The 101,929-nt window shown below is 40.2% G+C and overlaps 3 protein-coding genes across 11 annotated transcripts; all 3 read left to right on the top strand.

The window, feature by feature from the left end:
• The first annotated feature begins 2,421 nt into the window (after positions 1 to 2,421).
• On the top strand, positions 2,422 to 87,561 carry LOC124177004 (unconventional myosin-XVIIIa). 6 transcript variants are annotated; one of them, XM_046558992.1, is made up of 25 exons: positions 2,422 to 3,053; positions 3,528 to 4,499; positions 21,414 to 21,548; positions 43,500 to 43,688; positions 44,375 to 44,551; positions 44,730 to 44,930; positions 45,275 to 45,427; positions 46,178 to 46,755; positions 46,834 to 47,016; positions 48,005 to 48,264; positions 48,338 to 48,500; positions 48,594 to 48,768; positions 49,777 to 49,935; positions 50,441 to 50,656; positions 79,143 to 79,271; positions 79,406 to 79,549; positions 79,696 to 79,785; positions 83,155 to 83,514; positions 83,681 to 83,835; positions 84,210 to 84,333; positions 84,418 to 84,872; positions 84,970 to 85,282; positions 85,781 to 86,044; positions 86,125 to 86,462; positions 86,572 to 87,561. In XM_046558992.1, exons 1-25 carry the CDS (start codon positions 2,919 to 2,921, stop codon positions 86,576 to 86,578), a joined length of 6,075 nt encoding a protein of 2,024 aa, XP_046414948.1. In that variant the 5' UTR covers positions 2,422 to 2,918; the 3' UTR covers positions 86,579 to 87,561. The 6 variants fall into 6 exon arrangements, with proteins under 6 accessions (XP_046414948.1, XP_046414949.1, XP_046414952.1 ...); XM_046558993.1 differs by lacking the exons at positions 2,422 to 3,053; positions 3,528 to 4,499; positions 21,414 to 21,548 and adding an exon at positions 30,596 to 31,962; XM_046558996.1 differs by lacking the exons at positions 2,422 to 3,053; positions 3,528 to 4,499; positions 21,414 to 21,548; positions 43,500 to 43,688 and adding an exon at positions 43,932 to 44,057.
• Positions 87,562 to 87,782: 221 nt separating this feature from the next.
• Positions 87,783 to 91,536, top strand: LOC124177011 (facilitated trehalose transporter Tret1-like). Of its 4 annotated transcripts, XM_046559015.1 has the most exons (4): positions 87,783 to 88,556; positions 88,676 to 88,726; positions 89,909 to 89,999; positions 90,171 to 91,536. In XM_046559015.1, exons 2-4 carry the CDS (start codon positions 88,694 to 88,696, stop codon positions 91,526 to 91,528), a joined length of 1,482 nt encoding a protein of 493 aa, XP_046414971.1. In that variant the 5' UTR covers positions 87,783 to 88,556; positions 88,676 to 88,693; the 3' UTR covers positions 91,529 to 91,536. The 4 variants fall into 4 exon arrangements, with proteins under 4 accessions (XP_046414971.1, XP_046414974.1, XP_046414973.1 ...); XM_046559018.1 differs by lacking the exon at positions 87,783 to 88,556 and having other exon boundaries at positions 88,709 to 88,726; positions 90,158 to 91,536; XM_046559017.1 differs by lacking the exons at positions 87,783 to 88,556; positions 88,676 to 88,726 and adding an exon at positions 88,944 to 89,527 and having other exon boundaries at positions 90,158 to 91,536.
• A 24-nt stretch (positions 91,537 to 91,560) lies between these two features.
• Positions 91,561 to 96,242, top strand: LOC124177012 (facilitated trehalose transporter Tret1-like). Its single transcript, XM_046559019.1, has 3 exons — positions 91,561 to 92,007; positions 92,314 to 92,508; positions 94,038 to 96,242. The coding sequence occupies exons 2-3, from the start codon at positions 92,448 to 92,450 to the stop codon at positions 95,378 to 95,380; spliced, it is 1,404 nt and encodes a 467-aa protein (XP_046414975.1). The 5' UTR covers positions 91,561 to 92,007; positions 92,314 to 92,447; the 3' UTR covers positions 95,381 to 96,242.
• Positions 96,243 to 101,929: the final 5,687 nt, after the last annotated feature.

Here is a 101,929-nt window from a genome sequence, read left to right as displayed (position 1 = left end):
CAATAACTCAACATTGTTTTATATTTTCTTTATAAATCCTAACGGTTTTGTCTCAAGAATACCTTAGCATTTTTTTTCTCCATTACAATCATTGTTTATAAATCAGACCAAACAATTTTGGTAAACTAAGCTTTAAAATTTTTTATTCCGTGTGATTTGTTCTTATACTTTTCCTTTTCTACATTTTGCCGTTTAAGGTGTCACAGAAAAACTTCTTATTGTTGAGATCAATTTGGTTGGTAAGAAATAAAAAAAAAACAAACCAAATTGTTTGTAAGAAAATTTCCAGACCCTCAGAATTATTTTTCTACTGATAGTTTTTACTTTTAAAGATTATATTTAAAAAAAAGTATTTTATAGGTACATAAAATCTACATAGGTAGGAACCATTTAGTTATTTTGATGAACTCAGGCGAAAATCATATATGGTTGATGCACACAATGCTTCGCCGGCAAATAGGCAACCGAAGTGAAATCTTGTACCCAGATGTAACGTCGATTGCTTATCTGCTGGCGACAGACGTTCGCATCGTTAACCTCCTACGGTATAATAGCCGTGAATATGTTAGATATTTCTGTCGGACCTTTAACGTGTTTATGTTTTCATCGAATCAGATATTATAAAATAGATGACACTAATTGTAACCACCTGTCTTTTTATTACGATCTTGCGCACTTCGGTTTTTGTAAAAGAGATGAACAACTACCAAAATTTGCCGAGAAGTAAAAGTAAAAATAAGTAATGAAAAAAAAGTATGAAAGACGTTTTTGATCAGATAATTTGTAAAATTCTTTAGAATGGAGGTCGTTCACTTGTCGGTATATTTGTGCGTTTGATGACACATAATTTAAGGATGACTCGAAAAATCGAAACATACTTCGAACACAGGAATTTTATGAATAATCTGGATATTAGAAAAGTCATTTAGATTTTTTTTTTATCTTCAAGTTTCGCAATATTGCATTAGTCTTATATCACTTACGCAAAAAAGGATTGCAATAAACAAACAAGCGATCGCGATTAGTGTCATTTTTTTTAAAAAAACCTGAATCAATGAAAAAATACATACATACTAATCAAAATTCCGACTGACACATTCAGTTAATTCAACCAAAATTACATGTATCGTGTTCTTTTTGTCTATGATTCGATATTGGAATAACAAAATTATATTGTATAATAATAAAATTCCACTTGTTCGAGTATATATATGAATTTTTTGAGTTATTTTTAGATTACACGTGGTGTAGCAGTAAAGTATCAAGTATATTGAAAAGTGGAAAAAATTATTATCTACAGAAATCGATTTTTTTAATTACTTAACATAATATTGGATGAAATGTAATTCATATCGATTGGAAAAAGTAAAAAAGAATATGTTGATCACGAAAATTTTTTTCAACATATTTATCACCAACAAATGGCATAAGTAATGATAATATTTTTTTTTTTGTAAATGCCATTATGTCGAGCAAAAGTAATCAATCGATTGATCATTTTGAGCATGTGAATTGATAACAATTTAAAGATAATAGCGTTAATTAAGGAAAAAAAATGTTAGAATGTTCTTGGGACAGAACCGTTTTGATCAAGAATAGCCAATCTCAAAAAAAATTATGAGATAATAATGTTTAAAAACTGTAATAAAGGCTTATTCATTTGTTTACTTGCAAATAGCATCAGTACGGTAAAACGTATCGTCGAAAGTTAGACAAGTGACTTTTTAGAGCATTAAAAGAAGAAGCGATTGTAAGTTGTTTCATTCAATTCCGATTAATCAATCAAAATTAATACGCACTTTATGAAACAAAAACGAAATTTTGGAAAAAATTGATCAAGAAATGATCATCTAAAATCGAAATATAAATAATAACAAATTTTCAAACATGAAATCTCCCATTTTATATATTCTATGACATGAAAAAATTGGTGATTTTTTTAAAGAACTTCACGTACCTAAAATGAATTTAACGATTAAGACGAGCTTTCGGGGTCTTTTGCCGGGCTGTTCTCATGACTGTTCTGTGGATTTGTTTTACCCTGTAAAAATGAGTGCTACTGATATGCTGATAAAACTCCATGATCTAAAAAAATTTTACCAAGCCGATCTTGATAGCTATAATCAAAGAGAAGTAAGTCCTACGCTTTTGGTGAGAGTAAAAGGAAATGATGATCCCATTGTTGAGTCAAACGCGCGAGGTCGGTAAGAATTGCAGTTTGGAATACGAGGGATCGATACCGTGGTCAGCCGGTAAGGTAGAATTTCGTCCCAAGTTGAAGCTGTGCCGAGGGAATTTGGCAGCTCTCGCCATCTACTTCGTTCGTCCATGAATGGCCAGGTGGCGTCGAGGCTCGATTCTCGCCGTCAGAGTGGGCTGCGACGTTTGTGAGGCATTTGACCCAACTGCCATGACAGTGTGCCGTCCAACACCAACAAGGTGGTGGGTTTTCGGTGCTGGCCATACGCGTCTCGATTGAATCTGTTAGATTAGGTAACCGTTGTTTCTGCTTAGTGAAATTGATGCGCGGTGGAATCAGAGCGTCTCACGGTTTAACATGCAGGTAGAATCGGAGCGGGAATCGCGGTGAGATGTGTGGTTATTCAGTGAACCTTAGAGCGGCTGCAGTGTTGTGACGTCTCGTGGTACGTGTTGGCTGTCAATATCGTCGGCCAAGCGTGAATATCACGTCGAGGCCCCAAGAGGCTGGATCTCCTGGGTTATAACAGTTGTTTTCGAGGCGGCGTATTCACAGTTGTGTTTTTTAAATAGTAGGTTTCGTTTCAAGGTAGTGTATATTTCGCTTCTCTTAGTCGCCGGCGACTCAGGGATGAGTGCTGAATTATTGATTCGCGTTGAAAGAAGAAGAAGAAGCTCTAAGTAAATAATAACACGGTTATCAACCGGAGAAGGTGAACATGTTCAACTTTATGAAAAAGGCTGCGGAAAAAGATGACAAGGAGAAGCGTAAGCGAGAAAAGAAGGAGAGGAAGGAAATCAAGAAACGCGATCGTGGCAGCATGTCTGCCGAAGAACTTCTCCGTCTCGACGAGGTTCGTAGACGTTTCTATTGTTCGTATTCACGAACCCCTATACTGCTCACCCTCGTTCACAGATATCGTCGCACTTCAATTTGGCGATCAATTTTTATTTCCACGCAGTAATTAATTTCCATAGCGTTGACATAAGATTCTCTAATCCCAACGAAATACCTCCATTTACAAACGGCATTTTACGCTACTGCGGGAGATTCATGTTTACATTTTGTCATTTCACTTCATCCTTTCCGAGGCGGTATTCAGGTATCTGCAATGTGAGTGGCGGGTAGGTCAAACCCGGTCGGTTCGCAATCACTTTCCATTTCGCAGAACTGTCGTAGTCAATTATTGAGCGAATGAAAAGAGCTTCGCCCAATCGACGCAACCATTCGTTGAAAGTGACTCCAGAATGCAGTTCATTCAATTATCGACCCTCTGTCTTAATAACTTCGGCTGTTTGCAATATATGACGATTGTTATTTGTTTCAGGTTCGAAGATCGTTGAAAATCCGCGGCCGACGCAAGGAAAAGGAAAAACTTCCAAGTGGAATAACGGCTGATTACAGCGCGTCATTTTTTGCACCGTTGGATCGAGATTTGTTGGATAGTATTCATCACCCGGCTGGTTCGAGCTGGTCTCGAGGTACGGGTGACGGTTTGACGCAGAGTGATTCCTCCGAGGCTTCGTTAACGTCTCTAACAGCCGGTGGCAAGACGCTGCCACCTCTCCCGCCGAAGCCTCCAAAAAGAGGGATTTTAAAAGGTCCGAGACTCAGTATAACCAGCATAACATCGGAAGTGAGCGTGGTTCAGAACGGGAATGAAAATCACCAAGATTCGAACGTCCTTGTGAGGAATACGCTCCAAAACGAGGTGATCGCTTACCAAAACGTTCCAAACCTGAATAACTCGGGTATCGGGAAGGAGGAGAGCTTCAGCGAGGAGGAAACCTACAGGAGAAGTCCTCAACACCGGGACAACAAACTGCTTCAAGTTGTCACGAGCGCCAGCCCCTCTGCGGACTCCCTGACAGACACTACAAATTCAAGTTTTGCGACTCCGCCGTTCAGCTTGTCTCCGGTAGGCGAGTCTCAGGGTTTCTCCAGGTGGCGATCGTCGGGTTCGTTCGAGGAACAAGGCGTCGAACTTACCCTACCTGAAATAGTTCCCCTCAAACTACCAGATCCGAGGGAACTTACTATTCAGCGACAACCACCGCCTAGGAATGATTTTGGATTTTCGCTACGACGTGCTATGATTGTGGAACGTGGTGCTAACGGTGTTACTCAAATGAGGCCCGTCATCTTTGCGGAGCCTGGTGCTATTGTGCAAAACAACAACGAGACTGGATTACTACCTGGCGACAGATTAATCGAAGTGAACGGTATTAACGTTAACGACAAATCCAGGGAGGAAATCATTGATCTTATCAAAGGATCTACCAACAGCGTCACCGTCAAGGTAAGCTCATCTTTTGTCCATATTCACTTCACTAGAAATATTGATGGATCGTTAAGTTAAGAAAGTTTAAATCTCGTCTTTTATGGCTGCTCCTATATAAATCTATGACAAGAAAGATGTTACGAATTTTTGCGATATCGATCTTCTTTATTGATTTCGTTAATTACGTATAAAGTTTTTACTTTCCAGTGCGATCCAATCATTTGATTACTTACTTTGTACTAAACGTAAGTGGTAGGCTCGAAACTTCTCAAATGTGAAAGAGCAGTCGATATGTGCAGATTCGTGTTAGCTGTCAATGCCTACATTTACGCGCCTAGCATGTGTCGACATGGTTGGATTACCGGTTACGAGTCGAGTGCCAACAGTAACGTTGCAAACCGTTAACCAAGTACCGACTAACAATACCAATCGTCGTATTCAATCGAGTAGGAAATAGTTGCGTTGAAATTTTTTCTTACTTATTGCTACAAAACGTGCGCGAGAAAAACAAAATCCAACGGACTTTTGTGAATGCTATAAAACGTTATAAAAGCGGTTAAATCGATTAACCGGCAAATTTAAAAACGGTATAACATCATTCTGTACGCTTCACATCTTTCGATGCCATATCCCAATGAACATTTTCCGGGGCAGACATTGGATTAATCCAGTGTGTATTCCAGATTAAACGGTTAAGTTCGTCATCATCCGTGAGGTTGAAGTATAGTAACCTTGTTGTAACGATGCCTTTTAATTGTAAGAAATGTCTTTATTCGCAACTCTAGGATTGTCTGTAATTTTCATTGAACCGTAATACAGTGGAACATATTCGTATGATCATGTTTTGAAAACTCGACTTCTTTAAAGTTATTCTGAAATTGCATAATTCGTTCAGTTATTGTTACTTAAACTTTAATCTTGTCATCATTTCGTGTTAAATATATAATGAATAATTTGGTGAGCTCTATTAACCCGGTGACGTATTGTCGTCAATAAAGTACAAAACATTTCGATGAAATTTGATCAAGAGCTCAAGTTAGCGCTTATTTTAAGTTCTGATAATAACCGAATATACATCAGTGGAATATTTGATCTCAAGTTCACCGGCTATAGTGCACCTTGATAGCTTGCCGAGTTTCATTTGCTGTCTTGAAGACCCTAAAATTAGAAAATTCGGTCCAACATGATGGATTGACATTTCAGGTACACATAAAAAAACACATCTTCTTCGGCTCCGTTACCTTTAGAATTTTCTTCGAAACACTATTCCGAATCAAGGTTTGCTCCCCTGGGTCTCAAGTCTCGATTTACCTGCAGCTGGGCTGTGATGACGGGACGGACTGCGACCCTTTAAGCTACCTGAGATTTCAAGGGGCCAACAGGGGTTCAGTTTTTGTCCATAATATAATATGCAGGTGGTTGGCCATTTGCGGCGTTGGCAGATTTTCATTCCAGTTCACTTCATCTCCGTCCTGTAGGCTGTAGAATTTGGTCTTTTTTTCTTTCCTTTCGTCCTGTCGTGTCTTTCTCTTTCTGTGTGTTTTATTGAACTGAGGTTCTCGTTCCGCTGTGTGTACTACCTTGAGACCATTATTAGCACTCATCTCGTTTACTTTACTGATTCGTCACGACGTGGATCGACACCCTCTGTGTATGGTTCGGTGGAAAGAAGACTTTGTAGTAGCACTTGCATATATTGACATTGAAATATGTCCACAAACCACGTCAGAAAGCCAATACTATACTTATGCTAAGCTGCTCTGCACAGTGTCCGAATAGCTAATTCCTTTATTCAAGATCTCTGACGTGCCTTTGCACAATCGCGAGAAGTAAAGGCTATTCTGACGGGGTTTTTTCACATCATTAGGGAATTTGGTAGGTTTGAAAGAATCGTCGTCACTCTCCTAAAATAGACTAAATAAAGGTCTTGTTCGGTAATACCTACGTGTAGATAGGCGTATCGTCGAGTTTTCATTGGTAGGCCACCTTTTAATTATTGCAACATTATACGGTAATGTGAGGGATTTCTCTGTGTCACAGGTCAATAAAGTGAAAACGAAATTTTGACATTTCGGCCTTAAGTGGGGCCCTACTCAGAAAAATTGGAATAAAGTTTGTTCGTAGCAATTAAGAGAAACATTATGGCTAAATATTGTTTTATAACAGTGGTTAAATAAGCCTACGGTAGTTGAATTAATTTACTACAACAATCACATCCTGACGTGAAACTTTCATTACGAAAGGAATTATATATACACACACAAACGAGGAATTAACAAAGAAATCTAACAATTATGTTTCCATGGCCAAAATTTTTCCATTAAACATCCGACCCAAAAGGTGCGCCACGTCGTCATCTAAATAATGACATGATATTAACCTTTACATCATTTCCATCATCATTGATCATTAGTTAAAAGAAAAAATTTGACCAGTATCGGAGGATGTTTCACATTTACTTGTTCGGCTCTTTCGGTGAATTTATTTTTTTATATTTTTAACGTTGGAACAATTTACTCAAGTATTCAATGTAGTGGACAGAATACGTCGTCACGTCAGCACGAAAGACGAGGAAAGAAGGATCTTAAATTGATAATGATGTGAAGGGAAACTCTAATATGGTTACGTTTCAGGGGAATTACATGATGTCTTCAATGTGGTGCCAACAAATTTAATTGTTCAAATGTTAGATTCTGTCTTGCGAAAGATCGTTCAATTTCAATGTCTGTTGGAAGTTAATCTGTAATAGAAACTACTGAAATTTTTAGTGTCTGATCTGAGATTGACACTGTTTTTGTCACCAACAATGTTGCACATTTCTAGAATCAATCTTTTCGGATAATCTTTTTCGCGGTACATGATACTAACATTCTCGTAAATAAAATTATCATCAATTAACGCAACTATACGGTATCGTAACATCGATTACTAACCACACCATTGTCACGCAAACAATTTATGATAGGAACTAGATACCTATATTATCTTAGACGTAATAAAAGACATTGAGATAAAGTAGGCCTCGCACAAGGGCGACTATATGCTAGTCATTTTACATATAATAAATTATAGGAAATAACCCAAGGTCATAATCGTCATAAGTACTGTGAAGGAACGATGGTGCATTTGCTTTTCCTCTATAAATTCTTTTCTCATCGCTCGCTCAGGGTATAAAATACATAATCTCATCAGAGTTGTGTGAATCGAGATTCTCCAAAGAACATTCACCAAAAAATAATAAAACAGCTGTTTTGTGACGAATGTCTTGACAGTTTTACCCTGCATTTTATGCAGCAATTAGTTTTCAATAATATACGACAAAGGTAGAAATAAATTGACAAATAAAACTTTTCTTCAATGGCAATAAGTACGGCATAACGAGTATGGAGTAGTTCGTAGATATTCTATTTTCAATGTTTGAGACAATCCACTTGTCGTTTTACACTCGATACAGGCCACCCATCCAGTGACACACGGCTGTGTCCAACCTGATACCAACCTATCGGAAACAACAAACTCATGCTGCTGTTGTTATATGTATATATTATGACGAGTGCAGTTTGCTTCGGATGATGCATGTATATATACACTGTGACTATACCTGAATTACATCACGCAGCAGAGCTTGTCGCAACGAGAAAACGTAAGGCATCAGGGACAGAATCCGATTAGCTGTAGCGCGATAGGCTTATCTCGTTTGAACTTCTTGTCCACACCACATATCCTGGTTATCTAACCACTATCTTACTTCTCTTATCATCGCGGAAAAGTTTTCCGTCCGGGATTGCAATTCCAATGGAAGATTCTGTCGCAATATACTCTCTGAGATATTCCGTTAGATTAGAAAGAAAATTTTTACCATTTTTTTCATTCAGATCACGTTATACCTATGTGGATACTCGAACGAATTGGTTGTTCAGGTAGCTCAGAGTGTGTCCTCAGACTGAAAAACGTTGTTGGTGAATTCCGACTTTCAATGTATTCACAATGAAAGATGAAAATGCTTGTGGAGGATACGAACATTCATTGTCGGGAGGCATTCCTAAAGCTTTTGTTCCACCTGGTACTGTCTGCCGTTTTATACTACGCAGACGCTGTTTCAAATCAGGATGAAAGAACCTGTATTTCTTTGGGTATATTCAAGCTTGCTCCAACCAGTGAAAGCTTGCGAATCTTAAAAGTCCTTTGGTTACTTTGTAATTAGTCAGGAAAAGGTCGAAAATTTTCGTCGATCCTATTACTTTTGGCTGAATAACTGATAATGGGAGAATTTCAGCCAGAGCGGGGAATGGCTCGCATCGATCTCTGTACTGTTGGCAGTCTTAGTTTTCTCTGCCAGCCGGCGAGGTAGAAGCCACGCCCACACCATGACACTTCCTAATATCAAACGACTTGATACAGTGCTGAAGGAATCAATGTCCATGTTGTCTCAGTTTTACGATTTGTTTTCGAAGCAGACTTTCGACGTTGAATTTCAATTTCTGAGTTTTCACTTTCATTTCAACGTTCGACACCGTAATCGGAATTCGATTAAAATTATCGATACCGGTAGAAGGTTTAAAACAAGCTCAAAATTTCCGAAGTATTCGTAATTGTCACGCACAACGAGCATCTCACTAGATAAAGATTTAAAACAACTAAAATTGATACAACATTTGAATCCGGCTGAACAGACTTTCTAATGCGAAAATTCAATTTCGAAACGATATCTTTTGGTGATCAGTTAAATCTGTCTATATTCCAATAAGTGATTAACGATTGCATTGATTGAATCCAGACTTCGCCGTAATATCAGCGATAAGTACACGTAGACCGCGCATTTCTATGGCTTTTGACATCGTATTATCGTGGCTAGAGTAGTCATAGCAAAACTTGACCTGAACTTAATGGGTATCAAAAATAGCAAGTCTGACATTCAATATCGGTACGATATATCATATATGTAATTATTTTACCAAATAATTCTGTGTATGGAGCAGGAGTGTAAAAAAGATATCACACGATTAAAGTGGAATAAATATGTGAATGACTACGGAATTATCACCCAGTCGCCGATTGTGGAACCTACTGTTAGACTAGAACAATCAAATGCGGAGGACTTGAAAAAATTCCCGGAATCTTTTATTACGGATTGAAGTAGATTAATGCCAATTCGAATGAAGACAAATAGCAACCAATAGAAAGAGACAGACCTTGGACTTTATTCGCGGATTCACGTAGATTTAAATCGTTGTGGTATTCAAATACAGACTGATGGATGAGAAATTCAGATATCCTAGATGTAACAAATTTATTCCGAAATGAGTTAAAATTTTTATAAAAGGATACAAATGAGAATGGATAGATACAGAAATGCGTATTAAAAATTTGATCAGATTGAAATCGCGCTACAATTCCTACTAATACTATAAATGCGAAAGTGTGATTATTGGTTTGTCTTTATTTCACGCAGCAACGGAGTAACGAATCAACGTGATTTTTTTCGTAGACATAGTTTATAGACCGGAGGGTGACATAGGCTATACAATAGAGTGTCCCAAAAAAACCGACTATTTTTTTTTTTTCAAAGAACATTGAAAAATCGTTAGAGTATCTCTAGAAAATGACCCTGTGAAAATATAAGCTCTTAATATTAATATTTAGAGGTGGCGATTTGTAATTTTCTATTTCCCATTTAAATAACATGGGAAAATTTTTTTTTGAACTTTGGAATTTTGTGATGGGATAACGAGCTACTTCATAAGTATGACAAAATCAGGTCTTATAGGAAATTTGATGCTCTACAAAAAAGGTCTGATTGACATTTTGCGTAAATCCAGCCGTTTTAAAAATATCGAGCCTCAAACTTCGGACTGTTTAAAATTATGCTTTTTTTTTCGTAAATACAACAAAAATTAATTTATATGTATTATAAACCCAGAATTATCAACTGAAGAATAAATATAAGAATAAATATATGCATATATTTATTGTTCAGTTGATAATTCTGGGTTTATAATACATATAAATTAATTTTTGTTGTATTTACGAAAAAAAAAGCATAATTTTAAACAGTCCGAAGTTTGAGGCTCGATATTTTTAAAACGGCTGGATTTACGCAAAATGTCAATCAGACCTTTTTTGTAGAGCATCAAATTTCCTATAAGACCTGATTTTGTCATACTTATGAAGTAGCTCGTTATCCCATCACAAAATTCCAAAGTTCAAAAAAAAATTTTCCCATGTTATTTAAATGGGAAATAGAAAATTACAAATCGCCACCTCTAAATATTAATATTAAGAGCTTATATTTTCACAGGGTCATTTTCTAGAGATACTCTAACGATTTTTCAATGTTCTTTGAAAAAAAAAAAATAGTCGGTTTTTTTGGGACACTCTACTATACAAGTTATGTAAAATGGGTTCCATTATTTTACAAAACCGATAAAAATATGATAAATATGTTCACTTTTCACATGGAACGTAAACTGTGCGTTTGAAAATTCTGACCGTCGCCGCGAGATGGCGGTTGTAGCCCGCCTACCTTACCATCTCAGCTGTTTTAATAATACATCCACCAGATGGCTTTCGTTTCTCGCGATTAAATGGCACTCCTTCGAGCATGTAAACGCCTCGCGATGGAAACCGGGTCCCGATTAATAACAATTAAATCCAACATTTCGTTTTGGCGATTAATATTATAATACCGCTGCATTCATGTTACGTATACAAGATTTCATCTACTGTACATTTCGGTACACGCTTCTTTACATTTTTTTCTCCGTACCTAGCATAGTGAGGCTCGGAGCGAGCAAAGCGAGTGATAACCACCGGTGTTGGCGCTCCGAGGAGCGAGTTCTTAGTTAAAACACAAAGAAATGGATTGAAACTGAATCCGTGGACAGATATATTCAAAACAATAAAACATTCGAATCGGGTCGATCTCTTCGCATCATGCAATCCGGTTTCTTGTGAAATTCGGATCGGTAGACACCGTAACGAGTCAGTTTTAATACGTTTCGATCTCTTTACGATTACGGAGATATGACAACGGTATTCTAGTACGGCACTATTTCAGTGTGTTCTGTCTGTCAGCTAGCTGCCTCTAAATTATCCCAACACGCGCGTACGTCCAATAGTGTGGTTATAATGCGGTTGATGCACTTGAGGCAAAAAAACGAGTAAAGGGGACCGCGTATCGTCGTGGATGGCGCCAGGCGTGAAGAGGAGGGTCTTGCACAAAGTGCACTGGCGCTGGGCGATGCGAATAGCGAAGATCGACGGATTAGCAGATGTGCGAGGAATTAGGCTGCTCGCGTTTGTCGGGGTGGGTGCGATGTGTCATCGCGTTTGATCGAAGTCCTGTATGCCAAGTGCCGATGAGTCGTCGCTGGACGCTAAGCTTGCGATATTTCTTACTTGTTGCACCCTAAGCAAGACTAACCATCAAAGTCCGAGGGCACATTTGCTCAAAGAAATCATGAATTTAACGGGCTGGAAATGAAATTGCGAATCAATCTTTTCGAAGCCGTGAAAAATCACTCGGGATAAATGAAATCATGGGAAATCATTGCGAGTAAGTTAAAATCACTTACAATGATAGCGCTGAAGAAATTGTACGGCAAGCGGTGGTAATCATGGAAATCGTTGTAATTCTTACGGTGAATATCAAATGGTTTAAATTCATTAGCATTTTATTGATTTCTGTCTTAGCTTTAGTTGCTTTCCAGTTACCAAGTGAATTGCAAGGATATTTATTGTGATTACTTGCAATTTTAACTAATTCGGAAACCATTGGGAATCTTGAACGCTTGCAAAACACTGGAAAGCAGTTGGTACACCAAAAAATCAACTAAATCCACGTCAGAAGGTCAATATTAACGGAATTAATTCGAAATCAGTGTTAACGAATTAGAACCACTTAATTGATTTCCAAGTGAATGGTCCATTGCCAACGAAAAAACTGCATGTTTTCCAAGCTCTGTTGCGTTCATTCTTTATGGCTCATAATGATCAACTGCATTTCACGCTCGACATGCCAGTCATTTGAAACAGCTTCAGTTCACTTCGTCAAGTGGGATTCTTGCAACGGTGTTTAAGTGCTGTTGCAAACAATCTCAAAGGCCGCTACAAGTTCAATGGCCAATTGGTTGACCAAGTTAAAAACCGGAGCTCTGAAAAAATTACGCTCACTCTCTCTCTCTTTCTCTTGCTCTCTCATTCTCACTTTTGCATTTTTTTTTAAATTCCGATAAACGACTTGCACTATCTGTTACTTTCACTGCAGCCTCACGTTATTGCTGGATTGGCGCCAGAAAGAGATATGGAAAGAAAATGTAAAGTATACTTGATAATATTCGTTTATAATCGAACATTGTCCGGTGCAAATTAAAGATAAAACTTGAGTTGAGAATACAGTAAGTTGTTTTTACTTTGTAGATCTTTGATGGTTTCACCATTCATGCACGGATCTGGCTATCTCTTCCTGAACTTTCATTCAAAGTGCGTCGCCTTTCCACGATTACCGGAAGGTGAATAGAAATAAATCTTATTTTTTACGCGGGGCTCCAGTACTTGTATAATGCAGACATAGTCGGACAGGCGTGAAAAAACTCCTTTGAAACGAACTTTAAAAGAAGGACGCACTTTGATAACGATCTTCAGCATTTCCTAGTGCGTCGTGTGTATTTATTCAAGACATTTGACAGAGAATAAAGAACGCCGCGGTGATGAAAATGTGCAGCTTCTTTCAACTCGCTTCAAATTTTCCCCGCCTCGATCTCGTCACGTGCAACAGGTCAAAGGGCATGTCACAGTCACCTTAGATCAGTGAAACGGTAAAAATGAATCGCGGGTAGCGCAACGTAATAAAATGTTTATTCAGACTAGACTCAGCCGTTAGCTAGCCAGCCAGTAGGAAATGCACTCGCGTATACCAACTTCGAATGAAATAAATAGTAGGCGTTGATTATAGCGGACACGCGCACTCTGCGCTCACATATAAATTATAATCGTGAGCAACGGTAAGCCGCGACGCGACTCGGTTAACTTCGACGCTGTATTACAATTGTCATCCTGGTAGTTACCATCATGATCATCGTCTTCCGCTTTTTAATTCCGTTCACGAAATAATTGTATACCTCTTAGTTTTTACGTTACACTGCATCATACGGCGTGGGGGAAGTTACGAAATGCACGTATGGCATAACTTGACGTGGCGTCCGTTTAACCAGCTTCCGGTTTCCTGCAAACGGTGTTTACAGTTAACACAACCCGATAGCCTGTCCTCTTACCCAGCCCATTGCAGAGGCGTGGATACGCGTACCCGTAACGTGGATTATGCGTGTATCATGTAACTTTGAACATTCGTACACCTGTACCGAGATGAATTTCTACCTGCGGTGGTTACTAAATTGTAAAATTGGCTGGTATGGGTTGCTACACGTATACATAAACAACTTTTGTGCTCAATTTGAAAATTCAGCATCAGATAGTGTTAAATGGATACAAAATTATAGACCATGGAAGTCCACACCGAAATTTCTCTCACAATTTACAGACCGTAATCATTCTCATTTTTTAGAACGTTATTTTTTTTCTATTACACATGAAAATGAGTTTCGTATTTGTAATTAGAAAATCTAGTACGTATTACAATTTTTTTTTTATCACCGTTACTCTTAATTTATTTTAGTCTTACCATGATTCAATTTTAGTCTTACTTGATTCAATTTTTTCGAAATCACCAATTCTTCGAACTTATATCTTTGAACAATTATATTCTCGTAATTAACGATGTGCATATCCGCATGTCAATTATTAGACGGCTTGTCCGTCTTATTTGGCTTCCCATCGGAAGCAGGAATCCAAAAATGTAAACATTCTCCATCTACATACATTCTTACATATATAGTGCTTGAAGAGAAGAAAAATTCATATTCAGACAGACTTAATGTTGGAATAACTAGGAAATGTATTCAGTGACATCTATAATCATACTAAATAATCACTAGTCTCATATTTGTTTTTAATCCCAACAATATTTGAACAGTTATCGTAACAATACTGATTTGACTATATTTTTATAGTAACTATGTAAAACGTAATTTTTCTCGTCGTCGGTACGCTTGATCACCCGCCTGTTACGTCACCTGCGCGGCTACGTCTATGCACAACAAAAGTGAACAGTACGTTGGATTCGTCATGTGCGAGAGAACATTGTTGGCCCCATTATTTCATAGGTGTGGCAAGTTTACAGATAGGCGACGTTTCAAGGTTTACTGGAGACCCGGAACATCTTGTACCCTCCGTCTCGTGTACTATGTATAGTGTAGTGTAAAAAATGAAAGAGGCAACTCAGTGACTAAGCCTGTGCTTTTCTGCAATACAAACACTCTAACCTCATCTTCTGATACTGCTGTAGTTGGCGAGTGAGTTGGATCCTTGTTTTTTTTTTTCGAAGTGCACGTTTCAAAGCACAAAATCCTATGTACACTGAGAGAAATTTTTAGTTCCGGTTACCGCTCAGTCCTTAACTATTTTCATTTTTTAACCACAATCGAAAAATATAGTTCTAGGTAGAAAATGAAAATTACTTTTCTAGCTGTTACCGGAAAGTCTAGTATCCGTTACTATTCTTTCTTTAAATATAAATTTTAAATTTAATGCTTGTGCAACGATAAATTGACGTTAAAGCCTTGATTAACTAAAAAAGTAGAGTAAACCGAACAAACTGATTTTGCGTTGCCAAAATTGCCAAAAAAGGATCGACGATAGCGCAAAATCGTGACGCGTACCTCGTTTTTCGTAATTCCAACAATATTGAAACAGTTTTTATAACCGTACCTGTTTCACTGAATTTTTCTAGTTACTGTAACAAATGCAATTTTTCTTCGCGATACATACTCTAATCTTCTAGAGACTTATTATTCGAAGCAATAACTCATGCTCCATTTCACGTGTATAATTAGTTATACGGCATTAATATGATATCAGCATTTGTTTACAGTTATATATATATGTATATATATGTATGTATATATATGAACGGAACGGTCAGAACACTTCGGTTATTTATACGTATCATTTTTGACCCGTCCAAGTTTATATAAACGTTCGTGAGTCAGCTGAGCTATACTCGGTGCTGCAGACACGCGTGAGTTTGGGCACGCACATGCGTGTAAAACGTATGTATATACGATTCACACGTGCGCAGTGACACGTCTGTTTATGTATGTAGCATATATAGCGATTCGTGGCAATGAACCATAGGGTGTGCTGGCTGGCTTTATGAGGACAAAAGTAGCTCTCGATAGCGAGTCATTTGCGAAATTCTACGATGCGCAAAATTCACAAGTTCCGACAGTCCGATCTCACAGCCAGTTTTGTACGATTCCAAGGTATCTTGAATTCTGTCGAGTGATATTGTTTTCTTGTCTTTGCACGCTGCTCTTCTTAGAAAAGACTGGGTGGTGCAAGAATCCATCAGACGAAGTTCATCAGAGTCAATGTTTTTTAGGTTAACGAGAAAACGGAGCAAATAAAGACGCTCGATTAATAATAATTGTTTTGTTCTCCGTACGCGATACTCCGATGCGTGTATAAATTCTGTAAATAATAGCTCAGTATCGGTTGCAATGGGTTATTCCATGCGCGTCACACGACATTCTACCAACCAACCAGATCACCTTCCGACTTCTGACATCGTATAACTAACTATCGTATACACAACAGACACGCGCTGAATAATACCCGCAGAATGATTGATCTAGTTTTGCAATACGCTCCAGTATTCGGTCATGTCAAGGTACGTCATACGAATGAAGAATAATTGAGCAATACAAATTCTAACCCATAGGTCAATCTTTAGAATGGACTGCATGCACTATACCTTACATTTCTTCGTACAGATTGACAATATGCGTTTAATTATAGAGAGACAACGGACTCTCGAATACAGCGTCATATTTTTACTTAAAATTTTTCATTGACAAATGTTCGTCGGTACACCGGAAGCATCATATTGGACAGAATGAGATTCGTTGTAGGAAATATAAAAGTTTTATAAAACGGGTATCGTTACAGCAACGATTCGAATATCGTTGCAATTGAAGAAAAATTTGCTACAACTAAGTGTTTATAAGTATAATTTTAACCGTCAATGCTACATTTTTTGGTTATTGCAATATAAATCTGTTTCCTTTATGTACTAAATTTTATTACTCAAGTAAACCTTCAAGATTCTCACGTATTACGGTATCTTTTTCCGCGCGTAACAATCAAGTATTCTCCAAAATGATTGGGTACTAAACGCAGAATTGATTGCTAGCACGAATATGCGAGGAAAAATTGTAACGAAGTCGATCTTTTCCAGAATTTTAATGCCAACTAGACTACGAGGCATATTTATATCCGGGGATTGCGTAAGAGATTTTTCAACAATATAAATTTTCTTCACGCGCGCCCGAGAAAGGGGGGAACGCTTTGGCGTTTGAGAACTGCTTGCAAATCGTTGCATCGAACCATCCAAGGTTATTCAATATTGCACGCATACTTTCCAGTGCAAGTCGCGACTTGACGTTCGGAATGCGGATACTTGGTGTAAGTGTAATATCGGTTAATCGTAGGTTTCTCCGTACAATAATACCGGGCAGTTTTTTTCACTCCTCGTTTTTTTTTTTTTTTTTTTTTTTTTAGCTCCGATTTTACTCTTACTAGATGACTCTTATTAACTCATGAAAAGCTGGACAAAACCTATTTTTTCAACTTTCATTTACGAAATTTGTGATATGTTACACGAGTTTGTACTGTATCGTCAGTATCACAGGCAAGATCTGTTTTTCAAAAATAATTCGCTCAAACTTAATAAGAACGTCGTAAAATTACGCGAAGTTAGTGGATTTTCATAAAAATTTATATTTTCAACGAATGACAATATTAAATCATATCTATTTCAAACAACACCATCAGAATAACTGATCTGACTTTATGAAATATTACGTGGAATAGTGAGGAATTTTCATTAAATTTTTACTCCAACTTTTACGTCATTCGAAATATTACAGTTTTAGCGAAATACTTATCATACCTACTACAATTTATAATGCGTTATTCAGTCGCTATTAAAAAAAAAACTCGGACATTAGTGAAGTAGAAAGACTTTGAAATTACCAAAACATAGTTTGTAAAAATAGGCTAAATTGTTTCCGTTCTTTATTATTATTATAGATACAACAGGTGTCCAGAGAGCAAGAAATTTTGGACTTGAAAAACCGATACAAGTGAGAGAATTTAAAAAACAAAATAAATGCCTAGCATTATTACCAGTATAAAAACCCGCCAAACACAAACCCGCGCGTAAAAAAAATTACCCATGGACGTACCGAGTATGGGGCAAGATTGCATTCACAAAGTGTAGAATATTTGACGGGAGCTTAATGATCAGGAAAGATTGTCAGATCATAATATTCACGGAATGAGTAAATTGCAGTGAAATAAAAATACATGAATACCCGAGACTCCAGAAAAAAAGCCGGATGGCCACAATGGTTAACGACCTGTGGCACGTTCCACTGATTGTCAGTTTTACCGTACGAAGACGAGCAATCAAATACAAGCAAATAGAAGCTTACTTGGGTTGAGTGATGATGCATAATCCCGGGGAGAAACGGCACACGATAATATTCGAAGTTTGACGATGGAAAAATGAGACCACGTCGCGTCGTTATGGCAGCAGGGCAGGAAAAGAGCACAGAAATGGGGAACCACGGTGCCTACTCTCGAAGCCTGGTGGCAGCACCATCGTTGGTTCGAAATTCAAATTCAAGCATACAATATTACGTTAAAATTCATTTTCCTTTATAGAAGATCTTTTTTCTTTACTTGGAGAAAAGCGCCATGGCAAATGAACCAGTTTAAATTCTTCAATCCCTCAAACAAAATACTTTATGATTTTGGAATACCGGAATTTCGCGGAAAAGTAGACCAACGATTGTACTCTACTTGCAATCAGCTTGACAACTGTGGTCCCCCATTCCTGGATTATTCCCGCGTTTATCCACAAGGAGGAGGGATCGATGATTCCTGCCGCGTAATAAAGATGTCCTGGCAAGGACCTCGCGGCACTTCTATGGAGGGTAGAAGTAAGGAGGACTGTCTCCGTGCATATAAAGTGTCGGTAAAGTAGAGGAAAATTAAGATGGCGTTGCTGCAGCAAAAGTTCCACAAATCGCCAATCAGATTCATCCCGATTGAACCCTGATTGCTAGACGCCAATCAGATTGGTACTACCAACAAGAAATTATTGCTTATGAGCGCCATTGTGGTCACTTTTTGAACCCCTATTAACTAATTTTGGCGGGCATTATTTCAGTTGATACTTAATGAAACAAAACACACTCATATTTCGAAATCTTAGTTCCTTGACCAATCATTGTAAAATTTGAATAGAATAGAGATTTTTTTCTCCATTGTTTTGTTACGATAACATTACTAACTCGAAGCTCGTAGATAATCGAACGTCGCGACGACGCTCGAGAGTTGAATTTGTTGATCCAAGATCACATTGTGACGTAACTGAAATTGGAGAATTGAGAAAACTTGTCAACGGTAATCGGACACGTTACGTTCATTTTCTTTACTACCAGCGTCGCTAGTTGTCTTTTCGCACCGAAGCGAATTCAGCATAATAAATACGTGTGAAGTAAGCCAATAGGGTATTACAATGAATTTTATTTCAAGTAAACAAATTCCTAGCCTGTATTTGAAAGTTCGCACAACTTGACTAGGATATTTGAAATATTCAAACTGTCGCCTTATACTTCCTCCACTGTCTTCGGTGCATACGGAACACCAGTGCCATCTTATTTTGGGCAGCTATTTGTTTACATGGAGTTTGGTCTCCTTTTCTAGTCTCCATGCAAGATTACATCGACGTAGAATACGAATGCCCACGAGGTTAGGAAATCTGTTTCGCCGTAAAAGGAGACAGAACGCATCTGTGGCCAATATATATCTTTTATTTTTTTACCTGCAGGAACGTAGAAAGTTATTGGTAGGTGAATGAGCGCAATTTATGCTTTATGCCAATGCAAAATCACTACAATTTGCATGAATCGATACAGCCAGAAAGGAAGAAGAAGAATTCGCATGGGCTTTGAGTTTCGGGCACAGTAGAAGAAGGAAGGTGATGTCACGGCCTATTTCTCTGGGCACAGTGCTTTGATATACGGTTGCTACTTTCCAGAAAATCCGTAGTACTAGAGTCGAATGTAGTAAATCAAGTGTGGGCTAATGAATCCCATGCACTTATGGTTTCGGCGAAGGTCTCGATATCGCTTTTTGCATAGATATGTTCTTTATACGCATGAATAGTACTTGTAGCGTTTTTGAACAGGAACACTTTATCATTCCAATTGCAACGAAATTCGTATTACGTGCGATGGAATTCCGAAATTGCTTAGACTATAGTAAGTTTGGAGGCAGTCAGCGTAAAATGACATAGTCGCTGACACTTTGCAATTGGTATCGGCCGACAAGAAATGATGCAAGAACTCGTATTACACATTCGTAGAATATATTCAGTCCGAACTCTACGAAGTACTACGGTATTTATTTTATCTTTGAAAAATAATAGCAAGTGTAGAAATAATTCTGCAACGATAACGACAAGACTTTCATTGGTGTTCCATCCTTAGCTCATGTATAAAAATAACTTTACTAGATATACTAATGGTATTATATACAGCCGCATTGTACAAAACAAACATTATTGGCAAAACTTGCAAAAAAGTAGAATTCTGTACACACGCGGAAAAAACTTGGTATTGGAAAATTCTAGTTAAATTGGAACAGTCCAAAACGTTTTAAATATTATTAGAATTACTGGAAAGTGTGGTACAAGTAACTATTTAGTGCGATTACAATTGTAAATGCTACATTTTCTGGTTATTGCAACGTTAAATCTGTATATTCAGTTAATTAATACTTTTATCATGAATTTCTTAATCCGAGTTCTTCAGTTGAAAAAAAAAATGCTGAGTAAAATTCTTATAATTATACGCGTTAAATTTGTGATTTCACAATGATCTAATTGTCTATCGAAAATTCATTTACAAATAAAACGAGCTATTTTTCGGTAAAAGATGATTGAACTAAGATATTTTTCTGAAGTTGTTAGCACAATGAAACGTTCAAGATTAAATTAAAATTCAGCGGTTCAAAATTTTTCCCGCCATGTAATACAAGAAGTTTTTCAATTTTATGTAAGTAAGGTAGCTTCGATAACACTGTCAATTTTCCTGAGCGTGTTTTTCTTCTAATCAATTTTTTGACTTGGCTGTACGTTCCATACATTCTTAATCCTCTTTTTCCCATAATTCGATCTGCTCTAAGTATCATTCATTACCTGTTTCCACCCTAAACCCTCTTCGCATCCATTTATCTATGTAACTATGTACACTTAAGTTGAGATCCGTACACCGCGCGATCTCGCGTAGGTGTGTCAGTAATTCAATTTGTCAATTGAAATCAATTGTACTAATTGGCGAGCAAAGATTGCGAGCATACGAAACAGTCTGCCAGCCAGAACTCACACACATCTCATTAGAGGCACTAAACAACCATAAATTTGCGCAACGATACCTTCTGACGGAAAATTCTTTGTTAACGGTATCTTGAGAAACTCGCATCCTTCACTCGATCATCGTGATTCTACATCTGTTTTACCATCACGACATATAATCGCTAAATTTACCACGTGCGATTATCGAACATGAGAAAATTGGTGCTTTTGATACAGGATCCTGAATCCTCTGAATCGATTACCCAAAGTAAATTCTCGATTTCTCTTACAGTCGTAAACGAATGAGCGCCAGCACGAGTGATTATTGGTACATGCGTCGATCAATTACTCATTGTCAGAGCTGCCCCAAAATTTCTCATTGTCTGTTACAGGTGCAACCTGTCGCCGAATTATCCGAGCTGTCACGACGAGGGGGTAGCGATGGAACTCACGTCGTACTCGCCCCAGCAAATATCCAGGGTGGCACGCTGCGACGATCAGGGAGTTTACGATTTCACCAGAATACGGTGAGTTTTCCACGGCCAACTTTTTCTCCTCAATCCTCCGTTCAACATTTTGAATCGACCTTAGTCTTATTTTAGGGTGACAAATATTTCGAAATTAATATAAAAAGTTGAGATAAGGTATATTTTAGATTTGAACCTCGATCGAAGATATCGAATTTTTAAAATGGCAGCATGGAAGAACTTTAATGTTTGCCTGAAATGCTGATCTATCAAGTTGAACCGGTGCCCCTAAGAACGGACCGATCGGTTCCACTTGCATAATCTTAATCGGGTTGGATCAGGTTATAGTGAGATACTTACTAGGCACGAAGTCTGGCGACGTAGTAAAGAACGCCTCTTGAGAAGCACGTGACCTTTTGATAGGAACTCGAAAGTTCGTCCAACCACTGGCTGAGTTCGCTTCTAAGATATTAAAGGTACTCCGAGGTATCACGAAAATAAAAGAGAACAGGCATCGTGCCGTTCGGAATAGAAACCCTTCAAGTGAATCCAGTGAGCCTTAGAATGAGGATTGAGGACTAGCTTTGCTTCGGTTCAATGACACCCCTCAAACTTGGCGATATAAAAATTTGGACTACCCGGTTTTAACGTTAATCTGATTGACTAAATTTTTATCCGCACCGGAAGTTTTCGCCCCAATATCTAATAGTGGTAGAAAATATAGCGGAGTACCCTTTAAACTATAGTATGGCAGTCAAATTTCTGTTACAACATCAGGAAGATTTTTCATCTGAGTTGGGTCGTTCGACTGTCACAGAAATCGTGAATGCCAGAATAACAATAGTCGCGGATTTGTTAGAGAAAGTTAGAACGCTTATTTTAACCCGTAATTTACTGTTCTGTGGGAGGCAACAACGCTTGACTACAACAGATATGTTTATGCATATTACATTTCTAAATGCCGCGGACATCACTTAAAGCAGATGACGATGAAGTAAGGTGAATATGAAGTACTCTCCGATCATCACGAGTCAGTCTTAAGTCTTTATAAGTACTTCAGTCTGAAAGTTCGAGTTGGGTTAACTTCGTTTTTGTAATTTCGTACAGGCTTGCAAAACTTTGTAAGTAATTGATACACGAATTAAAGATTAGCAATCAGATTGCGGAGTTTCCTGCGTCTCATATGTATAGCCGGAGGAAACCATATCCGTACGTTGTGCGGAAGTCGTACCTGTGAACGTCATATATCGAGTGACTGACTGACACTGATCGTTGTTTAACATTCCTGGATGTATCTAAGCTTGAACAGTATTCAGATCCAAGACATTGCAGGTGCACGTACTTGATTAGTTGGGATCGGTTACACGCTGCTGTATTTAAGAGTATGCGCTTATGGTTCCTAGAAGCTTAAATTATACCGAACTGTAAATTTCTCTTTAGAAGAATTTATGTCGGCGGCAACGGCATGAGTCACGATTCGAGCCGTGCGTGACTCTAAAACGGCAAATACCGCAAACGGAATTATTTTCCCTCTTCAGTTCTAACTGAATGAAACAAACCCGCAGACTTCCAGTAACACGAATATCAAACAAACAAGTTCAGTCTTTATTTACTTAGCTGCAGACAAGCTGCATCTTGTAAAGAGTCCGTATGTGCATACGTGCATACAGAATTAGTGATTTGGTAATATATGTAGGTATGTCGTCGAAACTACGCGTGGTACGCAGCTAATCGACCGTCACGAGATTAAAATATTTCGACGGTGATAAATGTCAAAGAGAAATCATAAGTCGCTGGCAGTGAGTCATGGATTCGATTGCGCGTCCGCTGTGTTAGAATTATCATGATTGTATCGCTGGGGAGTAAATTCACTAACTATCGGCAGCTAATGCATACCTTCTTCGCAGTTTAAAGTTCTCGTTTAACGTGGTAAACTAATAGTGCAAGTATTTTACGCAATGATACAAACTATCGTTACGTCAGAAGAATGCCTGACGAGAATTCTTGCATATACCTCTGTCGAAGAGTTGTAGAAAGTTGAATGGAGTGCCAACAGCACTCGAAATAACCAACGTAACTCGGAACTCTTTATCGGCTGCGTTCTCTACGTCGGTCGGTAATTCAGACTCATCGTGCTTCATCGGTATTTGAAGATCAGTTGAACAAGTTAACATCATCTTACCTACTGATGGAAGTAAGAACCATCAGTCGGTAAGTGCTTACCATCAAATACACGTCACTCACATTTTCTCTGTTTTTCTTTATTTTTTAACTCCGCGACAGAAAAACAGTCGTTGCGGCATCCCTATAAGTATATAATCGTCACACGAATTCTGATTGTAGGTAACGTAATGTGATTATCGTCACATGATCGCCCCTTCGGTTCATGTGTCGAATGGTTCAGGGGAGGTATGTGGGTCAGCCACAGTACGGCTTCCGGTCTTTTCGTAAATGTTGAAACTTAATCCCAGGCTAGAACTGTAAAGCGTAAACTTTTCCTTCTTTTTTTTTATTGCTTGCTTTCTTACCCGAGAACAAGTGAATTTATCAAAAAGCACAAAGTCGATACTAATTTTCCCAATATCCCGGATGTACCGCAATATATGCACCCACATTTTTTCCTTCGATCATAGATTGCACGAGTCTTATTGTACTTCCGGTTCTTGCGCGTGTTTCATATTTGGCAACGTTCGCACGGAGAATAATATTGTTCGTTGAATTTACGTACGGGTTACATTGCGTAAAAAATACTGCAGGCGGGGAGTGCCACGCACGTGCAGCAGCGCACAGTAGGTTCGACTGGCTACTTCTATATGTGGAAACGTAATGCGTCCGTGTCGGCCATGTTGCCTTCTTTGGTTATGAGTGTTTTCATGTTTATCTACCGATTCAGTTCCTCATACCTTATTCTATCGTTCAATCCGCATGACTAAACACACTGTTATAAATTTCTCCGTATTATTGAATTTTATTTCAAAGAAGGCGAGTTTTAAACATTTTATGAATTTGAATTTTGCAATTCGCTTCATACGGTCGATGGTCAAGTCGTTGATCCACTTAGTGTACGACCTGCCCCCGATGCTAATCCGTGAATCATCAAATATATGCTGTAAGAATGGCTTTCGATTCACCCGCCAACTTCACATTGATCCTTTTCGGGTCCGGTTTTACTTTTCTTCGGGAGGTCACGTGGGTTGGATCTGCTTCGTAAATAATACGGGGTTCATCGAGTCCCGCTTTAGCCCGTAGGAATTGACAAGTTGTTTATGAATCGCTTGTATATTTATGTTAGCAGATAACGTCTCCGATCGTTAATTATATTACCACATGGCCCGCATAGATTCAACAGTCACTGTATAAATCAAACCGTCAAATTGGGTCCGCATATAATACACGTAACTAGCTGAGATGGATTACCCTGTAAGTTGTTTATTTTTTTCTTTTTTCACTTTCGAAAAGTGTGACACGCGTGTCACATCATGCTCCGTCATTAAATATCGTCCCGCGAATTGTACGAGGTGCATACGCAAGCTCGGCAAAGATGCTGGGAGTAGCTATAAAAACTAATCGCCAAGGTAAATGATACATAAGCATATAATACCCGGATGTGCTAGCAACGAAATCACGGATTATTGTACGCTGATGTAATCAGCATATTCGCTTGTATTCTTAGGAGGTTAAATTTTCTAAGAACCGAAGCACACCGCGACTGAAAATGTCTGTAATAAACTAGCTGTGTTGGAAATTCCTGTTTAGGAAATTACCAATTCACGTTCAGATCTGCGGCTTTGCGAAACCGCCCATTATTTTTAGACCGTGCACTCTGGCAGCGGTGCAAAAAAAAAAAAATAAAATAAATAAATAAACGAATGAAAACAAAAAATAAAATAAAAAATAAAACCCAACGATGGTTGGAAATTTTTTCGGTACCGTAGGCTACTCAATGAAGCGGAGGGAAAAAAGAGATAAAAACGGAGAGACAAATTAGGAGCGAGAAAGAGCCTCGCCCACTCGAACTACTAGGACATCGTCATAGTTGTCTGCTCGAATGGCGTCCCACGTGCAATGGCTTCAGCTGGTCCTTGTGTCCCCGACATCGATCTCTGACCACTGCATAGCGCCCACCTTTTTCTCTCCTCTCTTTGCTTTCTTTTTATATCTGTGAATAGCGAACGTTAAAGTGCAGAATCACTCACGCGGTTGGACTCGGGGAGTTTGATTGAAAAAAAAAACTGCTCTCCTCGAGACTCGAGCAATTTTGCACTACCCATTTTTTGCATTCTCCATTGACTGTAGATCGAATTTCTTTGTGAGCAGTTGGCACTCTTCAGCTATTTAGATGCGCTGTATGGAAGGGTAGAATCATAAGTGGCCGATGCACGCTCTCGCTCACCTTGTTTGGAATTGCACCAAGTGCACGAGTCCTAACTCAACCAGTTATTTCCCCTATGGTGTATCGGCAAACGCGTATGTATAACCAACCGTAGAAGTATGCATCGTTCTCGAGTTGTAATTTCTGCCCTGGATACATGACTCACGAAGTAATGCATTCGGCATCATATGAGAAGTAGGAAAGCGACCCGAATGACAGATGGCTCACTGTAGCGTGCAACGTGGCTTGCGGAAGCTCGACGACACGTGTTCCTCGCCTCGACCGTCTCTTACACGGTTACATACATGTCTACCACACGCCATTCAAGGGCTCTAGTCGAATCCTTTTTGTTAATTTTTAGCAAGACCTTAACGACACTTATCGGTTAGCGCTCTTTGAAACAGGAGCTTATCACTTTCCTTTCATCCTCGAAGTCCATCCTGCTGTTGAAAACATCGAATTTGACGAGAAAAAGCGTGTGCATCATAGGCTTTCTTCAAAACGCTTACTGTCGCGTATTTTCTCTGCCAATTTTTTTTTTATACTCAATTGGCTGATCCACGTGGGAGAACCAGCTCGACCATACGAAAACGAAGAGCGCTAAAAATAACCCACCGCAATCAGAGCTTCATATCCATTTCTCTAATGAGTTGGACGGTTTATTGGATATCAACATCCGTTGAACGTTGAACGGTTTATCGGTGATATTGAGTATACAACAACATTTGTAAATTGTATGAAAATTGGAATGGACTACCTGAGAAAGGTTGACCAAGTCTTAAGCCGCAGGCTGCTTCTGTAATGCAAAATTGAAGCCGACAGCTCGATCTGGATCTGAAGGCACATGGCTTAGCTTGACGCCCACCTGCACCAAATGACGTTCACAATTCTCTCTTCGATTAGAATCTCCGCGACTGCAGGAGCACGAAAGGCTTACTTGATCCTTGAACCATTTTATGCTGGTGCCAGTAGGGTGCTTTGGTCAGTAGAATAAGCGACATCGCTCCGTGAGTGTATCGCATAGCTGGCGTTCAAGACCATTGAAGAAAGTGAATATCGTGGGCGACAGGCCATTGCGGCATCTTTACAGTATTTCGCAATTGTCCTGCATGGGTGGGAATCGTTTATGACGAAGAACAATGGGTTGCGTAATTCTTGTATACGTGTGCAAAACCAGATACCTTCACTTAAACAAAACTCCACCTCGCCTAACAGGAATCTCTGAATTCGGGAATAGGAAGTGTAACCGGTCGTATAATTGTTCATAATGGGTACTATTTAATCAGTTGAAAATATTAACAGAACCGCTTTCACAGTTGGTGAACTCGAGTCGTTCGTTGCCCTCGATTTTTTTTATGCACCAAGCAGTCTGCTGATGAGATACGAAATGGTCTGAGAATTGCTCAATACAACTATATGTGTATAAAGTATACGGTAAAAGTGTAAAACCCAATAAGGAAATAATAAATTTTCAAAACTCTCTCACCAGCTTGTAATAAAAAATCTACAGCTGCTTCTAGGATAGTGCCTGATTTTATTCAGCCGTTGCCCTCGATGTCTGGTCCAAAAAACAGTCTGAAATTATTGGGAAATCGCGACAGCTGAAAAGTTTAGAAAATTACCGAGACTGCCCGCTTGGATAAACATTCTTTAAAACCTTTCCCTCTGTTTTCTTTCAAACTTTTCTCTGTTCCAATTCGGGTTTCCGTAATCAAAGCTCCAGAACTGGTTCAGAAAACAAACTGCACGCGATCGCGATGAACTAATTTCTCCGATTCCGTCATCGCCGGACCTGCATCAGTGCAGGCGACTCGTTGCTCCGCTATAATTAGAGGTTTCAACCTCGTTGAAGACTCGCTTGGGTGCTCGTTTAATTGCCAATTGATAATGATGACAGTGTGAAAACAAGAGGATCGCACAACGACAATAATAATTTGACTCGGTGCTACAGTCAATGAAAACGCGTTGTTCACAACGAGTTTTCGCCGAAGGTTCACAGCATCTTTATAATCGATCTTTAAGACCGAACTGATAGGGTGTTGGTGTCTTGTTCGTTGGTCACATCGGCACGGCACGCATTACAGAAACCCGAAGGCAATCATGCGTGTATACAAGAGGTTGGTTTTGGCCTTGGCGACAACGCGTGATTCGCCTCAGATAAATCGACGATCTCAGCTTTCGCTTTTTCCTTTTTTTTCGGTGCGGACCGCAGACCTGTGCTTCGTAATACCGTACACGAACATCACCCTGTAAATAATTGTCAAAGTATACAAGCACACCGTGACTTCACCTTATTCTGACTATTCGGACGTCGATCAGAAAAAATTTTCATTTCACCTAATTCCTTGGAGTTTCTGCCGCAACGAGTCGCCTCAGATCTCCGTTACATCAAACATGCTGATACAAGAAAGTATATCGATGCCTACAGTCGTGTTACACGCTAGAGTACAATTGTTTGTTTTTCAACTACAAGGCAAGGAGCAAGCTGTCCGCCTCTGATCCGTTGGCTTTCACAACTTTGGGGCGTGTTACTTATCGTGTGGTCTTTGGTACCCACCTACCAAGCAAAGGTACTGCGCCACTGCTGTGTTCCATGTGATAATTCAAGGCACGCACGCAGTGCGAAGTGGTGGAACAAATTTAATAAATTCCCGACCGCCCCTCTGCGTGATCCTCAGCTCTCAATGAGATGCAAAGACAGACAACCGCGCAATCCATGACATGCGAACCCGTAGTACAAGTGAAGAGGTACTGTAATAATCCAGAACTCGTTTATCCGAATCGAGACCATTGCAGCACCCGAACACCAGGAAACTTGACGCGTGACACTGAATTAGAATTAGGAGTTGAAAAGCAGATCATGACCTGACTCAACGGAGATGGTTTCGAGATCCGTTTAATCCCGCCAATGGGGTGAGACTATTGCAAGGGACAATGGTTGCGGCACATCAGCGATTCCCAGCCTCAGCGGCCTCGGAGATTTGTGCTGTCTTACGGAGCGGCTAAGAATAGGGGTAACAATTCTTCCTGCGTCTTGTGCCTAGCAGCAGCAGCTTCCTGGATAAACTGGGAGAGGGTTCAGCGGTTATTTCGTCTGCAACGACGCGTGCGTCCGTTACTTAGAGTCATAGCGACAGTCCCGGCATCCAGCCTAGAGCTGCTTACAATTAGAAATGATTCCTGAAGTCTAATTTCGTTCAGGGGAGAAGAAAATGGAGGCACGAATTTCTCTCTCTCTCTTCATCTCTTGTCCTTCTCTTTCTTCGTCTTCGTCCGGAAAACCTTGACAAGGAAGTAAAAAGACGAAGAGGAAAGAAAGGCGGAAAGTGCAGGAAATTTGTTTTTAAACTCAACGCACTGCGACGGGCAGGATACGTATCCGGTACCACTTGATCTTTCCTGCGAAAGATATGATGGCGTTAATGAGACGGTGTAACAAAACAAATATAACTCTAGATATTGTCAAATCAAAAAATATTCTGTAATCTTTATTAAAAAACTGAACGAAAATCTAACCTGTGTCGTAAAGGTTAGTTACCAGATCGCTTGTGTTGATGAAAAAACATTCCACATGCCAAAATCAAACTATCTTTTACACCTGGATCCATCCACCGATTTTCAGCCATCTTTTTAAGGTCAAAAATTCGTCTCGCAGAATCTTGTATATAAATTTTGGTGTACATTAATATGTGAAAATTCCCCAATGCTTAGACCTTCAAGCTGCAACGTTTACAAGAAATAGGTTAATTATTTTATCGCGCTCTCGAATTGAACCTTTTTGAATTTTTATCCCTTTTCTGATTCTTCAGATTGGTTAATCTATTTTCATATAAACTTTTAGGTTCTGCAAGAAAACACATTTTTCCGATATTCTCAGTCCTGCAGTGTATGCCAAGGGGGGAAGAATAAGTTGATTTTATTTTTTTAAATGGAAAATTGAGCATATTGGAGTATATCCCAAATTTTTAGACTAGGATGAGAATAAGATTATAAATACATCGACATAAATATATTCTAGGGATCCCTGAAACATTGACATCGGCTTAACTGTGAACCCACTTTCATTCGATTTCAAAAATCTCAAGATAGATTCCAAAGTATCTATTTTTTCAGAGAAATGTTGAATAAAATTATTCTCCCGTCCTTCGCTCATATAGGACTGAAAATTTCTGAGGGTCTAGCTAACCACAGATCTTATGTTCGGAAGCATTAGACTTTCTTACACAAAAATCACCTTAGGTCATATTGTTTCTCCAATGATGGTAAATTCTGAATTCGACAACTGATAAATACGTTTCTCGTAAACTGTAAGACTTAAAGGTTTAAAAATAGTAGGATTACCATATCTTGGCTTATTACTAAAATATATCCAAATACCTGCGATATTAAAATTTGCATCCTAAAATGGTGGACAAAAGTTTACGGATCGTCTCTGTAAATATGCTTTCAACTATACGGACGGTTGTAAAAAGTGATTCGTTGTCACGTGAATGACAAGGAGTAATTTTCGCGGCATTTAGCCTGGCGTCTCTCTTACTTTCTATAGTACGCGGGGTGTGCATGTGTGTGTGTGTGGTGTGTCGAACTAAAAACGATAGGGAACAACGAGCATAAAGTAATCGTCGGAGGAACGTGCGACTGGCTCGAAGTGAGTGACTGCCGTTTCTCTCCCTGAGCAAGCCGACTCTGCAGACGCCTGCAGACGACGACGCCTCGCGTCTCTCAGATTGAGTAAGTCAGTCAGTTCTTGAGCGACTCGCGCCAGTCACGCTCCTCCGCGCCTAAACGCGACCGACGCCGACATGTGAATGTATAATATTCGCGTTGTAATATATAACCGCCTAATCCTCTCGAAGTGTTCACTTTGGCTCTGTTCCAGAATTCTCCTTACACTTGAAAGAGTAAAATTTAATTATACTATTGTCATAATTATTATTATGCACGTCTCGTCGCGACGTCGACGCCGTCGTCTGATAAACAAACCGTTAATTGCATTCAAGTAACGATCTCTGCCTTACTACATGTATAAACCTGACGTATTGTTACTCGGTAATTTACGGTATAAGTCGTTCAATACAGATCCTTTAACGGTTCTCTCGCTCCAACTTGCACAATCAGTGATCGGTGTGGTAGTATTTCGCGTTTTATTGAAATTGGCGTTAAAGTGTGTCCAGACGAAAACGTCATGTAGGGTCTGAAGAGGTGCTCGGTTGAGTTTCGCCAATCGCAGGAAAAGTCCAGAGTCCAACAAAACGCATGGCGACAAACCCCAGGCGCCATTCCCGCGACACAATGTCGCCGAACCCAGCGAGCAAGATGCATCACCACAAGGCGTGCAAGGGCAAGGCTCACGGAAGTGGCATAGCCAAGCAGAACAACTCGAGAGGGCCGATAATATCCTCGCCGAATCCGAGGCCAGGGTGCAGATCATCGTCGTTGCAGAAGAAGGACTCGAAGTCGAGTTTGAACGGCCACAGCGAGTCCGGAGGTAGCAGAAAGGTGAGCAGGAACAGCGTAAGTTCTTGGGAGTACAGCGACACCGACAGCCTGAACTCGTCTGAACACGGGGTTGACAGTGTCGACCATGCGAGTCACATGATAAAGAAGATAAACCAGGTGCTGGATGGGATGGACGATGGGAAGAGGAGCGTAAAGACCGGGAGGAAAATGTCAAACGGCGATGAACACGGCAAGAAATTATGCTCGAAAAGAGAAAGCTGGGCCGAGACGCTCCGGGGTAGAATCGAAATGACGAATAAGTACAAGAAGATGGAGGCCGGGTGGGACGACAGTGTGATCAACCCTCCCAAGGAGAGGAAGTGGCATCGCATCACTGCCGAAGTCGAACAACGGACCGGTGACAAAACCGTTGCAAGGAGTAACTCCTTGCCGAAGAAAACTTCTCCGTCACTTCGCAAGGTCGTAAAGAGGACGCGCAGCAGCCCTGTAAGAAATTTGTACGACGTCGTCGAGTGGGAAGAACTCCTGGAGCTTGCCCAAGCCAGGAAGGCCACTCGGGTCGGGAAAGGGACCGGCGGGAAACCAGCATATCTGAAACACCTTAGCAGTCTCCTCGAAAATAAGGCGCCGAAAACTTTTAAGGTACCGTTTCGAGGGAGTTGGCTTCACCGAGGAAAATATTATTTGTCATAGTTATTTGAAAGTTGTAGTAAAATTTTGCATAATTACTAGGAAAATCTAGTCAAATTTTGCATAGTCACTAGGAAATTCTAGTGAAATTTTGCATAGTCACTAGGAAATTGTAGTGAAATTTTACACAGGTACTAGGAAATACTAGTAATATCTTGCATAGTCACTAAGAAATTCTAGTCCAATTTTGCATAGGTACTAGGAAATTCTAGTAAAATCTTGCATAGTCACTAGGAAATTCTAGTGAAATTTTGCATAGTCACTAGGAAATTCTAGTGAAATTTTGCATAGGTACTAGGAAATTCTAGTAAAATCTTGCATAGTCACTAGGAAATCCTAGTGAAATGGCATCGTTACGATAACGGTTTGAATATTGGTGAAATTACAAAAAAATATGGTACAAGAAATTATTTAATACGGTCGTAATTGCGATAAAAATTGTCAATGCTGCGTTTCTTTTCGTAATGTTATTGCAATGGTCGATTTTCAGAAAATTCGTTATTTCATAACTGTAGGGTCGTCCGAAATTGAGTAAATCGTAACTAAACAAGGGATACTCATGTTTGGGAAACTGAATTCCTTCAAAGGCATACTGAAATTACAAAACAATGGCTTTTGTTCCAGTGTTTGGTTATGTTGGCGCAACTGTAACTTCAGCCGGGTGAAAATATTTCATCTGCAAGTTATTTTAGTCCATCAAAAAATGACTGCAGGATCGAATAACATTCGTGGAATGTCAAAGAGACAAATGTCTCAAGTCAAGTAAAATGAAATTCCATTTATTTGTATATTGGTTGTGTAACAGACGGTTCAACTAACGCGACTGTATCTACAATAACTGTTCTGCCTTTTATTCTCCGTTTTAAGCTAAATCTACATTTGCATTTTACCATTCAGAGATGGAGTATAAAAAAAAAAACTCATCTCAGTCTCTTCTGTGTGTTCTTCTTCTCGTATCATCATTACCAGCAGAACGAAACATCATATCGTATTTCTTACAGTTAGTGTATTCAGGTTTACACTGAAACACGAATAAAGGTTGTTATTTCGGTTACTTAAATTTAACTCGTGTGGCAAGTTGATTTTTCTATACGATAAAAACTACCCTCCAAAAACAAAAACTTGATAATCTTGGCTGCTGATATTTTTTGTTCGATTATTGATGCAATAAGTCTCTCGTGAGTAGGCAAATAAATTTGGTATATTGCAAATGATTTGACGCTTTTTTCTGCCGACCTTTTGTTTGCCTGACATAATCGCAATCCTGCTTTCACATTCTGTACGTATCGTTACATAACTTGACATAACTTCGATCAAACTTATACCGGTTTTGAATTTGGCGAAGAAAAAATCATCGCCTATTAATTTGCATTGCCAAATTCTTTCTCTATTAGTCTTCAAACAGATTTATTCCTATGCTTGCAGGTATTATGTACGAATTTTAAAAAATCCCAACAGCTGTTGAGATTTTCTTAACCGTATCTTGAAATGTTTGAAGATTTATTCAGCTCTTCCGAAACTTTGTAAATTTTTTCATTGTTTTACAGTTTCTAAATATTTTTTCATTAATACGTTTTCCTCAGACGATTCTCGTTAATACGAACAGGAATTTTTAGTGCTGTTCATAATTCTTAGACGCTATATCATCTGCGATTATATGTTGAGCAACGTATAATAACTCAGTTTGTACATTTTCTGTTTCAGGTAAGGATTTCGCCTCTTTAAGCAAGACGTTGAAAAAATTCACACGTGAGTAAGTTCCATCGGTTATTCGCTCACCTTTAACTGTTGGCACTGCGTCGATATTAAGATCGGAAAAAAGCGAAGTCATTCGAAGGTGAAGAAAATCCGTCGCGTCTCTGCGAGTATGTAAAAACATGTTTCTTGATCGCGTGATTCGCTTATATTAAGCAGGGAATATAATTCATCTCGCTAATTGCTGTGCGAGCTCAATTGAGAAATAGGTGAGGTTTGATTAATCGAACTAATTCAGAAAGCGCTATTTGATTTCACTGATTACGAATACTCAGCTTGTTTTATGGCTCTTCTTGTCAAGATAAAGTATAGAAACGTATTTTTTAATTCATATCACGGACCGCAGAGTTATGACACGTACGTTTAAACTACGTTCCGTATCCCAAAATGCTTTTTTTCCTCTCTCTTGTGTCAATATTATTTAATATTAAATTATTTCTGTCAGGCCCGTCGTTTTCTCAGTCAGCCTTGTTCAAAATTCGTGTAATTCTTAACCACAGCAGCTCAGTCAGTCGAAATAAACGCTTCGGTCGTCGTGATGATTCCTGTTTTGGGCAGTTTGACCAGATTCCTTAATGGCTTTTTGGAAACGGGTTTTATTTTTAACGAATGCAGATATTTCGGATAGCGGCGTATGAGCGAAGACGATCGGTGGCAAAAATATCTTGAGACGATTTAAGCCCAGAAATTATCGCTTCTGACTGCGAGATTCACGTGATTATTTATCGGTGCAGTTAAAAAAATTTTAAAATCTCAAAGTGAGGAGAGTTATAGTTATTTGCCACCTTTCGCAGCTGGTTAATCAGCAGAAAACGGCGTCACTGTGCTTTTTAAATGCAACACAATTCAGCTCTGGTAATAAAATCCTCTCAACTATTCGTATGCAAACAGTCGCTGAGTAATTCTAATCCTGTTCCGAGATTTCTGATTCAAATATTGGAAATACCGTTTTGCGAAACTATCATAGGCCTGAACCCAAGGCCTACCGATCAGTTTATCAGATAAGGGAAATTCCGCATCACGTAGCATTTGCAAATCTTGCGTTAGTTGTATTCATTGCATTATATCCCCGTCCGTGATGTATCGAATGATAATTTCAAATTGCATTCCGTGTAATTACAAGCGGCTTGATGAATGTTAATGGTAAAACGCATATCCACGGATGTCTTGACAATTTCTATGCATCGACTTATTTATTCAATCACCGTCAACCCGAGAGGGGATATGCATCGATTCGTACGCAGATTTGCCCATTCGCGGTCTATTTTTTTTTTTATCAAATCAAATATCACCTCGGGGTGAGGAATGGCTGCCGTTGCGCGTATAGGTATAGCGGTACGTTGTAGGAACTCAATCGGGTCGGTTTGATTAATTAATAATCACCGACGTCGACAGTGACGTATTTACATATACAAATAAGAGACGCAGCTATAATCACAGCCCAGCTTGCAGAAGGCAGAAAAGCAGGTTGCTGCTACTGCCCGAACCGTAAGATAATAAATTTCACATTATAGTTCAAGTTGGCTCAGAGACGCCAGCAGCCAAGCTCAAACGTTTAGAGAAATCACAGGGACGGCGGCAGGACATATTTAGTTGACTTTTGTCAATTTTTCAACAGCTGTTGGGAAAGTTTTCAGGATTTTTTTTATAACTTGATGCAAAGAAAATTGGAAAAATTATCCTGGAAAACCAGGAAATCTTGGGGGATTTGATTTTGTACGTAAAAATCAGGGAATTTGTTAGAGAATTTGAGAAAGTAATTATTGTTATTTTTTTTTTTTTTTTGGAAATTACGTAATTATGAATCTTTCAATTTTTGATTAATGCTAATAATTTAAACTTATAAGATGATAATTTTCATCGCTCGCAACTTTCCTTTGCGAGGTTTTTTCATTTCGCTCGATTATTGGTATTTATCGATTATACAGAGATAATAACGATGGTATTATTAACGATATTAATAATTATACTTAAAACAAAAATTTTATACTTACAACTATGATAGTCTGCTTTTTTATTACTGAATTATTCACTTTCAAAGATTTATAAAATACGGAAACAGTATTTTAGAATGCGGTATTTCGATATGTTTAAAGTTTCAACAATACACGAATATGATCACTGCCATATTAATTTATTCATAACGTCAATAATACTGTATTCTCGAATAGCTACTCAGGTTTTGTTCACTCTTCGGTAATGCAGCCTCGAATTGCAGTATTATCAAAGAATTTAGCTTTCGATCAACCTTGCTCGATACGAGCTTTAGTCGCGCATATTCCAAAGAAAGAAATCAGAAAAAGCATAATTTCGGTCGGAAAAGAAGATAAAAGTCTGAAAATATTCAAACCCAAACCGAGTAGCCATCCTGTTTAAGGATTTGCAGCATGACGGCTGTTATTTTTTAACCGAATAATATAAAATCCGGTTTTGAACCTACACGTGCAAAACTTCAGTTATTCACGGTTTGCAATTCAAAGTGTTAGATACACAATTGAAATTTGCATAAGCCGCGGATCGATATAAGATAGGTGGAAATGAAAAGACGGCGAATGAACAAACATCGCTTATATTCTGGTAACAAATGTGTCTACAAAGGTACGTCAGTTCATCAAGCAGAAAAAATCAGGCACCTGCCTATGAATCTATAAAGTCAAAAGACGAGAGCTCGTCATGTTTCGAATCAGAGACACCACAAGTTTCCTTGCAGTTACGATCGTAAACCGGAATGGTTTCAGTTCAAGGCCGTGTATAGGGAGATCTTGTCAGCTCCGTTAATACCTATCGTGTGGCAATCGAAAGGTCTTTGCTTCTGTCACATCTCACAGCTGGATTCACGAGGCGGTTCGTGGTTGTATGGGAATTTCAGGTGTCAGTGACAGAATCCGTCTCGATACGATCGGCGTAGTACGAATATGGTAATGATTTAAGCACGCGTCCACGTCGGCCTGGATTTGCGGGGCAACCAAAACCTTAAAGTATGAATATAATCAAAGATGCTATTCGGATCGACGAGCTTCGCACGAATTATCGCTGCCGGTTAATATCGAGTACAACTGGATTTACCTTTTTATTTCCACACTCCTTTCAAGTCACAATATTGAATTATTCACATTTGAATAATAACCATCTAACAACCTCTTACCTGCAGCCGCGACCGATCGGTTAGAAGTAGGCGCAGTTTTCTACTTCGAAACACGTAGGAGGAATTCTTGCGATAATAGTCAAGGCTTTTCTCTACGTTACTGAAGTATTTAAATCCCCCGGGATATCGTGATATTATCGCAAAGTCTACGAGATCGAATCCCTTATCCGGTTGTCTGCACCAAATACGACGTCCTCGGATTTACTAACAATGGATCTAATTTTCCAGGGTGCAAGCCCCACACTTGGAAAACTTATATTCTGGTCACGAAAAAAATCAAAGAATATCACTTTTCTTAAATTGAAATTACAAACGATTTTTTTCGACGACAACCTTACTTCTTTTACAGAGAAGAAAATTTTTGCTCAAACTGATTTTTTTTTATTTTTTTGTACATCAAGGCAGTGGGTGACCACCTCCGATCCAAGTGTCGTTTCCTATTCATTGTAGTTTTTTTATCGATATAATTGCGTCGCTCGGATTGCGTTTATGCTTCTAACCGAACTGCATTTACAACTCTCCTCGTTATCCTTACTTGAAGGTAAGAATTTCTTTTCAATTTGAATTCAATATAAACCGAATGTAGAAGTGATAAGCTGAACGGTTTGGGATTTAGTAACTTACTAGAACTAGGAAAATGTGTGGGAAAAACTGCGTTTTAGTTCCTGGAGAATCTGGAAATGTCATGGAACTTTTTTCCCAAAAATTTTTGGCCAATTCTTGGTTGATTCTCATATCCTGTCTGTCCGCCACTAGAGTTCCGGTTCATCAGTTGCAGGCGAAATTTATTTTCAACCAGACACCGGCTTCGGATTCTACATTTAAACAAGGTGTTGTTGTAGTGTTAGCATTTGCATTAATAGAGTCTTTACGTTATATATTAGATATTCTTCCTCCCTGTGTCTGCATTATCTCCGTCCAAAAAACACGAGATTTAATCTGAATACCGGCAAAGAGATATTGTAATTTGTCGTCTACCATTTGTCCAACTCTCCGATATTCGATCCTTCAGCAGCTGCACGCATATGGCTTTCCGCCAGGTACTAGAATCCGCATCATTTCCGTATGTTCAAGGCTTTTTTTAATCCGACCAACTTCAACCTACTACGCCTGATGTATGTATATTCTTATCTCAGTCCGCGAGTAAAAAAAAAACGGTCACATAATATGCGTATTTCGCTTTGAACTCCTCCCGGTGTAATTATTGTTTTCTTCATCCTTTCCCCGCTTCTCACAGGAGATCGTGTTTCTTCACATGCGTCACGCGGTGCAATCTTCCATTTGTATCGGTTCGACCGAGACCCTCTCATTTCTACTTCGAATTTGCAGTATTGGAGAATGGTATCAGGCCGGAGATTGTAACGTTATTGTATTGATGCATCTTTAAAAAAACAATCGTTATTTTACAATCTTAAACTGACCTGAAATTTAGCAAACCGTTAATACTCCGTCAAGAAACTCAGAACTTCGAAATTCAACTGCTTCAGTTATTCTAAAGGTGCGAAATAGTATTTTTATGTTTCAACGTTGCGATACGGTAACGTTACTAACTTCAGCCTTGTAGAGTGGTGAGGTTTTTCTCACTTTTCGTGACATAGCATCTCGTTTCAAGAGCTTATATGTATATTTTTCTCAAACAGCGCAGATGTATCGCGCAAAATGAAATATCTTAGAGCCGCCCGACGTCAATTGGCGCAATCAAAATTATCTGTTTTATTGGGAGATTGAAATTGCGATGCGACACTACCGGGCAATCCGCAAACTAATAGTAATGGCCGCTCTGTGTATACAGCTGTCAACGCGTACTGAATGTGTTTACATGCGTCTACACCACACGTGACGAATTAATCACTTTAATCACTGATGTTTGCCTATTAACAATATACTAATTTTTATCATACTCCCATATATAAACACAACAGTCGTATTGACATTGTACAACTAGCGCCACTCTGTCCACGGTGGTTGTTTTCATTACCAATACATTGTAAGAAAAGTGTGGTTCTGGACTTCCATTCTCTAATTTGAATCTAACACTTCCCCTCGTGTCAATTCGACACTATCTGATGTTGAATTTCTCAATTGATCACAACAATTGTTCAACAGTATTCAAAACTGACGAATTTTGGTCAATTATGACACCATCATTTACTTTAAAGCATTTTCAACTTTCATGATCTTTACGCACGAATATGATAACTGTCGAGTTGCATTCGCGCCCCTTGTTATTTCGATTTGTACGACACTTGTCGGGGATACCAAAGAGACGTACGCGAATTGGCCAATAGCGCCAAATACGGATGTGCAAACAGCCGAGCAAGGTTGCCAAATCGTTGTCTTTGCGTCATAGTAGAGGTGGAGTTCCTTTGGTGCCCTGAATATGGTCAAAATGTAGGTATATTTTTTGATTCCGTACAGCGCGTATGGAGAGATTGCCAATGCTGCAGCCATTGTTTTGCATAACTGACAGTGCCGACGGTCGTAAAACATGAAAACCACGCACCCATCGTACGCAGCATCGAATTTTGTTACGTACATGGCGTATGCATACGTCGTTTTGTTGGTTTACGACCTATATAACGTCACATGCTCAGACAATTAATTTGACGATGTGATGGAGTATCTTCTTCATTATGAAAGACCCGTTTGTACCAGCCAAGTTGGATTCGTGAACACATAATGGCACCCTTTTTTAAGGCTCTCGAAGTTAAATGTACCTACATCGGCACCAATGGAAAGCGATGATGATGATAAAGAACGTTCCTTAGTTCGGTTTGATGAACCGATTTTACATAGTTCTTTACAACAAATGAGATTGAGCCATCAATTTGTACGTAACAACTGTAGTAAATCTCATCTAGTATATCAAATTACTAGGTGAACCTGTCACTCCAGTAACACCCAAGTCGCAATGATGTAGTCATTATTCAGTTGCTGCTGTCAATCAATTTCCCAAAGAGATTCGTTGGGGACAATCAGTCGGTATTAAATTCAATATCCCGTGTGATGATCCATATTAACGTGATGCCTGAATCCTTAGCGAACGAAAATCCGCTGGATACTTCTTCAAAAGTTTACCTTTCGCTTATTCGGCAGTTATATGTACGTGTTTTTTCTCTTTGTGGTCGTGTTCAACGGTTCGAGTTAATTTCATATGTAACCGTACTGTCTTTTCACGCCTTGTACAATATTCAAGATTGTAAATTTCGTAAGAAGCATTCGCGGTGCGGCTGACAAACTGCACCTCGAAGTGGTACATGCAAAACCACAGACTACATTGCACTACTTTGGAAAAGAAAACCAGCCGCATAATATGCAAGCCTGTTCCAATTACCTCGCGGTGTGCGTGAATAGCTAAATGAATGTACGTGTGATTGCACACTCTTGAGTCATTAATGCTGTGTAGAAAGGGAAACTTGAGTATAACACCCGGTCTACGCGCGTGACTTCGTGGAAATCTAAAAGAAGCTGTTATAGTACCAGAGTCGCTTCTTAACTGTTTACAACACCCCGGAATCGAGGGATGCGCATGTTCAGTATCCAGTTTTAACCCCACGCATTGAAAAAGAAGGTGAAAAACGAGAGAAGCGCCAAGTCAAACAATAAACACAACTGTTCGTCTTAACGTGGAAGTCGATCGTTTCAGCTTCTCGTGGTGGTACTACGAGAGATCACCGTGGTTGAAAGGAGATATCTGTATGAGATAGCAATGAAACCATCGAGTATGCTTAAAGTTAAATACACCGTGAACTTTTGACCCCAGCAGGTTGCCACCATTTACAGCATGTCAAAGGGGAGTGAAGCTCAATAACGGGAACGATTCATTAAATTATCTACACTTCGGCTTGTTAGTCGGATTAATTGGTGGGATAACTTCGATCATTGCCCCCCAAGACCTTTCCTGGTCCGCGATGCGAGTATAGCAAGCTGCGGTCATCCTATAATCGTACCTTATAGAAAGTAGAAAGAGAACCGGGTTCAAAAAATATCTGGTTTTCGATTTGTGATGATCCCCGTTTCGATCCAACGGCAAGAGAACATATCTTACGCGGTTTGAGAAATCCGAGAATTTTTAAGCTAATGGAGTCGCCCACTTAAGATGAACCAATCTAGCTGCATTCTTATCTAGTATTGCCTGATAATCCACAGCTCGTGACAGGTTTAGAAAGTTTTTCGTGTTCTGGTGCATTGCAATTCGACCATAAAATCATCTTTAATATAGTAGAACCTCGATTATACGAATCAATTGGAACCGGGTCTAGTTCAGATTAGCGGAGATTCGGATCGTGGAAAAGTAATATTAGACAAAACTATACCGCATGACAAATAATATTAGAAACATAAAGCACATATTTTTACGTCAATTTTACAAACATAATGTGTTCCTTTAACCCACGTTACATCGTTCTCATTACTTTTGCTTCTGAAATTGCTCAAAATATCTTTTATTTTAACGTAAGATTGTAAATGAACCATCTCTGATTTTTTTTTATTCTAACAACCGGTTTATTTATTCCAATCTTTCGGCTCTTGGTTCCGATAACAGAGGGTTCGGATAACGGAGGTTTGGATAATCGAAGTTTTACTGCATAAAATACCGGAAAATACATTCCTAGCTCTCAATAACAATACAACTATAATAGAGGTAGAAAAAAAAAAAAAACACGTTGTTTATTGCCCTGATTTTTTCCGTGAATTTTTGGTGTTTGAAACCGTAAAATTTACTAATTAAATCATAATTATATTAGATTGGCTCTAGTTTTTATGTTATTATAGCATTGTAAGAGGTGGGGGGTTCTAACATTTTGCAAACAAAGACGGAAGATAGATGCTAACGCTTTCACCAGGATTTGAGAGTGATGGAGGAACGATATCAGGGTCGGTGGGATTGTCACATAGTTCCCATAAACCTTATAAAGGAGAACCTTCATTAGAGAACTTTCTGAGAATTACTATATTTTCTATATTTCTTTCACTTTTGTCTGAATAAATTAAGTATAACTAAAGTCATTGATGGTATTTTTTTGATAAACTTAAGATATTTTTAAAAAGAATCGAATTTTTCATCTAAATATCGCTTTTTAGAGTAATATGTGAAAATGTCGATAAAATAAATAACAAGGGTCAGTTTTGAAAAACTACGCTTACTTCTAGGGTCGTTGACATCAAAACTTCCTGAGACCACTCAAATATCAAGGGCAACAAAACCATTGTTGACCAGTGTAATCATTTGCTAGTAAAACCAACTTCCTGGTCACACGTCTTCCCTGTTTTCAATCAATATTCCAACCACTGGAACAGACTCCTCCCTTGCCATAGCCAGATCTCAGCCAACACGTGCAACTCATATGGTCTGCATGACTTGCGGCAAAGCGAGTAGCGTTATAATTAGGGCTGCGCCGTTTTCAATGAGAATAAGGTTCACTGAGCTACATGCATCGCGCTGCCTACTCGAGATGCGCATAGTCTGAGGAAATAAACATAACCGACGTTGATGAACATATACTGGAGCAGAGCCTGGGCTGTACCACGTGTGTGTGCATACGCCTATATATAAGAGATGTCGAGTGTTTTCATGTCTATGCACGAAGAGCCACTGTTCATAGACTGAGGTTACCATCGGTCAAGTATCGCTTTGAAGTGAACCGCTCCTAAGTAGCAGGTTTCCAGGATTCCAAAAATTGACGGTACTGTTTCTGTACAAGTATTTTTCAACAACCCAGTCCTATGGCAGTGCCTTATCAGGTTTTTAAACCATGGTCAGGTAAGTCAGATCCTGTGAGATGTCAAGTCCATTCGTATGGGATTTTGGAACAGGGTCGACGTTTTTTTTTGTTTTGTACTGTAACTGTGAGACACCCCCGGATGCATACAAAGTAAATCTAGTCGTCGAAAAGTTTAGAAAAGTTGCAGGACCGTTAGAAACTTCAAGATTCGTGAGAATGATACCATTGCAACTATTTCTAATCCTAGCTGAGTCGTCTTTATGACATCGCGAGCTGATTGTATCACGCATTGTGTCGCGTGGGTATTCACTGTGACAGTAAAAGACATGACTGCTGACTTTCTTGTTACCGTAAGTCGGGCTGATGATTTCCATAAGTCACACTTTCGATGCCGGGCGCGTTCGAGGATGAGGAAGACGCAGTGTGAAGATTAACACCCATGAAACGTAGCAAATACCCAACCCACCTTGCACTACTATGGGACACGAGTGATCGAACCAACGGCACAATCTCATACGTGAACTCGCGCGGTGATGAACTCGGTTGAAAATGCTCTTCTTTGTCGCTCTTTGTCTCTACGTTTTTTTGCATATCGTCGGTTTTGCGTTTCCCCCTAAATCTCGGAGGTATGGCAAATCCATCCGGGTATACTTCGAAAAAAGCGCCGAAAACAGTGAAATGGTACGAATGTCATTGAACAACAAAAATGATCACCTCTGTTTGCAATTTGAATGGTATTGCCTACTTACGAAGAATAAAACAAAATGACTCCTTCACATTTTGCGATTCCCTGACTAATGAAGAACAAGTAGAATAAGTATTTATTTGTTACACTGATAAATATGTGTATTTTCATTTCACAGGCACGATCAGAGGAACATTTGGCTCAGGAACAAGCATGGCTGGCTGCGGAAAGAGTTTGGCTTCTGCACCGGAGCGGTTTTTCCGCAGCAACGAGATGCGGCATCGCGGATCCCGACACTGGAAAACTTCGCGTACGTCTTCTTCCTTCCGGCGATGAGGTCCTGGTTGACGAAGAAGATGTTGAAAAGGTGAATGGTTGGCAGCTTCGGACAATATGACTAACTTTTGCACTTCTGATTTAGTCAACACCATTGTGAATGGATTATATGATCTATTTTACCAACCTTGTCTGGAAATTCGTTCCATTTCCAAGGGTTCAGATTTTACGTACAGTAAATTTATCACTGTATTCGTCGGCCGCGAAGTATCGATAATATTATTGTCCGTGTCAGTTTGCCCTTCTCAGCGTTTGAGAATCAGTCAACACAATAGTTGCCGAGTTGGGCCAAGATAGCTGTGCGACCAATTTAATTCCTCTCGACTTAATCAATTATATTTTATAAAGTTGACGACTGTTTTTAGTGTTACTGAAAATGACGTACTGGATTCGCGTCAGGGTTTGTAACGTAGACACGTTTTACGCTGGGATTGGTTCTGTAACATGTATGATAGAAAGATTGAATTAAACATCGTCGCTTCGAACAAATTAGAGTGTCTCGCTAACACAATCAGTACTTCATGCATAATTGAATTACAGTATTTCTCTTGCTTGTATTGTGCTTCGTGAGTGAGCGAACATCACGATCGATGCGTGTCACGTCTGTGCTTTATAACAATCGGATGAGTTGTTAAAAGCATGAAAAACGGAATCTAGTACTGAAAGAGTCGGTTAAATCGACTATGAAATAAAATGTATCGTTTCTATTCCCTGCAGGCAAATCCACCGCAGTTTAACAAGGCTGAAGAATTATCGCAGCTGCGATTTTTGAACGAATCATCGGTGCTGCATACCCTCAGACAAAGATACGCAAGCAATTTGATTCACACTTATGCTGGCGAGAGCATGATCGTAATCAATCCAGTCGCACCTCTGGCTATTTATTCTGAGAAGGTGAGCCTGAGTTTTAATATGATTTACTTTTTCCCGCGACCTTGGATCGCGAATGGTTTCAAAGGAATGACTTGTACTCGAAACGATAACGTCCACAGGAAACAACAGCAACAATTATAGTACGAATGACCAAACCGTGCGCTTAAATGATTTTTCACTCTTTTTCCTTACGCTGCAGGTGGTCCACATGTTCAGAGGATGCAAAAGCGAAGACATGCCTCCACACATTTACGCCATGGCGCAGTCAGCTTACAGAGGGATGTTGGCGACTCGAAGAGATCATTCCCTTGTCTTGCTCGGTCGTAGCGGTGCTGGAAAAACCACAAATTTCAAGCACGCCTTGCACTACCTCGTCTTGGCCGCGGGAACTGTAAATAAGGTCAGAATTCATTTATCTAGCTGACAGATACACCCGTTTTATGCTCATGAATTTTGAGAGTGAATGATACGTGCGAACGGATGATTTATGCATAACCTACTAGACGAGATGTCGGTTATGGGCTACAGAGATTGTATGCTTAATCCTACTGGACAGTATATCATTTGAGTTACGGTATATTTCATCACTAGTTGATAGAAACTCGTACAATTCGGTCAGAATATCCGATGCTTTTATTACTTACATTTCACTAGCGATGCTGGATTGAGAAAGGCTACTTTTAGCAATTACGGGAGTCTACGGATCAATTAGTCCCACGACTTATTTATGCAATTTCTTTTCAGATTTTGACCATTGAAAAGCTCAACGCGGTTTTCACCGTACTCGAAGCATTTGGCAACAGCAGGACTCACATGAACTCAAATGCGACAAGGTTCACTCAACTGTTTAGCTTGGATTTCGATCAGTCTGGCCAAATCGCATCCTCATCCTTACAAGTAAGTGAAGAAAATTAATGTAAATGCACATTTTCCGGTATAGAAGTGTATTATTTATTTATTTAAAGCCAGATAATACAATGTTGAGTATGAGGAATATTCGATTATTATATCCTATAGAGGTGATTAAACACCTGTGTGTAGGTTGGGCGTAGAAATTTTTTTTTACCAAAATAGATGGCTAAATAATATTTTAAAAAATTATAGTATTTCCTTATATCAATAAACCAATTTCCCAGTTTCTCTTTTATACTATTTTCCCTGAAGTTCAATGATTTCAGATCATTATCAAGTTTTTTGAATTACACCATCGCTGTTGTAAAACTATTCCTATGATAAATTTCTTCGTTAACAGTAGCTATCCCACATAAAGCTGCACTATGAAATAAAGCATAATAAATGGTTAACATAGTTTTTCGATCTAGCATCTTTATTAGCTTACAAAATGTATGAGTCAATCCCATCTCAGATGGCAATCTATAATTATTCCTAAATATTTACAGGATACTGTTCCATTTAGAAATATATTATTCATCTTAATTTCGATGTTAGTATGGACACTAACTTTATACCTATACACCAAAAGTCACGAAGACTGTTTTATTAATGTTCAATGAGAGTGCATTACTGGCTAACCAAATTGCAACTTCTCCCAGACAAGAAGAGATTTCAATTTTGACTTCATTCCAAGTGTCTCATGAGCATGTGTTACTATTGGTAAATTGATAACCCGAAAACAATTATTCTCAGGTTCTGCTTCTGGAAAAGTCGAGAATCGGACGTCGCGCTGACGGAGATCCGACATTTCACGCAGTGTACAGGCTTTTAGCTGGTGCGGAAGGCCCGTTGCGGAAGGAGCTTCACCTGACGAATCTCGTGGCCGAAAATAATCCGTTTATAACGCCTCTTCAAAAGCACGAAGACAAGCAACGCGCAATGGTTGAATTCAACCGGATAGTAGCCGCCTTCAAAATACTCGGAGTATCGGAGACGGAGGAAAAAGTCATATGGCTTGTCCTGGCTGGAATTTACCACTTGAGTTGTGCAGGTGCCGTTAAGACTGGAACAAGCTCTCAGAGTCGCTGGCAATTCGGGAGGGTCGAATGTGCCGAAAGGGCTGCCACCCTGCTCGGAACTTCAGTCGAGGAATTGAGCAGAATCGTATTCTCTTCCAACGGTGGTGGTGGCACGCCGAACAACTCGAGGACAACCATGAAAACACCGAGTCCTGAACATAGCAAGGACATCACGGGTCTGGAGGCCCTGGAAGGATTGCTGGTTGGGTTGTATTCCGAGGTATTCCACTGCGTCGCCGCGCTGATCAACAGGTGAGAATTTTTTTTTCTTCGGTCGAAATGTTGTGCCGCGGAAGGAAAATCATTTGATGATCATTTATCAATTTTCAGATCGATATCAGCGCCTGTACACACTGTTTCATCACTGCTGCTCTGCGACGCGCCTGGTTTTCAAAATCCAGCGTCGTGCGGCCGACAGACAGGAGCGACATTTGAAGACTTGTGTCATAATTATCTGCAGGAAAGACTTCAGCTCCTCTTCCATCATTCCACTCTTGTTGCTCCGAAAGACAGGTGACAGGCAATTATGAATTTGACACAGATTACCACTCTTGATGGGAGTGCTCTACTCAATTTTCTATTGATAGTGCGATAATTTCTTGTACCATGTGTAACTTTATATTTAAGAGACTCTTTACGAGAGAAACAGCTGAACAGTGGGTGGTTTTTGGAAATTTATAACTCGGTAACCAATTATTCAATTCGATTGGGATTTGTTGTATTTAGAAGTATGCGGATTCAGCATCATTTTTGGATTCTTTTCAATTCAGCATCAATTTTGGACGAAAAATTGCATCTCAACTTCAAGCGGTTGTTATTAGAAGCAAGAAAATGGTATAGTGAGAAAAAAAAAGATGAACTATCCGAAGTACTGTTTTCAAATTCCGAGTGAATTGCATGACTCATTTCCGAGTCATCGTGGATCCCATAAAACGTGTCTCTAAGTGAAATGGTCGACGTTATTGCTGAGCAAGTTGCTTTCTATTAATTAAATTTAGTGAAAAAAACATGCAAGTAAAGCTTCATCAACGTACTTCTAAATAAAACCAACCCCAATCGAATTGAATAATTAATTGTGTCGAAGTATAAATTTTGAAAATAAACCACTTTCTCAGCCGTCTACTCGTGCGAAACCTTTCAGGGGATTAGTTACTCTTGAGAGCCATAAAACAGGCCGTTTTTGAAACATTATCTCTGAAGTCACGAATAACAATAGACACTTGATTTCCGCTCGCAACGCTCCACGTCATTGATAATAACTTGTTGGTTACTCAAGCTGAACGACCTTTTCTCAAACGTAAATAAAGTTGATAAATGGCCAATTCTAGGTTAAAAAAATTAAGTGTCTATCGTTATTCATAACTTCAGAAGTAATGTTTTAAAAACGCCTGTTGTATGGCTATCAAAGCTAACTAACCTCCTTGAGCGTTGTGTCTAACATGAAAGAGACGCGTTGTGTTTCGAGTTTTTCATCTAACGTTTAATTTAACCTGACAATCAGATACGCTCAGGAGGGCATCGACATAGACCACGAGGATGATTATGGATTCGGGGGCGTCGGTTCGCCGCAGGCTTTAGTTTCGCTTTTGGATCGCGGTTCGCAAGGTGCGGCCATGTTGAGAGCTAGTCAAAGTGATCTCAGTAGCAATCGTCAGACGGAACGTCGGGGCTTATTATGGCTCTTGGACGAGGAAGCATCGTGCCCGGGAGGCAGCGACGAAGCATTTCTGGACAGATTCTTCTCTCACTACGGAGACAGAGGTAGCTCAATTAAAGTTTCATCCACCCAATGTACCTGGTGATCTCAAATATTCGTCCAAATCTCTGCTTACAGATCATCAAATGCTGTTGAGAAAAGCACCGGGCAATAATCAGTTTGTTCTTCATCATCTGCAGGGCACCAATCCAGTGCTTTATACGGCAACTGGTTGGCTGCGAGCTACTCGTGAAAATCCGGTGGCTAGAAGCGCCATCAGCGTTCTCCAAGAGAGCCAGAGGTGAAGCGCCGTACTTTTCGAAATTTCTTTAAATTTCGCCGTTCTATCGGCAAACCCTTTTTCATTAATATCATCGCATTTTGCCGATTGCAGAGAGGATGTGAACAGGCTGTTCGTTTGTGCTCGCGGTGCCGGCGTCTCGGGTGCTTTGAGCGGTTCGGTACACGGACTCGAAGGTTCGCAGACCTTGAGGCGAGCTTCGAGCATCCGAAGGACATTCACTGCGGTCAAGCGAAAGAACGTTTGTCTCCAAGTCAAATTCACCGTGGTAAGTTTTCCCAGGTGACGGTACACCTGTTTCATTATTATCGATAAATTGAGTTTAACACTCTGAAGCAGTCGTTTTGTTTTTTTTTTTTTACGGTCAAATTCCTTGAAACTGGGGTACATAAGGGTTCTCGAGGGTGCTGATTTGAATAATGGGTTCAGATTTTGAGAAATTTTCAAAATTCAAAATGGGGACTGAAAATGAGAAAGCGATCGGAATGGATGGAAAATTCGTTTTCAGCGACTCCGAAACCCCTTCGAGTAACGAATTTCAAGCGAATCGGATGAACTTTTATATTTTCAGTCCACCATATTGGATCCGCCATATTGAATTTTGAAATTTTGACGTCGGATTCGTTTTTACCGAGCCCAAAAACCTAAGACTACCAAGTCCCACTTTTCTAGTCTCCGTAATGTTCCCACAATAACATTTAGTCTGTAAAAAAAGAAATTTTCAACACTTTCATTATTTATAGCGCTCACTATATTCGCAAAATCATCATAAACCCTCTTAAAACATCAACATTGACATCTTAGAAGTCCAGTTATGCAAAAAATAAAAAATGACAGCGATATCCTAAAAATTGAATGTAATTTTTGAATAACTGTCTCAACATATCAGATGCTGTGTCGCAAATGGTTAACACGAAAATAATCGCGTTTTTAACCTTCTTCGACAGTAAAAATTGGTAATAAAACATGTGCTTAAAATTCCGAACGTACATTTGCATGAAAGCATAAAACAGCTTATATCAAGTTACTCGTTTTACCAAAACTTTTTTCACAGTTTTCCGCAAAATTAGTACGAATTGATGATTCAATTGAGGAAAAAGTTTTACCGAAAAGACTTGTATGTTGTGAATTGCTTGAATTTACTTCGGGCACGTAATAAAACATTATGCTCAAGGTTTTCCAAAGCCCGAAACATAGTTCATCTTTGATTCTTGACCTGACCTGAGTTCAATAAATTATGTCAATATTACTACAGTTATTCCGGTTTTACTTTCAGGATGGACTCATCGAAACTCTGAGACGAACACGTGTCAAATTTGTTCACTGCATACTTCCGCAACACAACGCAGGATGTACCGACAACAAGAGTCTTCTTTCCGTGAGATCAAACCAAGGAGAAGACAGCATCATTAACGTCCCGCTACTTCGATCTCAAGTAATAAATCCGAAGTCTGAAAATAGAATTACTTTTTCCGTACTTCAAGTGAACTGTCGTAAATAGTGTCGAGTGTATTTTAAATTTGGGGCACTCCATGTCAAATCTATCAGATTTTGACATCACCTTTTCTAATTCGGTGGAACCTTTCATCTCTAAGACCCCGAATTTATTTTGAAAGAAATCTTTTCATGCAGTCACTTTCGAGTTATGAATTTTTAAACCCTGAAATTACCGCCTTTTTTTTTTTGTTCATTTACCACGCGAAAGAGATTTAACGAAGGAAATTTTTTTTTAATAAATCGAGTGCTTTAGAAACTTTACAGCCGTCATCTAAAAAGTGTCAATAAATTTTTAAACGGTGATGTTAAAACCTAGTCAATTCCGTATTAATGTCCCATTCATTAGATTCAAGTTTTGCTTGATGTATTTAACTTGCCATCCTTTTGATCATTACTTTATACCATCGTCAAGTTAATGAAATTTCGATTTTCTTGTCCTTCAGATTCGAGGAAGTGAGATTATCGAGGCAATTAGGTTACACAAAGTTGGTTTCCCGAAGCACATGCCACTTGGGGAGTTTCATCGACGTTTCGGACTGCTCGCCACCGACAATCACGTTCGTCCCGGAAGTCCCGTCGCCGATGAACGCCGCGAAGTTGAGGACATGCTCCTTTCCGTCGACATTGATCCCGCATCTTATCGCGTCGGTCAGAGTCAGGTGAGTTCTTTGAAGAAATCTTATTGCGCATTCGCTTTTCCGTCTGCTTGCAAATATCGACATGGCTTTTTACCTATACGGTTAAGAATTTTATAGCCGATTTTCAGCCCTTTCAACGGATGAGCACTTAATCTTACAATTACTTAGGTACAATAAAGCTTTGAACTTCGTAATTTCCTGCCATCATTCCACGATGTATTGTAAAAATTGCGTTGCGAAAGTTTGAACCAATGCTCCGAAAATTTATGACTAAACTAGTAACTTTGACGGTCAAATTTAAAGTGGAAATCGAAAGGTTTCATGTAATCATTAAGTACATCAGCTTGTCCCGTCGTCTGTATGTTTTTAGTTTAATGGATCCGATTGATTGAAACGGTTTCGTGCGAAATATTTTCTGCCATCGTTCACAGAGAAAGTAAATATATTGAAACTTAGCCAGGAACGAGACTTTCTTTACGATGTGCTTCAAGTTATTTTTGGTATTGCGTGGGCTGATCGATTTGATATTTGGCAAACGGATATTCGTTGACTTTGGATACATCCTATCGTTGTTACGTAGGAATATAAATTTCTTACATTTGTTTCCCATATATTTGTATTGCTATATTACGATTCTCGGGCTCTAGCGGCTATGTCGCGAAAAAGTCGAGAATTGCCTCGGGACTCAGACGCGTTACTTCTGTATGACTGCTGCTTTCACTGACATGAAACAAACTGCTCGTAATGACGTGCGAGACGATGAAAAATTGTACTTAACAACTTTAATACTTTCATTCTGATAACGTAACGCGATTCAAATACGCCGTTAAAAAAATATCCAATTTTTGACCGACTGCGCAAGTGTAGAACGAAGAATTTTCCTTCAGTTTTTTCACAGATTCAGGCTGTGTATTATCGAATTTAAAGACCATTGCGGAAATTGGCATCTCGTGCAACCCAGATGCAAGGCTTTAATCGTTTATGCCCTCGAGCAGCGAAACGCGCCAATGCAACGGGCAATTAATGGTGAATGATTTTTATGAAATTCCAGTACAGCCTTATCAAAATACACTACACACAGCTGCAACGTAAATATCTAACAAACCTAGATGTACCAGCGGCATTTTAATTGCGAAAAATCGATCATTCCAACTTTCTGTGGTGTCAAAGTCCGTTGAAGAACCGTCTAGATCGGAAGATAACCCAGGTCCGCAACCGATAAACTGCACAGGTTTTTTTTTTTTTTTTTTGTACTGTTTCTTGTAAATTTTTACTCACTGAAATCGGGAGGAATACTAAAAATAATTCCATCACGTTAGGTTTTTTCTTGAACTCGTGTTTGTAGTTTCATTTAGAGTGAGACACCCGTTTAACTTGAAATCTGTTATCTTATTCTTGATTCTAAAAATCCTATGCAAAAGTGATTTTTTACTTTCATTTAATATGTATTAGAGTGAGGCTCAAGAATAGATATAAAGAGAATATAAATGGAACGGAGGGATAATAAGGGAAGAAAATTCAGGAAAATAAGCGTGTTCGGAGAAGTATCAAAGAGAAGAAGAAAAGGCTTGATAGGCAAAAAGAATGAACACGGAATGTTAAGTACATTTCACGAAGAAATTGTTTGTTTAAGATTTCTAAGAAATACTGTCTAGTTCCTTGCAATGAAGTGGTGGTTTTTCGTTATTGTCATCTTTTTTTTTATGCAAACACGTATTTAAAGAAAAAAAAAAAACTGTACGTGATGGAGGGAAATGGGTGTTATTTTTGGATTCAGCAGACTCAAAAACATAAAATTTACCAAAAACATCCCATGCAGCTGAAATAAAGTATATTTTTTCAGACCTGTTTAATTATTTCAAGAAAGTAGTCCAAGGGCATGGAGAGAATGAGTGTTTTCTTTGGCTTCGTTTTCTTTTACCCCGGAGGTATAGAAAGTCGCGAATTTGTTCGTTATTGTCAGCCCGCGATAGCCTCTCGAAATTTTTCAACACCTCACGCCGTCTTTACGACCGTCAATTGAGGATCCTCGATCAATCGAATAAACGACCGCACCATAACTTTCACGCTATGGGTATAATTTTATTTGAGAGAACAGAAAGTATAAATTTAAGGGTGTGTATTGTATACGAGTAGACGGCTGAAAAAGTGGGTTAACTTTGGGGACTTATCATGTCACTATAATCGATTATTCAATTTGATTGAAAACTGTCTTATCCAAACGTATGTGGATCAAGCGTCAATTTCCTTTTTTTTTTTTTTTTTTCACACAATCCGTTATCAACGTTTAATTTTTCCGGCTGCCAAAAAATCTGTTCTATAAATCGTCATACAAATCGAACGTCATAGTTTATCACACCGGTGATTGAACGACGGAGGGATTGAAACAAAACGAATGCCTAATGACCCTGTAAGCACCTGACTCCTCTTCGGGTTGTTAAACTTTTATCGCCACCGTCTGGCGCCGGTCTATCATTTTTATTTGTATTCTTCTTTCTACTTTAATGCCATAAAATTACCACCGTAGTTTATTCTATTCGTCGATTATCTCCGCCAGTCTATCTTTTCTCAAGTGTGTAATAATAACATATAGTAATAATAATATTAATAATAACAACAACAACAATAATAATAATCTGTTACCGCTATTACGGTCATCCTTGTTGCTCTTATTTTGAACGTATAAAATAATATTATACGTGGGTCGACCGTTATTTTCAACGAAAAGCTTGACCAGTCTTGTTGCATCAGTTCTCGAATTCGAATCCGTTTCGATGATCTTCTTCCATTTTCGTAATAATCTATCGGGTAACTTTCAATTGGTTTCCGAATGAATTATTCCGGAGCTGTGTCGCGATGTAATTTATTTTATTTTTTTTTGTTTTTCATTCTTCTTTCGCTGCGGCAGACGTGTAAAAGTAATATTGGAGAGAGAGAGAGGGAAAGAGAGAAAGAAGAAATGAAAAAAAGAAAAGAAAAAGATATGAAAAACTGGTTCCTATACACATAACGGCATTCAATTCGGTGCTACAGACCGGTCGTCGACGTTGCAGCCGAAGCAAAATGCGACCGATAAGTGAACGAAAGTAGCGACCAGACTCGAGTCCGAGCGAAGGAGTAAAACAGAAGTCGCATCTTTCTCATCGAGCTATAATAACTTTCCACCAAGAGCTATTCAAGCAGCTGCAAAATCGCCAAGAACCAGTTCTCAATGTTTCCAATGGTTAGGCATTATCTCGGAATCATTCTTTCAAATAATCGTCAAGATCTGATGAGGTATAATCATATAATCAAGTACATGATAATTTAAAATCTGCTGGGAAACCTTACTGTCAATTACGTTGAAACTTGAAGATTCTTTCAAGTCGGGATTGCTGTCTATAAATATGACCAAATATGGTGAACAAATATGGCAAATAAATATTTTATTGATACAAAATAAATACGAATCCCCTTGACGATACAAGTTATTGTTCGGACAACTTTTTCGCTCAATCAATAAGTAACATTTCTTTGAATCGAAAGAACGGTTTTTTTACGTCATGGATTTCGGGTGGTAGAAAATAATGTAGAAAGATAAGGAAATAGACGGGTCGCAATATGGAAATTTTAAAAAACTGGACCATCTATCTTGGATAATTTTAAAATGTAGAAAGGCTAAATACAGAAAACCAAATATTCTTATTCGATCCGACGATTCTGTGTTTTGATTTTTCTATAGTCCCACCTTCTACATTTTAATCTTTTTTGAAAATTCGACTTTCAGATCCCTTTCCGTTCCATTCTTTCTACAATCATTCCTCTGTCCATCAAACCACAATTTCGATTACAAACCTGTAACAACGACAGTTCTAGAAGTTACTATAATAGATCACGTTCTCAGACAGAATGGTAAAACAGGGTGTTGTCAATTTTACTCATACAAAATTCTCTGACTTTTTCATAGGAAACTTAGGTAATGTTGGGTAGCTTTTATGACAAGAAACTCCAGAAGTTACGCACCTTGAATATATAAATTTAAATCTAAAAAACACACGGTATTGCTTAGTTTCACATAAACAATTAGAAATTGAACAATGCCATTTCCAAAAGTTAGCTTAACCGAAATTATGAAGCATAGCTGAAGTTTGAAAACAATTTACGAAAAACAACGTTTTGTTCCTAACTCAACCATAATGTTAACGTTTTTGACTTCAAAAGCGGGACGAAAGTGGCATATTTTTCCCTAAAACGCATTTGCGGGAAATATGAGATCGTATTTCCCGTAAATCCTAATCAGCGGGATATATGAGCTCAATTCAAAAGTCCCAATTTTCAAATCAATACTGCGGCCAGAGTTGAGTCGGAAATGAAGTCCTATATGTACTTACATCCTATATATACGTAAAAGTCGACTTTATTCCCTTGTTACATAATGTGCTATTTTCCCTATGGTCCATCATAATTCCCTGTTTATTGCCTGACTTTTCATTATATACAAAATTCTCCGACAATTCCCGGTTTTTCGGATCTGCCGCACACCCTGTAAAATCTATATATAATTAACCATCGAAAGTATAATTCACGTGCAATATCTATCGGTGTAAATCGTCGTGAAAATGAATAAGATGCGATTGTTCCTCGGCCAATGCGTGGGTATGCAGTAAAGGTATGCATGCACGGATTTACGTAAGACACGATCGTCTAGGATCTTAAGTTGATGCGCCGCGTGCCGGAGGGACATAAAAATTGCGCGATACTGCGGGCAGGCATTCTTCCTCTCATAAAATAAATCTCGAGGAGGCTGCGGCGTCGGGATCTCTTATATGTACCGTTAAGAGACGGCCATCAACGCGTGGCTTGAAATCCGACGACGCTTTCGTGAACGAGTGCCTGTGCATTAAAGCTATGTTGCATAATTGTAATATTATTCGCAAGCATCGCGGTGAAATCAGAAATAACCCGATTCGCGATGCGATATGGATACACGTATTATACACAGAAATTTAATGCGTTATATCGAATATGAGAAATTATTTATCGAAGATAAAGGCAAACGGTGTAAGTAAGAACTGTACGAATAAACTAAAAAAAAGTTATTGCTAACTTTTTTGCAATAGGCAAAACTAGATGACGGACATTTTCGATAATCGAGTGATATGTTTTCGAATGAATTGTTTCTTAATAAATAACAGTGAGTATAATAAATTATGAATGAAAGGTCGTTTTATAAAAATTCTAGGTGAAGTCGTGAAAAAATTCTGTGAATTATTGTTATGTTGCAATGAATGGCTCGTATCTTCCATCGGATAGTTGAAAAACTTACCAAATTTCGGTCGAATCGATTTGGCCGTTAGTTCAGAATTCAAAATATATGCAACCGGATGTAGTAAGAATTTTTTATGCAGGAATAACAATAATTTTTAGGCATTTTTCTGTGATTAAGGTCACTCGAAGTAATCATTGGTAAGTTAAAAAAATTTTCATTTGAAATTTGACCAAGATCGGTCAAAGATTCATAGATCATCTCGCATCAATCGATAATCGATAAAGCCGTTTTTCCGGAATAAGGAGTAAAATAATTCTGCTTACAATATGCACACACATATGTGCACGACTTTTTTTCGAGGCGATTTTTTACTCGATGAAAAATACAATGGGCACACCGTTTTACGAACGTGCCTAAAATGTGGTGTGCAGACTTTCATGGACTATAATTTAGTGTCAATCTTACGCTATCCGGTATTAAATTTCCGAATCAATCACAAGAAATTGTTTTACACAACAGTTTACACCAACCAATTTCGGTCAGATTTAACACCATAATTTTTGACAGTGAAAGCCTTCGATGTCTTCGAATAGTTTCGTTAAACCTAGTAAATAGCAGGCGAAAGTGAACAGTCGAGATGTTTTATGAGTTTGAAACTCAATGGTAGTTTGAGAAAAAGAAAGAAGTATGTGATCGTCGAGTGAATGGTGATTCGTGCTGAGCGGCAATCGATGAGAAAAGAATGACACGCCAATTCATGGAACAAGAATGTTTACGCCATAGCAACCTGGGTATAAGGTGTATGTGTACTGTATGCTAGATGAACGCAACATGAAGGTGACGTTTATTCTTGACTCGTAAACACCGAGTTCGTTATGGAATGCAATCGTGAAGCGTGTTAAACAGAGGATGTCACGTCTATCGTCTGCCTCACGTCTTTGGGTTAGTTGGAAACGATGATCCTCTAATAGATCCAGGATTCTAACCAACGTTCCGTCAATTCTTATCGATGCACCGCGCGTTCACACGTAGGAACATTTTTCGTTTGAAGGGGAAAAAGTGGTCGAAAAACTCGGCAAGCCAACAGATCGACTCGATCATTATTCCTAGGAATTTTCAAATTTAACTTGAAGCAATACATTGTCAGGTTTTAATAGAAGACCTCGAGTTTTCCTCACGACATACAGGAAAACGTACTGGTTTACTTTGTTTCTTTTTTCTTCGTCTAATTGTTAAATCGCATTGGAATCATGTTATTTTTGTCGCCTAAAAAATCGTTTGCCAGTATCTTTTTGAAATGAACGCACGCCTGTATGTTTGCATCAAACGAACCGATTGACTGATTTGGCTGAAATTTTGACAAAAAGTTGTTCATGCCTGAACGATGTTCCGGTAAATTTATCACATCTTTCAAACTTTCATAAAATTCTTTACCACCGCGGTCTTTAATATAATTCATTGACCAATGAAATATAGCTTTATGCCGTTGAAAAACGTGTTCAGCCACTTCGCTATACTAGACTTTTAAATCACAGGGGTTGATGTACGAGTTTTCTGTAGGAAGGATCCGAAACAAATCACCAAACTGATTTCGTTGAATTAAGAATGAAAAATAAAGTATGCGAGTACATAGCGCAGATAATTTGATAATTTGTCTCAATTCGCGCAAAAGACTAAAACTTTCTGGCAAAATCCCTTGTTGAACAAGTTCACCCATTGACAAAAGCGAGGACAGAAGATAACGAAAGGAGATAGAAGGTTACTTTCTTCTTTCGCCCCGATTCTCCGTGACCAATAATTATAATATTTCACATTCCTGCTGAGAAGGACAGTTTCTCTCATGTTTGGGCCATCTACCTCCTGTAATATAGTAGCCACTTCATATCTCTGTATTTAATTTTCACTCTCATTTTGTCTTGCCGAATAAATTCTACGATTTTAAACATGCCTACTGCAGAGGTTGTGTAGAGTAACAGTGTTGCCGGTGACCCGTTCGCCATGAATGCTTGCCTGCAGCTTACCTGCATCCCACACGGTAGTCAGAGTGTATTATACACCTATACATATACGAGTTGGTCGAGAAACGTGTTCGCCTCCGCATCTTCGCAAGCCGCCTTACTTTTTTACTTGCTTCTTTCCCGCCCACCGTGGAGCAAATGGCTGTTGCTATCGATGTGAAAAAGAATAAACATGAGGTAGATCCGTACGATCCATTCTGCATATTGTAAAACGCGATTTCATTCGTATTATACAAACATCGGCATTCCGCGTGATATTGCGCAACCAAAACCGAATCGATCAATCTTGATTTTCCTAGATAGTGTTTCGTCCATCCTGGTTCTTTGACCTCCGATAACTACGTACTTTAACTTGTTTGCCAGAATACGCAACTTCTCGATGTATTCTCGGATTCGGAACTTAGTTTCCATTTTAAATTTGGAATGAATAATCATTCTCGTCGTAGCTTCACACCTGGCACTGATTCCAAGGTGTTATTCTCAAATCGGCAACTGTAATCGAATTACTAGAGCGGAAAGCGTGACACTATTTGTTGATGGTATAAGCGAACTTGATGAATGAAAATATGCCGGTGTTAAAAAGGAATGCAGCGGTATCGCCCAATTCCGTTTCGGATAATGTTATTATACTCTGGAATCTGGACTCGCTAAAAACCGTGAGATCTCTAGTGCAGATTAAGCCTCGGGTCAACAATGTCGAACAAATGACCGTCTCGCGGAATTCCGTACTCAACATTACTCACCAGCTACACCTTGAATAAGTAAATTAAGTGCCACATGTGTTCTGTTTATCTAAAAAACAAAAAACTGCCGTTATTTTCTAACAACAAGTGAGTTATTTTCGTAGCGTTTACTTGCGCAATTGCGTTGAATTCGATAGTTGAAAGCAAAAATTAGAAAAAGGTAGATGGATAAGATCAGGAGGTTAGATTCTTAAAATTGCTCTACGGAATTTCAAGCCTGGCAATAATTCGAGACGAATCGATTACCGATAGGTATAACAGAGATCGATACACTTGATCCTTACAAGTTGTATTGCGGGCGAAGGTTGGAGAACTCTACGCTCCACTTTCATTTCACAAGCCTCGCGGTGATGTGTTCTTTTTTGATGTTTTTTTTTTTGGTACGTTTGCTATCGTTAGTTTATTTTCAACTTTAATTTTCCTAATTCTCCGTAACGCTGCGTGCAAGTAGATGAAAAAATCTGTATACATGTGTGTATATATGTATGTATATACATGCACCTGAAACCCGCTGCCACCTTTCTTTCTAGGTAACTTTCCCCCGCAGCGTCGTACGGTTCAACGTCTCATGGCTGCTGGTACTTACAAGGTACGCATATCGTCGTAGGAAGTACTCCAGTCCCTTCGAGAATAAAGCCACCTGCGTAATACCGAGAATCCCTGAACTTACCTTCTTCGATCCTTGACGTCGGTTATACCAAGGCGATCCAATTCATGCCCCTGTAACAGGAGAGATCGTGATCAGACATTTTTTGTATTTTCAAATCGGATTTTAGACGTGTAACGAGATTTAAGTACAATACGGACGGATTCACCGCTGCACCGTTGGTTTCGCTCGGAGATGGTCTGCCTTGAGCTATAGCATGGATTAAATTTAGCTATTGTAGGTCGTTCAATACACATTAGTTACGTGTACTTGTTCAATACGTACGTTACGATGGAAAATGCCAGCCACGGCAGCGGCGTGTATCTTCATCGCATCTATTTTGTAACAGATTTTAGTTAAAATACGTATGCGTGTATTTGATAACCTATTACCGAATTCTTTCGTGGAAATGTTACATGGACAATTCAACACGGGGTAGATCCGTCGAGTATGATGTAAATCGGACTACAGTTTAACTGAATCTGCCTGCATTTATGCAATTCATGGTACAATTCACCAATCGTCGGTTGTCTCATTGTTCATGATTGGCTAAATCTTTACTCTCTCTAATCGTGGATCATTAATCAAATGCTGATCGCTGAAATATACTCTAAATTGCATAAGCGCAGGCGAATTTTAAATAAATGTATCCGGAATTGCATAAATGCAGGCGGATTTTCGCAGCATGTACCCAAAATTGCATAAATGCAGGCGAATTCTGGAAGCATGTACCCAAAACTGCATAAATGCAGGCGGATTTTGATACCATATATACAGAATTGCATAAATATAGGCGAATTTACCTGATGTTAAATTGCCCGTGTAATATTTCGATGAAAAACACTGGTAGAGTCATTTTGCTGTCGAATATTACAAGTTTTCATTGACAAGGGCAAAAGAATTATGTTGCGAACCTCCGAGGCGGCGGCGTAGAATCAAACGAGTTCTGGTCAGCATCCCGAGGGCTGGATATCATGCTTCAAGGATCTTATTGCGGGTTATTTAGGATACCTAGGCAAGAGTGAAGACGTAAATCTACGACAACCTGGCAATAATCCACAAGTACGGACTGCTCGTAATCAGTCGCCCATGTCTGTCGCATGTATACAAAAGATTCCAACTCCTCGAGCAATTCCTAACCTTATTTCAGGATGAAGATAAAAGTCGTTAAACCGTATTACGAATCAGAGAAAAACTAGCCGACCCTTATTATTTGTACCATTGCCGGTCGAGATTTATTCAAACAACTACCATGAAGCGAATTTTCCACTTCACGTCTAGCTCGCTTTTACGTCTAAGGAAGCTGAAGAATTATTATTGTCTACTCTGTTAAGCACAACGATATTCTCAGCATCGAATAATTCAATTCAACTCCTCTCAATAGCCGCCATATACATTCAACGGTCAGTCACACATTACGCTGAAAAAGAGGATGTAAATAAATTAACGGTACGTACAATTCGTACCCGTTTGCAAAATTATTTGACAGACAAAATCAATCGTCTAGGTACTTGAGACCTGACTGATCATCAAATTTGTTTTACAATTCTAAAAATTGAGGTCAAAGATTAAAAAATTAATTTATATCGGTAGCTTTTGTTTACGTAGCGCCGTTTTGGCAGACATAAACTTCGATCTCATCATTCGTTCCTCCAGCGAACTTTATGTACGGAATAAGCATGCGCTCGTAATCGACTTTCCGCATAAAATGATGCAGTGCTCGCGTCTTTACTATGTGGGCCATGTGAAAGCCGCAGCTACGCAACGATTCCAGCACTTTTTAGTCTCTCGGTGCTTTTGCAGTCATGTATAGTCGGTAATTGGGCTGACAGTTCCAATTTCCAAAATTCGTGCCCTGCGCTGTATTATATATAAGTAATCACAATACCAAGACCGACTTTTATCGAGCTCTTGTCCGATTTGGCGGTTGGCACTTTTTCCGTTTGGGATACTAAAATTCAACAGTCGATTAACAATTCCTGAACCAATGTCACAGTACACGATGCGATTCGAAAAAATGAATCATTATTTATTATTTTTGATCGGTGATTTGTTGGGATCAAGCATGCGTCTGACATAAACGGTCGAAAGTTCGTAACTTGGTTAATTGGAACGCGATAGAAATCGTCACCTTCTACAGGCCGTACAGTTATAGAATGTTCTATAGCAACGACTCAGAATCCTTTTACGGTTATCTAATATCGATCGATCTCTCTATCAATTGTCAACACTTCGAGTCAACGAGTCGATGAGTTCTGATGGGTACTGTTGGTAAAGTTATTCAGTATAAAACTTTGCAACCTATACTATCTAAAGAGTAAAAAATTCTAACCGCTCTGTCGTTTTGCAGATAAAACATCTTACAATTTACGATCACCTCAGGGAATGAATACAAATGCAATGCTGAAAAGCGGATATATTTCGAGAACTTACGTTCCGACAACCAATCATTCAATTTTCTTGAGATTTGTTTTATTCGAAAGTATGTAGAACGACCTTTACTTCACATTGTGGTGCATATTTAGCGAAACTGACTTGGCGAAGGTAGATAAATTTGGAATTGAAATACTCTTCACCTGTCAAAATTCACGACATGGAAGGTGACACGTTTCTTCCGCAATGTTGATCGCTCTTATTACCTGGATCGTATCTTCCTTTCTCCCGATTAGCAATGATGTGGTTGGCGTTGTCCTCGGTGACGCTGATGGCGCGTGGTAAAAATAAATAAAAATTTGCGTTTCTCTCGTTTTTAGAACCGCGTTAACATTCAACGTCGGTCTGCACTGACGCGAGGCGCGTGCTAGACTCGCGACTGTGTCATCCACGTCTTGCCAATTCTGGTATTTCCGCTACAAACAGGCTTTCCGTATATCATCGAGACTGGGTCGCGGTTATCGCTTTGTCACTATCCAGGATACCGCAATCTAATCCTGCCCAGCCCATTCAGGTCTAGCCAAGCGGAATCCTAACGCCAAAACGAGTTCAGAAAGCATTTTACCAAGTATCGTTAAGGCTTTCATCGATATCTCGAAACCAGTGACTTTCAAGTCTGATCGTCAGTCGTCGGCACTCGTAAGCAATGCTTCATTTCGAAGGAGTGTTTGATTAGCGTTTGTCATTCATTAGCTGGCACAGTGCAAGGGCGATAAATCGAAACAGGACTTGATCACTTTTACGAATTGATTGTGCGCAATCCATTAGCTCAGAAAAGTTGAGCTCGTCAGGATGGTTGGAAAAGAAAAGGACACTCCATGACTCGATTGAACCTACATTGCATTAACCCAGATAAACAAAGCTCACCATCCCACTTTTATCGTCTTTTCTCGACCCGTATTGTCGCCTTTGCGGAAACACGGTATAACTCTACGCGTAACTCGGACAATGACCGCGAATTGTAATTTCATCATCTCTTCACCAACTGCAGTCATGGATAACGTAAAAGTAATGGAGTAAAATCACTTGATCCTGACCTGGCATGAAGCGGTTTCACGACATCCGGAATTCTCGAGAAGTTTGTAACCGTTCGTCTATTTTGATTTAACGTTGTTTACAAATCTCGGCCAAAATCGTCATCGATCATTTTACAGCTAAGCATCCATCTTCTGAATATTAATAATTCTGTACCGATCAAACGCCTAGAAACTGAGCTCTGTAATGATATACATGCCAATAATTTTCGTAGTCTATGAATATTATGCAGCGACGCTTTACACACACAAACACTTCATTTTTGTTACAAATTACTCTTGGAAAGAGGCAAAACCGCGACAGTGAAGAAACAGCTTTAATTAGATGCTAATTTTCAATTATATTAATGGGACGTAAGTGTTCGGGTCACGGATTGGAAGAGAAACCGGGTTCGCGACACTTTGAAGTGTCTGCGACTGCATCGGCAGGCAAACCTCTCGTCTACTCGCGCGTACGCTTTGCATAATTTAACATAACTTGAAACTTGCAATTACATAAATCTTAGGAATCGAAAGATGCGGATGATGAGCGTTAAGAGTGTAAACGTGCGTCTTCGGAACTTCCGCCTGGATTTCGTCCAGCTGGCAATGCCTTCACGATGCCGGTAATCACGCCAATTCGTACCCAACAGTGTCCCAGCTTTCCTCAGCTATGACTAGGTGATAGATGATTTCCATACCTACACTGTCCAAGATTCGGATAATCGGCTTTGTTCGAGTCGACGTTTGAAAATTTATTACAGGCTTCCGAAATTTATGTTCGAGGACTCAGAGTCGGCTCGTTTATTCGTTCGAATCATTTCTCGAAGTGCTGAAACTAGGGTAGTTCAACTAATCGATGAGTCTTTTAATCGTCTTGTCAATTACTTTATCGGTCGACGAATTTACTAGGCAGTTCAAGTTTCCAATAATCGATTAATTCGATACTTTCAATTACCTAATCGTTTCTAAAATTATCCGAATCATCGATCCTATCGATCTAGGAATTACATCTATGAGTAAATGGTCGAAACAGTGAGTTAATTATGCGGATTCGTATCTCTAGAACTAATGAAATTCTAGTGAAAAAAAAAAAATTTACGTAAAGCCAGATCTATATACTTTCGTATACAAGAAGCCGTGATCGAATTGAATAATTTCTTGTTGGGATATAAATTCCCAAAATTCACGAAGTTTTTCACCTGTCTACTCGTTGTTTCTCCAATTAATCAATCGATTAATCACAGAGCTCGCAATTGAAACAGTCAACTTAGTTGTCGTTGAGAATGCGATTCAGCGCCGTGCAAAACGTTTCATTTAACACCGCGGCGCGTTGCAGAATCCTCGTCGCTTTCTCGATTCTTCCGGTTTGGGGTCGCGTCAGGTCGAGTGCGATAAAAGCCGGGCCTCTGGGGATAGTTTGAATAACAGGTGCCTGGCAGCACCTCAGGAGAAAGGTACACCCATATACCAACCTGCAATATCATGCAGGCGATGACCTCTATTCCATCAAAGAGAATGTTTGACCTCCTCGAAAAGCAAACGGCAAACGTCTTAGCTGCTCGGTCATCGCGTCATCGATTATCCGATTCCTTTGAAATTAACCTCGTTAAAAAACTTCTCTGCGTTTATAGTCATTTACACAACAAATTTGTCATGTAGAAAATTTTCACGTTGACGATGAAAAGTTGGCCCGATTAACAAGCGTATAGTGTAAATCCGAACTAATGGATGGATCGATTATCGAATTTCTTTTAACTCGGTAAAAACGTCTTGTCGAATCGCCAACAGCTAAATACTTATTGCACATAGTGCGAAAATGACGATTGTTCTGATCGGATCGATAATTACGATCGTTGCAAATCAAGCGATCCGAGTTATTCAAATTGGAATTCAATCGCGTTCTTAGCCGATCTTAGACGCCATAAATGATAAGCGGACGCGGCCAAGCGAACGTGCCTTGAGTTTAAAATGTTTTCTTGCCTGAGGTGAATAACTCTTGTCGGACACGTTGAGTTATAAAACCGTTTCTTACTCTCCTTATAGTCAATTCGATTCGATTGAACGTCATATTTATTACTGGAATCATATTTGGTGCCAGCCATTTCAATCTATAAACTTCAATTACTCGCCTAATTAATTGTCAGTACTAGTGGACGTAGGTCAGGTTCAGAAGGTAGAATTCTGGGGCGTTCCGTCAATGTATTTCAGGAGATTCTTCACCCATGAAATACGCTTGCTCTTCTAACTCGATCGGTTGGAAAGAAAACCTCAATCTTAACACGCCAAAAGATGTCTCCAACCAAGGAGTCAATGTTTTTGATTCTGAAAATCAATTCAAGTAATAGGTCAATGACTCAAACTCGATCACTAAAAAATGGCGTAAAAAACTACCGACAAAAATTACAGCGAACTTGTGTTGAACTTGTAAAACGTTCAATACTACGTGTATTTTTATGATCAAGAGATTTTGGACTGTGACAGAGTTAGTTTTCAATTGGATTTACTCCTGAGTGGACTTCTTACGATTCATGAAACTTAAACTTCAACTTGTTTTCACTAAAATTAATCAGTGAGAGTTTTTCGGGAATTTTTGCTTCATTTTCGATGGTGGTGTGAAACCTTCTTTAGGAAGTTAGTTGGCAAAAAATCGATACTTTCTATTCATTTTATTACAAGATATTCGTGATCTCGTCAAAGATACAAAAATAGAGAAAACTGGAATAACAATAATAAAAAAAAAAAGCTTAAACATCAGTGTTTTATTTCAAAACGCTTCGAAATGACAATGAATCTAATAGATTCGTTAAATTTCACTGTACGATGGCTCGTTTTATTCAAATATGTTAGTAACTGAAGTAGATTTTTTTTCCAATAGTCGGTTCAATGTCGCTATTTGTTGATTATAATCAATATCGGTGCAATGTCAACAAATTAAATAATAATCGATGCTAACATGCCAGAACAGAAATATTTCACGGAGCTTAAATCGAATAATCTTCTGAACAAAATGAGCCATCGTAAATTGATATCGAACGAATCCACGAGATTTTTTAACCATTTTGAAGCAATTTGAAGTTGAAGCATCGGTATCTAAGATTTTTTTGTTATAATTTCATTATTTTCCATTTTTATATGTATTCTGAAAGAGATATTCATAGCTCACATCGCTAACAATTTGGTAAATAGTCGATGTACGATCATCTCGTCGTAAAACTGTACCAACATTTTTTCCTCAAGATTGGTGAGATAATCCGGCGAAGGGAAAACGGCCCATTTATTGTGAATCTAACGTAACGATCTTCTCGAGATTAAAGAGTCGTCTAGCAGTATCCAGTATCTGGCAATACGTAAGGTCAATTAATTATAAAAAACGAATAATTTCCTCACTCGACTGCTCGATCCTTCAAAATGCATTCAGCGTTTATTCACGTGATCGGATGTTCACGGTTCGACGCCTCCGCCGTGCTGGTGCAAAACGGAATTTGTTCCCGAGATATTTTTGTGTCGATCTTCAAGTACCGACGATCTTTCGTCTCCACTAGCAACGTTTGGGATTTCGAAAATATCTATTTATTATGCTGCTCCGAGGTGTTTCTTAAATTCTGAAAGTAACTCTTGGTACTACACGATGTAGCACGTTTCGGAGGAAATTCTTCCGCCTGCGTTAAATCACCTTTTGTGTAGTCTTTGGCCAGCCTCGTGTGCTTTACGCTGTACATGCAAATGAACTCAGCTGTATCTGCGCTCAAAAGGTACCGAGTTTCTTACTTTCTCATTTTCACAGTCTTCTCGACGTCGCTTTGACGCTTTATTGTCAACCTCAAAAATGAATCCTTTGCATATGAAATTTATTTTCGCAAATGCAGAACTCTTCAAGCACGTGTCCCAATTTTCTATTACACACCTTGATACCCTACGTTTAAAGAACTATTGTAACGTTGGAAAATTCGAACGTCACGGTCGCTTGGAATTCGTGAAATATTTACGTAATTCGAGGTGATTCGGCTGTGCAATAAAAAAAAAGGTTCAACCTTGAACCGTTACTTGTTTCATTATACATAGATAAAAAGCTACAGGTTTACAATCCGCAAATCGCCAGGCAATCGGCTAATTTTACTTGAGTAATTATTGCCCTATTTTCATTCCAGTATAATATCATTTCGTGAAGAAGACGAGTGTTCTTCTTGTATTCAAAGGCGGAGACTATTGAAAATCAGGTTTAACCGTGAGTAACGGTTAAAAGAGTTTTGTATACATTCAATAAGTGAGTTCTATATGCGTTCGGTGTGCAGTTGCGGTTACCGTGATTACGAAAGAACAGCGTAAATTGCAGCTGAACAAACACGGGGCGCTTCTCAGATGTGTGAACTATCATTGGCTGCGTTTACTCTGCGCAGAAAAGACATCGGTAGGTAGTTTTAGAGCTGGACCACGTGCGTCTTGGGGAAGTGACGATTGGTGGATAAACAATGAATATAGGTTTCTGGGACTTTAAGGTACCAGATATTCACGTTACGGTGAAAAATTTTCCGAAACAAACTTTCGAAAAAACCAGTTCTACCAGTAAAATCATGCTGTGAGACCGGCGGGTATAACATAAAACCGATATTTGCCGCACTTTCTCGAAATTCCATATCTAATTATATTGATTATACTGTAATGTATTCTATGGCAAAAAAAATCATTTTAAAATCAATACAGAAATTCTGCGATTAACGTTTTAAAACTCGTTCTTCACGACTGCTGGACGTTCAACTGCAGGGCATTTCAACTTTCTAATCAATTACTTACATCGTTTGGTTTATACAGAGCTTCTTTACATCACTCAGTGACTATTATGTACCTCACTGCACGAGATTTTCCACCAATCATCATAATATTAACACCGATTTAAATATATGATCACATTTTCTTCGCACTCTAAGAATATCAGGATACACTCCGAACTTTGTTTTCTTTTGTTTTTTGGCGCAAAAAACAGATTGAGTCATACTTGTTTTTTGCCTACAGGAACTCCTACAAATTTTTTGACAAGGGTTTAATTCATATCTCGAATTGAGGATTTTCATGTTCCGCAATTAGTATGTAGTACTACGACATATCAAAATTACAGCCATATCGAAATCTTTACCCTAAAAAATTGAACAAACGTTGATGAATAGCCCCATATTTTAGTTCTTTTCGTCTCAAGAATCTTGTGAGAAAAATTTTTACTGTCATCGTTTTTCAAGTCAAACTGCTTTTCAGCTTCTTGCACTGTCAAGATTCATCACTTTGCGCAGCTTATTTCCGGCGCAGGAAGTGACATTCCATCGGCTGAGTTGTAAAGTGTGATGTAAAAGAGATTGCGCGTCGGTACATTTGGTACCAAGAAGAGATCCATCTTTGAACAAAGTAGACCAAAACTTGGCGTACCGTGACGGGGCGAGTTGAAGCCTTTATCTCGGTCTGGACGAGGTGACAAAACCCAAACGAGAGCAAAACGAGTACCCGCAGGAAGTGGACCGTAAAGCGCTTCCAAATAGTGTTAGAAGTATCGAAAATAATTTACGGTCGTTAATGAAATCTCCAAGTGTTTCGGTGGTCGAAAAAAGAAAAAAATCCTTTTTCTTCTCCATCGGCAACGTTCGAACTATAAGGTATCGGCGATAAGCTTGACTGCTTGCACCAAACCGTAGAATTCGGACAATCTTTAGTCGGGCATGCCTGAAACTTGTCGAGCACTTACACCGACAAATATTTCAGTCCTCCTTTCCAGGAATGTCGAGTTTCAAATTATTTCTCAACACTTCTCTCGGATCTGACCATCCTCACCTTCTTTTCGAATGACGTACCGACGCAATCATATCGCTGATGCTCAAGTAGGCTAGAGCTCAGGAAAAATCGCTGCCTGACTAATTAATGAGATGGATGTATAATAATTGCCCGGTGAGCAAATGCTTTCTTGCCTGTTATTAAATAGAAACTAGATTTACATTACATTACTGGACGGTTAACATCTTTCACCGCGGCTTGTGATTCGATGCTATTACTGCGCGAAGAGTTTGCTGAAATTATAATCCTCGTACTTATATTATACAGAGTGAGTAGCTAACGGTCGAATAGTGTAACGCGCATGCGCTAAAGTACCAAAGCGAAAGCAATTGTTTTGTCAGGTTGACAAACTGTCATAAGTTTAGATGACAGGTTACCATAATGTATGTAACCTCAAAAACTTTGACAGCTGTCGGTGGCAGTTGTGCTCAACTTCGTTCGTTTCCCGATTAATAATTTTTACGAATAGAAACATTCTTAATCTGCCGATTCGATCTTAAAAAACAGTACCTACAGCAAAAATGTTTTATCTATTACAGTTGCCCTCAATATTTTTGCAGAAATGTCAAACTTTTTGAGGTTATATACATCGCGGTGACCTCCTATCTAAACTTATGACGGTTGGTTATCCTGACAAGATAACTCCTTTTGTTCTAGAGTTCTAGCGCATGCGCGTTACACCACACGACCGTTAGCTACTCTGTACATGTACTGTGATTTCATAGGTGAGCCGTCAATCTTATATTATACGATGGAAACTTCCTACTAATCGTAAATCAAGCTTGAGGCCGATGCTCGATACATTTTTGTCTCGATCCGAATAACGAAGTTTGTATCCTTAGTTTCCAATTATCGAGACTGTATGTGGTCGGAATTTTTTTTGCCGAGAGTCGAGGAGGGGGTCGGTCAGTTTCAGATTCGACTGACTTGCCTGTGAAAGAAATTTGCTCCTCACCGCATCGACTCGCAAACTCGCATCTCTAATTTATCGGACGTCCGCAGCTCGCCGTGAACAAAGTTTCTAAGCGAGCCGCATCCTCGACCTCGACAGGGGTTTTAAATCACCGTGTTTCGTTGTTGCAAAAACCGTCAGACCACCATGGCAATAAATTGCATGGTTTTGCCCGGTGACTTGATTGCGGCCCTACTCTCCTGACCTCTTTCCACCCGACTTGTCAGCTAAATCATTCGCTCTTCCGTCGAAAAAGTTACGGACCAATAAGAAACCCAGTGATTATACTTCGAAACACGATCGCGTGTATCTTTGCCTCTTTTCCAATCATCAAAACCCATCCTTTACTGATTCTGCTTGTCGCCATGTCGTGAGAATACTTTGAGAACAAGAAAAACGGGTTCGCGGTTGTCGTAATACGTTCATGAAATTCAAAAATTCTGGATTCGTCTTATTGTTAGTATCCTTGTGTCTTAAATGATAATTTTTGTTGTCAAGTTCCAGTTGTTCCCGCTACGAACCCCCGAAAACCGAGGCGTTCGCAACTGCGAATCCAATAGTAGAATCGTCAGTGGAACCGCATCTCTGTTTTTGCCTACAAAGTACGAATTTAGCGAATAGCGTATGAAAATAAGACCTGTGATTTGTGCTACAGTGGTAATAAAGAATCCTCAGGGTCGGGCGATCGGCTGGGAGCTGATTCTTAGTAAAAGCGGCGGACAAACGCTGGGGTACGTAATTGCATCTCTGGGAGGTTTCCTGCATCTGGGTTGGTCTTGCAAGCAAAGTACAGAGTACTTTCTGGATGATAGATACCGCGGAGCGGCGAAGCAAAACGTGATTCCCGAGGCTTGTTGGCGCCTCGAGAGTCTCTCCAGGGTGTCGCGGGTCTTCGTAGATAGCGTCGGGAATTTATCAGAGCGAGAAGAGGTCGCTAGGGTCAAGCGTCCATCGACAACTTGATCGATTCTTCTTTGCTCCAGGATTATGAAGTAGTTTCACGTGAAACGGGTACCTTTGAAGCATCACACTTATCAAGAAGATTGTAACTTCATTTCGGGGTTGTGTGCGCGGTAAAACGAGAAATTTATTTCGGTATTGGTCCCTCATATATCAATAATTATAAGATTGGGCGACATTGAAATTTTTGAAAACACGCAGAAAACTAGAAACGTGCCCTTTTCAAACCGTTATACTTTTAGTTCCTCTCATACTTCATGCCGTATAGTTTCAAAATTCTTGAAGTACATTCTCATCCAATATTTGTTGCTGCTAGCAGGGGCCAAAAATTTGATTTTATTTTCAAAAGTATCAGCATATTCATTAGTCAATATCCTACACTATGTTGATAAGTTTCAAAATGGAACACTGATGTAAAATAATTCAAAAAAACCATCAACTCCATGTCGTAGTTGCATTTCTTAACATCACAGTTTAGTAGAAAATTGATCTACGAACATGCTCACGTTTTTTCAAAATTTTTTAATTGTAATTGTTCATAATAAATGAAATTCTTCATTGGTATTGATCTTGATAAATATTACGTGAACACGCACTTCAAGCACTTTAAAACTAGCTAAAGTTCAAATCTTTAACATCAATAGAACCACATACAAAGGTTTGAAGAAGGGCATGGTTTCAATTTTTAACATATTTTTACAAATTTTAGATTCATCCAGCTCTCGAATTACTGACATTATGAACAAATACCGCAATACTTGTCATGTTTTCTGTACGGCAAAGTGAAAATCAAATCGGAAATATCGAGTTATGTTTAAAAAAAAAAAAAAAAACGACAAAAACCACCCCACTCGAAGTAGAATGATTTACTGGTTCACTTGCCAATCAGTTTTCCTCGAGAAAACTACGAGTGCTGATATTCATTCCAGGTCAGCTATCGACTCTTCGGTGTTCGCTGTTTCGTCATGCAGGTCGCTAATTACCGCTCGTTGAAACGGCCTGATTACCCTGTCAAATTTGGGGCGGTAAAAAATTTGCCCACTTTGTTGCCAGTAAAACTCCGTACATATATCTCTTGTACTCTCGAGCGATGTTTATATTCTACAAGGTTGCAATTAGTTACGTTACCGTAACGATTCATGCTGAGGAAAAACTTCGATACCTTTATGATTAAATTCTGTACTATAACCGACAATTTCTCTTTACGATAACCGTTTTCATTTCTTCATTCTATGTCTTATCGTGTGGACTGCAGTCTAAATGTCTCCAACGACGAGCTGTTTCTCAATCATGTTTATCCATCTCTTGGAAGACCCTGCTAACGACTAAAATCATTAGCTATGCTACTCACGAGACTTTCCTGTAAGTCATCTACTTCTGTCTTCCGCTTTACTCGTGACATCTGTCACATTTTCCTTATGCTACTCTCCAGTTTCTTCCTCTTTGTTCCTTAGGCAGTTTTAATTCGCCGCTTCATTTCGCAACCGCGTGAATCTTTATAGCTCTGTACGTAATCGTGCCAACACTGTCCGAAACGGAAGTCGTCTATTAATAGTTCCTGAAAACCTATTAAAGCGCAGTCGTATATTACAGCACCTATTGATTCCTCGAGGCTTATTTGTTACTGTATAATTCAACATCTCAGAATTCCATTACTAAAATCCGAATCAGTACAAATTTTTTCAGTGAACGGTGTTATGCCAGTACATCATTACTGACAGTTAAGTGTTGGATGTGTATTACATATCTATTGAAACTCCACGAACTATGATTTCATATATTTTCCTCTTCTCGAAGGTTAAATACATCTTTACGATCATGTCGAAAAACATTCCATTTACACTGACCATTCAACGGCACTAATATCGGATAATCGAGGTTAACGATCATTCGGTGTCATGTCTAGATTGCTGATATTTAATTGATTATGTATAACTATACCTATGCCCATCCATAGCACAAGATTCGAATTCTACTAAGAATTATATATTTATGAGGAGCGTACAATACGAATTATTGCAGACATCTGAGGATGTCATTATAAGTCATCGCTTGCTCTCGGAAGGCAGGCGTTCGCTTTCTTGCGCAACAAGCTGAGGCTGGATTCAGGCGTGGGTTATATAAATAGTCGGCAGCGTCGGGTCTTCACTCGAACCACGTTGAGATGCTGCAGGGCAGCGCATGGAGCGGAATCGGGACAACCGGTGCCGAACCAGGTAGGCAAGCAGGTGCTGCAATCCTCGACATCTCGAGCAGGTTCCGAGCCAAAGAACCCGGAGTTTAACGCAGGCAAAACCCTCGGCCCCGTCTTTGGATTAGTACCAGTACCTACAGCAGTCCGCGACCCTCGCCTGTTTGCTCAGCAGGCTCACGTTCGCCGAAGAGAATGTTACCCACACCAGGCGACGCGACGAAGAGAAAGAGATTTTTCCCTCCAAGGAGAGAAGATGACCATTTTCATCTCGCGAAGGCTGCTACGATATCGTTTTTTTCTAAATTTGGCATTTACCGTGCTCTCTGCAAAGTTCGTGCCAAAAACCAAATCGATTTCTTTCTACAGTGAACTCACTCTCCACTCTGTGACAAAATTTTGGTGCAGACCTATGTAACGGACTTATAATTTCGCAGGTATAAATCTGAAACTATCTGATACCCGAGACGAGATTTAGGATATTAAGAAAATTTCAAGGTTATCGAGGCTTATGTTATATGAAACGTTCTTAAATAGAGAAATCACGAGCTAACAAAACCTCATTTGAATATCAAAACTACGCCAAAAGTATCGATTCCGATGTTTCAGATTCTAATGAGAGCCGAGATTGGGACTTATTTGACCATCGGAAGCCTTAGTTACAATATTTCTGTATTAGATTTAAATTAATTCTTTAGGTTTTCTTTTCTTGAATTCCGCAGATTCGGGGATCTATTAAGTCAAACTGCAGAGCTATAAGGATCCGGAGGGTTCAAATGAGACCTAAAAGATAAAGGAATAGAGGGTGAAGAAGTTCAAACGAGTTTCAAAATTTCGACCGATCATTTTATCTTTGAATTGACCATAAAAATTTCCAATCACTGAACATCACATTTTTTACAGTGCCTAAGTCGACGATTCAGTATTAAGAGATCCGTCGCTTCCAATATCGAGAGTGAAGTGATTCGATCAGTTTCTCCGAAAGTCTACCGACTTGATACTAGATACTACATACTTGAATTCTTACGCCTACTTGTCGTTTTTTTTCTCTTCAATCCGCAGTTACCTCAATCGCGCATCTATACATTCGATGTAATAAGATGCTATTAGCTTTTTGCCGGTTACTTGAAACCGGTTTACACGATGAATTTAGCGAGCTTTGCATGCCGATCTTATACTCCGCTTGTATGTACTTACGTAGTCAAACGACACATTACGCACAACACTTGTGGCAACAATTGTGACATTCTGTCGAAGTTTCAAATATATTATGTACTGCCATATTTCTTTACTGACCTCCGTACAATTGCCTGTGAGAAGATAGTGATGCGTATTTCTGAGGAACAATAATCCATCAATTCATTACAGAATGTTACTCGAACTTCTTTTCACACCATTTACTCATTTCACAACCAAAATGCTGTCATGTCGTCATTACCGAGTGTGATATCGACCGAATGTAAACACGTTTTGAAATTGACCAATCGAATCACAGTATAAAACTGTTTTTTTCCTCATCGCCCCCCCCCCCCCCCCCCCAAACTGTTTTCATGGATTGCCTCGCGCACCGATTCGAAATTTATATTTCGCGATCTTGGCGCGATCGAGGAAGAGAGAGCAGCGAAATAACGAGAGATGCTTTGCTCATACCCGCATACTCACATAAAATATATACCTACCCAACGGTTGGAACCACATGCAATAAAACTGTTCCACTTGGGATATATTTCAATGTCTTGGCCGCGCCTTGTGACCACTTTCACTGGGGGGGGGGCTCCTCTTCCTCCTCCTCCTCCTCCTTCACGCGGTATATTTCTATACGCCTTCGTGTCGAGATGAAGAGAAGAAGAAAAAACAGCCACGTAATTGTCTGCGTGGCCATTTTCATATCTTTTAACTTTATTATCACTACCGCCGTTTAATGAATAACGTCGCTTTGTTCAAATTTTCATTCCATATCTGTATCCATATAATATAAGCAAACCTTGTTTACCTATATAATTACTGCGATGGAATCGCATTGCGCAGGGTTACACGCTTACCATCTGCCGGTGATTCCTATGAGGCAGAGATTTTATTCTATTTCCTCTTTTACTTCTCTATCCCTTAATCAATCTCTCTCTTCTCTCCCTTTCTCTCTCTCTCCGTCCCGTTTCCCCCGCCTTCACCACAAGCCAGTATAACTTTTTCTCATCTTCTTACATCTTCTGCAGTCTCTATTCCGACTTCACTTCCGCTTCCCTTCGTCTAGATCCTAGACTAGACTTGAGATAATTTTTTCCACATTGTTGCCTCACTGTAAATGGTCATTACGATCCAAGAACGGAATGATATAATGGAAACCTGACAAGTTTAAGCAATCGATGAAAATGATGAGTAACTTTTCTAATCGCAATATTGGGAAATTTTCATACGTGCCAAATTTTGCACCAATTAGTTAATTAGCAAGGATTTATCGACATCGCCTTCGAATGGATCTTGACCTCCTCCGACTTGGCTAGAAATCAGTAGCTTTCTTGGAGGACGGAGCCATGGAACTGCGGCTGGAGACAGCTACGGCAGAGTCGGAGTAACCGGTCGCGTGGACGAGAGGTTACCAATTGTGTTGGTTCTGCTTTGGCCAGGTGCGCGAGGTGGGGAAGGTGCATGAAAGACAGGGGGGCGCACCTGACTGACTAGCTCTCGGTATCCGAGATCCAAGAGCGCTCTTCCTGGACTCAGTCCGAGTTGGTGCCGCGAGCTGCAATGTCGCGGATCCTCTGCTGCTTCGACCGCCATGCCAGTTTGTCTCAGTGATAGAATCCCGGCCGAAGATTGATTATGGATTTCAAAAAAATGAGTTACAGTTGAAAACTTGCCTGCCCTCAACAGTCGTGAACTGTCGCGACGTTACGGAAGTAACGATCAAACTGTGTCCACGTGTCATTAATCGCGATTGTGAAAAGCGGTATTAAGACTGTTATTGAAAATAGTGTAATAACAACCTCAATATCGAGTCAGGCAATAAGCCAGCCGACTGTAACGGTAAACGATCGACTCGCGTTAGCCACTGAGTTTCAATCAACCGTCTTATAGACTCCTTCATAGATTGAAGGATTAGATTATTAACAGCGAAGGTTGGTTGCTGTTGTTTTCCGGTGTGTTAATGTGGATCCATCAAAATCGATGGTCATGTCTTCGTACCATTGAAAACACTTGGAGCATCGGGGCTGCAACTTGCTGACCGTCCTATACGAGGGTCCAATTGTAGACTAGATAAAGCTAGCTGCTTACAAGAGGTTTCCGTGACTTGACGCTATCTAACCAACACTCGTCCGGAGTGCTGCTGATGTATTATATTGAGGCAACACACAAGCTTGACCGCGAAGCGTCTCATTCAGTGGACGTTTGTTGTTTGAGAGGAAAGTCGTAGACCTTTGATAAATCGTGGAATCAGCGTGCAACGACGCTGGCTTAGCTCGATGCAAGCTTAAGTATCGAATGAGTGTCCGATGATAGTGGCCGGTGAATAATCCACGAAATTCGATCTGATTACCGCAATCTTTGAAAGAAAAACTCTCTGTGTTCATCGCGTGTGATTGAGTGTAACGGTAATCATGGCTTCGGCGAAGGGCGTTTGCATACCAAAGTCGACGAATGGTGTCGGTCTTCAGAAATTTTACAACAATCCAAATTGGTCTCCATCTGGACCTCAGCGTCTGGCTAAAGCCAGAAGCACGTCGAACATTGCGAAGCAGATTTCATTACCCGTAACGAATTCGCAAACACAACGACAGGATAAAAATGGCGTTGGTAACACGGCGAGTAAGCGGCATAGTATCAACGGGCCTCCAAACAATAGATCATCACCTGCAGGTGCCGTTACAAACAAAAGTGCGCGTTGCTCGACTTCATCGGCGAAGTCGGCCGCGCCAAACGTGACCGTGATACAAATATCGGGAAGCGACACCGGTTTGGCAACAAACAATTCAGCCGGTAATCCAGTTCCGGCGGTACGCTCAAACGTATCTGGAAAACCGCGTCCAAGTCTAAGCAGACTAAGTCGAAGCAGCCTGTCCCTAAGCCCGATGAAGAGCGAGCCGAAAAATAAGACCAACAAAAAAGAGAAGGAAAATTCGTGCACCATACTGGAGGACAGAGCACTTTTGAAGAAAGGTTTACTTCCGAAAAAGCCGGACGCTCTTCAAAGAAAAGGTCTCAACCGATCCACCAGCCTGTGGAACGTTCCTGTAGACTCTACCCAGCAGCAAAATACACCTTCGAAAAACAGACATAGCATCCATGAAGGAAGCAAAAGCAACGCAATTGGAAGTGCTGGGAAAAACGAAAACAGGGGAATCCTGAATCGTACCACCAGCCTGTGGAGCGTTCCGTGCGCCGCTGGCTCAGGGAAAATGTCCAGAGCGAAATCCGTGTCGGGACTGCGACCCAGCCGAATACCACTATTCACGCAACATCTTAGCACACCAACTGCGGCCAATTGTTCTCTGGTCGATCTATCGCGAGTAGATCGTAACGCAGAGGTCAGTACATCCAAGAAGGTCGAAGACTGCGACGAGCTGGACCGATCCGTTGACGAGCACATTTACCAGAACTGTCAAGATGCCGCGGTCAAGCGAGTCGACCCAATTTATCAGAACTGCCGGACGAACTTGCCAAGCCCAACGAAAAATTTACCCATTTACGAAAATCTCAAGGGCCAAGGTGCGTTGTTGGAGAGGATCGATAGTCTCAAGGAGCAAACTCCGAACGACAAAAATGTCCCGGCGAAGAAGGAACTGCTGCGCACCAAATCCGTACCGTTAGAGGTTCACGATTCCGTGGACCTGGAAAAACGTGTCAAACAGTTGATGGCTGAGCTAGACGAGGACAATGATAACAAAAGCTCGAAAAGCGTCAAGAGAGATTTGAAGATAGACCTAGAAACTTGCCGGGCGAATCTTGCTAAGAGTAAACAGGTCCTCTCGCGGAGTCGTGATAACTTGAACAGAAGCAGAGAAGAGCTTGCACGGAGCAAGGAGAATTTGTCTCGTAGTCAAGAAACATTGGAGAGAAGCCGTGGTTTCGCGAAAAGTCACGAGAGTCTTCTTCGTCGTGGCGAGCCAGAGACAAACATCCAGGAAATACGCCGGAACTGGGAGAACCAGATTAAAAAGTCACAAGAAATGTCGGAATCTCCGATGACAAAAAACAAACCGTCACCGAAACCAAGAATCAACACGAACACCGTGAACTTGTCGAAGAAACCACCTCCGGTACCCGTGGCAACGGATGCGCTCCTTGAAGCGAAGAGAGTAAATGGCGCGAAGAGGGTGAAGGACATCGAGCACCTCGTAAACTTCTTCAACTGTAAAAATACCACTGAAGTTGTTCAGCAGTCACCTGGGGCAAAGGATATCATTGTTACCAACGAATGGAATAAAGAAGGGTCTGTGGCAGCTAGCCCAGCCGCTGATGAGAACAACAAGGACATGTCGAAGAAGGACAAAAACGGATACATGTCCGACGACAATTGTTCCGAAGACAGCGGCCACATGAGCAACGAGAACGACGCGGAATGGAAGGACCGCAACGAAGAATTGAAGAAATTCAACAAGAGCGAAGATTTCTTAAAGGGTATTATCCAGGACCTTGACACCAGCCTCGAAAGAACCATCGAGGTTTTTAACGCCACCCCGATAGTACAGCGCTTCATTCCCACCGCGGAAAAGAAATCGGCTAGAAAAAGTTTGTCCATATCCAGCGGGGCCAGCAGCATCGAAAGCTGGGAAGATGCAAAGTCGCAAAGCCCAAGGAGCTCCAGCGAGAGCGAAAGCTGGAAGACTGCGGCTACGAAAAAGATGTCGCCTGCCTCGCCGATTATACCGTTGGCCGAAAGACAACAGGTCACCATTAAAACTACACGCTACCGTACTCAGGTAGTGGGCGCTTGGTTGTGGAATTAATTCACGCGCAGTCAAGCTAATCTTTCTCATTTTCTTACCTTCCTTTCTCTTCTTTTTCCTCCTCACGCTGATCTTGATATTTTCAGATAACGAGCTATTGAATTACTTTTATTCTTTTAAATCATGCTAATAGAAGTTTGGATCGCTCGATCCTTCTGACCGCCAAATTCGTTGACAGATCACACCGCATTCATCTTGTTTACAGTCAACTTTAACTTTTGCCAAGATTTCCCTCGGCCGTTGACCGTGGACAGCGAGTATTATTATAAATTGCAATGAAATTTTCAACAAGTTAGGGTCTTGATTTCCTCCCAATGCTCATCCGTTGTTATTTCGTTTATTGCTTAGCATTCATTTAAATGTAAATAATCATAAGAGATGCCTTTGTATTCATGCTGCAGGTATATTAACACGTTGGTATAAATAAGAATACTGGCATAATAATATCAAGCCACACGTTGTAACTGTATCGCTTTTATCTCGCATCAAGCGAAGTGTCGTTATCTAGTTAAATTGGACGCGTGTCCATTTCCGTTGACAGATATTTTTCCGCTCTGGAGCGTTGGAACAACTCGAGTCTCAGAGGGATGAGAAGTTAACCGGTCACGTAATCTTGCTGCAAGCAAGATGCCGCGGATATCTTGCACGTCGTAAGCTCAACACCTTGAAGGTAAGCGTCGAAGCCGTTAACTGACTTTGCAATTATGCCGAATACCATGATCAAGAACCATAAAAATGATTAACGTCAACTTTTTCCGACTATTGGAAATCTTATTGCAAATGTAAAACACTTTTATGTAACAGTTGCAAGACATGGCAGTGCGGTGTATACAAAGAAACGTGAGGAAGTTGATGTCTGTACGAGAATGGCCCTGGTGGCGTCTCTACGTTAAAGTAGCACCACTCCTCAATGTTCACCGCACCGAAGATCAGCTCAAGGCAAGAACGGTAAGTCGTTGGTTCTTCAAACGTTCTGTAGTAACTGTAGTTTTCACGTTTACATATTCAAAACTGTATTTGAATGCCAAATTACCCCGTAAAGATTTGGGAGGTAGAAAAAGTGCTTTGCTCACATCAATTTGATTGGTTTGCAGGAAGAACTCGAGGTCCTGAGGGCCAAGGTTGAAAGGCTGGAACAAGAGCGAAATCACCTGAAGCACGACAACGACAAATTGGAAAATAAGGTGAGTCTAAAGAAAAATACGTACCTACATATGTATCATTTTTTATCAGTATATAAGTAGGTTGACGACAATCTATAGTCAAAACCTGTTATAATAAACTTGAATTAGCCGACACGTAGCGAGGCTTTTGTGCGTTCCAATTAAATCTTTTGAATCCGTGTAATTGAAGGCGTGAATAGATGCTGGAATCACAATGCACAGAATTCTTGGACGGTCTCCCGATCGTCAGTCGTGAGGTTCGAAGTGTCCGACGTTCAGTTAACGTTCATGTGAGAGTTGGAATAATAAAATACCGAGAGTTTTTTCGTATATTATTAACCCGTCGATACGCATATCGCGCATTTTTTTTTTTTTTTTTTTTTGCCATTTGGTATTTCGACGATGATCTGGATGTTTTCTAGTGCCGAATACGTAAGTTGCCAAATCTGTAGGATTGCATGTGAAGATCAGATGAGAACGAAATTCGTTGCGTGTTTCATAATGTGACGAGTCTACCCGGTGAAGACAGGTTTGCACTTAGCAATCAAACGAGCATTTAATTACGTGGATCTTATTTGTGGCTTTGAATACGAAATGTACGAGATCGCAAGAGCGGGAAAGAGACGGAAAAAGCTTTTATACGACGAATAGTAAATGGATACAAACCGTCCGTAACTTTTATAAGGTCTACTTGAGACGGCTTGCTATTGTCAGTTGAAGACGACGTTCTCCGCGATGATAACATTGGTTGGATGGTTAATCGGATACTTGGAAAACGTCGAATTCCATTCTCGATGAACATCCACGTGGAGGATGAATCGGCTAAACTCTTTACCTCCTCAAAAGAGTAACCAAAAAAGGGCTGAAAGTGAACAAAAACATCGGTCTATCCTGAGAAGAGGACAAGAGTACCCGGAATTGAACGACTAGTTCGTCGACCTCGTCTCGCTGTCTCCTGTTAGTAAAAGGTGACGGCTCATGGGATTCGCACACCTGCTGCACATAAACCATCGGACGTTGGATTGGCAGTGGACAGATTCAATAAGAACAAGAGACCTCGAGTTGCAGCCGGATGAACGAATAGATGGACGATAGAGGATCTTCTGCCTGACCCCTAATGATTCAGTTCATATTATTAAACTCGTGAAATGAGCTTACTTCCCGATAGCTTACATAATCAAGACTGTCGGATGCTTCATCATAAATGAAAGGAACCCCTTGAAGGTGAGCTTCAAAGGGATGTCAGGTTCGGTTGATGTTTCTCAAGTATAATTTGACACCCATCCTTTAGAAACAGGAAAGTATCCATATTTTCAGAAGCGAATTATAGTTTACGATCATGTTTCTCACTCCTTTGATGAGCCGTTGCAGCAACCGATTGAGGCCGTATGCGCATCAGTAAACAGATTCGACAAGCGTGTAAGAATATTCTTGGCTCCTGAGTCCCAGATTCGAAATGCTAATTTGTTGGGCCGAATTTTCTCGATGGTTGTTATTCGACAAGAAATGTAATAAGCGTCTAGCAGAACGTTTTTTCCTCGAAGTGAAATGTAGAAAAATACGTGCGCGGATACCGGCAGTTAATATTCTTTGATTGCTAGCGATTCTGTAAAATAGGAACAAACTCCTAATTAATCAGCGATCTCTGCTGATTGCTACGCGTCGTTAACTCGATTCTCTCTCCTCAATCGTGTTTTGCTTAAATGCATCTTCTCCAACCCTTCCACCCCGGAGAAGAGGGACAGCCAGTAGTTGGCCAATGGCCAATTCCGTCTGCCTTTTCTCAGAATAACTCAGAGGTGACCACCTCCTCCACCACCTCCGTTTCCACGAACGTTTTGCTAACAGTACACCTCTGGGGGTCGAAGGCAAACGGCAGTTGCAATCCACCTCTTCGGTCGGCCGGTTCTTCGAGCTATTCAAAAGTATCCCGGTTACCGAATGTCAGTATTACGCAACCGAAGTTCATCTAAAATCTGCGAATCGGACCAGCTCAAAGAATTCAGTATCACGTAACGTAACCAGTTCGTTCTCCGTTTCAATATAGCACCCTAGCTAATGCGTGATGAGTGCGAATTACATAGAACAAGACGGAGTGAATAGTACATGTTGGATGTAAGGTTTAAAGCAAAGGAAGTGTTGATTCATGCGACGTTTCATTCAGAGAAATTGTTTTACAACATCGTTGTAACAGTGCGACGATGTAGTCAGTGCGAGTGACAGGAAATTCTCAACAATAGGCTCACACAGAGGTCTTACAATTATGCGGACAATGCACCATCTTGTCTTGTATCATAGTACGTGACAAAAAGTACTTGAAACAACGGTCGGACGTCTCGATACATCTGTCAGACCTATACGGGCATGATGCGGCTGACGGGCACTCCTCGGCTTTCTCTTTGAATAAAAAATCTCCAATTGAGAGATTTAGAAATGCCTCTAGCGCCTACTATGTATGCTGGACCCATACCATCGCCGATGGGTTCGTGTTTCGTGGAAAATGGGTGCGGCTACAATGCAGCGAGGAGACAACAGATGCCGATCAGAAAGTCGATGACTAGTGATCTCGCTGCTGGGATCGTCGGTAATCATTCGCGAAGGCCGCCCCTTCCTCCGAATTCGTTTCAACAAAGACCGTTGAACAAAATTGCTATAATAAAACCAAACGCATCGACAAAAATTATCAGCAGAAGCCCATCACCATGCTTATCAATCGGTTCGAAAAGCTGCAGATCAATTACTCCGGTTCTTTCCCGGTCAACAAGGTCACCGTCCGTTGGCTCGGTCAGTTCACATTCGGGAACGTCACCGATTCCCAGAAGAACGTTCCCCCAGGAGTCTATGCCCATGAATCTCGACGAACTGCAAGACAAGGAACAGGCGCCGGTCGTTTTCGATGCCAGTCTCAATTTTGTCCTAGGTATCGAGAAGCAGAAGGTTCGCCAATCCTTTCGGCCGACCGCTGCACATCTAGAGCCCGCCACCGCTTCTTCTTTTCTGTCCTCAAGGATTTCGGAGTTCCTTCAGCGGACGGATCACGTGATGGACGAGTGGAAGAGCTTGGGGCACAAGGATGAAGCGACGGAGTTTGGATCCTTGACCAGCCTACCTCACAACGACAAGCATCGTCCCTTAGGCCGAAGCCGCAGTGCGACCAATATCATGATAAAGGGTTTTCAGTACTTCAGTAGAAGCAACAGCGTCGCGAAAAGTCCCTCGGGTACTCTGTCTCGATTGTCTGAGGACAGAACGCTGTCGGAATGCGACGGTGACGAGGTAGCGAGTAAAGCATAAATTACTTTTTAAGAACTCGCGAGAGCTTAGGGGAATTGGCCGAGTTCTACGATAGTGATATTTGACCGAATGGTCTCTGTCCATTTTCTTTTCCAGTTGAGCGAAATCACCGCTGACTTCGCCGAGGAACACTCGACCTCGACCCTTGCTGCCGAACGAATCGACGCCGAGACATCGGAGCGTCTCAGGCTGGAACGTGAGCTCCAGGATGTTACCCAGGAGAATAAAAACCTCCAGCAAACAACCGAGCGACTGGAAATGGAACTGTTGTACGCAAGAGCTGCCGATCTTAACGGAGTTGCATCCGACGGTGAGGACGGCGACGAAGGAGGTGTCTACAAGCAGAGGTACGAACATGCCGTCAGGGAACTTGAATTTACCAAGCGGAAGATGGCTCAGCAACACGAAGACGACCTCGAGCAGCTGGTTGGCCTCAAGAAACAACTCGAGAAGAAGGTGAGCGTCATAGTTGTTATTAAAAATCAGGTACCACTCCCTTGCGGTACGGTTATTTTTACCAGCACCTATACCACGTCTTGGAATCAGACACTACAGCGTACCACTTGAAATATATTTCAATTTAAAAATACTAAACTAAAACCTTCATCATAATCTTCTTTAGTTGGCGGATGCCTACGAGGAGGTTGAGGAACAACGACAGGTCGTTGGTCAATGGAAACGCCGAGTGCAAAAGCTGAACGGAGAAATGCACGACTTGCGTTTGCTGCTCGAGGAACAAACGGCGAGAAATAATCTTTTGGAAAAGAAACAACGCAAGTGAGTGGAAACGTTTTCCGTTCTATACATAGTAGGTAGTCTTTCGAAAGCTCCGATAGTAAATTTAGAAATGGAACACTCTGCAATTTCGTTTTACGGCAGAGTTGATTATTTCCATTATGTGCATGATTTACATTGGTCAGTTTCTCAATTCATCAGATCTAACAAGTGTTTGGCTTTCATCCAAGCGCCACAGTACCATCACTACCGGTAAATAATTACATTGGCATCCGTGATGGTCTGTGTCTGTTCGTTATTAGTTACTGGATTGAATCCAGCTTTCGATAAGAGAAATATATCACTTTTGCCTCGAAGGTATTACCAGTATCCGTAACGTGCACCATGTCAGTGTAACGTCTGTTTTTCTATACCAGATTTGATTCTGAGACACAAAATCTGATGGATGATCTCAGACAAGAGAAAACACTACGAGAACGAATTACCAGGGAAAAAGAACTGGCGATTGCTGAGAAATTCACCATTGAACAAAACTTGAGTGTAAGTCAACTTTCAGAAACAATAGTTAAGGACATCGAAATCTCGTAAATTTTAACATATTACAAGTACATGTTGTGATAACAGGACGCCAGGCTAGAGATTGAACTGAAAGAGGAACGACTGCACAGTCTTACACAGGAGTTGGAGGATCTGACTTTCGGCGGAAAGACCGAGGAGGAAGTTGCTCAGCTGAAAAAGGCGAAACACGAACTGGAAAAGAAGACTAAGGACCAAGAAGAGGAGTTGGACGACTTTGCTGGACAAGTACAACTTTTGGAACAAGCAAAACTGAGACTAGAAATGAGTATTGAACAGCAGAGAAAAGAAATGCGGAAGGAAATGCAGCAGAGAGATGAGGAGCTGGAAGAAGTGCGCGGCAATGCGCATAAAAAACTCAAAGCTCTCGAGGCACAACTGGAGACGGAACACGAAGAGCGGACTATTCTTCTTCGAGAAAAACACGACCTGGAACGTCGGTTGGTAGCTTTCGAAGAACAGGATAGAACAGACCGCGCTACAGACGCTGAAAACATGCAAAGGTCGGTTCAATTTTCATCCATTTCAGGATTGCTGTTGAAGTTAAAAACTTCTGCGGCTCAAATAACTAACCGATCATTTTCTATTCTTCTAATGTAGACTGAAGAGGGACCTGAAAAGGACAAGGGCGCTGCTACGTGACGCGCAGACCATGTTGGAACGAACCAAAGGCGATTCTGCTGGCAAGGCTGCGCTTCGACAGCTGAAAAATCAGCTGGAAGACGCTGAATGCGCTCGGGCGGTTGCCATCAAGGCAAAACAGGCGTTGGAACTTGAACTTAACGAAACCCAAGCTGCTCTTGAAGAAGCATCTCGCCTTCGCTCGGAAGCTGACGAGCGAGCTAATGTTGCCTCTAGGGAACGAGCGGAGTTACGGTCTCAGTTGGAGGAAAACGAGGAAGAACTGGCAGAGGTTGGTAAACATCTTTGTAGTCCCTTTCCTTGAACATTGTCCGAAACTGGGCCTCTGATGTACATAAATGGTTTATATAGCAGTGTATGGTACTAGCCGAGTATAAGAAGAAAACATTTTAACGTACGAACATGGGTCCGTTATAAGATGTAGTTAATTAAAGTTCATAAAAAACAGGCGCTTCATCGGAGGTGTCAAACATCACAAAAATTCTTTCTATGTGTTCAGTTGGTGGCTTCAGATATTTTTCTTGGTGTTTAGCATAATCCAGGTAGCAAATGGCCGTTAGAGAATGTACACAATATCCCAGTTTCAAATAAAAAAGAGATTTAACGCGTATTAATAATATACACACCATACACTACCCACTAGTATGCATTACAATATTGTAGAAACGGGGCTCAACTCCCATAGGATTTGGTTCAAGGTTCTTTTCAAGTCATAAATCATGCTTCCAGGGTCCTCTTTACGTATTTAATAATATCGGTGTACCCTCAGGTTCTGAAGAAGTATCGAGCAGTGGTGCAACAGGTTTCCGCCGAGCAGGCGCAACTCCAAGATTCTCAGGCGCAAGTGGTAGCCTTAGAAGCCGAAAGATCGTCACTCAAAGATCAACTAACTGAACTTTCGCAGCGTCTCGAGTCCGTGGAACAGCTTGGTGACCCAACAGCAAACAGCCTAGCAACTCGAAGGTTAGAGTTCCGCACAAAGGAGCTTGAAAGTAAGCTGGAGTTGGAGCAAACTACCAGAGCACGATTGGAGGTCAGGGTTCATTTTCATCTACAGCGAAAACTACTCGTGGTCCATCTGCGTTATGAATGCTCATCTCTTTCCTTTTGCAGACCCAGATCGCCAGACTAAAGGAAAACGTGGATAAACTGCAGACCGAAGCAGCTCTTCTACGCACGAAGGAACAAACGGCGCAGGACGCGGCGAGGAGGCTGCAACGCTCCCTCAGGGAATCCCGCGATGAGGCAAGTTCCGCCGTTGCCCGGGAACACGAGACCATGAGAGCTCGACGCGACCTTGAAAAGACTTTGGAGGCAGCTGAGGCTGAGACCAAAGTTGCCCGCGACGATTTGCGTCTGGCTCTTCAAAGGATCGACGACCTCCAAAGCGCAATTCAAGGTGAATTAGACCTTGACTGCAGCGAGGAGGCGACAACCGATAATAGCGACAGGTCAGTGGCAAGGCAGTGTTGTTTATTCGAAGTGAACTTGTCGCCTATTTCTAACTGAATGAAAAACTCTTCTTTCAAGTAATATCTATTAATCTGATGTATTTTTCAGTGATTGAACGAGTTTTCAACGCAATTAAAAAAGCGATAATTACAAAATGTAAACTGAAGCTGATCAATGAGGAAGAGAAATAGAAGTACGATCGGGACGAACAAGATTTGCATGAACGATTAGACGAGGTCCCTCCCCACAGAGGCGGTTATCAAGAATGCAAATGGAATGATGAGAAACTGTCTCAAAAGAATATAACGGTATGTCGCATTCTCAACTTTGGCGAAATATAAAGTAACATGTATTAATTAGAGACCGTATAGAATTGATTATGTACTATTGCTGTGTGATTGCGAAGACAGAAGTGATGAATGCAACTATTAGAGCGTTATTTTTACTATTCTTAGTGAATAATAAAATCAAACAAAAAACTAAGTAAATAAAAAAGCAAGCTGAAATACGTTTACGATTACCTGAGCTGTACTCCGACATGTACAATCTAAAAGTCTGTAACACTGATCATACCACACTATCCTTATCGAAGTGTGGTAAATCAAGGAAATCGAGTGTCGTATTGCTTGCATCGAAGACTTTTGTTCCTCTCGCTTTTGTACGCGTGTGTTGCTATAACGCTGTTAAATGTCATAATTGCCAAATGTCTTCCAATTATTTCGACAACTCGTCATCTCACACCTACTTGGAAGTATTTTATACCCAAACGGGCTCATAACAATCGTTTTATGTTTTACACAATTTGACCAGCGTGCTGGCATACAACGTCTGCGTCAGGAGGCTTAAATACTTAATGCCAATCAGCCAAACTGTGGAATCCTGTAATATTTTCATTTTCTACGACATGATTTAGAGATGTATAATCAATTCAACCGTCGTAGACGATGATAACGTTCAATAAGCTAATCACTAAGTTCACTTTAAACGATTGTATAAATGATAAATATGTGGTTATTATTATATAAATATAAGACGATCAATTGTCTGTAAGGATTTATGTAACTTATTGCTTTGTATAATGCAAATCTTATTTAATTATTTCACAGGGTCTTCTGTATTAAAATCCCAACCCCCAAACTCAAAATACACAGCAAAATAAACATCTATTTTTCTCGTAGTTCGGCTGAGCGTGAGCGCAAAAAATCCTGTGCTTTCCAACCAAGGAACACACATGTTGTTAAAAGTACCGAAAATAGCCGCCTGGTGTCACAGGGAAACTGGCCGATCTCACGACAAAAAAGACAGCCAAGTTACGGTAAAATCGAGAAACTCCAGATCCCAGTCTTATTGAGGTTTCCGGCCGTCCGATCGTCATGACTTATTCCTTTTAAAAATATTAGTGTCGATTCCAACAAAGTGTCAATCAACGAAATTCAGTACTGATGCTTGTTGAATGCGAATCATTATCCAATTAGTGTCGGAATGAGCATGATAACGCCAGCTGACTCACGATGTAACAATACATATCTTAAAACCAGAATCAATTTTATTAATGCGGTAAAGACGTACCATTCATAGTCTGTTACGTGAAGCCAATTTGATTGAACCTAGCTTTGTTTCCTGGAAAGGTAGCATAAATTTATTTTTAATTATCCTGACTGTCTGAGCAAATAGGCACAAGTGAAAATTCTCACGGTTTCTGTAAAATATAACATACTATCCTGGCTTTACGCCAGCGTAATTCAAACCGAATCAACTCCGTAAATCGAAAAACGGCTTTTGCAAGAGGTCACAAACCGATCCATGCTCCTGCTGTATGTTTATGTCAAATCGTAACACCTTACGACTCTCACATGCTCACGTATCACATGACATGCGTAGTGACATTGACGCTGATAAGTGTATGTTCATTATCGCCACGGTAGGGCTGCTTACAAGTGCGTCGGCTAACTTGCCCCGCGATAATTCTGCTCTGTTCTTGTATAAATATGCGATTACAGCATAAATTATGTATCCGTTGCAGTATAACCAATTAAGTATGATCATTTGAAGCAGTGCAGTGCTTGATGTCTAACCAAGACTTGTAACAACTCGTGAGTATGGTCCAAATCCGTTATCTAAACATCATTAATACGAACAGTCTGTTATCTCATGTCGTGACGATCAACTGCGAACATTTGTACCACTAAACCGAATGATGTTGGTAAAATAGTGTGCAAGAGTCGCAACAATGGATAACGACAAGGCGGCTGCATCGAACTTGGTAAGTTGTGTTTCTATCATCTCTTCAAACTTATCCTTGAATATTCATTCTGCTCGCGAACTACGGAATATCTGACGATGACCCTGCACACGTGGATCTCCGGGCGAAGCTCGCTATCGGAGAGACGTAGTCGAGCGTTGTGTCAACTTTTCGCGCCAATCCGAAAGCACTTTGGCTTATTGATATGATTGTGCCAGTTGGGCAGTGGTTGTCATTCCTTCGAATTCAACGTGAGATGAGTTGGGTATATGGTTGAAGTCATTTTTGATATCAGTGTTCCGCGTGTTTACCGGTTAAAAATTGTGCTAACGATACAGGAAATTTTCAACTGCGATTAGCCGCACGAATCTTGAAATATTTGAATATTGGTTTGACACAAAAATCGAACTTGTCAACCGCTGTCAATATGTAAGAATTAAAAAAATATCCCAGAGGTGACTGACCCGCCTGTTCGTCGAGTGTTCCGTGCGTGTATATCGGGACGTCGTTGCAAGGAACATGCGCGCGAGAAGTCGGAGATTATTTTGGTGAACCTACCAGGCCGAGGAGAATCCCAAGAAACGAAGAGTTGTGAGAGGACGGGAAAGACGCCGAAGGGGCGAAAAACAACAGCTAGCTCTTCGAGTAGAATCATCCAGCGTTTCGAGTCGTCTAAGCTTCCCAGTGATTTAACGACACGCGCGCTATTTTCACGTTCCATTTTCTTCGTCCGCAGTTCGCGTCGCCGTTTTTCCATTCACGTTTATCGTTTCAATTGTTTAACGCAACGTTTCATTGACTGTTCGGTTGATACACGATATGGTAATGTCAATATCATTTAAACAAGATCTAATTACTCACGCGTTTCTATTAAATTTGTGCATCTCATAGTATGGAACTAACGTTCAAACTCGACCTGTGAAATTGATCCGAACTTGAAACCCGATCCTCTTGTTTTCAAGAATGGATGATATTGTGATGTATCATATGTTTTATATGCTGTATCTTACGGCTCCTCGGGCTATTATATCAATGCTAATTGTATATCGCGATGTTGATTCAAAACCCGATGAGACGAATTGTGGCGATTGTCACACTGCGATACTTGATTAAAAAAGGTCGTCGAGATCCGATTGCAGCATCATAGAATTTTTTAAACTATGCTTATCTGACCTATAGTAGAATAAAACTTTTCTTCTTAAGGTCGATAGGACGGAGATAACTGGTTCTTGCCAGCACAAAACCGACCCAAACGGGAGAACTCAGTGGAAGCAATGGGTGGGCAGCATCACTGGTAAGTGTGCTGGATTATGTACAGTTTCAAAATCAAAAATTGTACCATCCAAGTTCGACTTATAGATCCATTTCAATAACTAATCACACCCTAAAACTTGAACCGAACTACGCGACTTGATTTCATCAGCTCTCACCACGAATTAAATTCTATATCAGTTTACGTTTACAGCAACGATGTCGATGATCTCCGCTGGCACTGTCTACGGGTGGTACACGACATGCATTTCCCGTCTTACAAGTCCCGAAGCTCAGGTGCATTTTACGACTGACGAAGGAGGCTGGCTTCTGTCTTTGACTGTAGTGGGGTCAATGATAGGACCGTTCATCGGAGCTGCTATGGCTGATAGTATCGGCCGGAAAAAGACTCTGCTGATATCTGTTCTTTACTTTATTATTGGCTGGGTAACCGTGATCTTTGCCCGAAGCGTGACAACGTACTACGTGGCTAGGCTGATCCTTGGCATCGGAGTCGGCGTTTCGTACACGGTAAACCCGATGTACGTTTCCGAGGTTGCCGACATAAACATTCGCGGTGCTCTTGGAACCTTGATAGCCACGAACGTGTTCACAGGTTCATTATTCGCCTGTGTAGTCGGATACTGGGCGTCCATACAGGTCCTGACAATGATACTTCTTTCGGTCCCGATTTTATTTTTGGCAACATTCATCTGGTTTCCGGAGAGCCCATATCACCTGGCAGCGAAGGGAAGATACGAGGAGGCTATGGCAGCCATCAAATTTTTCAAGGGCATCCAGGATGAGGTGGAAGTCAGGGAGGAGCTCGACTTTATTTTACGAAGCATAAACGAGAACATAGACAGACAGAGCTTTCGGGAAAAGCTATCAGAGCTGCGTCTACCCAACAATCGCCGGGCTCTTTTCATCGTCATCGGTTTGATCGCCGCCCAACAACTGAGCGGGTCCTTCACCACTACTTCCTACTTGGAGGATCTCTTCAAGGACGCTCACATAGCCCTCGACCCCGACCTTGCGACATGCATCGTCTTGGCGGTGAGCCTGGTCTCTTGTACCTTGTCGACCTACACGGTGGAGAAGGCGGGTAGAAGGCCACTCCTGTTTGCCTCGACTCTGGGCACAACAACGACTCTGGGCATCCTTGCGACTTACATACTCCTGGAAACCCGGACCTCGATCGACATTTCGGTTGTCAACTGGATCCCAATTCTGGACGTAATCCTCTTCCAAATTGCGTACCAAATAGGCTTGGGAACTCTGACGAACTCTTTGATTGGTGAACTTTTCCCAACAAACGTCAAGGGCATCGCGGGCGCCACGATCACTGTCACCGACGGTATTTTGGGATCCACTATTTCCAAGCTTTATCAAGTAATCGGTGATCATCTCGGGATATACGTCGTTTATTACTTCTTTACTGGCTCCTGCCTTCTCGCGTTCTTCTTTGTTCTCGCATTTGTGCCAGAAACTAAAAACAAAACATTTGCTCAGATACAAATTGACTTGGGCGATAGTGAACTTCGGTGTGTTAAGCGAAAAAATAAAGACTGATGCATGAAGCCGTGCAGATATTTTTTTGTCTCATCTAATCGTCTCCACTCGTTCGTTAGCATAATTTTTCCGTTAACACCTGACCGCGCCCCCTTCCCTTCTCCCTCGATCATCTTTCGATATGCAAATGAAAGGAATACGGTGTGACTTACATATTGTCAAGCGGACATCGCGTCGCGAAAACATTTATTGAAACTCCGTAGCTTGGCTTGCAACTAGAGAAACAGACGCACATGTCACACAAGGCATTTTTATCATTGACAGTGTATGCCTGAATAACAGAGTTTGGTACAAGTTATAAAAATAATAACTCAGGCGTCGCTGATATAACTGAAATACGAACAATCTATTCGTGGTTCTCAGCTGACGATCATCGGCATTTAATCAGTAACTGCGCGACTGCTTCGCTCGCACGAACTATTCTGGTGAGCTCGTATACAATGCAGTTGTATTTGTTTTTGCTGTTGCTTTATTCTGAGGTAATTACCAAGTACATTATTACACGCAGTTGAATGGAATTGAACTCATTTCTAGTGGATTGAACAGGCCACATCTGATGGTACTTGTCGTAGCTTCGTGATCAAAGAAACAGATTCTTAATTACCGTGAGCGCTGAGGAGATAGAGAACATTGGTTTACTTTCTCCAACGTCCTCTCTCTTTCTCTTTCCTCGGCAACTGTCAACTCTGCATTCTAACTATTCGAAAGACTGGAATTTGTACCCACAAGACTATCATACAAACCATCGAAATGTATAAATAAAATGTTTGATTACTATTTTTCAGTAGAAATCTGTTTGATGTACGCAAACACATTTATCATACTACGCATACTAGTCGCTTTGCATGCTGGTCAATATCATCATTCGAAAAACGAGTATATCGACTTAAGAGGCTTACAGGCTGATTTTGAGTAAATAATGAATAAACCGACTGTGGGGAAAAGGACGCAATGGAAGCAATGGGCAGCTGGAATTACAGGTTAGTGTTTTTCGAGTGAATGATTGATGTGAAGCAATGGCTGAACACTAGAGCCTGACATTAATAGATACTCATTCATCACAATTCGACCAAGACTCTCGGCTTATCGCTCAGTTTATTAGCTTTCATAAAAGTTAATTTCAGCTAGTCTAGCGTCTACCAAATCGTTATCGTGTTTTGTGTGTAATCAAATCGTGCTATTCATGATATGCTATTCATGTAGTTGCAACTGATCAATAAAAACTTTATTCGAATCTAAGTCTGACTTGTTACACTACTTCGTGATATCGGAGTTGAAGTTTGAAATATCTTTAAGGGGGTACATGGGTTTAAAAATTTCAGAAATCTATTTTAAATTTTATTTTCTATCCAATAGTACAACATGTGAAGAATATTTTCCCTAAGTTTTAAGTCAATTGGAGTAAAAGTCTAGGAGAGAGAGCCTTCGGAAATACCTTTCTTCTTTTCTCAAAACTGTATTTTTGAAATCGGTGGCCAAACTTTCATAAAAACTAGTGCACAGACCTTATTGAAATTTTGCACTTCTTCTAGATAGTATTGGCTAATGATTGAACAAAGGATTTTTTTTCTTCGATCACAACTTACTTTACATGGTGTAAGGTGTACCGAAAATCGGACTTTTTTGCAAAAAGTTCTGCAAAAATTCAAGTTGAAATTATTAAAAAAATTCTTCGTTCATTCAGTAGCTATAATCACCTACTAACTGAAAATATTTGGTTTTTTGATGTCAAATAAAGCTAGCATGAGTTATCGTCACCACCGCGAAAATACTGGGTCCCTAAAAACCAGTTTTGAACAACTGAATTTTCAAAAATTTTGAATGAAAATTTTATCAAATATCGTTCAAATATTGTTCTTTCATATGCCTTAAGTTTGAATATGCTTTTTTCAACCTTCGAAACCTGTGTAACCCCTTAATGTAGCAGCTGATTAGCATTTACAATGGGCATTCCGATAAAATTCGACAAGTGTTTGACACTCACCTTCAAATTTTAAAACTGCCCTTTTGAATTTTTTTTGAGACTTAGTTCAGCGGTTATGAATTTTCCAAAATCCCTAATTTTGATGGATGCTTATCTTTCAGCTGATTCTAGTCCGTCACCAGGGGGTCACATCAAAAAATATCTGAATGTTTTCTGTCACTTGAAGTATTGACTTTTTTCGAAATGAAATAAACGTTTTTTGAAAAACCGTTCACCATTCGAGAGATTTTCTCTCAGACATTCCTCCAAGTGACGTCTTAGCAAAGTACTGGAAGCGCCTGACAAACAAGCGACGACCGAAAATAGAGATTATGGAAAAATTATAACTTCCGAATCAGGTGTAGGAAAAATCTGAAAAATTCATTTGTACGTCGAAGCTTAGAGACTCTCACATAAAAATTAATTAGCAAATCGAAAAGGGTGGGGATAAGAGACTGGTCGAAATTTATTTAAACTCCATAATACAATCATGTCAAAATCTGGGTGCAACAAATTGTTGAATAAATATTCCATTTCTGCCAACAGCCACCATGAGCATGGTTTGCGCTGGGACTGTCTACGGATGGGCGACAACCAATCTCTCTAGGTTGATGGATAAGGATTCTCACATCGTTATTACGTCGGACCAGAGTTCTTGGATAGTGTCATTGACAGGAATCGGTTCGATGATTGGACCCTTCATCGGAGCAGCCTGCGCCGATACGTTCGGCCGAAAAAGGACACTTCTATTGACAAGTTTGCTATACGGAGTCGGCTGGCTGATCGATATATTTGCAACTAAAGTGGAAGAGCTGTACATCGCTCGCGTGATTCTAGGGACTGGGATCGGAATTTCCTACACGACAAATCCCATGTACGTCTCGGAGATCGCCGACGTCAACATCAAGGGCGCCCTCGGTACTTTGATTGCAGTGAACGTATTTACCGGGTCAGTTTTCACCTGCAGTTTAGGACCGTTCGTGGCGATAAGAACCCTTTCCATAGTTCTCTTCCTGATACCGATTCTCTTTCTGTGTCTGTTCGCCTGGTTCCCCGAGACTCCCTACTTCCTGGCCTCGAAGAAGAGGTACGTCGAGGCGGCTAAGTCACTGTCGTTTTTCAAAGGAATAACGGACAACCAAGAAGCAAAGAATGAACTCGAAGCAGTGATACTGAGCATAGAGAAGAACTCGACCACTCAAAAGTGGACGACCAAATTCCGGGAAATGTTACGTCCGAACAATCGCAAGGCACTCGGTATCGTCGTTTCCCTTATCATCGCCCAATTGATGAGCGGCAATTACACGACCATGGCGTACTTGGAGGTACTTTTCCAATCAGCGAATATCGGTATCAACACAAACTTGGCAACTGTGATAGTCTTGGTGATGGGACTTTTATCCTGTGCTCTTGCTACCGTCACTGTGGAAAAAGTTGGATGCAGACCGTTGCTCATGACCTCAACATTGGGAGCATCCGTCACCTTGGCGGTATTGGCGAGCTACCTCATCGCCGATCGGAACGGCTTTAACGTGACATCGGTAAACTGGCTTCCGGTCGTCACCATCATTCTTTTCCAGCTCGTCTATCAGCTCGGGCTTGGCGCGATTCCTGATGCCCTCATCGGCCAGCTGTTTCCGAATAATGTTAAAAGTATCGGCAGTGCCATAGTTACCATTTCGGACGGGGTTTTTGGTCTTGTTGTTGCCAAGTTGTATCAAGTGATCGGAGATGCCGTGGGTGAATACGTTGTGTACTATATATTTTCCGCTGCCTGCTTCCTGGCCTTCCTATTTGCATTTGTCTTCATACCGGAAACGAAGAATAAGGAGTTTGAAGAAATCCAACAAGATTTGGCTGTCAGCAGACTTCACTGCTGTAGGAGGTGAAATGAATCTGTTTTAAAGAACATTTGTCGTGCGACGTGAAGGGACACTTTTTTCAGTACTTATTCGAAAGCTTGCGTTTGTCGTGAGGTACATTAAGCTATTGGTCACTGTGCATTATAGGAAGAGGATGGAAAATATCAATGTAACCACCTGGAAAACGGAGGTGATTGTAGATAATTCTTCGATCCCAAGACAAAGCAATAACATTTTTACACAAAGTTTACTCTTGGGAAGATTGCACCATCCGAATTTATCGAGCAGGAAATGCTGTGAGTCCATACTGATTATGACATTAGCGCAACTCCGCAAACCAGGTACGGGTATGTGCTACGCTAAGGGTAACGTGTAATTATGCTAACGAGGCGTGATGATATCAATTACCGCATAAAACTGGTGCGTGCTGACAGCCACCTTCTAACTCCTGCAGAGTATTCCAGCATTTGCAGATCCCAACGTTGCTAAATATCATTCTACGTACACGGATATGGCAAACGCTTCTATAAACCAAACGAGCAGATCATTTCCGTTTTCGAACGTTACCACGTATAATCTACGTTGAAAGTTGCAAGTTTCAATCTTGTATACGATGTTGTGATGGTTTCTCATGGTCAGAAATTATAAAAGGTGTAAGAAATGCTTTTGAAACCTACATCAGTTGACGCCATGTTATGCTGACTAGGTTGTTAGCTGTTTCGGTTTAATGGCAGGTACATAACGTGGGTTTCGTGAGTTTTGCAATGTACAATGAGTAATTTTTGCAAGATGAGCGTTGAAGATTGGTCTTTCCGCGTTCAGATAAGACTTTGTTCTCCTCAGTTTATGAGACGGCAGCAGTGCGAAATAATAATTTATGAAGACACCAGGTGTTGTTTATACTCGCTCGCTAGACCCATTCTCCAAGCCTCATGATTTATCTTCCTCAGAGCTACGGCAAAGCTTCACCGCCGCTTCTGCAGCTTCTTAATCGGTGGGCAGGATCTGAAGCCTGCGATATATCTTATATTGTTTATTGATTACGTCGAAGGTAATTAATTATCATCGCCCAACGGTTGGTACTCATTATTCTCAAAAGACTCTGCTCCTATGTTCCACAGAACGCATGACCCCAATAGTGAGAACACGTCTTTAGTTCCTCGACGATGTCGCAGCATCACATCGTCGTTATATCATACATCGAGTGAAATAATTATTTAGACCGACATGCACGGCAATTAGGAGCTGGTTTCAATTTCCAACTTTCAAAAGTGAGCGACACATATACGTAAATATAAATTTCAGAGCAAAAAGGGCGGAGTGGATTCTCCCGGCAGTTTTAATTCTATTGCAGGCACTTCCCGCTCGCAGGTATTCCAGACCACGTCCAATTTGTTTCTCCCAGTCCACGCAAAGCATTTTATATCCGGCACTCGTAGCAGCAGCAAGTGGGGTACATACCCATGGTTGCCCATTAAATCCTGATTTAACGCCAGTTCCATGGCGAAGTTTAGTGGGGCAGATACGTCTCGTTTAATGGATCAACGAGTATCGCAGCGCAGAACTGCGACGGTTCAAATAGGTTTCATCTCGAACGTGATCCGTATTAAGGTAAAAGCTAGTTGAATTTAAACTGCGTTCGATGCTTTTGGTGAGTATTGAAGGATCATTGAATGAATTCGTTTCTGATTTTGAAGGATGAAATTACTTTCGGCTTTTTGCCATAACGCGGTCAGCACCTTCTGGCGCAACAGCGGGACACAATCATGTTGTTCGCGTAACCTTATATGTTCCGTGAAGGATTAATAACCTGCGGGCCACGAACCCCTTTGCGAGAAAATGTTACCCATAAAAAACACATCCGGGTATATGTGTCAAGCCGACCATAAGGGGGTCTGGGATATTAAGAAGTAGCCTGCCGATATTCAGGCTGTAAATCAATTCAGTAGAGCAGCGGAAAAGCCGTCCGGATAATCCTACGACTTTTTGGGGCGTAAGACGAACGACCTATTTACCACCGGGTGCGGAAACTTTGAGGTCTGCAAGGTATTTCGAGCCACCTTTGATACTAATTTATCGATATGATTGGATTTCGTTGTTCATGAAACCGTCGGTTGTCGATGTTGGTTCGGCGTTCAATGTCGGACTGAGATATTCAGTCTTCAAGCTGACACGACACGTTTTTTTTTAAATCGTGCAATAAAGTCAGAACTCCAGGATTTACGCTCGGCAGTCTTGTTACCTGAAAGCTCGTTAAGCGAGCAAATACGAGTGGGAATAGCAAACTGAATAGATGTCGGAATTGATTCATTCCACCGTTTGGAATGTAAATAGAACTGTGAGAAATATCGCCGAATCAATTGCTAATACACAGATCCTAAGTAAAGCAGATAGATTTTGGTGAACGCCAACCACACTTCCTATCGTATTTTTAAAGCTTGAATAACCAACGTCGCCGACTGTACAAGCTCTGGAACGTCGAAAATTGTTCAGCACCCATTAGACAGACAGTCGGCGCTCCTACTTCGATAAAATCTGAGCTTGAAAAGAATTCATCGTACAGGCAGGTATACAGTAAAGTAAAGTGCAAGTCGATTTTATTTGTGAAATTGGTCAGCCTCTTATACCATCGCCTCAATTTTATAAAACTTGTTCGCCGGCCCGTGGTCAGTCTAGGATTACCCAATAGCCCGGAAAAGTGAACTTCCGCCCTCTAGAGCATTTCTATCGGATATGAGAGATGTCGGAAATAGTAGTCGGGTATGGAGCTTATATACCCAGCGATGTATTCAGGGCACCAAATCCAAATAACGATTCAGTCGCTTTTCGAACCAATTTGAATGAAAGTGAAAAATTGGAGCTGAACTGCTTCTGTAAGTACGTTACGTAGTTGGTCAAATATGGTTCGAAATCTAAGGGACACGGAAGTCACGACGTACGTAACATAGCTATATAAATCATAAGTTTCCGAAGTTATCAAAGCTTAATTTATATGACACGTGCCAGATATTTCTAGAGTTTGTTCAGCTGAAGATTAAATCCTGGAGATCCATCTAATGGACGTAACGCTTTCTGGGCCTCGCAAGAGATTTGTAAATTATTGATCTGATCCACTAGGTGATTGGCCTGGCGTGAAAGGGAGGCGTGCAAAGGGTGGCAATAGTGACGGGGCGAAACGATTCAAGGGCCGATCAAGCGTAAGGAATGTCTGTGATCTCGGTTACCCCCGCGACTTTGAACACTCGGCTGATTCTGTGCCTTCACTTCCGCCGGAAGTGGGCCATCGGTCGTTTCTACTCAAAGATTTTCGGTTTTTCTATACCTTCCTTTCTCCTGCCTTTCAATCCGTCAACCAAAAAGGTAGCGAGTGACTTATCCCTGTATACTCAAGTGTTGTTTAGACATGTGAATGGAATTTTTTATTTCTTTTATTTTGGAAGGCTTGATTATAAAGTTACATCTTATTCCGCACAATTTTTACCTCACGACAAGTTCAACAACAACAAACTGATTTCTTAAATTTATGTGAATTGCTCGAAGTAAAACGAGCGATTCAATCTGCAATTGCGTAATTTGTTCGAACGACCGCGGGGAGACGTGAATTTGAAAGTCAAATAGTCGGAGATTCTATTAACCTGTAAAATGGCAGCTGGAAACGTCGACGGAATGAGGACTTTATAGATGCGCTATTACTATCGTCTCCCGCTATTCCAAATCAGTTCATCTTTTCCGGGAAATGTTGACCGGATTTACACGTTTTCCCAAATCCTCTCGAAGCCTACAAAGAAAGTATCCGAGGTGTACGTCGTAGAACCTCGAAAAAAAATTCTTGCTTACATGATAATTGGCCGTTAGAGGGATAAGAATCACCCCAAACAACGTCTGAAAGTAAAAACAACCCATATATTGTCGTCGTTTCATGGTGAATTACATCCAATTGGTTTCATATGAAAATTGCACGTCTAAGTAACAAAGACTATGGAAAAATCTATTTTTCAGGATAAACTGTATGGGTGATTTTCTACCCTTTAATCGGCTGAATCAGCACGAACAAAAATTCGTGTCTAATGTTTTTTACTATGTATTTTAATGTACAATATATCACAGATCAATGAAAATCGGTGAGTACACATTTCGGAAACTTCGGCGAACATCACTCTGCACCAGGCTTCTAAGGTGCATCACTTTAGAAAGAGGTAAGCTACTGTCAACACCTATCGAAACGTTGTTTTCACACGAAATGTTCGATGGAAATAACTAAGCAGACGGACAGCTATAATCTGGATATGGAAATGGATATGGCTACGGCTATGGATAAGGTTGGGTTACCGCAGAGCGAAGTGAGATTGGACAAGATAAATGTGGGGAGATGGCTTGAAGAGTGGACAGCCATCAGGACTGAAGGAAAGAAATTGGCTCGAATCCGAATCTTTCGCATCACCCACAGGCGACAGAAAGATGGACAATCTAGAAGGTAGAGAAAGTCAATTGTAGAATAAGATCTCTTGAGAATGAGACGTCGTCTTGAAGCAGCTGCTAACCCACACAAGAATCCAAAAATTCATATATTCAAGTTGCTCTTTTTTTTTTTTTTGTTTCAATGGTTTACTGCAGCCGTGACTAGGAAAGGCCTTTTGGAAAATAGGTAACACGTAATCGGAAGTGTTTTTTACAAAGGCTTTAAAAATGAATCCTTATTTTTGAAGATTGAGTCAAGTTACTCGTGCATACATTTGATCGTAACTTTAGAGTGAAAATTGCAGTGCAAAATCCCCCGTAAATTCAACCCGCATTTGATTAGGTACGATTCCGAGGCTAGGACACTTGATGTATACTGTCCCTGCATATACGGTGGGCTGCGATGCACTGCATCGTCAACTTCGTTGATATTGGAAGTGTTTGGCTTATGGGTGTCATAAAATCTCGGTCTGAAAGCGTCGTAAAACTCAGAATTTTCATAGCAACTATATATCGCCACCATAATATTATATACAGATATTCGCTTGAAAGCCGTTAACGGTGCATATTTACTAAATGCGTAAGTTGAGTTCTCAGGGTTGGCTTGAGTCGAACTCGATGCACCGAAAGTCAGGGGCATGAAAAAAATGTTACAGTGTTTCGGGAATCGCATTTCAATTTGGAAGTATGTGATATGTTCATTAATGGGTTCCCAGTGGCTTATTATTTTTATGGAATTAAAACTAAAACAAAATTTCTTTCTACAGAAATTTCATATGTCTATGACCAAAGTGTCGTTAGTTTCTCATGTCACTTGAATCGTTAGTCATTGGAACACCAGATTGAAGTTAGTAAACGTTAATATAACGAAATATTAAAACTAACATCACTGTTTTAATTTAGAACGCCTTTAAAGGAGTTTTATTTCCAAAATCTGAATACACTTTGCTTTTTGAAAAGAGATTACTCAATTTGAGATGATCGTACAGTTGTAAAATGATGATTTTCTCTACAAGTGAATCGTTACATTAACGTTACGAACTTCACTCTCTTATTGGCATCTAAAATTTGCTTGGAAAAGAAACCATATATCCGAGGAAACTCGTTCCCGTTTTGATTCTTGATTTGAAACAAAAAATAGTGAGCCACTGGGAACCTATCAATGAACATTACTGTACAATGTACATACAGAGTAAAAATACATCAAACGTAATTGTTTCCCCAAGAATTGTTTCTTGTACTCATCTATTCTTCGATTTTGAGTGCCAATCTGATGGATTTCTGTTATAGGTATAAAAGGAGAGTATGGCCATAAAAAGAGAACAATGTCGACGCTTTGTCCTGCGTAGTTGGACAGTTAGGATCGCGATTGAGCAATACCCTTGGTATTGAGCTCGCCGTCTGTTGTATATAAGTTTTTTCTCATCTATATATCCGCCTTCCAGTCTACCAGCTCCATTCTACTTGTATCTATATGTCACCTGCACATATCCCGCGAGGATTTATCCCGCAGGTATTTCGCAACAGTGATGTTATATGACAAATAAAACACTAGAATTTCATATTTCTAGAAAACTGCAAGGTGCGGTGAGAAAGGATAAAGTGCTTCAAGTTTTAGGAGATTGAAAAATGGAAAATTTTCACCGTATCGGTTACACTATTCCGAATGCAGTTAATTTTTCTTTGACTATAATGACCAGGCTAACTGTTGAAGAATAAGATTCTACAAAAACTACATTTTGATTAGTTAATCGACGCGTACGTGGAAAACGTACTGCCAAAGTAGCAAAAGCGACTTCTATATATGGTATGTAATAAATATTGATACGCTGAACTATGTTGCGACGATCTTTTGTCGCGGTGGAATTGGCCCCACTGGAATGTGCGACATCGTTTCTTTGGCGACTGAGAGAGAAAGCTCGTACAACAAAGAAAATAGCGGTGAGTTCCGTAGAAGGGAAAACGCCAAATTGCAACATTTTCATTCCTGCTTTATTTATCCGCGTTTCTTTCTTGTTCTTTACGGCTGTGTCTGTCGAATGTGAACTTTGTAACCTAGTGGGAAGTGATAGAAGTCGTTTTGTCAAGAAAAAATACGGCGGAACAAAAAATGCGGCG

The sequence above is a fragment of the Neodiprion fabricii genome, chromosome 2, assembly GCF_021155785.1.
Source record: "Neodiprion fabricii isolate iyNeoFabr1 chromosome 2, iyNeoFabr1.1, whole genome shotgun sequence".
In the NCBI taxonomy this organism is placed as follows: domain Eukaryota; kingdom Metazoa; phylum Arthropoda; class Insecta; order Hymenoptera; family Diprionidae; genus Neodiprion; species Neodiprion fabricii.
This window is presented reverse-complemented; position numbering and strand designations above follow the sequence as displayed.

What these genes read in the sequence shown, in the direction of transcription:
- LOC124177012 (XM_046559019.1), top strand. Translation starts at nt 92,448, where the DNA reads ATGAATAAACCGACTGTGGGGAAAAGGACGCAATGGAAGCAATGGGCA. An exon ending in ATGGGCAGCTGGAATTACAG is followed by an intron (nt 92,509 to 94,037) that starts GTTAGTGTTTTT and finishes TTCTGCCAACAG; the next exon opens with CCACCATGAGCATGGTTTGC.
- LOC124177011 (XM_046559015.1), top strand. Translation starts at nt 88,694, where the DNA reads ATGGATAACGACAAGGCGGCTGCATCGAACTTG. An exon ending in AGGCGGCTGCATCGAACTTG is followed by an intron (nt 88,727 to 89,908) that starts GTAAGTTGTGTT and finishes TTTCTTCTTAAG; the next exon opens with GTCGATAGGACGGAGATAAC. An exon ending in ATGGGTGGGCAGCATCACTG is followed by an intron (nt 90,000 to 90,170) that starts GTAAGTGTGCTG and finishes TTACGTTTACAG; the next exon opens with CAACGATGTCGATGATCTCC.
- LOC124177004 (XM_046558992.1), top strand. Translation starts at nt 2,919, where the DNA reads ATGTTCAACTTTATGAAAAAGGCTGCGGAAAAAGATGACAAGGAGAAG. An exon ending in GTCGCCGCGCTGATCAACAG is followed by an intron (nt 46,756 to 46,833) that starts GTGAGAATTTTT and finishes ATCAATTTTCAG; the next exon opens with ATCGATATCAGCGCCTGTAC. An exon ending in CTACCAGAGCACGATTGGAG is followed by an intron (nt 86,045 to 86,124) that starts GTCAGGGTTCAT and finishes TTCCTTTTGCAG; the next exon opens with ACCCAGATCGCCAGACTAAA.